The 144,179-nt window shown below is 41.6% G+C and overlaps 2 protein-coding genes, 1 long non-coding RNA gene and 3 pseudogenes across 3 annotated transcripts; 1 reads left to right on the forward strand and 5 right to left on the reverse strand.

The window, feature by feature from the left end:
* Positions 1–1,710: 1,710 nt before the first annotated feature.
* Positions 1,711–20,478, reverse strand: LOC128408990 (oocyte zinc finger protein XlCOF6-like; annotated as a pseudogene).
* On the forward strand, positions 3,794–30,528 carry LOC128409194 (uncharacterized). Its single transcript, XR_008329201.1, has 2 exons — positions 3,794–3,901; positions 30,465–30,528. It is a non-coding gene; the product is annotated as an uncharacterized LOC128409194 (long non-coding RNA).
* On the reverse strand, positions 29,327–46,386 carry LOC128409083 (zinc finger protein 84-like; annotated as a pseudogene).
* Positions 46,387–57,465: 11,079 nt separating this feature from the next.
* On the reverse strand, positions 57,466–71,273 carry LOC128408777 (oocyte zinc finger protein XlCOF22-like). The gene is made up of 2 exons (XM_053378800.1): positions 71,269–71,273; positions 57,466–58,376 (listed from the first exon to the last, which is right to left on the reverse strand). The coding sequence occupies exons 1-2, from the start codon at positions 71,271–71,273 to the stop codon at positions 57,593–57,595; spliced, it is 789 nt and encodes a 262-aa protein (XP_053234775.1). The 3' UTR covers positions 57,466–57,592.
* Positions 71,274–88,452: 17,179 nt separating this feature from the next.
* Positions 88,453–134,063, reverse strand: LOC128409011 (oocyte zinc finger protein XlCOF6-like; annotated as a pseudogene).
* LOC128409016 (oocyte zinc finger protein XlCOF6-like) lies at positions 89,004–106,235 on the reverse strand. Its single transcript, XM_053379173.1, has 3 exons — positions 105,860–106,235; positions 103,271–103,457; positions 89,004–90,903 (listed from the first exon to the last, which is right to left on the reverse strand). The coding sequence occupies exons 2-3, from the start codon at positions 103,368–103,370 to the stop codon at positions 89,057–89,059; spliced, it is 1,947 nt and encodes a 648-aa protein (XP_053235148.1). The 5' UTR covers positions 103,371–103,457; positions 105,860–106,235; the 3' UTR covers positions 89,004–89,056.
* Positions 134,064–144,179: the final 10,116 nt, after the last annotated feature.

The following is a 144,179-nucleotide window of genomic DNA, read 5'->3' on the forward strand; positions in this document are numbered from 1 at the left end:
TGCCATGTTCAGATCACTTCCTGGTGCAACTGGACTTCTCCACAACCCTTCCCCTCTGCAGGGAGGTGGGATCCGTTTTGGATGGTCCGCCACCGCCACTTAATGGATCCAAATGGTTTCCAGAGAGTGGCAGGGGATGTTTTATCCCATGTTGATGGCCTTTCAGCTGATTCCTTGGTGGCCTGTTGGAATGTGGAGTTAACCAGGGCTATTGAGTATCTGGCTCCAAAAAGCCCACTCCGATTGCATGGAGACCGGACAGCCCCATGGTTTTCCAAGGATCTGAGGGCAACGAGACGGCTAGAGCGCCAGTGGCAGAAACCTCATTCTGAATCTGACCGGACACGGGTTAGAGCTCAACGTTGAGCCTACCAAATGGCGATAGTGAAGGTGAAGAAAACCTTCTTCACCCCCTCTATTGCATCTGCAGAAAACAGCAGAGGAGACTCTTTCAGGTGGTTTGCAATTTAATGGAACCATCTCTCCAATGGCGCCCGGTACAGGCCACATGATCTCCTGCAATGATTTTGCAAAGTTTTTTGCAAATAAAGTCGCTCAGATTAAGAGAGGTAGACTCCCCCGTGGGAGCAGGGTGGGGGCTGGTGAGTGCTAGAGTCCTGTCTAGTAAAGTTGTGTGGGATCAATTCCAATCTTTTATGTCCGAGGATGTGGACAGGCTGCTTAGATGAGTGAAACCAACCACCTGTCTCCTTGATCCTTGCCCATCCTGGCTCATAAAATCTAGCCGGGAAGGGCTGGGCGATGGGCTCCGCGGGGTGGTGAATGCTTCTCTCTGTGAGGGAGCCTTCCCAGACACACTCAAAGAGGCAGTTACAGTGGTACCTCAGGTTAAGAACTTAATTTGTTCTGGAGATCTGTTCTTAATGTGAAACTGTTCTTCACCTGAAGCACCACTTTAGCTAATCGGGCCTCCTGCTGCCGCTGTACGATTTCTGTTCTCATCCTGAAGCAAAGTTCTTAACCCGAGATAATATTTCTGGGTTAGCGGAGTATGTAACCTGAAGCATATGTAACCCGAGGCACCACTGTATTAAACTGCTTCCTAAAAAAAAAATCTTTAGACCCAGCCAATATGGCCAACTATCGCCCAGTCTCAAATCTTCCATTCTTTGGCAAGGTGAATGAGTGGGTGGTTGTTGAACAACTCCAGGGACGCTTGGAATATGTGGACCATTTGGATCCATTCCAGTTGGGATTCAGGCCTCATCATGGGACTGAAACTGACCTGGACACGATAATTTCCGGCGGGCTAGGGACAAAGGTGAGAGCTATTTCCTAGATCTGCTGGATCTTTCAGAGGCTTTTGACACCATTGGCCATAACATCCTTCTGGACCAACTAGAGGGGCTGGGAGCTGGAGGAACTGTTATACACTGGGCCGTGTTCAGAAAGTGGTGTTGGGGGTTGAGTGTTCAGACCCCTGAGCTCTCACTTGTGGGGTGCCTCAGGGTTCCGTCCTCTCCCCATGCTTTTCAGATTTCTACATGAAGCCGCTGGGAGAGATCAGGGGGTTTGGGCTGGATGTTCATCAGTATGCGGATACCCAGCTCTACTTCTCTTTCAAATCAGAACCAGTGAAGATGATGAAGGTCCTGTGTGAGTGTCTGGAGGCGGTTGGAGGATGGATGGCAGCTAACATATTAAAGTTGAATGCTGACAAGGTAGATGTCCTGTTTTTGGGAGACAGGAGGCAGGCAGGTGTGGAGAACTCCCTGGTCCTGAATGGGGTAACTGTGCCCCTAAAGGACCAGGTGCACAGCCTGGCGGTCATTTTGGATTTGCAGCTGTCAATGGAAGCGCAGGTCAGTTCTGTGTCCAGGGCAGCTGTTGACCAGCTCAATCTGGTACGCAGGCTAAGACCCTATCTGCCCTTAGACTGTCTTGCCAGAGTAGTGTATGCTCCAGTTATCTCCTGTTTGGACTACTGCAATGCGCTCTACGTGGGGCTACCTTTGTAAGTGGTCCAGAAACTGCAACTAATCCAGAATGCAGCAGCTAGACTGGTGACAGGGTGCAGCCGCCAAGACCACATAACACTGGTATTGAAAAACCAAGATAGGCTCCCGTTGCATTTCTGAGCACAAATCAAAGTGTTGGTGCTGACCTTTAAAGCGCTAAACGGCCTTGATCCAGTATACCTGAAGTAGAGTCTCCACCCCCATCGTTCTGCCTGGACATGGAGGTCCAGTACCAAGAGCCTTCTGGCGGTTGCCTCACTGCGAGAAGTGAAGTTACAGGGAACCAGGCAGAGGGCCTTCTCGGTAGTGGTGCCCTCCCTGTGGAATACCCTCCCACCAGATGTCAAAGGAAAAAACAGCCACCAGACTTTAAAAGACATCTGAAGGCTTCCATCTTTAGGGAAGCTTTTAATATCTGAAGGACTATTGTATTTCAGTATTTTGTTGGAAGCCACCAAGAGTGGCTGTGCCGCGGGGGAAATCCAGCCAGATGGGTGTGGTATAAATTATATTATTATTGTTGTTATTATTGTTGCTGTTGCTATTATTATTATTGAAAACAAACACTGCCAAATTCTTTTCTGTACATCCAGAGACTTGACAATAATCTTCACTTCCCAGGAAATCTGGTAAAACCTGAGTGGAAAACTCCATACATTTATATGGTTTCCTGCCTGTGTGAATTTTCTTATGGATAGTAAAGTCTTCACTCCCTCTGAAGCTCTTTCCACGTTTCATGAATCTGGTTTTCCCCATGTGAGTCAGCGGATGTTTACTAAGGTTCCATCTTGACTTAAACTTCTCCCCTGTGGGAGTTCGCCAATGTAATGTAAGTTTATCCTTCCTGTTGAAGCTCTTCCCACATTCAAAACGTTCCAATGGTTTCTCCCCTGTATGAGTTAGTTGGTGTATTCTATGTGCTCTACTGTAGCTGAATCTCCTTCCACATGCCATACATTAAAATGGTTTCTTCCCCGTGCGATAGTTGGTGTCTTAGAAGGTGTCTATATGGATGGAAGCTCTTTCCATATTCAGTACATTTAAATGGTTTCTCCCGTGTGAGTTCGTTGATGTTTCCGAAGGTATCTATTTTGACTGAAGCTCTTTCCACATTCAATACATTCAAATGGTTTCTCCCCCGTGTGAGTTCGTTGGTGTATTCTAAGTGCTTCACTTTTAATGAGGCACTTTCCACATTCAATACATTTAAATGGTTTCTCCCCCGTGTGAGTTCGTTGGTGTATTCTAAGGTGTTCACTTCTACTGAAGCTATTTCCACATTCAATACATTTAAATGGTTTCTCCCCCGTGTGAGTTCGTTGGTGTAATCTAAGTGTTCCATTTTGACTGAAGCTTTTTCCACATTCAATACATTCAAATGGTTTCTCCCCCGTGTGAGTTCGTTGGTGTATTCTAAGTGCTTCACTTTTAATGAAGCTCTTTCCACATTCAATACATTTAAATGGTTTCTCCCCCATGTGAGTTCGTTGGTGTAATCTAAGTGTTCTATTTTGACTGAAGCACTTTCCACATTCAATACATTTAAATGGTTTCTCCCCCGTGTGAGTTCGTTGATGTATTCTAAGGTGTTCACTTCTACTGAAGCTATTTCCACATTCAATACATTTAAATGGTTTCTCCCCCGTGTGAGTTCGTTGGTGTAATCTAAGTGTTCCATTTTGACTGAAGCTTTTTCCACATTCAATACATTCAAATGGTTTCTCCCCCGTGTGAGTTCGTTGGTGTATTCTAAGTGCTTCACTTTTAATGAAGCTCTTTCCACATTCAATACATTTAAATGGTTTCTCCCCCATGTGAGTTCGTTGGTGTAATCTAAGTGTTCTATTTTGACTGAAGCACTTTCCACATTCAATACATTTAAATGGTTTCTCCCCCGTGTGAGTTCGTTGGTGTATTCTAAGGTGTTCACTTCTACTGAAGCTATTTCCACATTCAATACATTTAAATGGTTTCTCCCCCTTGTGAGTTCGTTGATGTTTTCTAAGGTTTCCACTTCCACTGAAGCACTTTCCACATTCAATACATTTAAATGGTTTCTCCCCCGTGTGAGTTCGTTGGTGTATTCTAAGTGTTCCATTTTGACTATAGCACTTTCCACATTCAATACATTTAAATGGAGTCTCCCCCGTGTGAGTTCGTTGATGTCTTCTAAGGTCTCCACTTCCACTGAAGCTCTTTCCACATTCAATACATTTAAATGGTTTCTCCCCCGTGTGAGTTCGTTGGTGTATTCTAAGGTGTTCACGTCTACTGAAGCTATTTCCACATTCAATACATTTAAATGGTTTCTCCCCTGTGTGAGTTCGTTGGTGTATTCTAAGTGTTCCATTTCGACTGAAGCTCTTTCCACATTCAATACATTCAAATGGTTTCTCCCCTGTGTGAGTTCGTTGGTGTATTCTAAGTGTTCCATTTTGACTGAAGCTTTTTCCACATTCAATACATTTAAATGGTTTCTCCCCCGTGTGAGTTCGTTGATGTCTTCTAAGTTTTCCATTTCGACTGAAGCACTTTCCACATTCAATACATTTAAATGGTGTCTCCCCCGTGTGAGTTTGTTGGTGTATTCGAAGTGTTCCATTTTGACTGAAGCACTTTCCGCAATCAATACATTTAAATGGTTTCTCCCCCGTGTGAGTTCGTTGGTGTATTCTAAGGTGTTCACTTCTACTGAAGCTATTTCCACATTCAATACATTTAAATGGTGTCTCCCCCGTGTGAGTTCGTTGGTGTATTCTAAGTGTTCCATTTCGACTGAAGCTCTTTCCACATTCAATACATTCAAATGGTTTCTCCCCTGTGTGAGTTCGTTGGTGTATTCTAAGTGTTCCATTTTGACTGAAGCACTTTCCACATTCAATACATTTAAATGGTGTCTCCCCCGTGTGAGTTTGTTGATGTCTTCTAAGTGTTCCATTTTGACTGAAGCACTTTCCACATTCAATACATTTAAATGGTCTCTCCCCCGTGTGAGTTCGTTGATGTCTTCTAAGTTTTCCATTTCGACTGAAGCACTTTCCACATTCAATACATTTAAATGGTGTCTCCCCCGTGTGAGTTTGTTGATGTTGTCTAAGGTTTCCACTATCATTGAAGCTCTTTCCACATTCAATACATTCAAATGGTTTATCCCCTGTGTGAGTTCGTTGATGTTTTCTAAGTGTTCCATTGTCCCTGAATCTCTTTCGATAGTCAGTACATTTAAATGGTTTCTCCTCTATGTGAATTTGTTGATGTGTCCTCAGTCTTCCACTGTGACTAAAGCACATCCCACATTCCATGCATTTAAACTGTTTCTTTTTTCTTCCCAATGAATTCACAGATGGCTCCATAGAATTCTGGCCATCATCTTCCTCACCTGTTTGGGAGTGGGGGAGGGGGAAGAGAATCCTGTTAAGATTTTCAAGAAAGACAAGAAAGGAACTGAACACATTTCAGTCCCAGTATGCACCTTCTCTTATTTTAACACTGTCTCCTTTCTCCACTTTCCTCTCTATGTTCCAAACTTTTAGGAATGCAGGTGAGATAATGGCAAGAAAAACACATGATCACTCCATTCACACTTAATAAACTGCATTATTTTATAATCTGTGGTGGAATTGGCTTCTTAGACTTCCGGGGACGGCGCCATCAGCAATGGCGGATTCCATCTTTGAGGGAGTTAGCTCCGCGGAAATCGGGTCTTGCAGCTACGGCGAAGCGGGGACCCTTCAAAAAACCGCAGGCGGGTGAAGCCTGTGATCGTGGGACTCGGCGGGCACCTTCAGCGCCCCCCCAATTTGCAAAGGAACCCAGCTCCGGGCTCCGGAGCGAAACGGGTTGAGCGGCACGGTGCTGAGAGTCAATTGCTTCTTCCATGGAGTGAAGCCGCACAGCTGTTGCCGGAGAGCGCTGACTTTTTTCCTGTGACAATTCGGCTATCAAAACAACTACCCGTGAGTAGGTTAAACTTAAAGATTTGAAAACAAGGGAAGAAAAAGCACTAATTTGTCACTGAAACGGGAAGGCTTAAACAGGAAGTCGGCCTTCCGTTCCTTGTAAACAGATCAAAGCAAAGATCATCTAAGCTAAGACCTGGAAAATCGCTTTAAAAGGACTTAAATCCTAACATCAATACAAGAGATCTCCCTCCCTGAGTTGCAGGAGAGGGGAGGGAAGAGGGAGAAGTATTTTTGCCTGCAAAAAGAGAGGAAAAGAAACAAAGACCACCACTTAATGCCTGGGAACGGGCTGTCAAGGGACAATAAGATTGCCGTACTGTGAATCGCGCTGCTTATGGATAATGTAACCTTTTGACAGTTAATTCTGCAAGAGAGAAACTTTGATTCTCACTGGTTTCTCCAGACTTTAAGGAACTGTAAATTAACTGAAATTGAAACTGTTGCTTATTTTGTTAAATAGGGGACTTGGAAAAGTTATTTTAATGCAACAAGTATTGACTGTTACTGTGTCCCCCTAGAGGAACTTTGAAATTGTTACAACTGGCCAGGGAATTTTCCACTTTAAACCGGCCAGGGGAATTTTCCACAGCAAAACAAACTCCGGCCGTGGGATTGACCTTGAGCTTCAGATAAAGTGTTACGGCAGACTCGCTTCAGGAAAAAACAACAAGATCTGGTAAAATTCGGCAGCAGCGAAGAGCATCAGCATCTGGCCCTTCTGCACCACCAGGGGCAGCATCTGTTCAAGTTGGGTCAAAAGGAATGGCATCTGAAGATGTTTTAGCTTTGGCATTAGGTAAGATCAATGAATCTTTGGAAAAATTAAGCAAACAAGTAGCTGAAGCAACAATTATAATTGACCAAAACACTACAAGCATCAATAACTTGGGACAGAAGGTGAACTCTAACACAGAATCTATTGAGAAATTGCTGCAGGAATCTACTTTGACCTGAAAGACAGTTGAAGAAGCAAAGGAAAAAGCACTGGCCGTAGAGGAAAAGATACCACCGATATGTAGGCAACTTGAGGACCACAGGTCGATGTTGTCCATGATTGAACTGAAGGAAAGACAGACAAATTTAAGGATCAGGGCTGTACCTGAACTTGAGAAAGATAACCTAAGTGACTTTCTTATGCAGGAATTTGCAGACTTTTGGAACCTAGAGTCAGATAAGCAAGATATCAAGATAGTAAGTGCTTTCAGGCTTGGAAGAGGGGGGAGAAAGAACAGAGTGAGAGACTGTTTGATTACCCTCCGAACAAAAGAGGAGAGAGACAAAATATTGAGTCTGCATTTTCAGAAGACCTTGGAAATACATCACTCAAGAGTGGAGATATTTAAAGACATTCCGAAATACCTTCTGGATCTTAGGTCTAACTACGGAGATCTGGTGACCCTGTTGAGAAGTAATAGAATTGTTTTCAGGAGGGAATTCCCCCAAGGCCTATCTTTTACCTTCAAAGGAAGAAAGTTAAAAATAAGATCAGTGGATGATAAAGAAAGATTTTTGAAAGATTACGGAGAAGATCTGCAGAAAGAATCTGAAGAAGAGCCAAGAGCATTAAAACCAGGAATACTAGACATAGCATCACTATCTTTTGGATTGGACAACTCAGAGAAAGTGATACCACCGACAGAACAAGAACAATTACTGGGTGCAGTTGGAGGAAAAGTAAAGTAACCACGCCATGGCTCTGCAACTATTAAGTTGGAATATTAATGGTTTTAACTCCCCGGAGAAGAGGGAAAAAGTCTTTCATTTATTGAAAAAGGAACAATTGGACTTGATTTGTCTACAGGAAACACATGTGATAAGGCTACATAGGAAAGTATTGATCAATAAAAGATTGGGTCAAGAGTTTATTTCATCGGATAAGGTTAAAAAAAGAGGAGTAGTGATTTTTGCAAAAGAGAGCCTATCACCGAAATTTATTTTTAAAGATGACCAAGGAAGATTCGTGGCAACTGAAATTCAAACACAAGGAGAGAAATTTTTGATAGTAGGAGTTTATGCACCAAATGAGGGGAAATCTGAATTTTTTAAAAAGTTGCATGAGACATTGCTGCACTATATGGATTACAACATTATCATGATGGGAGATATGAATGGAGTGGTATCTACAAATATGGACAAGGCACAGAGACAGGTAGTCACTAAGGATGGCAGACTACCAAAAACCTTTTTTGAGATGACTGACAATATGGACTTAATTGACATTTGGAGAACAAAGAATCCCTTGGGTAGAGAGGGAACTTTCTTCTCTGAAGCCAAAATGACATGGACGAGAATTGACCAAATTTGGATAACTAGAGGACTGGCTCCTAAGATTCGAAAAGTGGAAATTTGCCCTAAAACTTGCTCCGACCATAATGCTGTGAAAATGGAGATGAAACTAACACCAACTGGTTCCTTCAGATGGAGGATGAATGACACCTTGTTTAGAGACGAAGAGGTTACCAAGAAGGCCCAAAAGACATTGAGAGACTATTTCGAGATAAATATGAACACTACCATTGGAAAAAGAGTAATCTGGGACGCAAGCAAAGCGGTTATGAGGGGGTTTCTAATTCAAGAGAATGCAATAAAGAAGAGAACTCAAAATGAGAAAAAAGATAAAATTTTGGAGAAAATAAAAGAGGGCGAGAAGAAACTGAGAGCGAAACCAAAGTCACAAGAGATTCTGAGAGAAATAAAGTTATACCAAGTCCAATATATGAAAATGATGAATCAGGAAATAGAATGGAAAATTAAACAGATGAGACAAAGGACGTTTGAATCGGCTAATAAATGTGGGAAACTGTTAGCTTGGCAAATGAAAAAAAGACAAAAACTTAACACCATTACTAATTTGGAAGTGGAAGGAAAGAATATACAGAATCCAGTGGAAATTAGAAAATGTTTCCAGAGGTACTTTAAACAGTTATATACACAAGGGCCACAGAAAGAGATTGATATAGACCAATTCTTAAAAACAAATGGATTACAAAAAATCTCTCAAGAAAACAAGTCAATGTTGAACTATAAAATAACAGAACAGGAGGTAGAAGGTGCCATCCAGAATATGCAGTTGGGCAAATCTCCAGGGCCGGATGGTTTAACCTCAAAATACTATAGATCTTTGAAAGATTGGGTAATTCAACCACTAAAGGAGGTTTGTAATGAAATTTTGGAGGGGAAAAAAGCGCCAGAGTCGTGGAAGGAAGCCTACATTACACTTATACCGAAAACTGAGTCTGAAAAGACACAACTTAAGAACTACCGCCCTATATCCCTGCTTAACGTGGATTACAAAATTTTTGCAGATATTTTGGCTAAAAGACTAAAAAAAGTATTAGTGGAGGAGATACATAAAGACCAAGCTGGCTTTCTCCCGGGCAGACACTTGTCTGATAACACGAGAAATATAATTAACATTTTGGAAAAACTGCAAGTGAATATTAATACTAAAGCAGTCTTAATATTTGTAGATGCGGAGAAAGCTTTTGATAATATCTCTTGGAGTTTTATGAAGAAAAATCTTCAGGGGCTGGGGGCTGGTCATGGCTTTGAAAATGGTATAGGTGCAATTTATTCAGAACAAAAAGCCAAACTAATTGTTAACAATGTGGTGACAGAGGGATTTAAGATAGAGAAAGGGACACGACAAGGCTGCCCAATTTCCCCACTGCTCTTTATTTCGGTCCTGGAGGTTTTGCTAAATATGATCAGAAGGGACCATCTGATTAAAGGTATACAGGTCGGAGCCAAACAGTACAAATTGAAAGCTTTCGCAGATGACTTAGTACTGACACTACAGGAGCCAGAATCTAGTACTAAAAGAGTATTGGAACTGATTCAAGAATCTGGTCAAGTGGCAGGATTTAAGTTGAATAAGTTAAAAACTAAGGTTCTCGAGAAAAATTTAACACCGATTGAGAAAGAGAGGTTTCAGAAGGAGACAGGTTTAACACTGGTTAAGAAAGTAAAATACCTGGGGGTTAATATGACCGCTAAGAACTTAAATTTATTTAAAGATAATTATGAGAAATGTTGGTCAGAAGTGAAAAAGGATCTAGAAATATGGTCAGATCTGAAGCTTTCCTTGCTAGGTCGAATTGCTGTTATAAAGATGAATGTATTGCCAAGAATGTTATTTTTGTTTCAATCATTGCAAATTTTGGACAAAATGGACTGTTTCAAGAAGTGGCAGAGAGACATTTCTAGATTTGTCTGGCAGGGCAAGAAGCCCAGAATAAAATTTAAAATACTAACCGATGTAAAGGAAAGAGGTGGATTTGCCCTGCCAGACCTTAAACTCTATTATGAATCAGCAGCATTTTGCTGGCTGAAAGAATGGCTGCTTCTTGAGAACACAGACATTTTGGACTTAGAAGGCTTTAATAATGTTTTTGGGTGGCATGCATATCTGTGGTATGACAAGGTTAAAGCACACAAAGCATTTAAAAACCATATTGTCAGGAAAGCATTGTTTAATGTCTGGATAAGATATAAAGATTTACTTGAAAACAAAACCCCAAGGTGGTTATCACCGATGGAAGCGAAGGCTCAGAAAAAGCTCAATATGGGGGCCAAATGGCCGAAATATTGGGAGATTTTGGAATAAGAAGGAGATAAATTGAAATTGCAGAGTTTTGAGAAACTAAAAGATAAAGTGCGAGACTGGCTTCATTATTATCAAATAAGGGAGGCTTACAATTTGGACAAAAAAATTGGCTTCCAGGTGGAAAAATCAAAATTGGAAACAGAACTGTTAGACCCCAAAACTAAGATACTATCAAGAATGTATAACTTGCTGTTGAAATGGAATACTCAGGATGAAACGGTTAAATCTGCTATGATTAAATGGGCACAAGATGTTGGACATAACATTATGTTTGCTGACTGGGAACAGTTATGGACCACAGATATGAAGTTTACGGCGTGTAATGCCTTAAGAGAGAATATTATGAAAATGATATACAGGTGGTACATGACACCAGTCAAGCTTGCAAAAATCTACCCTTTGCCCGATAATAAATGTTGGAAATGTAAAGATAATGAAGGCACATTCTTTCACCTTTGGTGGACGTGCCCAAGGATTAAGGCTTTCTGGGAGATGATATATAATGAAATGAAAAAGGTATTTAAATATACCTTCTTGAAGAAACCAGACTCCTTTCTCCTGGGCATGGTCAGCCAATTGGTGTTAAAGAAGGATAGAACTTTTTTTATGTACGCTACAACAGCAGCAAGAATACTCATTGCAAAGTACTGGAAGACACAAGATCTACCCACCCTGGAAGAATGGCAGATGAAAGTGATAGACTATATGGAATTGGCGGAAATGACTGGCAGAATCCAAGACCAGGGAGAAGAGTTGGTGGAAGAAGATTGGAAGAAATTTAAAGATTATTTACAGAAACACTGTAAAATTAATGAATGCTAAAATGATGTCGGAATGAAATGAAGCGGTTTTAGCAACAATGTTAAAAAGGAGTATGTAAAAATGGATTGTTAATAGATGAAAGTATAAAGTTATAATATGTTAAGATAAAGAATTAAGATAAAAACAAAGAGGGAAAGGATTTGCTGAATTATGTATTCGAACTGGAATACAAAAAAGGGAGGTGTGAGGAGGTCAGGGAAACAAGTAAATGAAAGGCAAGACATGGAAAGATGGATTTACTTTTAATTGTTTTTATTTCCTCTGTATTTTGTATCTTTTGTTTTCTTTTTGCTATTTTCTTATTACTTTTGTAATTTCTTCTGAAATTTTAATAAATATCATTAAAAAAAAAAAGAGAACCTGTTAATAAGACTTTCAGGAAAGACAAGAAAGGAACTGAACACATTTCAATCCTAATATGCACCTTCTCTTATTTTAACTCCTTTCTCCACTGTCCTCTCTATGTTCCAAACTTTTAGGAATGCAGGTGAGATAATGGCAAGAAAAACACATGATTCACACTTAATAACTCCATTCACACTTAATAAACTGCATTATTTTATAATCGATGGTGGAATTGGCTTCTTAGACACATCTCTGTATTTCTCTTTTTCCAGGGAGGAAATGATCACAGGCTCAAGTAGCACTCTCTCCTATGACTAAGAAGTCAAACTTTTTGTTACTATGCCACAGGTAATTGTAAAAATATTGCAATATATTAGAACAGGCACCCCCAAACTTGGCCCTCCAGATGTTTTGGGACTACAATTCCCATCATCCCTGACCACTGGTCTTGTTAGCTACGGATGATGGGAGTTGTAGTCCCAAAACATCTGGAGGGCCAAGTTTGGGGATGCCTGTATTAGAACATAAGAAGAGTCTGCTCGATTGGGCAAAGGCCCACCTAGTCCAGCATCCTGTTCTCACAGTAGCCAGCTAGGTGCCTGTGGGAAACCAGCAAGCAGAATTTGAGTACAAGAGCCCCCTGCCTTCCTGTGCTTTCAGTCTAATCCTCTTTTTCAAGCTATCCAAGTTGTTGGCCATCACTCCTGTAGGATGGAAGTCCATAGAAGTCCATTTAGAGTATTGCTCATATTTTGGGCAATAGAATGAAAGGTGTTTTAGCAGAAAAAATTCATGACAATCAGGCCTGCTTTCTACCAGGACGTCAGATGAAGGAGAATATAAGGAATATAATTGATATTATTGAATATTTGGAAGTAAGAAATGAGAAAAAAGCGGCCTTAATGTTTATTGATGCTGAAAAGGCTTTTGATAATGTTTCATGGGCTTTTATGAAAAAGATAAAAGAAAAAATGAATTTTGGGGAAGCATTTGGGAGAGGAATTGATGCAATTTATTTTTACCAACAGTCTATGCTGATTGTTAATAAGGTTATAAAAGAAAAGTGTAAAATAACAAAGGGGACAAGGCAAGGATATCCCCTATCACCATTATTATTTATTTTGGTATTAGAGGCCCTGGTGAGAGAGAAAAAGTGGAGAAATTAATTACAGGAATAACAGTAGAAAATGAAGCATATAAATTAAAAGCTTCTACAGTTCACCTTGTAATTACAGTAAAGGATCCCATAAATACTCCACCAAAGGTAGTAAAAAAAGATACAGGACTTCGGTCAGGCCGGAGGCTTTAAAGTAAACAAGAATAAGACTACGTTTTTGGTAAAAAACACAATGGAGCAAGGCCAAAAGGAATTACAACAGAAAACAGAGTTAGTTATACATAACAAAGTCAAATTCTGAGAGATTTGTTTGACAGCTAAGAATATTAATATTTTTAAAGACAATTACAAGAATGAGTGGAAAGAAATAAAAAGAGCTTTAGAGATATGGGGAAGAATGGATTTATCATTTTGGGGAAGAATATCAGTAATAAAAATGAATGTATTGCCAAAAATGTTATTTTTATTCCAATCAGTCCCGGCAATAGGCAACGTAGGATGCTTTGAAAAATGGCAAGGAGATATATCTAGGTTTATCTGGAAAGGGAAGAAACCAAGGATAAAAAATAAATTATTAACAGATGTAAGAGAGAGAGGAGGTTTTGCTCTGCTGGATTTGAAACTTTATTATTAAGCATCCTGTATCTGCTAGAAACAGGAATGGATTACATTGGAAAACACAGATACTGTATTTTAGACCTGGAAGGACATGAATTGTGGATAGCATGGATATTTATGGTAGGAAAAAGCCTAGGTGCATAGAGCTTCTCAGAATCATAGAGTAAGTAAATCAATTTTTAGGGTATGGGAGAAGTATAAAAATTTGTTTGAGTAAAAAACAAGCTGGTGGCTTTCCCCCTTGAAGCAATATCTCTGAAAAAAATTGAATATGAGAAGTAATTGGCCGACTTATAGAGAACTCTTAACTGAAGTTGAAAACCAACTGAAATAAAAAGATTTTGAAGAGATAAGGGAAGCTGTAACTGACTGGTTACAGTACCATCAATGAAACAATATCTTTAAGATAGACATGAAAAAACTATTAAAAGAATTGTGTCTAGGTGAAAAATTCCAAAAAGGTATAAATGCAATATACGACCAATAGAAAGCCAAAATTATTATTAATGGAGAGTTTGGAGAAGAAATCAACATCTTTCAAGGTACAAGACAAGGATGCCCCCTATCACCAATGTTATTTACAATAGTATTAGAGGTTCTATTAAAGAAAATAAGGCAGGACAACCAAATAAGAGGAATAGCAGTTGGTGAAAAAAGATACAAGTTAAGAGCCTTTGCAGATGATGTTATGATCACAACAGAAAATCCCCTACAATGTACACCTAGAATATTGGAATGCATAAACGAATATGGCAGATTAGCAGGATACAAATTAAACTATGGGAAAAGCAAAATACTAGTGAAAAATATGGAAGAAAAAGATAAAGTGAAATTACAATAAATTACAGGATTGGAAATTAAAAAGAAAATAAGGTATCTTGGAATAAATTTAACAACAAACACTATAGACTTAAGTAATGAGAACTATGGGAAAACATGGAATGAAATAAAAAATGACTTGCAAGTATGGGGGAAATTAAATCTTTCCTTACTAGGGAAAATATCGGTAATAAAGATGAACATATTACCAAGGATGATGTTTTTATTTCAAAGTATCTCAATACTAGGAGGAGATAAATGTTTTAATAACTGGAAAAGAGATTTGGCTAAATTCGTATGGTCAGGGAAAAAGCCAAGAATAAAACACAAAATAATGATAGATAAGAAGGAGAGAGGAGGATTTGGTCTCCCAGACATGGAGTTATATCATGATGCGGTGGGTCTGACCTGGCTAAAAGAATGGATCAAATTAGATGACTCGGATGTATTGGATTTAGACGGAATAGAGACGAGATTTGGATGGCATGCCTATCTAATAGATGAAAAAGTCAAAGTACATAAAGGCTTCCTAGGGCATATAGTCAGAAAGTCTATATATAAAATATGGGAGAAATATAAAAGACTCCTAGAACCGAAAACCCTGGTGGGCATCGCCAGCAGAAATTGTCGCAGTGAAAAAATTAAATATGAAAGAAAATTGGGTTACCTATAAAACTGTATTAAAGGAAGAAAACGGAGAACTGGAATTAAAGGATTATACAGAAATTAAAGCTCACATTAGTGATTGGTTCCAATATATTCAAATTAAGTATAGATTAGTGAAAGACAAAAAGCTAGGATTTGAAAAAGAAATATCAAAATTCGATAAATATTTAATACAAGAAAAATCAAATAATATATCTAAATTGTATAATCTGATCTTAGAGTGGGAAACAAAGGATGAATTGGTTAAAGCATCAATGATTAAATGGGTGCAAGATATTGGGGAAAATATTATGTTTGAACAATGGGAAAAATTGTGGAAAGAAGATATGAAATTCACTATGTGTTAATACTGAAAGAAAATTACCTCAAAATACAACATAGATGGTATTTAACGCCTGAAAGAATAACAAAAATGAATAAAAATTGTAGCGATGTCTGTTGGCGATGCAACACTGGAAAAGGTACTATGATACATATATAGTGGAATTGTTTAAACATCAAACAATTTTGGGAAATAATATATAACGAAATGAAAAAAAATGTTTAGATATTCATTTAGGAAAACACCAGAAGGTTTTCTATTGGGAATAGTACCAGGAAGCCTAAAGGAAGAAGACAAGACCTTATATTTATACGCAACAGTAGCCACAAGGCTACTGAGTGCGAAAAACTGGAAAAGTGGTATTGTACTGACAAAAATAGAGTGGCTTGCCAAATTATTGGAGTCCTACAATATATCCAAAACAATGGGAGAAATTGGAAGGATATCAAAAGAGAAGATAGATAGGGACTGGAAGGTGTTTAAAAGATACTTGCAAAACCATATCGAAAAATCAGAACTCCTATTAGAATAAACAAGTTCCGTTTCAAACACTGAAATACTAAATAAGATGGATAACAATGTGTAATAAAAAAAAGAAGTATGAAATTAGGCTAAAGGTGTGTGAAAGAAAGTAATAGAAGTGGGGAAAAATTGCAATTGAGTAGATTGGAAGTCTAACACAAAGGTGGGGTGAGGGGTGGTGGATGGTGATGGGAAAAGGAATTATTTGTGGGATTGAGTGTAAGTACATTTGAACACTTTTAAGGATTGTATGAAATGTATGTTTGTATGCTTGCATATCTGTAATATATGTGGATTAATGATGAACTATTTTAACAATAATTTTTTAAAAAAAAATTAAAATAAAAAAAAGGTTTTAGTTATGAGACATCACAATTTCAAAAAGAACTCTTAGGAAGTAACATAAAAAAATCTGTCTAAAATGTATAACTTGCTCCTAGAATGGCATACAAAGGATGAACAGGTCACTTCAAAGAAGAAGTGGGTACCTTTTGCTATATGTGGTGGTTATGTAAAATAACAGTATTATTTTGGGAAATGGTATATAATGAATTGGAAAAAAATGTTTACAATAAATTTTGTTAAGAAACCAGAAGTTTATTTATTTGGAATTACAGGTACTGAGATCCCAAAAGACCAGGAAAGACTATGTATGTGACAACAGCTGCACAGATGTTATTATCTCAAAGATGGGAAGATGCAACAATCCGAACTAGGGAAGAATGGTGAGCTAAACTGCTGGACTCTGCCGAAATGGCAAAATTAGCCATGAGACTCAGGAATCAAGAAAACAAGGACTTTAAAAAAGAATGGGGAAATTTTATAATTTACCTATGAGATTACTGCACGCAAATCAAAACGTTAGCTGGACTTTAGGAATCACTTGTAAATAAGTTTATGGACACTTTAGATAAATGAGAACTGTGGAGAATGTATCTATACAGTGGTACCTCATGTTACGTAACCCTCTGGTATTTTTCCGGGTTTCGCCGCTCGCACACGTAGAAGCACTCTATTACGCCGTGTGCGTGTGCAGAAGCGATCCTCTGGTTTGCAAAAACCTCGGGATCTGTCATTTATGATGCTATAAAAACATTATATCAAATGTTTTTGATATAAACTTGTATTTGTAAAAACCAATAAAAATATTTCAAAAAAAGGGGAAGTCCATAGATTGACTATGCTTCTGTTGATTCATCATTTGCAAACCCAGAAATAGGTGTTCCTGTTTTTGAAGTTTGCCGCGGTAACCGAACGTGCTCCTGAGCTCCATTTTTACTGTTGCGCAGCAAATTTAAGAGCCCCCATCCTAATTAAGGCTTTTTTTCATTCCGTTTTACCCGTGAGCAGCTAATTTAAGTCGTCTCCATCGTAATCAAGGTTTTTTTCATCCCATTTGTTCCCTTGCACAGCTAATTTAAGCCCCCACCCATCAATATTCAAGCCGTTTCTGGTTGCAGTGTTCTGAGGTGACACTTGCTGCTTTAGTTTTTTCCTATTTTTTGCATTTTTGTTTGTGTGGCTTTTTCATTTTTGACTGAGGCTTAGTTTTAAGCTTTATGATTGATTGATTGTGGAAAGGGATAAAAGCTACCCATTCAAACAATGACTATCATCAATGCAGGTACGAATTTTTTTTTTTTAAATTTTTATCATCTACAATACTGTCTTATTTATTTCATGGTACAGAACATTGATTATTGCTTTCTTTTTATAGATGAATGGTCTTGTTAGATAGTAAAATTCATGTTAAATTGCTGTTTTAGGGGTTGTTTTAAGAAGTCTGGAATGGATTAATCCATTTTGCATTACTTTCTACGGGACAGCACGCCTTGGTTTTGGAAGACTTCTGGAACCGATTAAGTTTGAGACCCGAGGTACCACTGTAACTCCTAAGATTTAAAATCCTGGAGGGAGAAAATCTGCCCCCACTACTTTATGAAAGGGATTCAAGAAACAAAGAGCTGCTTTGCAGAAGGCCTCACCCCTTCCTTCTTCCTGTCAGGAACTTCCTTCCATTTGTCTCCTTTCCATCTTTTCCTCTTTCTTCCTCCACCATCCATCTATCCCTGTCCCCATCTCCTCTCCCCTGGAACTCACCAGATTTCTCCAAGGGTCCTGGGAGGGAATGCTCAGAGGTTGTGGGGAGGGATGCGGGAGACAGCCTGACCAGGTCACCCGTCCATCTTCCTCCTTCCATCCTGGCCAGGGTTGCAGGTTCAGTCTCAGCTAGGTTTGCAGGTTCACCTTCCTGAAGAGCGCAGAATCCAGAGCAAGTTGCAGCTTCCTGGGAGGGAGGGAAGAAGAAGCCAAGGGAGTCTGAGAGCCCCTGCAGGGATTCCCCTGCCCAAGACATTCTGCTGCCCCTGGAGAAGCCCCAACTGGGCACCCCCTTCCCAAGAGCCCCCACCCATTTTCAAACACCTTTGGCAATTTCTTTCACCTCCTTTCCTTTTTTATTTATTTTATTTTGTTTATTCAATCTTTATTGGTTTAAAATCAACACACACACACACCAAAAGCTTATAAATAGGAAAATAAACAAAACAAAAAAGCACAATACATTTCTTACAAAAAGAAATAGAATACATCACGAATGCACAAAATTATTCCAGCCATCAACTTCAGACTTCCTTGATATAGGTTATTTATTTTCTTAATTAGGTAAAGGTACCCCTGACAGTTAGGTCCAGTCACAGATGACTCTGGGGTTGCGGCACTCATTTCGCTTTACTGGCCGAGGGAGCCGGCGTTTGTCCGCACTCAGCTTCCGGGTCGTGGCCAGCATGACTAAGCCGCTTCTGGAGAACTAGAGCAGCGCACGGAAACGCTGTTTACCTTCCCGCCGGAGCGGTACCTATTTATCTACTTGCACTTTGACGTTCTTTCAAACTGCTAGGTTGGCAATTTTCTTAAATACTTGCCTCTATTTTTCAATAAACTTTATCTTTGCTAAATCTTGTCTGAATTCTTTGTGCCTTATTCAATTCCAAGAGTTATTCGAAGCATTCTAAAGTTTTTATAAGAGGACACTGTTGTTTTAAATATTATCTATAGCTTTCTCATTCCCTTTTAAACTTTTGGGTCGATCGATCTCTGATCTTTTCCGTCATCTATGCTACTTCTATATATGGAAGAATGTTTACTTGCCACTCCTCTTTTGATGGAATTTTATCTCCTTTCTATCCCTTGGCAATCAGCATCCCCACTGCAGTTGTTGCATACAAAAAGACCCCTTCCCAGGAGCCCCCACCCATTTTCAAACACCTTTGGCAATTCCTTTCACCTGCCTGTCCCACCTCCCTTCCTAAGGCTGGCATGGTATGACATTAGTGGCCTGAGAGTAGATCCCATGGAACTTGAGAGTTAATCTGCAAAGCACTGCGCTGAATACATGGGTGGCCCTTGCATGGAGAAGAAGGAAGCCCCTTGCTTGCATCAGGACCCCCTGGGAGAGGCGGGGGATCCGCCCATTGCTCCCTCTGCCCTCCCTGCCTCCTCCTCTGTCCTCCTGCCCTGCAAACACCCTTTGCTCTTGTTGCTCAGGGGAGAGAGGCAGGAAGAGCCTTCAAACCCATCCATTTCCTCCTCTGCAGCCCAGTGAGAGGGGAAGGAGCTGCAGCGCCTGGTTCACTTCAGATACACACATGGTTTACTGGGATTGTGAATGAACACGTCCTCTGCCTTCCATGCGGTGGGAGTGGGGTGGGTTAAAAGTGGTGAAGAGACCTGCCCCCTCCAGTCCTTTTGGGAAACAGGAGCTTTGGCCAGGAGTAAACAACTTAGATGGCAAGATCACAAGAGAAGCACTTTGGAGCACTGCTTGCTCTTACTATGTGTTTGGATCTAGAGGACAACATACACGTTTACACCACGGGATTCCTTACAGAGGGCACTTCTTTAAATTCAAAGGCCATTTCTACAAAATGGAAGTATTCTGCTGGCAGCCCTATGTAGAAAAGTTTTCGGTATTTTAAATTTTGGGGTGTTTTTGTTGAAAGCCACCCAGAGTGGCTGAGGCAACACAGTCAGATGGGCAGGGTGCAAGTAATGAATTATTTATTCTTATTCTTATTAGTATTATTCCCTTCTAAGCCCGTCCTGTTATGCATGCTGATCAGAGACTCTGTCCCAACCGCCCCCCCTTGACCGCAAGAGGGCTTCCTATTTTTACAGCTATTCGTCACATTTCTATACTGCCCTTCTTCCAAAGATCACAGGGCAGCTTACAAGAGAAAAACACAGAGATGCATAGCAGAGTAAGAAATAAAAACGAAAACCCTCCCGCCCCCCATGCAGGTGTGCAGTCCAAAGATTGTTTAATGAGCCAAACGCCTGGGAGAAGAGCAAGACTTTCGCCTGTTGCCTAAAGATAAGGTCTTCCTGCGATGGGCCTTCTGCTGGGGTATAGATATTAAAATTACTACTATTATTAAGGCATCCTGGCCAGCAATGCCCACCCCTCTCCCCTTGCCCGCCTCCTTCCCTGCAACGCCCTTTGTACTAGATCCATGAAGGAGGAAGCTTCTCCCCCCCCTCCCCTTCAAGGCCACCTTTAAGAAAAGAGCTCCCTTTCCTCCCTTCTCTTCTCCCCGCCCGGATCCCGTCCCGGGGCTTCTCATCCTGGACCCCCTCGCAAAGCCCCTTCCCTCCTTCCCCGCCACTGGCTTTGCACTCACCCGACATCCTGGGCAGCGGGAATGGGAGCCCCCGCGTGGGAGGCAGGGAGTGAGGGCGCTTAATTAGGAGGCTTGATTAGGAAGAAGCCCCCTCCTCCGCCTCCGCAGGATGCAGCCCCGCTTCCCGCCTCCTTCCCTCCCTCCTTTGCAAGCTCCGCTTTTCTCTGCTGGTGAAGCCGGAAGTGGAGGCAACTCTGAGGAGGAAGGAGAAGTCTCAGCCTCTTGTCTGTTATTTGATAATTGGGGGAAGGAAAACCTTGTAGCACCCAACCAATGGGGAGAAGAGGGAGGGAACGTGTGCATAGGGAATAAAAGCTCATTCTTTGCCCCAGCTGGACTGTGCCTGCTTTGGAGCCCCATATTGTCCTCAATAAGGGACGCTGGTGGCGCTGTGCGTTAAACCCCAGAGCCTAGGGCTTGCCAATCAGAAGGTTGGCAGTTTGAATCCCTGCAATGGGGTGAGCTCCTGTTGCTCTGTCTCTGCTCCTGCCAACCTAGCAGTTCGAAAGCACATCAAACTGCAAGTAGATAAAGAGGTACCTGTTGTAAACAAAATCTGCCCTTATTCCCTTATGGGGGACACAAGAGCCGTTGTAGAGTCTTTTGCAGGTTCTCCATCGGTAGGAGAAAATAACAGAGGCCAACCAGAGAATATTGAGAAGCAAACAGCTAGTAAGCCAGATCTTTATTGAACTGTTGCAACAGGGTGGTCCCCTCACACGCAGGAGAACGGAGGAGGACCCAGAACAAAGGTTTGCCTGCCCTTATATAGCCCTTTTAAATTCCCTGCCCTGGAGCTCAACACCACCCCTCCATACATCATACCTACATCACAGAAAAGGCGCTCTGCAACAGAAATCTGAATGTTGTTGCTTTTCCTGTGCTGCTCCAGACATGTGGTCCACATATCTATGTATGTGCTTGGTTGGTACATTTATGAACATTTATTATATATATATAAGACCGTAAAATTTTTTATTACATACCGCTCCAGCGGGAAGGTAAATGGCGTTTCCGTGCACTGCGCTGGTTCACCAGAAGCGGCTTAGTCATGCTGGCCACATGACCCGGAAGCTGTACGCCGGTTACCTTGGCCAGTAAAGTGAGATGAGCGCCGCAACCCCAGAGTCGGTCACGACTGGACCTAATTACCTTTAGTAATTTACCTTTACCTTTAGTCCTCAATAAACTCTTTACTGCTTCACCAATTTTGTTCAGATGGTGTTTTAAGAAAGGGGATCAAGGGTCTCAGGACCCACTTCTTACAATGTATGAAGTAGTTTACAGCAAAAAATAACTCTTCTGGGTAACAGAATAAATTATTTTAATAAATATTTAAACGGAGAGCATATTTTGCCTTCTCATGTTCATGTAAACATGGTTCCACTCCAACCTCACTTAGTATTAAATTGTGGGTGGATATGGCAGACACAGAGATTTCTCCAAGTGGTTGTTTATACTAAGCTGGACCTGAACTGGACTCAAACAGCTCAGCCGGCCTGCTTTTATAGGCAGCCGGCTGCCAACATTGTAACAACAACAAGAAGCCAGGGTCTCCCGCTGAAATTAACTGACGTTGACCTGAGTGAAAGCTATATACATAATACCCCTGGTGGCCAGGGTGAGAACTTCAATACATAACACTTAGTCCCCCCTTCCACCTCAGCAAAGAATTTTTGATACAGAAATCTCCTGGACAGAAATCTCCCTGTTTGCATTACAGGGAGGGCTCAGCCTCTGTCTACCTTATTGCACACTCATTACACACGATGTCTTTTGCCGTGTCCTGTATTCTCCTCAAAGAAACACTCCAGAGATACAGGAACAGTGACATGCAGCAGCAGCAGCATCAGGAGCTAGACAGATTAGCTGGGGAGTTTGATCCAGAAAAGGAGCAGACGGGGAAAGGTTAAGCAGAACGCCCCCCCATGTCGCCCTTAGGTGTGCTCAGTCTTCACCTGCTCCATGACTCCACCTTGCATGAGAAAGAAGGATGGAGCTCCAGGAAACAGGAAGTGGTCCTTCAACCAGCCAGGACATCTCACCATCACAGACAGATCCAGTCTCCTGCTGGGGAGTCAAGAGTGGCCCTGGGATGGCAGAGAGAGGAAGGGAAGGGACCAGCGCCAGAAGGAATGGCAGGGCTCCAGATGCTCCCTTGGACCCCCCCTCCCTTGACACCAAGGGGAGCTCCTCTTCTGGGGCTGAAAGCATTGGCGTGGAGGTTTGATTTTTGTCAGGATTGCAAGGAAGGGGGGAAAGGAAACATAAAACACACCCACCCAAGGACACAATGGAGACTGAATGAAAATAGGCCTGTCTGAAGGAATAGCTACTGGAGAGCATAATGTCGGGTTTAGCTGTAATGCTCACCTGCCTCCCTGGACTGGTCTTTTCTTGGGGTCAAGGAGCTGAGATGGTTGATCAACATGAAGTTCCCAGGTTACCTTTCCTTCTGGTCAGCTATTCCAGCTCTTGTATCCTCCCCATTTCTTTCTTTATGGAGGGGCAAAGGCTATGCACTTTGTATAGATGCAACTACAACCCACAACTGGAATCTTCTGGGTGCATTGAGCTCCACCCCCCCAGATAGAATAGATTCCCTCAGCATCTTGCCCCACCTCCCAGAAGGCAAGTTTATCTTGTTAAAGTGTTTGTTTCGGACAGAATTATATTGTATTTCTCTGAAGGATAGACTCTTTATATCAGCAGTAATAAATATATTAACTGGGTTATGAATAGCAGTTTTGATACTGTCAACATGGACTTTGTCTGAGGTTTCAGACATACCCATTTTGTTCAAGAAAAGATGCAGAAAATACTTTTCCTTTTTGATTCTGGGCACTTGACTTCTCCCATCCTGCTACCATCAAGGCAAACGTTTGGGGCAGATATCCAGGGCCCCACTCAGCAGCAGCAACAGGGGGAGGAGGCCCCAGAAACATTTCCCACATTTTGAAGTTAAATGATACAAAGCCCCCTCAAGAATCGACAGAAGCTTACCAGGGTACCTTTCCTTCTAGTCAGCTATTCAGGCTCCTCATTCCTCCCCATTTCTTTATGGAGGGTCTGCTGGGATGCTGGATGCAATAATCCTATACACGACTGTGGCCTGATGGGAAGTCTTGCTCTTAAGTTTCGCTCCTGCACATAACGCTACACAAACCGTTCTAAGACAGTCACTCACCACCTTAGAATGTTCAGTTCTCATTGAGTTCGTACCTGACTTGTTCTTAATGCATAGTTGACCACATCTACGGATGAATGCTATATCAATCACTAGTAAAAGTTTAATTAGGAGGTCTTCATGCCTGTCTAGTTCTGTGCACCCTTTCCCAGCCTTTAATCTATTGGTGATTAATGCAACCTTTGCTTTGTACTTGTGTTAACCAATCAGCAATAAGCACATATGTGGCAATGTTGTAATATTCAATAAAAGAGGCTCCTTGAGACTTGCTCAGGAGATGCCTCCCAGATGACACTCGCTACCTGTCTGTCGTTATTTCAACCCAACAGGGTCAAAGGCTATGCACTTTGTATAGACGTAACTACAACCAACATCTGGTATCTTCTGGGTGCACCAAGGTGGCCTCCTTCTGCATTGTCAGCAAGTGACAACTGTCATGGAACAATCCCCCGTGTCTCTGCAGAAAATTTTACTGATGGGCTTTTAGGGGCAGGGGAGAGAGGCAGTCTGCTAGGTGGATAGGGTTGTGGGATAGAAATGTCAGTAACCAAAGACTGAACTGGAATAAATGTGTAACCTGCCTCAAGATTCTTTGTGGTTGTTTTGTGCTTTCACATTAACTACCGTATTTTTCGCTCTATAACACGCACCTGACCGTAACACGGACGTAGTTTTTAGAGGAGGAAAACAAGAAAAAAAAAATCTAAATGAAACAGTGGATGTATGATTTTTGTGGTTCATGCTGTGGCCACAGACATGTGATCTGATGGTGAGTTTGGGGTAGCCCAGTGCAAAAATCCTGAGGATCCATGTGGCTCCATGCTTTGTAACCACGTTTTTGCGCCATTGCGGACCCATGAAACAGTGGGTGCGTGTGTGTTTTTGGGTGCAGGCTGTAGCCATGGACATGCTATGTGATCTGATGGTGAATTTGGGGTGACCCAGTGCAAAAATCCTGAGGATCCATGTGGATCCGTGCTTTGTAACCACGTTTTAAGTGGGGAGGAAGGAAAAGCACGCAAGGGACAAGGAGCACATGTGGGGTGTGTGGAGGAGCTTTTCGGGGAGCTGAGCGGGGAGGAAAAGAGCACTGTTGCTTTAAAGGTATACCTAAGGTATTTGCCCTGTGCCTGGGGGTTTTTCCATTTAACAGTTTGCAGCCTGTTCCTTCCGCTCCTTGTTTTGAGGCAGAATAGATTTGAGCAAGTGAGGAGGACTTGGATTGCAGGGGATTCGCCATTAGCTGTGTAAAAACGCTCCTCCTTGCAGCCTTCTACTTTGTTTGTACACGTGGCTACTGGTATCAGTGATAAGCTGCCACCAGCAGCAATAGAATGGAGCACAAAAAAACGATAGGGGCACTAGGGCCCAGACAATGCTCAAATCTATCCTGCCTGAAAACAGCTGAGAAGGGGGGGGATTTGCTTAGTTTTCCCCTCTCCCTCATCCCGTGCCCTCCAAAGCCTTTTTTTTTACTTCCTGGTTTTCACTGCGCTCGTGGCTGAGAGCTCCAGGTTGGGTTTTTTTTTGCTGCTGGTTGCTTAAATTTTATCCTTCCTGATCCAAGCCCTCCTGTGCCCTGCTGTCCCTCTGCAGCCTCATTGCTCCGTTTAGAGAGCGCGTGGACCTTTGCTAGCTGAGGCTGCAGCAGCTGTTGCTGGCTACTTTAAAAGCGCCTGCTGGCTTTGAACTGCCTGCCTCCTCCCAGCTCGCTATGGCTCCCGTCTGTCCCTCCTCCCGTGTAAGCGGCTGTTGCCCGCTTTGCTGCCATGGCTCTCCTTCCCTCCCTCCTCCCCAGATCCTCCGAGCCGTAGGTCGCTTTAAAGCAAGCAAAGCGAGAGCCTCATAGAGCGTGTAAGCGGCTCTCGCTTTGCTTACTTTCAGAGAGCCCCTCCTCCTGGCTGTAAAGCAAGCAAAGCTAGAGCCGTGCAAAGCCCTGCAAGCGGCCATCCAGTGCATTCGCTCCGTAACACGCACAGGCATTTCCCCTTACTTTCTAGGAGCAAAAAAGTGCGTGTTTTGGAGCGAAAAGTACGGTAAATCTCCTGCAAAACAGCAACAGAAATGGAAGTGAGATGAAAGAACTTGACGAAAAAATAGGATTTTTTTTAAATAAACAATAGACTGGCAAAAATAAGAGAAAGAATAGAAATACTTAAATGCCCCTATTAATATTAATGAAATAAAAGAAGGAATTGTGACTTTTAAGAATGGTAAAGTCCCTGGTCCAGATGGTGTTTCTATAATGAATTACAAAAAATTGGAAGAGACCATATTACCGGTGTTAGAAAAAATAATGAACAAAATTTTAGAAGGAGGACAAGTGCCAGAATAATGGCAAGAGGCCCTAATTACATTGATACTGAAATATGGATCCAATTTAGAGTAAATTAAAAATTATAGACCAATCTCACTTCTAAATTCAGATTATAAATTATTTGCAAAAATTTTGGCCAATAAATTGAAAAAGATCCTGGCAAGCTTAATAAAGATAGATCAGTCAGGCTTCCTACGTGGAAGAAAAATTTACAGCAACGTAAGATTGTTAGTAGATACAACAGAATACCTAGAAATGAGACCAGATAAAAAGGCAGCCCTGATCTTGGTGGATGCGGAGCAAGCACTGGATAATGTTTTGGGGGCATTCATACAAAACACTTTGGAAATGATGAGTTTGGGTGAGAAAATATGTAGTGGTATAAAGCAATTTCTAATTCCCAAAAGGTCGGACTAATTATAAATGGTGAAATATCAGAAGCTTTTAATATCTCTAAGGGAACAAGACAAGGCTGCTCTCTTTGTCCTCTCATCTTTACCACACTTCTGGAAGTGTATTTGAAAGCAGTAAGAGAAGACCCTAGAATAGAAGGAATTAAAGTTGGACAAAAGGCCTAGAAGGTCAGAGCCTTCGCAGACAATCTAATAATTCCAACAGAAAACCCTCTAGAGCAGCGATTCTCAACCTGTGGGTCCCCAGATGTTGTTGGACTACAACTCCCATCATCCCTGAGCTCTGGCCTTGCTAGCTAGGGGTGATGGGAGTTGTAGTTCAGCAACATCTGGGGGCCCACAGGTTGAGAAAGGCTGCTCTAGAAAGTACTATACAGTGGTACCTCGGGTTACATACGCTTCAGGTTACATAAGCTTCAGGTTACATAAGCTTCAGGTTACATAAGCTTCAGGTTACAGACTGTGCTAACTAACCCAGAAATAGTACCTCGGGTTAAGAACTTTGCTTCAGGATGAGAATGGAAATTGTGCGGTGGCGGCTTGAAAGCAGCAGGAGGCCCGAATAGCTAAAGTGGTGCTTCAGGTTAAGAACAGTTTCAGGTTAAGAATAGACCTCCGGAATGAATTAAGTACTTAACCCGAGGTACCACTGTATTAAGACCTCCCCATGTAAATTAGTGGATGTTTCCTAAGGTTCCATAATGACTTAAGCTTCTCCGCTGTGTGAGTTTGCCAATGTAATGTAAGTTTATCCTTCCTGTTGAAGCTTTTTCCACATTCAGAACATTTGTTTTCTCCCCCGTGTTAATTCGCTGGTGTATGCTAAGGTCTCCACTTTTACTGAAGCTCTTTCCACATTCAATACATTTACCATATTTTTCGCTCAATAACACACATCTGACCATAACACACACATAGTTTTTAGAGGAGGAAAACAAGAAAAAAAAATTCTGAATGAAACAGTGGATGTATCATTTTTGTGCTTCATGCTGTGGCCACAGACATGTGATTTGACGGTGAGTTTGGGGTAGCCCAATGCAAAAATCCTGAGAATCCATGTGGATCTGTGCTCTGTAACTACGTTTTTGCACCATTGCAGCCCCAGGCAACAGTGGGTGCGTGATTTTTTTGGGTGCAGGCTGTAGCCATGAATATGCTATGTGATCTGATGGTGAATTTGGGGTGACCCTATGCAAAGATCCTGAGGATCCATGTGGATCCATGCTTTGTAACCACATTTTTGTACCATTGCAGCCCCAGGCAACAGTGTGTGTGTGATTTTTTTGGTGCAGGCTGTAGCCATGGACATGCTATGTGATCTGATGGTGAATTTGGGGTGACCCAATGCAAAGATCCTGAGGATCCATGTGGATCCGTGCTTTGTAACCACGTTTTAAGTGGGGAGGGAAGGAAAAACATAGAAGGGAGAAGGAGCACCGAGAGGGGTGTGCGGAGAAGCAGCTGGCTAAGAATGCAGGAGAGGGGTTTTACCGGAGGGAGGAAAGGAAGGCAAAAGTTCCCCCCACCCACCCACCCAGCCAGCTCTCTCTCTCCCCCCCCCACCTGCATGTTGCCTGCGAGTCCCTAGACACAGCAGCAGCACCACCGGAGCACGGAGAGGAATTAGAAGGAAGGACGCTCTGCTTTCGCCTCTGCTTGCCTGGAGGGGAGGGGTTTTCTCTGCTCTTTGTTCCGTTTGAGCAAACACAGTAATGAAACAGAAGTGGGTGGGCAGTAAGACCCTGAGGCAGAATGCAGGAAAGCAGCAGCTTCCTCTTTTCAAGGCTTCCCTTCTCCGGACGATTTGATATTTGCCTGATTTTTGCCTTCACTCGCGCCAGTCCAGGGACCACACATTCGCTCAATAACACGCACAGACAATTCCCCTTACTTTTTAGGAGAAAAAATCTGCGTGTTATAGAGGGAAAAATACGGTAAATGGTTTCTCCTCTATGTGAGTTTGTAGATGTCTTCTAAGTATTCCATTTTGACTGAAGCTCTTTCCACATTCAATACATTTAAATGGTTTCTTTTTTTTATTTTTTTTTATTAAACAGTTTTTTATATAACAGAAACAAAACATACATAAACAAACATCAAACAATAATAAAACATAAAACAAGTACCATTTCATAACCCAATTTCTAAACCTTACTTCCACAACCTCCTCTTACTTCCCGTTTCTGTATTCCAAATTCTTACAGTTATTCAGCGAAATCTTGCCTTATTTTATTATAAATTTATACTAATCACCCTTATTCTCTTTGTCATAACCATTACTAATAGTAACCATTTATTTTGATCCAGCATCATTCTAACTGTCATTAATTTTGTAATGTTTCTTTAAATAGTCCTTGAACTTTTTCCATTCTTCTTCCGCCGCTTCTCTTCCCTGGTCTCGGATTCTGCTCGTCATCTCTGCCAAGCTCATATAGTCCATCACCTTCATCTGCCATTCTTCCAGTGTGGGTAGATCCTGTGTCTTCCAGTACTTTGCAATGAGTATTCTGGCTGCTGTTGTGGCGTACATAAAAAAGGTTATATCTTTCTTTAGCACCCCCTGGCCGACAATACCCAAGAGAAAGGCCTCTGGTTTCTTGGTGAAAGTATATTTAAATACCTTTTTCAGTTCATTATAGATCATTTCCCAGAATGCCTTAATCTTCGGGCACGTCCACCAGAGGTGAAAAAAAGTACCTTCCTTTTCTTTACATTTCCAACATTTATTATCAGGCAAATGGTAGATTTTTGCGAGCTTGACTGGGGTTATGTACCACCTATAAATCATTTTCATTATATTTTCTCTTAAGGCGTTACACGCCGTAAACTTCAACCCGGTGGTCCACAACTTTTCCCAGTCAGCAAACATGATGTTATGACCAATGTCCTGAGCCCATTTAATCATAGTTGATTTAACCGTTTCAGCTTGTGTGTTCCATTTCAGCAGCATACATTTAAATGGTTTCTACCCCCTGTGAGTTCGTTGATGTATTCTAAGGTGTCCACTTCTACTGAAGCCCTTTCCACATTCAATACATTTAAATGGTTTCTCCCCTGTGTGAGTTCGCTGATGTAGTCTAAGGTATCCATGTTGACTGAAGCTCTTTCCACATTCAATACATGCAAATGGTTTCTCCCCCGTGTGAGTTCGTTGGTGTCTTCTAAGGTGTCCACTAAAATTGAAGCTCTTTCCACATTCAATACATTTAAATGGTTTCTCCCCTGTGTGAGTTCGTTGATGTATTCTAAGGTATCTATTTTGACTGAAGCTGTTTCCACATTCAATACATGCAAATGGTTTTTCCCCCGTGTGAGTTCGTTGGTGTATTCTAAGGTGTCCACTTCTACTGAAGCTGTTTCCACATTCAATACATTTAAATGGTTTCTCCCCCGTGTGAGTTAGTTGATGTCTTCTAAGGTGTTCACTTCTACTGAAGCTCTTTCCACATTCAATACATTTAAATGGTTTCTCCCCCGTGTGAGTTCGTTGATGTCATCTAAGTGTTCCACTTCTACAGAACCTCTTTCCACATTCAATACATTTAAATGGTTTCTCCCCTGTGTGAGTTCGCTGATGTAGTCTAAGGTATCCATGTTGACTGAAGCTCTTTCCACATTCAATACATGCAAATGGTTTCTCCCCCGTGTGAGTTCGTTGGTGTCTTCTAAGGTGTCCACTAAAACTGAAGCTCTTTCCACATTCAATACATTTAAATGGTTTCTCCCCTGTGTGAGTTCGCTGATGTAGTCTAAGGTATCCATGTTGACTGAAGCTCTTTCCACATTCAATACATGCAAATGGTTTCTCCCCCGTGTGAGTTCGTTGGTGTCTTCTAAGGTGTCCACTAAAACTGAAGCTCTTTCCACATTCAATACATTTAAATGGTTTCTCCCCTGTGTGAGTTCGTTGATGTATTCTAAGGTATCTATTTTGACTGAAGCTGTTTCCACATTCAATACATGCAAATGGTTTTTCCCCCGTGTGAGTTCGTTGGTGTATTCTAAGGTGTCCACTTCTACTGAAGCTCTTTCCACATTCAATACATTTAAATGGTTTCTCCTCTGTGTGAGTTAGTTGATGTATTCTAAGTGCTCCACTTTGACTGAAGCTGTTTCCACATTCAATACATTTAAATGGTTTCTCCCCCGTGTGAGTTAGTTGATGTCTTCTAAGGTGTTCACTTCTACTGAAGCTCTTTCCACATTCAATACATTTAAATTGTTTCTCCTCTGTGTGAGTTCGTTGATGTCATCTAAGTGTTCCACTTCTACAGAACCTCTTTCCACATTCAATACATTTAAATGGTTTCTCCCCCATGTGAGTTCCTTGGTGTATTCTAAGGTCTCCACTTTTACTGAAGCCCTTTCCACATGCAATACATTTAAATGGTTTCTCCTCTATGTGAGTTTGTAGATGTCTTCTAAGTGCTCCACTTTCACTGAAGCCCTTTCCACATTCAATACATTTCAGTGGTTTCTCCCCCGTGTGAGTTCGTTGGTGTATTCTAAGTGTTCCATATTGACTGAAGCTCTTTCCACATTCAATACATGCAAATGGTTTCTCCCCCGTGTGAGTTCGTTGGTGTCTTCTAAGGTGTCCACTAAAACTGAAGCTCTTTCCACATTCAATACATGCAAATGGTTTTTCCCCCGTGTGAGTTCGTTGGTGTATTCTAAGGTGTCCACTTCTACTGAAGCTCTTTCCACATTCAATACATTTAAATGGTTTCTCCTCTGTGTGAGTTAGTTGATGTATTCTAAGTGCTCCACTTTGACTGAAGCTGTTTCCACATTCAATACATTTAAATGGTTTCTCCCCCGTGTGAGTTAGTTGATGTCTTCTAAGGTGTTCACTTCTACTGAAGCTCTTTCCACATTCAATACATTTAAATTGTTTCTCCTCTGTGTGAGTTCGTTGATGTCATCTAAGTGTTCCACTTCTACAGAACCTCTTTCCACATTCAATACATTTAAATGGTTTCTCCCCCATGTGAGTTCCTTGGTGTATTCTAAGGTCTCCACTTTTACTGAAGCCCTTTCCACATGCAATACATTTAAATGGTTTCTCCTCTATGTGAGTTTGTAGATGTCTTCTAAGTGCTCCACTTTCACTGAAGCCCTTTCCACATTCAATACATTTCAATGGTTTCTCCCCCGTGTGAGTTCGTTGGTGTATTCTAAGTGTTCCATATTGACTGAAGCTCTTTCCACATTCAATACATCCAAATGGTTTCTCCCCCGTGTGAGTTCGTTGGTGTATTCTAAGTGTTCCATATCGACTGAAGCACTTTCCACATTCAGTACATTCAAATGGTTTCCCCCCTGTGTGAGTTAGTTGATGTCTTCTAAGGTTTCCATTTTGACTGAAGCTGTTTCCACATTCAATACAATTAAATGGTTTCTCCTCTGTGTGAGTTCGTTGGTGTATTCTAAGTGTTCCATATCTACTGAAGCACTTTCCACATTCAGTACATTCAAATGGTTTTCCTCCTGTGTGAGTTCCTTGGTGTTTTCTAAGAGTTCCATTTTCCCTGAAGCTTTTTCGATTGTCAGTACATTTAAATGGTTTCTCCTCTATGTGAATTCGTTGATGTGTCCTCAGTCTTCCACTGTGACTAAAACACATCCCACATTCCATGCATTTAAACTGTTTCTTTTTTCTTCCCAATGAATTCACAGATGGCTCCATAGAATTCTGGCAATCATCTTCCTCACCTGTTTGGGAGTTGGGTCGGGGCGGTGAGAATCCTGTTAAGACTTACAAGAAAGACAAGAAAGGAACTGAACACATGTCAATCCTAATATGCACCTTCTCCTATTTTAACACTGTCTCATTTCTCCATTGTCCTCTCTATGTTCCAAAGTTTTAGGAATGCAGGTGAGATAATTGCAAGAACAACACATGATCACTCCATTCACACTTAATAAACTGCATTATTTTATAATTTATGGTGGAACTGGCTTCTTAGACACATCTCGGTATTTCTCTTTTCCCAGGGAGGAAATGATCACTGGATCGAGTAACAGTCTCTCCTATGACTAGGAAGTAAAACTTTCATGTTACTATGCCACATGTAACTGTAAAAATATTGCAATATATTTGAATCCCCAAACTTGGCCCTCCAGATGTTTTGGGACTACAATTCACATCTTCCCAGACCACTGGTCCTGTTAGCTAGGGATGATGGGAGTTGTAGTCCCAAAACATCTGGAGGGCCAAATTTGGGGATGTCTGTATTAGAACATAAGAAGAGCCTGCTCGATTGGGCAAAGGCCCACCTAGTCCAGCATCCTGTTCTCACAGTGGCCAACTAAATGCCTGTGGGAAACCAGCAAGCAGGATCTGAGTACAGGAACCCTCTGCCTTCCTGTGCTTTCAGTCTAATCCTCTTTTTTCAAGCTATCCAAGTTGTTGGCCATCATTCCTGTAGGATGGAATTACATAGATTCAAAAAGCAGAAATACAACCAAGAACGCTTTCGGACCACAACTCAATAATTCTTGAACTAAAAGGCGAGAAAAATACTCCATTTAGAGTATTGATCGTATTTTGGACAATAGATTGAAAGGTGTTTTAGCAGAAAAAAATCATCACAATCAGGCCTGCTGTCTACCAGGACGTCAGATGAAGGAGAATATAAGGAATATAACTGATATTATTGAATATTTGAAAGTAAGAAATGAAAAAAAAGCGGCCTTAATGTTTATAGATGCTGAAAAGGCTTTTGATAATGTTTCATGGGCTTTTATGAAAAAGATAAAAGAAAAAATGAATCTTGGGGAAGCATTTTGGAGAGGAATTGATGCAATTTATTTTTACCAACAGGCTATGCTGATTGTTAATAAGGTTATAACAGAAAAGTGTAAAATAACGAAGGGGACAAGACAAGGATATCCCCTATCACCATTATTATTTATTTTGGTATTAGAGGCCCTGGCGAGAGAGAAAAAGCGGAGAAATTAATTAGAGGAATAACAGTAGAAAATAAAGCATATAAATTAAAAGCTTTTACAGTTCACCTTGTAATTACAGTGAAGGATCCCAAAAATACTCCACCGAATGTGGTAGAAAAGATAAGGGACTTCGGGCAGGCCGGAGGCTTTAAACTAAACAAGAATAAGACTAAGTTTTTGGTAAAAAACACAATGGAGCAAGACCAAAAGGAATTACAACAGAAAACAGAGTTAGTTATACATAAAAAGTCAAATACTGATAGATTTGTCTGACAGCTAAGAATATTAATATTTTTAAAGACAATTACAAGAATGAGTGGAAAGAAATAAAAAGAGCTTTAGAGATATGGGGAAGAATGAATTTATCATTTTGGGGAAGAATATCAATAATAAAAATGAATGTATTGCCAAAAATGTTATTTTTATTCCAGTCAGTCCAGGCAATAGGCAACGCAGGATGCTTTGAAAAATAGCAAGAAGATATATCTAGGTTTATTTGACAAGGGAAGAAACCAAGTATAAAAAATAAATTATTAACAGATGTAAGAGAGAGAGGAGGTTTCGCCCTGCCGGGTTTGAAACTAGAACTGGGAATGGATTACATTTGAAAACACAGGTACTGTATTTTAGATCTGGAAGGACACAAATAATGGATAGGATGCATATTTATGGTAGGAAAAGGCCAAGGTGCATAGAGCTTTTCAGAATCATATAGTAAGAAAACCAATTTGTAGGGTATGGGAGAAGTATAAAAATTTGCTTGAGTAAAAAACCCTGGTGGCTTTCTCCCTTGGAAGCAATATCTCTGAAAAAAATTGAATATGAGAAGTAATTGGCCGTCTTATAGAGAGCTGTTAACTGAAGTTGAAAACCAACTGAAATTAAAAGATTTTGAAGAGATAAGGGAAGCTGTAACTGACTGGTTACAGTACCATCAACTAAACGATATCTTTAAGAGAGACAAAAAGAAAGGTTTAATTATGAGACATCACAATTTCAAAAAGAACTCTTAGGAAGTAACATAAAAAGATCTGTCTAAAATGTATAACTTGCTCCTAGAACGGTATACAAAGGATGAACAGGTCAAATCAGTTATGACTAAATGGGAAAGGGACTTAGGACATAACATACTACATGAAAATTATGTACTGGTGGTATTTGGCTTCTAGTAAGTTATCTAAAACGTATAGAGTAAGTTCAAATATCTGCTGGAAATGTAAAGAAGAAGTGGGTACCTTTTGCTATATGTGGTGGTCATGTAAGATAACAGTATCATTTTGGGAAATGGTATATAATGAAAAAGTACAGACATCACCTTGCTAGCAAAGGTCCGTACAGTAAAAGTTATGGTTTTCCCAGTAGTGATGTATGGAAGTGAAAGCTGAAGAATTGACGCTTTTGAACTATGGTGCTGGAGGAGACTCTTGAGAGTCCCATGGACTGCAAGCAGATCAAACCTCTCCATTTTTAAGGAAATTAGCCCTGAGTGCTCACTGGAAGGACAGATCCTGAAGCTGAGGCTCCAATACTTTGGCCACCTCATGAGAAGAGAAGACTCCCTGGAAAAGACCCTAATGTTGGGAAAGATGGGGGGCACAAAGAGAAGGGGACAAAAAAAAAAGACGAAAATTATGGCTAAAAACATGAATCAAGAATTAATTGAGGAAATACAACAAAGGACAGAGATAGAAGTGGTGAACAAAGTGAAGTATTTAGGAATATGGTTAACCCCCAAGAACATTGATTTGTTTCAAAACAATTATTTACCTATGTGGAATCAAATAAAAAGGGATTTGGAGGTGTGGGGAAGACTGAAATTGTCCTTTTGGGGGAGAAGATCTACGATAAAAATGAGTGTGCTACCAAAGATGTTATTCCTTTTCCAATCACTGCCGATAATCAAGGGGGCATCAATTTTTAAAGAATGGCAAAAAATAATTTCAAGATATATCTGGCAGGGTAAGAAGCCAAGGATTCAGTTTAAGTTATTAACAGATGCAAAAGAAAGAGGTGGCTTCGCCCTGCCAGATTTGAAATTATATTATGAAGCATCATGCCTCTGTTGGATAAAGGAATGGATTAAATTAGAGAATGGAGAGCTGTTAGATTTAGAAGGATTTGATAACTGATTTGGTTGGCATGCTTATCTATGGTATGAGAAGAAAAAAATTCACAAAGGTTTCGAAAACCACATCTTCCGAAGATCATTGATAGAGGTGTGGGAGAGGTATAAAAACTTGTTGGAACCTAGACTCCCCCATTGGATTTCACCATTAGAAGTGATGAGTGTGAAAAAAATTAATATGAGGGGGAGGTGGATAACATATGGAGAATTGGTAACAAGAGAGGGGGTAAATGGAAAATGAAAACTTATGAAGAGGTGAAAGAATCTGTTTACGACTGGTTACATTACTTTCAGATTAATGAAACATTGTAAAATGTGTGGGTATGAAGGTAAAGAATCAAAATTCCAAGTGGAGGTATTGAATAATGAGTATAAAAATCTGTCTAAAATGTATAAAATGTTGCTGGAGTGGCATACAAAAGATGAAGAGGTAAAAGCAGTAATGATACACTGGGCAAGAGACTTTGGTTATAATATACAGTATGATGATTGGATGAAATTATAGAATGAAAGGTTAAAATTTACGGCATGTACTGCGTTGAAAGAAAATGTAATGAAAATGTTCTACAGATGGTATATAACGCCAGTTAAACTGGCCAAAATGTATAAAACATGCAATAAGTGTTGGAAATGTAAAGAAAAAGAAGGTACTTTCTATCATATGTGGTGGGAGTGTAAAAGGGTGAAAGACTTCTGGGAAATGATATACAATGAATTGAAAAAGATGTTGAAATATACGTTCGTTAAAAAACCAGAGGCCTTTCTATTAGGAATGGTAGGAAACGAAATTAATAAGAGAGACTGTAAACTGTTTCAATATGCAGTGACTGCCGCAAGGATACTTCTGGCCCAAAGATGGAAACAGGAAGAAATTCCAACAGTGGAAGAATGGAGAAGGAAATTGACTGAATATGCAGAATTGGACAAATTGACTGGGAAGATTCGATATCAGAAAGACCAAAAGTTTATCGAGGACTGGGGGAAATTTACAGAATATCTGAAAAATATATGTGATGTACAGACAACGCTTGTTGGTTTTGAAGAGACTCTGTGAGATAGTAAGAAATATTGCAAAAAAGAGAGTATGAGGAAAAGGAGTTGGGAAAGGCAATATCATGTTTAGAAATGTGTCAATAAATAGAAATTTTACGAAAGATTGACAGAGAAACTGAGGGAAGTCAAAAATTGAAGAATGAGTGCAAAATAATTTGTTGATTGTATAAAATTTGTTTGGAAAATGAATAAAAATTATTAAAAAAAGAAAAAGGAAAGATGCAATAATCCCAACTAGGGAAGAATAGCAACCCAAACTGCTGGACTCTGCCGAAATGGTAAAATTAGCCACGAGACTCAGGAATCAAGAAAACAAGGATTTTTAAAAAGAATGGGGGAAAATTATAATCTACCTATGAAATTACTGCACGCAAATCAAAACGTTACCTGGACTTTAGGAATCATTTGTAAATAAGTTTATGGACAATTTAGATAAATGAGGACTGTGGAGAATGTATCTATACAGTGGTACCTCGTGTTACGTAACCCTCTGGTATTTTTCCGGGTTTTGCCACTCGCACGCGTAGAAGCATTCTGTTGTGCCGCATGCATGTGTAGAAGCGGTCCTCCAGTTTGCAAAAACCTCGGGATTCGTCTGGAGCTCCAGAACGGATCCCGTTTGCAGCCGGAGATACCACTGTATGTAGTTTCGGAAAAATTCCCGTATTTTTTGCTCCATAGGATGCACTTTTTTCCTTCTAAAAAGAAAGGGGAAATGCCTGTGCGTCTTATGGAGCGAATGCACTGGACCGGAGCCATGGCTCCCGTCAGTCAAGCAAAGCGGGAGCCGCTTAAAGGGCTTCTGTCCCGCTTTGCGCAGCTCTAGCTTTGCTTGCTTTACAGCGAGCCTCAGCCAGCAAAGGTCCACGCGCTCCCTAAAAAGAGCGATGAGGCTGCAGAGGGACGGCAGGGCACAGGAGGGGTTGGATCGGGAAGGAGCCACAAGCTCAGAGCCACGAGCGCAGTGAAAACCAGGAAGTATAAAAAAAGGCTGGGGAGGGCACGGGATGAGGGGCAGGGGAGCGGGAGCGTGCTTTTTCCTTCTGCAGCTTGTTTTGAGGCAGGAGAGATTTGAGCATTGTCTGGGTCCCAGTGCCCCTACTCCTTTTTTATGCTCCATTCTATTGCTGCCAGGGGTTGCTTATTACTCAAACTGAACCTGATACCAGTAGCCACGTGTACAAACAACGTAGAAGGCTGCAAGGAGGAGCGCTTTTACACAGCTAATGGCGAATCCCCTGCAATCCAAGTCCTGATCACTTGCTCAAATCTATCCTGCCTCAAAACAAGCAACGGAAGGAAGAGGCTGCAAACTGTTAAATGGAAAAAAAAAACCCCAGGCACAGGGCAAATACCTTGAGTAAAATAGCAAAGGGAGGCAGGTGATTCAAAGCCAGAAGGCAATTTTAAAAGTGGTGTGTAGCCAGCAGAAGGTCCGCCCGCTCCCTGAATGGAGCAATGAGGCTGCAGAGGGACGGCAGGACACAGGAGGGGTTGGATCGGGAAGGATAAAATTTAAGCAACCAGCAGCAAAAAAAACCCCAATCTCGAGCTCTGAGCCACGAGCGCAGTGAAAATCTGGAGGTAAAAAAGGAAGGCTGCTGGGGACTGGAGGGCAGAGGATGAGGGAGAGGGGAAAATTACGCAAATCCGCCGCATCTCAGCTGATCCGCTGGCTCCTTGAGCCTGCACACTAAACAAACAAACAGTTCCTGTCCCTCTTAGTCTCACTCTGATATACCAGTAGTTTATTAAATAGTTTAGTACAACATTTGATTCAGAATATTTTTTCCCTGTTTTCCCCCTCTGAAAACTAGGTGCGTCTTAAGGTCCGGTGTGCCTTATGGAGCGAAAAATACAGTAATATAAGGACCCATGAAAGGAATGGAGTGAAGTCATGTGATTCAGAGAATCTCATGAAATGATTATATAAATGTCTTTAATATAAACTTGCATTTGTAAAAACCAATAAAAATATTTGAAAAAAAGGGAAGTCCATAGATTGACTAGGCTTCTGTTGATTCATCATTTGCAAACCCCAAAATAGGTGTTCCTGTTTTTGAAGTTTGCCGCGGTAACCGAACGTGCTCCTGAGCTTCCATTTTTACTGTTACGCAGCAAATTTAAGTGCCCCCCCATCCTAATTGGGGCTTTTTTTCATTCCGTTTTACCCTTGAGCAGCTAATTTAAGTCGTCTCCATCGTAATCAAGGCTTTTTTCATCCCATTTGTTCCCTTGCACAGCTAATTTAAGCTCCCCCCCAATCAATATTCAAGCCGTTTCTGGTTGCAGTGTTCTGAGGTGACATTTGGTGCTTTAGTTGTTTCCTATTTTTTGCATTTTTGTTTGTGTGGCTTTTTCATTCTTGACTGTGGCTTGTTTTTTTGTTTTAATTTTAATTTCTATCATCTAAAATACTGTCTTATTTATTTTATGGTACAGAACATTGTTTATTGCTTTCATTTTATGCTCCTTGGTTTTGGAACGCTTTAGTTTTGGAAGACTTCCGGAACCGATTATGTTTGAGAACCAAGGTACCACTGTAACTCCTAAGATTTAAAATCCTGGAGGAAGAAAATCTGCCCCCACTACAGTGGTACCTCTGGTTACATACTCAATTCGTTCCGGAGGTCCGTTCTTAACCTGAAACTGTTCTTAACCTGAAGCACCACTTTAGCTAATGGGGCCTCCCGCTGCTGCCACGCGTTTTGTGTTCTCATCCTGAAGCAAAGTTCTTAACCAGAGGTACTATTTTTGGGTTAGCGGAGTCTGTAACCTGAAGCGTATTTAACCCAAGGTACCACTGTACTTTATGAAAGGGATTCAAGAAACAAAGAGATGCTTCGGAGAAGGCCTCACCCCTTCCTTCTTCCTGTCAGGAGCTACCATCAATTTGTCTCCTCTCCATCTTTTCCCCTTTCTCCCTCCACCATCCATCTGTCCCTGTCCCCATCTCCTCTCCCCTGGAACTCACCAGATTTCTCCAAGGGTCCTGGGAGGGAATGCTCAGAGGTTGTGGGGAGGGATGCGGGAGACAGCCTGACCAGGTCAACCGTCCATCTTCCTCCTTCCATCATGGCCAGGGTTGCAGGTTTAGTCTCAGCTAGGTTTGCAGGTTCAGCTTCCTGAGGAGCGCAGAAGCCAGAGCAAGTTGCAGCTTCCTGGGAGGGAGGGAAGAAGAAGAAGCCAAGGGAGTCTGAGAGCCCCTGCAGGGATTCTCCTGCCCAAGACATTCTGCTGCCCCTGGAGAAGCCCCAATTGGGCACCCCCTTCCCAAGAGCCCCCACCCATTTTCAAACACCTTTGGCAATTTCTTTCACCTGCCTGTGCCACCTCCCTTCCTAAGGCTGGCATGGTATACACATTAGTGGCCTGAGAGTAGATCCCTTGGAACTTAAGAGTTAATCTACAAAGGACTGCTCTGAATACATGGGTGGCCCTTGCATGGAGAAGAAGGAAGCCCCTTGCTTGCATCTGGACCCCCTGGGAGAGGCAGTGGATCCGCCCACTGCTCCCTCTGCCCTCCCTGCCTCCAGCCCTGCAAACATCCTTTGCTCTTGTTGCTCAGGGGAGAGAGGCAGGAAGAGCCTTCAAACCCATCCGTTTCCTCCTCTGCTGCCTTTTCTTGCAGCAGTCCAGTGAGAGGGGAAGGAGCTGCAGCGCCTGGTTCACTTCATGGTTTACTGGGATTGTGAATGAACACGTCCTCTGCCTTCCATGCGGTGGGAGTGGGGTGGGTTAAAAGTGGTTGAGAGACCCCCCCTCCACATTTCCGCATCGGCAAATAAATGCGGAAAACTGCTGGCTTGGCAAATGAAAAAAGACAAAAACTTAATACCATTACAAACTTGGAAGTGGAAGGAAAAAATATACAGAATCCAGTGGAGATCAGAAAGTGTTTCCAGAGGTACTTTAAACAATTATATACGCAGGAGACGCAGAAAGAAATGGATATTGACCTATTTTTGAAAACAAATGGACTACAAAAAATCTCTCAAGAAAATAAGCTAATGTTGAACTGCAAAGTAACGGAGCAGGAGGTAGAAGGGGCCATCCAGAATATGCAATTAGGCAAATCTCCAGGACCGGATGGTTTGACTTCAAGATATTATAGATCCCTGAAAGAATGGTTAGTACAGCCATTAAAGGAAGTTTGTAATGAAATATTGGAAGGGAAAAGGGCACCAGAGTCGTGGAAGGAAGCTTATTATTACACTTATACCGAAAACAGAGGCTGAGAAGACACAGCTTAAGAACTACCGCCCCATATCTTTGCTTAATGTGGATTATAAAATTTTTGCAGACATTTTGGCTAAAAGATTAAAAAAGGTACTAGTAGAAGAAATTCATAAAGATCAAGCTGGCTTTCTCCCGGGCAGACACTTGTCTGACAATACGAGGAACATAATTAATATTCTAGAAAAATTACAAGTGAATATTAATACTAAAGCAGTCTTGATATTTGTGGACGCGGAGAAAGCCTTTGACAATATTTCTTGGAGTTTTATGAAGAGAAAATTTACAGGGGATGGGGGTTGGTCAAGGTTTTGGCAATGATATAGGTGCAATTTACTCAGAACAAAAGGCTAAATTAATTGTGAATAATGTAGTGCCCAATCTCTCCATTGCTTTTTATATCGGTCCTGGAGGTTCTTTTAAACATGATTAGAAGGGACCAAATGGTTAAAGGTATACAAGTCGGTGCTAAACAGTACAAATTGAAAGCTTTGGCAATGATTTGGTATTGACATTACAGGAGCCAGAATCTAGTACTAAGAGAGTACTGGAACTGATCCAAGAATTTGGACAAGTAGCGGGATTTAAGTTGAATAAGATGAAAACTAAGGTTTTAGAGAAAAATCTAACAGTGACTGAGAGAGAGAGGTTTCAGAAGGAGACAGGATTTGGTCGGGTGGCGGGATTCAAGTTAAACAAACAAAAAACTAAGGTTTTGGCAAAAAACTTGACACCTTTAGAAATAGATGGGTTTCAGAAGGAAACAGAACTAAACGTTGTTAATAAAGTGAAATACCTGGGGGTCAACTTGACTGGGAAAAATTTGAATCTGTTTAAAGATAATTATGAAAAATGTTGGTCTGAAATTAAAAAGGATCTAGAAATCTGGTCAAGATTGAAACTTTCCTTGTTGGGAAGAATTGTAGCAGTAAAGATGAATGTATTGCCAAAAATGCTGTTTCTGTTCCAGACCCTACAGATCGTGGACAGAGTGGAATGTTTTGGAAAGTGGCAGAGGGACATTATGAAGTTTGTCTGGCAGGGCAAAAAGCCCCGAATAAAATTTAAAATATTAACAGATGCAAAGGAAAGAGGGGGTTTTGCCCTGCCGGACTTAAGGTTGTATTATGAAGCTGCATCCCTCTGCTGGCTGAAAGATTGGTTTTTGCTAGAAAACACTGATGTCCTAGATCTGGAAGGGTTCAACAATGCTTTTGGGTGGCATGCATATTTGTGGTACGACAAGGTAAAGTCTCATAAGTTGTTTAAAAACCATATTGTAAGGAAATCTCTGTTTTCTGTCTGGACTAAATACAAGGACTTATTTGAAAACAAGACTCCGAGGTGGTTATCACCGATGGAGGCTAAAGCCACAAAAATACTTAATATGGGGGGTGGCTGGGCAAAATACTGTGAAATAATAGAAAGAGTGGGTGACACTTGGAGGTTGCAGAGCTTTGAAAAATTGAAAGGGAAGGTGCGAGACTGGTTTCACTATGCCCAAATTTTAGAGATCTTTAAAAAAGATAAAAAAATTGGTTTCCAGGTGGAAAAATCAAAATTAGAACTAGAATTACTTGAACCTAAGACGAAAGTGCTTTCAAGAATGTACAACTTGCTGCTTAAATGGAATACTCAAGATGAGACAGTCAAATCAGCCATGATAAAATGGGCACAAGATATTGGATACAACATTATGTTTGAGGACTGGGAAAGGTTATGGACCACCGGTATGAAATTTACGGCATGTAGTGCCTTAAAGGAAAATATTATGAAAATGATGTACAGGTGGTACATGACCCCAGTCAAACTTGCAAAGATATACCATTTGTCTGATAATAAATGTTGGAAATGTAAGGAGGCTGAAGGAACTTTTTACCACCTCTGGTGGACATGCCCGAGGGTGAAGGCCTTCTGGGAAATGATTTATAACGAGTTGAAAAAGGTATTTAAGTATACCTTTCAGAAGAAACCAGAGGCCTTCCTCTTGGGCATTGTGGGCCAGAGGATACCTAAGAAAGACAGAACCTTCTTTCTATATGCAACGACTGCAGCAAGAATTCTCATAGCTAAATACTGGAAGGCACAGGAGCTACCCACACTGGAAGAATGGCACACACAACTGATGGACTATATGCAACTAGCCGAAATGACTGGCAGAATCCGAGACCTGGGAGAAGAGGCTGCGGAAGAGGATTGGAAAAAATTTAAGGACTATTTACAAAAACATTATAAGATATATGAATGTTAAAAATTTGCTAAGGTTTGAGGTAAATATGCTTCAGTATTGAAACTCGGAGTTGATAGAAACAAAGTTAATGATCGAGAAAAGTTTTAATTTCAGAGTGAATAATTAGATGAAAATACAAAAACACAGGAAACAAGGTATTAATTTGCTGTTTATATTTATTATAAAGAATGCAGGGATGGAGGAGATGGGGAAGTCCAGTGGATGATGAAAAAAAAAAAAAAGACTTCGAAAAATGAATTTTTTCTTGTTTAATTTCTTTTTCTTTCTGTAAAACCGCTTTTGTTGTGTTATTGATGATGGATTTAGATTCTGGAAAAAAGCAATAAAAAAATTTATAAAAAAAAAACAGAAGGAGACAGGATTAACACTGGCTAAGAAAGTGAAATACCTAGGGGTTAACATGACCGCTAAGAATGTGAATTTATTTAAGGATAACTATGAAAAATGTTGGATGGAAGTGAAAAAGGATTTAGAAATATGGTCAAACCTGAAGCTACCGTTAGGCCGAATTGCTGTGATAAAAATGAATGTATTGCCAAGGATGCTGTTTTTGTTTCAAACATTGCAAATTTTGGATAAAATGGAGTGTTTCAAGAAGTGGCAGAGAGATATCTCTAGATTTGTCTGGCAGGGCAAGAAGCCTCGAATAAAATTTAAGATACTAACTGATGCTAAAGAAAGAGGTGGATTTGCCCTCCCAGACTTAAAACTTTATTATGAATCAGCCGCTTTTTGCTGGCTGAGAGAATGGATGCTTCTTGAAAACACTGACGTGCTGGATTTAGAAGGTTTTAACAATGTATTTGGGTGGCATGCATATCTGTGGTACGACAAGGTCAAAGCACATAAAGCGTATAAAAACCATATTGTCAGAAAAGCACTGTTCAATTTTTGGATAAGATATAAGGACTTGCTTGAAAATAAAACCCCAAGGTGGTTGTCACCAATGGAAGCGAAGGCTCAGAAAAAGTTCAATATGGAGGCCAAATGGCCGAAATATTGGGAAATTTTGGAACAAGAGGAAGACAGATTAAAACTGCAGAGTTTTGAAAAATTAAAAAATAGAGTGCGAGATTGGCTTCATTATTACCAGATAATGGAGGCATATAACTTGGACAAAAAAATTGGCTTCCAGGTGGAAAAATCAAAATTGGAAACAGAGCTGCTAGATCCTAAAATTAGGAACTTGTCAAGAATGTATAACTTGCTGTTGAAATGGAATACTCAGGATGAAACGGTGAAATCTGCTATGATTAAATGGGCACAAGATGTTGGACATAATATTATGATGGCTGACTGGGAACAGTTATGGACCACAGGTATGAAGTTCACGGCATGTAATGCCTTAAGAGAGAATATTATGAAAATTATCTAAAGGTGGTACATGACACCAGTCAAGCTTGCAAAAATCTACCATTTGCCCAATAATAAATGTTGGAAATGTAAAGAGACTGAAGGTACATTCTTTGACCTATGGTGGACATGCCCAAGGATTAAGACTTTCTGGGAGATGATCTATAATGAAATGAAAAAGGTATTTAAATATATCTTTCTTAAGAAACCAGAGGCCTTTCTCCTGGGCATGGTCGGCCAATTGGTGCCAAAGAAGGATAGAACTTTCTTTATGTATGCTACAACAGCAGCAAGAATACTTATTGCAAAGTACTGGAAGACACAAGATCTACCCACCCGGGAAGAATGGCAGATGAAGGTGATGGACTACATGGAACTGGTGGAAATGACTGGCAGAATCCGAGACCAGGGAGAAGAGTCGGTGGAGGAAGATTGGAAGAAATTTAAAGACTATTTACAGAAACATTGTAAAATTAATGAATGTTAGAAGGATGTTGGAATGATGATGTGATTTTAGCAGAAATGTTATAAAGGATTAGGAAAAAACTGACTGTTAATTGGTGAAAGGAGGGAAAGTAAAGTTACATTATATGAAGATAAATTACAGGACAAAAATTTGAAAAGATGGAAAGGATTTGCTGAAACAGATAATCGAACTAGAATACAAAAAAGGGAGGTGTGAGGAGGTCAAGGAAATAAGCTAATGAAAGATAAGTTATGGGAAGATTCGCTGTATCTTTTTTTGTTTTTTTTAATGGATTTTCTTTTTCTGTTCTTTTTTTTCTTTTTCTCATCCTTTCCCACCCCCTTATTGTGATGTGTTGTATTGTTTTTGTTTAATATGGTGTTTTTCACTTTTTCTTTCTGTAACCTTTAAAACTTTAATAAATATTGTTTTAAAAAATAAGAGAGAGAGACCCCCCCCTCCAGTCCTTTTGGGAAACAGGAGTTTTGGTCAGGAGTAAACAACTTAGATGGCAAGTTCACAAGAGAAGCACTTTGGAGCACTGCTTGCTCTTACTATGTGTTTGGACCTAGAGGACAACATACACGTTTACACCACGTGGATCCTTAAAGAGGGCATTTCTTTAAATTCAAAGGCCATTTCTACAAAATGGAAGTATTCTGCTAGCAGCCCTATATAGGAAAGTTTTTAATGTTTTAAATTTTTTGGTGTTTTTGTTGGAAGCCGCCCAGAGTGGCTGAGGCAACACAGTCAGATGGGCAGGGTGCAAGTAATGAATTATTTATTCTTATTCTTATTAGTATTATTCCCTCCTAAGCCCATCCTGTTATGCATGCTGATCAGAGACTCTGTCCCAACCTCCCCCTTGACCGCAAGAGGGCTTCCTATTTTGACAGCTATTCTTCACATTTCTATACTGCCCTTCCTCCAAATAATAATAATAATAATAATAATAATAATAATAATAATAAATTTTATTTATAGATCACAGGGTAGCTTACAAGAGAAAAACACAGAGATGCATAGCAGAGCAAGAAATAGAAACGACAACCCTTCCTCCCCCCCCCCCATGCGGGTGTGCAGTCCATAGATTTTTAATGAGCCAAACGTCTGGGAGAAGAGCAAGGCTTTCGCCTGTTGCCTAAAGATAAGGTCCTTCTCCGAAGGGTCTTCTGCTGGGGTATAGATACTAAATTTAAATTAATACTATTAAGGCGATCCTGGCCAGCAATGCCCACCCCTCTCCCCTCGCCCGCCTCCTCCCTTTGCACCAGGTCCCTGCAGGAGGAAGCTTCTCCCCCCCCCTCCCCTACAAGGCCCCCTTTAAGAGAACAGCTCCCTTTCCTGCCTTCTTTTCTCCCCGCCCGGATCCCGTCCCGGGGCTTCTCATCCTGGACCCCCTCGCAAAGCCCCTTCCCTCCTTCCCCGCCACTGGCTTTGCACTCACCCGAAATCCTGGGCAGCGGGGGCGGGAATGGGAGCCCCCGCGTGGGAGGCAGGGAGTGACGCGCTTAATTAGGAGGCTTGATTAGGAAGAAGCCCCCTCCTCCGTCTCCTCAAGACGCAGCCCCGCTTCCCGCCTCCCTCCCTCCCCTCCTTTGCAAGCTCCAATTTTATCTCTGCTGGTGAAGCCGGAAGTGGAGGCAGCTCTGAGAAGGAAGGAGAAGTTTCTCTCCACCTTCAGCCTCTTGCCTGTTATTTGATAATTGGGGGAAGGAAAACCTTGCAGCACCCAACCAATGGGAAGGCAAGGGAGGGAACGTGTGCATAGGGAATAAAAGCTCATTCTTCGCTCCAGCTGGACTGTGCCTGCTTTGGACCCCCGCTTTTGCAATAAGGTATTGTCCTCAATAAGGGACGCGGCTGGAGTTGTGGTTTAAACCCCAGAGCCTAGGGCTTGCCAATCAGAAGGTTGGCAGTTTGAATCCCTGCAATGGGGTGAGCTCCCGTTGCTCTGTCTCTGCTCCTGCCAACCTAGCAATTCAAAAGCACAAAGTGCAAGAAGATAAATAGGTACCTGTTGTAAACAAAATCTGCCCTTATTCCCTTATGGGGGACACAAGAGCCTTTATAGAGTCCTTTGCCGGTTCTCCATCAGTAGGAGAAAATAACAGAGGCCAACCAGAGAATATTGAGAAGCAAAGCAGCTAGTAAGCCTGATCTTTATTGAACTGTTGCAACAGGGTGCTCCCCTCACATGGAGGAGAAAGGAGGAGGACCCAGAACAAAGGTGTGCCTGCCCTTATATAGCCCTTTTAAATTCCCTGCCCTGGAGCTCAAGACCACCCCTCCATACAGCATACCTACATCACAGAAAAGGCGCTCTGCAACAGAAATTTGAATGTTGTTGCTTTTCCTGTGCTGCTCCAGACATGTGGTCCACATATCTATGTATGTGCTTGGTTGGTACATTTATGAACATTTATTATATATATATAAGACCTTAAAATTTTTTATTACATACCGCTCCAGCGGGAAGGTAAATGGCGTTTCCGTGCACTGCTCTGGTTTGCCAGAAGCGGCTTAGTCATGCTGGCCACATGAACCAGAAGCTGTACGCTGGCTCCCTCGGCCAGTAAAGTGAGATGAGCACCGCAACCCCAGTGTCATCCTCAACAGGACCTCACGGTCAGGGGTCCCTTTACCTTTACCTATTTGTCCTCAATAAACTCTTTATTTGCTTCTCCAAGATTCTTCAGATGGTATTTTAAAGAAGGGGATCAAGGGTCTCAGGACCCACTTCTTACAATGTATGAAGTAGCTTATAGCAAAAAAGCCTAATAACTCTTCTGGGTAACTGAATAAATTATTTTAATAAATATTTAAATGGAGAACATATTTTGCCTTCTCATGTTCATGCAAACGTGGTTCTACTCCAATCTCACTGAGTATTAAATTGTGGGTGGACATAGCAGACGCCACAGAGATTCCTCCAAGTGGTTCTTTATAGTAAGCTGGAACTGAACTGAACAGCAAACAGCTCAGCTGGCCTGCTTTTATAGGCAGCCGTCTGTCAACACTGTAACAACAACAACCCAGGGTTTCCCGCCTAAATTGACTGACGTGGACCCGAGTGAAAACTATATACACAATACCCCTGGTGGCCAGGGTGAGAACTTCAATACATAACACTTAGTCCCCACTTCCACCTCAGCAAAGAATTTTTGATACAGAAATCTCCTGGACAGAAGTCTCCCTGTTTGGATTACAGGGAGGGCTCAGCCTCTGTCTACCTTATTGCACACTCATTACACACAATGTCTTTTGCCGTGTCCTGTATTCTCCTCAAAGAAACACTCCAGAGACACAGGAACAGTGACAGTCAGCAGCAGCAGCAGGAGCAGCTAGACAGATTAGCTGGGCATTTTGATCCAGATAAGGAGCAGAGGGAGAAAGGTTATGCAGAATACACCCCCCCATGTTGCCCTTAGGTGTGCTCAATCTTCACCTGCTTCATGACTCCACCTTGCATGAGAAAGGATGGAGCTCCAGGAAACAGGAAGTGGTCCTTCAACCAGCCAGGACATCTCACCATCACAGACAGATCCAGTCTCCTGCTGGGGAGTCAAGAGTGGCCCTGGGATGGCAGAGAGAGGAAGGGAAGGGACCAGCGCCAGAAGGAATGGCAGGGCTCCAGATGCTCCCTTGGACCGCCCCCTCCCTTGACACCAAGGGGAGCTCCTCTTCTGGGGCTGAAAGCATTGGCATGGAGGTTTGGATTTTGTCAGGACTGCAAGGAAGGGGGGAAAGGAAACCTAAAACACACCCACCCATGGACACACTGGAGACTGAATGAAAATAGGCCCCCCATTTCTTTCTTTATGAAGGGGCAAAGGCTGTGCACTTTGTATAGATGCAACTACAACCCACAACTGGAATCTTCTGGGTGCATTGAGCTCCCCCCCAGATAGAATAGATTCCCTCAGCATCTTGCCCCACCTCCAAGAAGGCAAGTTTATCTGGTTAAAGTGTTTGTTTGGGACAGAATTATATTGTATTTCTCTGAAGGATAGACTCTTTATATCAGCAGTAATAAATATATTAACTGGGTTATGAATAGCAGTTTTGATACTGTCAACATGGACTTTGTCTGAGGTTTCAGACATACCCATTTTGTTCAAGAAAAGATGCAGAAAATACTTTTCCTTTTTGATTCTGGGCACTTGACTTCTCCCATCCTGCTACCATCAAGGAAAACGTTTGGGGCAGATATCCAGGGCCCCACTCAGCAGCAGCAACAGGGGGAGGAGAAGGCCCCACAAACATTTCCCACATTTTGAAGTTAAATGATACAAAGCCCCCTCAAGAATCGACAGAAGCTTACCAGGGTACCTTTCCTTCTAGTCAGCTATTCAGGCTCCTCATTCCTCCCCATTTCTCTATGGAGGGTCAAAGGCTATGCACTTTGTATAGACGTAACTACAACCAACATCTGGTATCTTCTGGGTGCACCAAGGTAGCCTCCTTCTGCATTGTCAGGAAGTGACAACTGTCATGGAACAATCCCCAGTGTCTCTGCAGAAAATTTTACTGATGGGCTTTTAGGGGCAGGGGAGAGAGGCAGTCTGCTAGGTGGATAGGGTTGTGGGATAGAAATGTCAATAACCAAAGACTGAACTGGAATAAATGTGTAACCTGCCTCAAGATTCTTTGTGGTTGTTTTGTGCTTTCACATTAACTAAATCTGCTGCAAAACAACAACACAAATGGAAGTGAGCTGGAAGAACTTGACGAAAAAATAGGATTTTTTAAAATAAACAATAGACTGGCAAAAATAAGAGAAATAAATACTTAAATACCCCTATTAATATAAATGAAATAAAAGAAGGAATTGTGACTTCTAAGAATGGTAAAGTCCCTGGTCCAGATGGTATTTCTATAATGAATTACAAAAAAATGGAAGAGACCATATTACCGGTGTTAGAAAAAATAATGAACCAAATTTTAGAAGGAGGACAAGTGCCAGAATCATGGCAAGAGGCCCTAATTACATTGATACTGAAATATGGATCCAATTTAGAGTAAATTAAAAATTATAGACCAATCTCATTTCTAAATTCAGATTATAAATTATTTGCAAAAAAATTAGCCAATAAATTGAAAAAGATCCTGGCAAAATTAATAAAGAAAGATCAGTCAGGCTTCCTACCTGGAAGACAAATTTACAGCAACGTAAGATTGGTAGTAGATACAATAGAATACCTAGAAATGAGACCAGATAAAAAGGCAGCCCTGATCTTGGTGGATGCGGAGAAAGCATTGGATAATGCTTCAGGGGCATTCATGCAGAAAACTTTGGAAATGATGAGTTTGGGTGAGAAAATATGTAGTGGTATAAAAGCGATTTATAATTCCCAAAAGTTCAGACTAATTATAAATGGTGAAACATCAGAAGCTTTTAATATCTCTAAGGGAACAAGACAGGGCTGCCCTCTTTCTCCTCTCCTCTTTATCACACTTCTGGAAGTGTATTTGAAAGCAGTAAGAGAAGACCCTAGAATAGAAGGAATTAAAGTTGCACAAAGGGCCTATAAGGTCAGAGCCTTTTCAGACAATCTAATATTTACAACAGAAAACCCTCTAGAGCAGCGGTTCTCAACCTGTGGGTCCCCAGAGGTTGTTGGACTACAACTCCCATCATCCCCGAGCTCTAGCCTTGCTAGCTAGGGGTGATGGGAGTTGTAGTTCAGCAACATATAGGGGCCCACAGGTTGAAAAAGGCTGCTCTAGAGTATTGTAGTAATATTGGAAAAAACAAGGCCAAGAATAAAATACAAAACTCAGACTTAAAAGAAAGGGGAGGCTTTTCCCTTCCAGACCTCAAAATTTACTATGAAGCAGCTTGTCTGACTCGGATTCGGGATTGGATTAAATTGGAGAAAGGAGAGGCAATAGAACTGGAAGGACATGACAGCATATTTGGTTGGCATGCATATTTGTGGTATGGGAAAACAAAAGTACACAAAGGACTCGACAATACTATAATAAGTTTTTAATAAAGGTATGGGGAAAATACAAAGAATTATTGGAACCCCAAACTCCATGGTGGCGATCACCCATTGAAGCACTATCACTTAACATGTCAACAATGAAAGGAATATGGCCAACATACAGAGAATTACTAACAGAACAAGGAGGAAAGTTAAAATTGAAAGACTATGATGAGATATAGGAAGATTTAGTGATGGTGATGGATATTTGTTGTAAGAAAGAAAATCAATAAAACATATTATAAGAAAAGGAAAGGAAAGGAAAAAGAAAGGCGTTTGGACAATTTTCACGATTCAAAATTAATAAAGAAAAAACAAAACTCCTGGTAAAAAAATTAGATATACAAGAAAAAGTAAAGTTAGAAATAGAAACAGGACTTAAAATTACTAACAGAGCAAAGTATTTAGGAATTTGGATAACCATGAAAAACATTAATTTATAGAAAGACATTTATATTAAGGTATGGAACGATATTAAGAAAGACTTAGAAATCTGGAGTAAATTAAAACTCACGTTGTGGGGAAAATTTCTACAATCAAGATGGTAGTTTTACCAAAAATGCAGTTCCTTTTTCAATCAATTCTGGTTCTTAATGGCTTAAATTGTTTTAAAAAATGGCACAGGTATTTGGCAAAATACATTTGGCAGGGCAAAAAAAAAAAAACAGAATTAAATTTAAACTATTAACAGTAACCAAAAACAAAGGAGGGTTTGGAATGCCAGATTTTAGGATCTACTATGACGTTGCCTGCCTGGGGGCCACCAGGTGGCGCGTTGGAAGATGGCCGACAATAACATCTCTCTGACCCATACGAGGTAATTAAGGGGCTGCTATGGGAAGTATGCAGTCTTCCTACCCCCCCCCCAGAAGACGGGGGGGCGCTGCCTTGCCAGCGGTGTTCACAATGCACCCCCTGATCCGAGAGATGGGGGTGCCTAACACTTGGCACGAGCCCTCGGTGAAGTCAGATCTTCCTGATGCCGATTCCAATTAGCGCGTGCTGGTTAGCTTCAGCTTGGAATTATAATTGGAAACATAGGATTGGAATGAAGCTGAAGCACATATATCAAGTAATGTTCGAGAGATAAGACTGCTGATTAATGGATCTCTGTGACCGGGAGTGACGGATGGATAAGTAAATCTTCTGATGAATCACCACTAGGAGACTGTATTGTATTGTATTGTATTGATCTTTATTACGGCCATTGGCCCATCACACGACAGTTTCCAATACCAACATAATGTACTTAACCCTCCAAATTTAAAACCACCAAAACCCTCCAAATTTAAAGTAGGAGACTGTATGTTTGGAATGAAGGGGGGTGGAGGAAAAAACTTTTTTTTTCTTTGCATGATGTGATATTAATAACCCTTCACCCCAGATAGAAATAAGATCGTTGCGTTTTTATTAATCACAAGCAGGAATTCAAGAACTGTGTGGGATGGATTATAACAGGAGAGAGGATTGGTGAACGGTGAGAAAGAGGAAAATTTTCATGACGCAGTTAAAAAATGGCGTCTCGCCAAGACAGGCTTGCCGGAGAAAGGAGGACAGGGGGAGGAGAATCAGGATTATTTGAAAGAGAAGGAATGTTGGAACGCAAACTTGACCTGACAGAGCCTCCTGACTCATTTGATTTATTTGGCAAGCCTGAGAAAAGTAAAGGACAGACCGAAGATTAATTTTTTTTATGGAAGCGCTGAACAGAGGGTGTCCCTGAGTGCTATGATCTTTGGACAGTACAAAACCCACACAAAGCATGCCTGTTTTCAATCTGCTTGTGAAAATTATCAGAGATCGCAAAGAAAGGAATATATGATAACAACAAGAAGAGAAAGAAAGTAATAAAGGACTATCTGGATTGAACTGGATAGAACTGTCTAATTAAAGCAGTAATATAAGTGATGTTTGGACTCGTTCGTAGTTTTGGACTCGTGCGGAGCTTGATGTATGGGTACCCCCAACAAAATTTAAAATTTGGCTGTATAATTTGAAACTAATGTGATTTGGATAATGTGATGTGATTGGCCTGTTAATAAAAATTATTATTTTTTTAAAAAAGAAGTTGCCTGCCTGGTCTAGCTCAAGGAATGGATGATCTTGAAGAATACTAAATTACTGGATATTGAGGGCTGGGATAATATAGTGGGGTGGCACGGCTACCTGGGTTATAATAAAGCAAAAATCCACAATGGATTCCTAAATCACATTATTAGGAAAGCCTTATATGAAGTTTGGGAAAGGAACAAAAAATTATTAGAACCAAAAACCCTATGGTGGTTGTCACCAATGGAGGCAGAGGCAGTAAAAAGAAAAAATATGGATTCAAATTGGTTGACGTATAAAGATCTTTTAGAGGAAGTAAATAATAGATTACAAATGAAAAAATATGAAACAATAAGACATACAGGAATAGGCTGGTTTCAATACCATCAATTAAATGCAATTTTTGAGGAAGACAATAATGTAAATGGATTTGATACAAAATGATTTGAAATATACAAAGAATTGATTATAAATGATGATAAAAATTTATCCAAAATGTATAAACTTTTATTAAATTGGCACTTAGGAGACAAAGAGTTTAAAGATGTCATGGTCAAATGGGCACAAGATATCGGTTATTCAATTGATTTAGAAAAATGGGAAAACTTATGGAAAAGAGACATAAGATTTACAGCATGTTATACAATAAAATAATTTTTTTTAAAAATGATGTACTGATGGTATCTTAAACCCTCAAAATTGGCTAAAATGTACCAAAACACCAGTGGAAAGTGTTGGAGGTGCAAACTTAAAGAAGAGAATTTCTTCCATATGTGGTGGACGTGCCCTAAAATTAAATAATTTTGAGATACCATTAATGAAGAATTAAATAAAATGTTAAGACATACTTTTCCCAAAAAAACATTTTTTTGGGCCTATTAACAACAGACATCCCAAAAGAAACCAAAAGAATATTTTTGTATGCAGTAACGGCGGCCAGGATAGTAATGGCTAAAAATTGGAAAAGTAACATAACACCAACAAAAGAAGAAAGAGTTCTTAAATTGTCAGGATATCTTGAATTGGCCAGACTTACAGGTTTAATAAGAAGTTATTCTAATGAGAAAATAAGGAGAGAGTGGGAAGTCTTTATAAATTATACGAAGAGAACCGATTTCCAGATTCATACTTGGCTTAGTTTAGAATAAAAATCTCACAGGTAATTAGAATAATTCTCCAAAAAAATAATCATTACAGACAACCAGTGATATGAAGAATAAAGAGCCGCATGGAGTTAGTTAGAAGTCATTCCCCCCCCCCTTTCTTTTTCTTTTTTGGTGTTTTTCGTTCTTTTTCCTTTTTTGGAGAGAATATAATGTTCTGTATTTTTTATTGCATATTATGTTTAGATCCTTGTAATTTTGTTTTTCAATTTTCTTCTGTTTTCTATTGTTTGTTCGATTTATTCAATGCTTGTTTGTGTGATGTAGAAGTATAAATTAAAAAAGAAAAAAAGAGGGTCACCAAATAGCATGGCCCCCCATTTTAGTTTGAGGACTATCCCTGCCTCCAGGTCTGGTGTCATTTGGATGGATACTGGAATCAGCAAGGGAGACCCACATGACCTGAAGGTGCTGCTATGGAATGCCAGGTCAATGATTCATAAGACCACTGCCATCCATGACTTGATCGTGGATGGAGAACTTGACCTGGCATGTTTAACAGAGACCTGGTGGGATGAAGCAGGTGGACCTGTCCTTGCCACTGCTTGTCCACCAGGTTTCTCTTACGCACAGCAACCCAAGTCATGTGGGCAGGGGAGGGGTGTGATTTGCAGTGATTTGTAGGAAGTCATTAATTTGCACCAGGCGTCCTATTGGGAAGACCCAGTTCTCTGAGTGCATGTTCTTGAAGTTGGACAATAGGGGCAGTACAGGATTCCTTTTGGTGTACCGACCACCCTGCTGCACCAAGGATTCCCTGCCCAAGCTGCTTCAGGTCGTGGCAGATGTTCTCCTGGAGACACCTAATTTGGTTGTCCTCAGGGATTTTAACATTCACGCCGACACAACCTTACAAGGGGCCGATTGGGACTTTGTGGAAAGCATGGCCTCCATGGGCTGTCCCTAAATAAGTTTGGCCCAACTTATAGTCGCAGAAATGCCTTAGACCTGGTTTTTCTCCTCTATGGATGTTGGTGATCTGACACTAAGTAAAAGCGAAACTAAATAAGTGCCATGTTCAGATCACTTCCTGGTGCAACTGGACTTCTCCACAACCCTTCCCCTCTGCAGGGAGGTGGGATCCGTTTTGGATGGTCCGCCACCGCCACTTAATGGATCCAAATGGTTTCCAGAGAGTGGCAGGGGATGTTTTATCCCATGTTGATGGCCTTTCAGCTGATTCCTTGGTGGCCTGTTGGAATGTGGAGTTAACCAGGGCTATTGAGTATCTGGCTCCAAAAAGCCCACTCCGATTGCATGGAGACCGGACAGCCCCATGGTTTTCCAAGGATCTGAGGGCAACGAGACGGCTAGAGCGCCAGTGGCAGAAACCTCATTCTGAATCTGACCGGACACGGGTTAGAGCTCAACGTTGAGCCTACCAAATGGCGATAGTGAAGGTGAAGAAAACCTTCTTCACCCCCTCTATTGCATCTGCAGAAAACAGCAGAGGAGACTCTTTCAGGTGGTTTGCAATTTAATGGAACCATCTCTCCAATGGCGCCCGGTACAGGCCACATGATCTCCTGCAATGATTTTGCAAAGTTTTTTGCAAATAAAGTCGCTCAGATTAAGAGAGGTAGACTCCCCCGTGGGAGCAGGGCGGGGGCTGGTGAGTGCTAGAGTCCTGTCTAGTAAAGTTGTGTGGGATCAATTCCATTTTTTTATGTCCGAGGATGTGGACAGGCTGCTTAGATGAGTGAAACCAACCACCTGTCTCCTTGATCCTTGCCCATCCTGGCTCATAAAATCTAGCCGGGAAGGGCTGGGCGATGGGCTCCGCGGGGTGGTGAATGCTTCTCTCTGTGAGGGAGCCTTCCCAGACACACTCAAAGAGGCAGTTACAATGGTACCTCAGGTTAAGAACTTAATTTGTTCTGGAGATCTGTTCTTAATGTGAAACTGTTCTTCACCTGAAGCACCACTTTAGCTAATCGGGCCTCCTGCTGCCGCTGTACGATTTCTGTTCTCATCCTGAAGCAAAGTTCTTAACCCGAGATAATATTTCTGGGTTAGCGGAGTATGTAACCTGAAGCGTATGTAACCCGAGGCACCACTGTATTAAACTGCTTCCTAAAAAAAAAATCTTTAGACCCAGCCAATATGGCCAACTATCGCCCAGTCTCAAATCTTCCATTCTTTGGCAAGGTGAATGAGTGGGTGGTTGTTGAACAACTCCAGGGACGCTTGGAATATGTGGACCATTTGGATCCATTCCAGTTGGGATTCAGGCCTCATCATGGGACTGAAACTGACCTGGACACGATAATTTCCGGCGGGCTAGGGACAAAGGTGAGAGCTATTTCCTAGATCTGCTGGATCTTTCAGAGGCTTTTGACACCATTGGCCATAACATCCTTCTGGACCAACTAGAGGGGCTGGGAGCTGGAGGAACTGTTATACACTGGGCCGTGTTCAGAAAGTGGTGTTGGGGGTTGAGTGTTCAGACCCCTGAGCTCTCACTTGTGGGGTGCCTCAGGGTTCCGTCCTCTCCCCATGCTTTTCAGATTTCTACATGAAGCCGCTGGGAGAGATCAGGGGGTTTGGGCTGGATGTTCATCAGTATGCAGATACCCAGCTCTACTTCTCTTTCAAATCAGAACCAGTGAAGATGATGAAGGTCCTGTGTGAGTGTCTGGAGACGGTTGGAGGATGGATGGCAGCTAACATATTAAAGTTGAATGCTGACAAGGTAGATGTCCTGTTTTTGGGAGACAGGAGGCAGGCAGGTGTGGAGAACTCCCTGGTCCTGAATGGGGTAACTGTGCCCCTAAAGGACCAGGTGCACAGCCTGGCGGTCATTTTGGATTTGCAGCTGTCAATGGAAGCGCAGGTCAGTTCTGTGTCCAGGGCAGCTGTTGACCAGCTCAATCTGGTACGCAGGCTAAGACCCTATCTGCCCTTAGACTGTCTTGCCAGAGTAGTGTATGCTCCAGTTATCTCCTGTTTGGACTACTGCAATGTGCTCTACGTGGGGCTACCTTTGTAAGTGGTCCGGAAACTGCAACTAATCCAGAATGCAGCAGCTAGACTGGTGACGGGGTGCAGCCGCCAAGACCACATACATTAAAATGGTTTCTTCCCCGTGCGATAGTTGGTGTCTTAGAAGGTGTCTATATGGATGGCAGCTCTTTCCATATTCAGTACATTTAAATGGTTTCTCCCGTGTGAGTTCGTTGATGTTTCCTAAGGTGTCCATTTTAACTGAAGCTTTTTCCACATTCAATACATTCAAATGGTTTCTCCCCCGTGTGAGTTCGTTGGTGTATTCTAAGTGCTTCACTTTTAATGAAGCACTTTCCACATTCAATACATTTAAATGGTTTCTCCCCCGTGTGAGTTTGTTGATGTCTTCTAAGTGTTCCATTTTGACTGAAGCTGTTTCCACATTCAATACATGCAAATGGTTTCTCCCCCGTGTGAGTTCGTTGGTGTCTTCTAAGGTTTCCAATTACACTGAAGCTCTTTCCACATTCAACACATTTAAATGGTTTTTCCCCTGTGTGAGTTCGTTGATGTAGTCTAAGGTATCTATTCTGACTGAAGCTGTTTCCACATTCAATACATGCAAATGGTTTCTAGCCCGTGTGAGTTCGTTGGTGTAATCTAAGTGTTCTATTTTGACTGAAGCACTTTCCACATTCAATACATTTAAATGGTTTCTCCCCCGTGTGAGTTCGTTGGTGTATTCTAAGGTGTTCACTTCTACTGAAGCTATTTCCACATTCAATACATTTAAATGGTTTCTCCGCCGTGTGAGTTCGTTGATGTCTTCTAAGGTGTACATATTGACTAAAGCTCTTTCCACATTCAATACATTCAAATGGTTTCTCCCCCTTGTGAGTTCGTTGATGATTTCTAAGGTTTCCACTTCCACTGAAGCACTTTCCACATTCTATACATTTAAATGGTTTCTCCCCCTTGTGAGTTCGTTGATGATTTCTAAGGTTTCCATTTCCACTGAAGCACTTTCCACATTCAATACATTTAAATGGTTTCTCCCCTGTGTGAGTTCGTTGGTGTAATCTAAGTGTTCCATTTTGACTGAAGCACTTTCCACATTCAATACATTTAAATGGAGTCTCCCCCGTGTGAGTTCGTTGATGTCTTCTAAGGTCTCCACTTCCACTGAAGCTCTTTCCACATTCAATACATTTAAATGGTTTCTCCCCCGTGTGAGTTCGTTGGTGTATTCTAAGGTGTTCACTTCCACTGAAGCACTTTCCACATTCAATACATTTAAATGGTTTTTCCCCTGTGTGAGTTCGTTGATGTCGTCTAAGTGTTCCATTTCGACTGAAGCTCTTTCCACATTCAATACATTTAAATGGTGTCTCCCCCGTGTGCGTTTGTTGATGTCTTCTAAGTGTTCCATTTCGACTGAAGCACTTTCCACATTCAATACATTTAAATGGTGTTTCCCCCGTGTGAGTTCGTTGGTGTATTTTAAGGTGTTCACTTCTACTAAAGCTATTTCCACATTCAATACATTCAAATGGTTTCTCCCCTGTGTGAGTTCGTTGGTGTATTCTAAGTGTTCCATTTTGACTGAAGCTCTTTCCACATTCAATACATTCAAATGGTTTCTCCCCTGTGTGAGTTCGTTGGTGTATTCTAAGTGTTCCATTTTGACTGAAGCACTTTCCACATTCAATACATTTAAATGGTGTCTCCCCCGTGTGAGTTTGTTGATGTCTTCTAAGTGTTCCATTTTGACTGAAGCTCTTTCCACATTCTATACATTTAAATGGTGTCTCCCCCGTGTGAGTTTGTTGATGTTGTCTAAGGTTTCCATTTCGACTGAAGCACTTTCCACATTCAATACATTCAAATGGTTTATCCCCTGTGTGAGTTCGTTGACGTTTTCTAAGTGTTCCATTGTCCCTGAATCTCTTTCGATAGTCAGTACATTTAAATGGTTTCTCCTCTATGTGAGTTCGTTGATGTGTCCTCAGTCTTCCACTGTGACTAAAGCACATCCCACATTCCATGCATTTAAACTGTTTCTTTTTTCTTCCCAATGAATTCACAGATGGCTCCATAGAATTCTGGCCATCATCTTCCTCACCTGTTTGGGAGTGGGGGAGGGGGAAGAGAATCCTGTTAAGACTTTCAAGAAAGACAAGAAAGGAACTGAACACATTTCAGTCCCACTATGCACCTTCTCTTATTTTAACACTGTCTCTTTTCTCCACTTTCCTCTCTATGTTCCAAACTTTTAGGAATGCAGGTGAGATAATGGCAAGAAAAACACATGATCACTCCATTCACACTTAATAAACTGCATTATTTTATAATCTGTGGTGGAATTGGCTTCTTAGACTTCCGGGGTCGGCGCCATCGGCAATGGCGGATTCCATCTTTGAGGGAGTTAGCTCCGCGGAAATCGGGTCTTGCAGCTACGGCGAAGCGGGGACCCTTCAAAAAACTGCAGGCGGGTGAAGCCTGTGATAGTGGGACTCGGCGGGCACCTTCAGCGCCCCCCCAATTTGCAAAGGAACCCGGCTCCGGGCTCCGGAGCGAAACGGGGTGAGCGGCGCGGTGCTGAGAGTCAATTGCTTCTTCCATGGAGTGAAGCCGCACAGCTGTTGCCGGAGAGCGCTGACTTTTTTCCTGTGACAATTCGGCTATCAAAACAACTACCCGTGAGTAGGTTAAACTTAAAGATTTGAAAACAAGGGAAGAAAAAGCACTAATTTGGCACCGAAACGGGAAGGCTTAAACAGGAAGTCCGCCTTCCGTTTCTTGTAAACAGATCAAAGCAAAGATCATCTAAGCTAAGACCTGGAAAATCGCTTTAAAAGGACTTAAATCCTAACATCAATACAAGAGATCTCCCTCCCTGAGTTGCAGGAGAGGGGAGGGAAGAGGGAGAAGTATTTTTGCCTGCAAAAAGAGAGGAAAAGAAACAAAGACCACCACTTAATGCCTGGGAACGGGCTGTCAAGGGACAATAAGATTGCCGTACTGTGAATCGCGCTGCTTATGGATAATGTAACCTTTTGACAGTTAATTCTGCAAGAGAGAAACTTTGATTCTGACTGGTTTCTCCGGACTTTAAGGAACTGTAAATTAACTGAAATTGAAACTGTTGCTTATTTTGTTAAATAGGGGACTTGGAAAAGTTATTTTAATGCAACAAGTATTGACTGTTACTGTGTCCCCCTAGAGGAACTTTGAAATTGTTACAACTGGCCAGGGAATTTTCCACTTTAAACCGGCCAGGGGAATTTTCCACAGCAAAACAAACTCCGGCCGTGGGATTGACCTTGAGCTTCAGATAAAGTGTTACGGCAGACTCGCTTCAGGAAAAAACAACAAGATCTGGTAAAATTCGGCAGCAGCGAAGAGCATCAGCATCTGGCCCTTCTGCACCACCAGGGGCAGCATCTGTTCAAGTTGGGTCAAAAGGAATGGCATCTGAAGATGTTTTAGCTTTGGCATTAGGTAAGATCAATGAATCTTTGGAAAAATTAAGCAAACAAGTAGCTGAAGCAACAACTATAATTGACCAAAACACTACAAGCATCAATAACTTGGGACAGAAGGTGAACTCTAACACAGAATCTATTGAGAAATTGCTGCAGGAATCTACTTTGACCTGAAAGACAGTTGAAGAAGCAAAGGAAAAAGCACTGGCCGTAGAGGAAAAGATACCACCGATATGTAGGCAACTTGAGGACCACAGGTCGATGTTGTGCATGATTGAACTGAAGGAAAGACAGACAAATTTAAGGATCAGGGCTGTACCTGAACTTGAGAAAGATAACCTAAGTGACTTTCTTATGCAGGAATTTGCAGACTTTTGGAACCTAGAGTCAGATAAGCAAGATATCAAGATAGTAAGTGCTTTCAGGCTTGGAAGAGGGGGGAGAAAGAACAGAGAGACTGTTTGATTACCCTCCGAACAAAAGAGGAGAGAGACAAAATATTGAGTCTGCATTTTCAGAAGACCTTGGAAATACATCACTCAAGAGTGGAGATATTTAAAGACATTCCGAAATACCTTCTGGATCTTAGGTCTAACTACGGAGATCTGGTGACCCTGTTGAGAAGTAATAGAATTGTTTTCAGGTGGGAATTCCCCCAAGGCCTATCTTTTACCTTCAAAGGAAGAAAGTTAAAAATAAGATCAGTGGATGATAAATAAAGATTTTTGAAAGATTACGGAGAAGATCTGCAGAAAGAATCTGAAGAAGAGCCAAGAGCATTAAAACCAGGAATACTAGACATAGCATCACTATCTTTTGGATTGGACAACTCAGAGAAAGTGATACCACCGACAGAACAAGAACAATTACTGGGTGCAGTTGGAGGAAAAGTAAAGTAACCACGCCATGGCTCTGCAACTATTAAGTTGGAATATTAATGGTTTTAACTCCCCGGAGAAGAGGGAAAAAGTCTTTCATTTATTGAAAAAGGAACAATTGGACTTGATTTGTCTGCAGGAAACACATGTGATAAGGCTACATAGGAAAGTATTGATCAATAAAAGATTGGGTCAAGAGTTTATTTCATCGGATAAGGTTAAAAAAAGAGGAGTAGTGATTTTTGCAAAAGAGAGCCTATCACCGAAATTTATTTTTAAAGATGACCAAGGAAGATTCGTGGCAATTGAAATTCAAACACAAGGAGAGAAATTTTTGATAGTAGGAGTTTATGCACCAAATGAGGGGAAATCTGAATTTTTTAAAAAGTTGCATGAGACATTGCTGCACTATATGGATTACATTATCATGATGGGAGATATGAATGGAGTGGTATCTACAAATATGGACAAGGCACAGAGACAGGTAGTCACTAAGGATGGCAGACTACCAAAAACCTTTTTTGAGATGACTGACAATATGGATTTAATTGACATTTGGAGAACAAAGAATCCCTTGGGTAGAGAGGGAACTTTCTTCTCTGAAGCCAAAATGACATGGACGAGAATTGACCAAATTTGGATAACTAGAGGACTGGCTCCTAAGATTCGAAAAGTGGAAATTTGCCCTAAAACTTGCTCCGACCATAATGCTGTGAAAATGGAGATGAAACTAACACCAACTGGTTCCTTCAGATGGAGGATGAATGACACCTTGTTTAGAGACGAAGAGGTTACCAAGAAGGCCCAAAAGACCTTGAGAGACTATTTCGAGATAAATATGAACACTACCATTGGAAAAAGAGTAATCTGGGACGCAAGCAAAGCGGTTATGAGGGGGTTTCTAATTCAAGAGAATGCAATAAAGAAGAGAACTCAAAATGAGAAAAAAGATAAAATTTTGGAGAAAATAAAAGAGGGCGAGAAGAAACTGAGAGCGAAACCAAAGTCACAAGAGATTCTGAGAGAAATAAAGTTATACCAAGTCCAATATATGAAAATGATGAATCAGGAAATAGAATGGAAAATTAAACAGATGAGACAAAGGATGTTTGAATCGGCTAATAAACGTGGGAAACTGTTAGCTTGGCAAATGAAAAAAAGACAAAAACTTAACACCATTACTAATTTGGAAGTGGAAGGAAAGAATATACAGAATCCAGTGGAAATCAGAAAATGTTTCCAGAGGTACTTTAAACAGTTATATACACAAGGGCCACAGAAAGAGATTGATATAGACCAATTCTTAAAAACAAATGGATTACAAAAAATCTCTCAAGAAAACAAGTCAATGTTGAACTATAAAATAACAGAACAGGAGGTAGAAGGTGCCATCCAGAATATGCAGTTGGGCAAATCTCCAGGGCCGGATGGTTTAACCTCAAAATACTATAGATCTTTGAAAGATTGGATAATTCAACCACTAAAGGAGGTTTGTAATGAAATTTTGGAGGGGGAAAAAGCGCCAGAGTCGTGGAAGGAAGCCTACATTACACTTATACCGAAAACTGAGTCTGAAAAGACACAACTTAAGAACTACCGCCCTATATCCCTGCTTAACGTGGATTACAAAATTTTTGCAGATATTTTGGCTAAAAGACTAAAAAAAGTATTAGTGGAGGAGATACATAAAGACCAAGCTGGCTTTCTCCCGGGCAGACACTTGTCTGATAACACGAGAAATATAATTAACATTTTGGAAAAAGTGCAAGTGAATATTAATACTAAAGCAGTCTTAATATTTGTAGATGCGGAGAAAGCTTTTGATAATATCTCTTGGAGTTTTATGAAGAAAAATCTTCAGGGGATGGGGGTTGGTCATGGCTTTGAAAATGGTATAGGTGCAATTTATTCAGAACAAAAGGCCAAACTAATTGTTAACAATGTGGTGACAGAGGAATTTAAGATAGAGAAAGGGACACGACAAGGCTGCCCAATTTCCCCACTGCTCTTTATTTCGGTCCTGGAGGTTTTGCTAAATATGATCAGAAGGGACCATCTGATTAAAGGTATACAGGTCGGAGCCAAACAGTACAAATTGAAAGCTTTCGCAGATGACTTAGTACTGACACTACAGGAGCCAGAATCTAGTACTAAAAGAGTATTGGAACTGATTCAAGAATCTGGTCAAGTGGCAGGATTTAAGTTGAATAAGTTAAAAACTAAGGTTCTCGAGAAAAATTTAACACCGATTGAGAAAGAGAGGTTTCAGAAGGAGACAGGTTTAACACTGGTTAAGAAAGTAAAATACCTGGGGGTTAATATGACCGCTAAGAACTTAAATTTATTTAAAGATAATTATGAGAAATGTTGGTCAGAAGTGAAAAAGGATCTAGAAATATGGTCAAATCTGAAGCTTTCCTTGCTAGGTCGAATTGCTGTTATAAAGATGAATGTATTGCCAAGAATGTTATTTTTGTTTCAATCATTGCAAATTTTGGACAAAATGGACTGTTTCAAGAAGTGGCAGAGAGACATTTCTAGATTTGTCTGGCAGGGCAAGAAGCCCAGAATAAAATTTAAAATACTAACCGATGTAAAGGAAAGAGGTGGATTTGCCCTGCCAGACCTTAAACTCTATTATGAATCAGCAGCATTTTGCTGGCTGAAAGAATGGCTGCTTCTAGAGAACACAGACATTTTGGACTTAGAAGGCTTTAATAATGTTTTTGGGTGGCATGCATATCTGTGGTATGACAAGGTTAAAGCACACAAAGCATTTAAAAACCATATTGTCAGGAAAGCATTGTTTAATGTCTGGATAAGATATAAAGATTTACTTGAAAACAAAACCCCAAGGTGGTTATCACCGATGGAAGCGAAGGCTCAGAAAAAGCTCAATATGGAGGCCAAATGGCCGAAATATTGGGAGATTTTGGAACAAGAAGGAGATAAATTGAAATTGCAGAGTTTTGAGAAACTAAAAGATAAAGTGCGAGACTGGCTTCATTATTATCAAATAAGGGAGGCTTACAATTTGGACAAAAAAATTGGCTTCCAGGTGGAAAAATCAAAATTGGAAACAGAACTGTTAGACCCCAAAACTAAGATACTATCAAGAATGTATAACTTGCTGTTGAAATGGAATACTCAGGATGAAACGGTTAAATCTGCTATGATTAAATGGGCACAAGATGTTGGACATAACATTATGTTTGCTGACTGGGAACAGTTATGGACCACAGATATGAAGTTTACGGCATGTAATGCCTTAAGAGAGAATATTATGAAAATGATATACAGGTGGTACATGACACCAGTCAAGCTTGCAAAAATCTACCATTTGCCCGATAATAAATGTTGGAAATGTAAAGATAATGAAGGCACATTCTTTCACCTTTGGTGGACGTGCCCAAGGATTAAGGCTTTCTGGGAGATGATATATAATGAAATGAAAAAGGTATTTAAATATACCTTCTTGAAGAAACCAGAGGCCTTTCTCCTGGGCATGGTCAGCCAATTGGTGTTAAAAGAAGGATAGAACTTTTTTTATGTACGCTACAACAGCAGCAAGAATACTCATTGCAAAGTACTGGAAGACACAAGATCTACCCACCCTGGAAGAATGGCAGATGAAAGTGATAGACTATATGGAATTGGTGGAAATGACTGGCAGAATCCAAGACCAGGGAGAAGAGTTGGTGGAAGAAGATTGGAAGAAATTTAAAGATTATTTACAGAAACACTGTAAAATTAATGAATGCTAAAATGATGTCGGAATGAAATGAAGCGGTTTTAGCAACAATGTTAACAAGGAGTATGTAAAAATGGATTGTTAATAGATGAAAGTATAAAGTTATAATATGTTAAGATAAAAAATTAAGATAAAAACAAAGAGGGAAAGGATTTGCTGAATTATGTATTCGAACTGGAATACAAAAAAGGGAGGTGTGAGGAGGTCAGGGAAACAAGTAAATGAAAGGCAAGACATGGAAAGATGGATTTACTTTTAATTGTTTTTATTTCCTCTGTATTTTGTATCTTTTGTTTTCTTTTTTCTATTTTCTTATTACTTTTGTAATTTCTTCTGAAATTTTAATAAATATCATTAAAAAAAAAAGAGAAGCCTGTTAATAAGACTTTCAGGAAAGACAAGAAAGGAACTGAACACATTTCAATCCTAATATGCACCTTCTCTTATTTTAACTCCTTTCTCCACTGTCCTCTCTATGCTCCAAACTTTTAGGAATGCAGGTGAGATAATGGCAAGAAAAACACATGATTCACACTTAATAACTCCATTCACACTTAATAAACTGCATTATTTTATAATCGATGGTGGAATTGGCTTCTTAGACACATTTCTGTATTTCTCTTTTTCCAGGGAGGAAATGATCACAGGCTCAAGTAGCACTCTCTCCTATGACTAAGAAGTCAAACTTTTTGTTACTATGCCACAGGTAATTGTAAAAATATTGCAATATATTAGAACAGGCACCCCCAAACTTGGCCCTCCAGATGTTTTGGGACTACAATTCCCATCATCCCTGACCACTGGTCCTGTTAGCTACGGATGATGGGAGTTGTAGTCCCAAAACATCTGGAGGGCCAAGTTTGGGGATGCCTGTATTAAAACATAAGAAGAGTCTGCTCGATTGGGCAAAGGCCCACCTAGTCCAGCATCCTGTTCTCACAGTAGCCAGCTAGATGCCTGTGGGAAACCAGCAAGCAGGATTTGAGTAGAAGAGCCCTCTGCCTTCCTGTGCTTTCAGTCTAATCCTCTTTTTCAAGCTATCCAAGTTGTTGGCCATCACTCCTCTAGGATGGAAGTCCATAGAAGTCCATTTAGAGTATTGCTCATATTTTGGGCAATAGAATGAAAGGTGTTTTAGCAGAAAAAATTCATGACAAGCAGGCCTGCTTTCTACCAGGACGTCAGATGAAGGAGAATATAAGGAATATAATTGATATTATTGAATATTTGGAAGTAAGAAATGAGAAAAAAGCGGCCTTAATGTTTATTGATGCTGAAAAGGCTTTTGATAATGTTTCATGGGCTTTTATGAAAAAGATAAAAGAAAAAATGAATTTTGGGGAAGCATTTGGGAGAGGAATTGATGCAATTTATTTTTACCAACAGTCTATGCTGATTGTTAATAAGGTTATAAAAGAAAAGTGTAAAATAACGAAGGGGACAAGACAAGGATATCCCCTATCACCATTATTATTTATTTTGGTATTAGAGGCCCTGGTGAGAGAGAAAAAGTGGATAAATTAATTACAGGAATAACAGTAGAAAATAAAGCATATAAATTAAAAGCTTCTACAGTTCACCTTGTAATTACAGTAAAGGATCCCATAAATACTCCACCAAAGGTAGTAAAAAAAGATACAGGACTTCGGTCAGGCCGGAGGCTTTAAAGTAAACAAGAATAAGACTACGTTTTTGGTAAAAAACACAATGGAGCAAGGCCAAAAGGAATTACAACAGAAAACAGAGTTAGTTATACATAACAAAGTCAAATTCTGAGAGATTTGTTTGACAGCTAAGAATATTAATATTTTTAAAGACAATTACAAGAATGAGTGGAAAGAAATAAAAAGAGCTTTAGAGATATGGGGAAGAATGGATTTATCATTTTGGGGGAGAATATCAGTAATAAAAATGAATGTATTGCCAAAAATGTTATTTTTATTCCAATCAGTCCCGGCAATAGGCAACGTAGGATGCTTTGAAAAATGGCAAGGAGATCTATCTAGGTTTATCTGGAAAGGGAAGAAACCAAGGATAAAAAATAAATTATTAACAGATGTAAGAGAGAGAGGAGGTTTTGCTCTGCTGGATTTGGAACTTTATTATTAAGCATCCTGTATCTGCTACAACCAGGAATGGATTACATTGGAAAACACAGATACTGTATTTTAGACCTGGAAGGACATGAATTATGGATAGCATGGATATTTATGGTAGGAAAAAGCCTAGGTGCATAGAGCTTCTCAGAATCATAGAGTAAGTAAATCAATTTTTAGGGTATGGGAGAAGTATAAAAATTTGTTTGAGTAAAAAACAAGCTGGTGGCTTTCCCCCTTGAAGCAATATCTCTGAAAAAAATTGAATATGAGAAGTAATTGGCCGACTTATAGAGAACTCTTAACTGAAGTTGAAAACCAACTGAAATAAAAAGATTTTGAAGAGATAAGGGAAGCTGTAACTGACTGGTTACAGTACCATCAACGAAACAATATCTTTAAGATAGACATGAAAAAACTATTAAAAGAATTGTGTCTAGGTGAAAAATTCCAAAAAGGTAGAAATGCAATATACGACCAATAGAAAGCCAAAATTATTATTAATGGAGAGTTTGGAGAAGAAATCAACATCTTTAAAGGTACAAGACAAGGATGTCCCCTATCACCAATGTTATTTACAATAGTATTAGAGGTTCTATTAAAGAAAATAAGGCAGGACAACCAAATAAGAGGAATAGCAGTTGGTGAAAAAAGATACAAGTTAAGAGCCTTTGCAGATGATGTTATGATCACAACAGAAAATCCCCTACAATGTACACCTAGAATATTGGAATGCATAAACGAATATGGCAGATTAGCAGGATACAAATTAAACTATGGGAAAAGCAAAATACTAGTGAAAAATATGGAAGAAAAAGATAAAGTGAAATTACAAGAAATTACAGGATTGGAAATTAAAAAGAAAATAAGGTATCTTGGAATAAATTTAACAACAAACACTATAGACTTAAGTAATGAGAACTATGGGAAAACATGGAATGAAATAAAAAATGACTTGCAAGTATGGGGGAAAGTAAATCTTTCCTTACTAGGGAAAATATCGGTAATAAAGATGAACATATTACCAAGGATGATGTTTTTATTTCAAAGTATCTCAATACTAGGAGGAGATAAATGTTTTAATAACTGGAAAAGAGATTTGGCTAAATTCGTATGGTCAGGGAAAAAGCCAAGAATAAAACACAAAATAATGATAGATAAGAAGGAGAGAGGAGGATTTGGTCTCCCAGACATGGAGTTATATCATGATGCGGTGGGTCTGACCTGGCTAAAAGAATGGATCAAATTAGATGACTCGGATGTATTGGATTTAGACGGAATAGAGACGAGATTTGGATGGCATGCCTATCTAATAGATGAAAAAGTCAAAGTACATAAAGGCTTCCTAGGGCATATAGTCAGAAAGTCTATATATAAAATATGGGAGAAATATAAAAGACTCCTAGAACCGAAAACCCTGGTGGGCATCGCCAGCAGAAATTGTCGCAGTGAAAAAATTAAATATGAAAGAAAATTGGGTTACCTATAAAACTGTATTAAAGGAAGAAAACGGAGAATTGGAATTAAAGGATTATACAGAAATTAAAGCTCACATTAGTGATTGGTTCCAATATATTCAAATTAAGTATAGATTAGTGAAAGACAAAAAGCTAGGATTTGAAAAAAAAATATCAAAATTCGAAAAATATTTAATACAAGAAAAATCAAATAATATATCTAAATTGTATAATCTGATCTTAGAGTGGGAAACAAAGGATGAATTGGTTAAAGCATCAATGATTAAATGGGTGCAAGATATTGGGAAAAATATTATGTTTGAACAATGGGAAAAATTGTGGAAAGAAGATATGAAATTCACTATGTGTTATATACTGAAAGAAAATTACCTCAAAATACAACATAGATGGTATTTAACGCCTGAAAGAATAACAAAAATGAATAAAAATTGTAGCGATGTCTGTTGGTGATGCAACACTGGAAAAGGTACTATGATACATATATAGTGGAATTGTTTAAACATCAAACAATTTTGGGAAATAATATATAACGAAATGAAAAAAAATGTTTAGATATTCATTTAGGAAAACACCAGAAGGTTTTCTATTGGGAATAGTACCAGGAAGCCTAAAGGAAGAAGACAAGACCTTATATTTATACGCAACAGTAGCCACAAGGCTACTGAGTGCGAAAAACTGGAAAAGTGGTATTGTACTGACAAAAATAGAGTGGCTTGCCAAATTATTGGAGTCCTACAATATATCCAAAACAATGGGAGAAATTGGAAGGATATCAAAAGAGAAGATAGATAGGGACTGGAAGGTGTTTAAAAGATACTTGCAAAACCATATCAAAAAATCAGAACTCCTATTAGAATAAACAAGTTCCGTTTCAAACACTGAAATACTAAATAAGATGGATAACAATGTGTAATAGAAAAAGAAGTATGAAATTAGGCTAAAGGTGTGTGAAAGAAAGTAATAGAAGTGGGAAAAAATTGCAATTGAGTAGATTGGAAGTCTAACACAAAGGTGGGATGAGGGGTGGTGGATGGTGATGGGAAAAGGAATTATTTGTGGGATTGAGTGTAAGTACGTTTGAACACTTTTAAGGATTGTATGAAATGTATGTTTGTATGCTTGCATATCTGTATTATATGTGGATTAATGATGAACTATTTTAACAATAAATTTTTTTAAAAAAATTTAAAATAAAAAAAAGGTTTTAGTTATGAGACATCACAATTTCAAAAAGAACTCTTAGGAAGTAACATAAAAAAATCTGTCTAAAATGTATAACTTGCTCCTAGAATGGCATACAAAGGATGAACAGGTCACTTCAAAGAAGAAGTGGGTACCTTTTGCTATATGTGGTGGTTATGTAAAATAACAGTATTATTTTGGGAAATGGTATATAATGAATTGGAAAAAAATGTTTACAATAAATTTTGTTAAGAAACCAGAAGTTTATTTATTTGGAATTACAGGTACTGAGATCCCAAAAGACCAGGAAAGACTATGTATGTGACAACAGCTGCACAGATGTTATTATCTCAAAGATGGGAAGATGCAACAATCCGAACTAGGGAAGAATGGTGAGCTAAACTGCTGGACTCTGCCGAAATGGCAAAATTAGCCATGAGACTCAGGAATCAAGAAAACAAGGACTTTAAAAAAGAATGGGGAAATTTTATAATTTACCTATGAGATTACTGCACGCAAATCAAAACGTTAGCTGGACTTTAGGAATCACTTGTTGTCAGGGAATCAGGAGCAGGAGCACTGGGGAGAGAGGATTGGGAGAGCGAAGGGGAAGAATCTGAGGGCAGCGTAGGGGAGTATGACAGTGGCCCGAGAGATTCCATGAGCTTCTCCAGCGAATCAGAAGATTCCCAGAAGGGGGCGCCGATGGTCAGGGCAAGGGGGGTCCCAGGGGGGACGCACCAGAAACAAGGAGCCAGAGGGGAACCCCAAAGCAGCAGTGGAGGATCGGGACCAGTTTCCCCACCAGAGCATAGTGGGGGGGAGGAGTCACATGTGTCAGGGCCAGCGTCTCCTCCAGAGAGGGAGTCAGGGCTGACCACGCCTCCATCGGAGAGTGGGGGAACGGAAGGGAGGTCAGTTGCAGCTAGCCCCCCCGAAGGGGGAAGCAGTGGCAGCAGCAGTGAAACGGTCAGGAGGAAAGCTGCTGGCTGGGCGCGCGCGCCAAGTTCAAATGTGCAGGCGCGCGGAACAGCAGGAGACCCGGATGGGGAACCAGCTCCTAAAGCCCGCCGGAGGGAGGGAGAAAGCTCAGGGGAATCAGCGGGAGAAGAGGCTAGAAAGGGCGGAACCCCGGCGGGCAGGCGGACCCAGAGGAGGAAGGAGCAGCGGAGAAGGTGGAGCAAGGCTAGGATCTTAAATTGGTGTCAGGGGGGAGGAGACTCAGACGGAGCATCAGTGGTCTGACACTTTAGACGTGGGGCTGCGCGCTGCGGCTCTGGAAGTGAAACTGAACTTCAATAAAGACTTTTATACTTAACAACGAAGCAGCGTTGGTCCTTTGTGAGCTGGGACCTAGGGCAGCCCTGACACTTGTAAATAAGTTTATGGACACTTTAGATAAATGAGAACTGTGGAGAATGTATCTATACAGTGGTACCTCATGTTACGTAACCCTCTGGTATTTTTCCGGGTTTTGCCGCTCGCACGCGTAGAAGCACTCTATTACGCCGTGTGCGTGTGCAGAAGCGATCCTCTGGTTTGCAAAAACCTCGGGATCTGTCATTTATGATGCTATAAAAACATTATATCAAATGTTTTTGATATAAACTTGTATTTGTAAAAACCAATAAAAATATTTCAAAAAAAGGGGAAGTCCATAGATTGACTATGCTTCTGTTGATTCATCATTTGCAAACCCAGAAATAGGTGTTCCTGTTTTTGAAGTTTGCCGCGGTAACCGAACGTGCTCCTGAGCTCCATTTTTACTGTTGCGCAGCAAATTTAAGTGCCCCCCATCCTAATTAAGGCTTTTTTTCATTCCGTTTTACCCTTGAGCAGCTAATTTAAGTCGTCTCCATCGTAATCAAGGTTTTTTTCATCCCATTTGTTCCCTTGCACAGCTAATTTAAGCCCCCACCCATCAATATTCAAGCCGTTTCTGGTTGCAGTGTTCTGAGGTGACACTTGCTGCTTTAGTTTTTTCCTATTTTTTGCATTTTTGTTTGTGTGGCTTTTTCATTTTTGACTGAGGCTTAGTTTTTAGCTTTATGATTGATTGATTGTGGAAAGGGATAAAAGCTACCCATTCAAACAATGACTATCATCAATGCAGGTACGATTTTTTTTTTTATCATCGACAATACTGTCTTATTTATTTTATGGTACAGAACATTGATTATTGCTTTCTTTTTATAGATCAATGGTCTTGTTAGATAGTAAAATTCATGTTAAATTGCTGTTTTAGGGGTTGTTTTAAGAAGTCTGGAATGGATTAATCCATTTTGCATTACTTTCTACGGGACAGCACGCCTTGGTTTTGGAACGCTTTGGTTTTGGAAGACTTCTGGAACCGATTAAGTTTGAGACCCGAGGTACCACTGTAACTCCTAAGATTTAAAATCCTGGAGGGAGAAAATCTGCCCCCACTACTTTATGAAAGGGATTCAAGAAACAAAGAGCTGCAGAAGGCCTCACCCCTTCCTTCTTCCTGTCAGGAACTTCCTTCCATTTGTCTCCTCTCCATCTTTTCCTCTTTCTTCCTCCACCATCCATCTATCCCTGTCCCCATCTCCTCTCCCCTGGAACTCACCAGATTTCTCCAAGGGTCCTGGGAGGGAATGCTCAGAGGTTGTGGGAAGGGATGCGGGAGACAGCCTGACCAGGTCAACCGCCCATCTTCCTCCTTCCATCCTGGCCAGGGTTGCAGGTTCAGTCTCAGCTAGGTTTGCAGGTTCACCTTCCTGAAGAGCGCAGAATCCAGAGCCAGTTGCAGCTTCCTGGGAGGGAGGGAGGAAGAAGCCAAGGGAGTCTGAGAGCCCCTGCAGGGATTCTCCTGCCCAAGACATTCTGCTGCCCCTGGAGAAGCCCCAATTGGGCACCCCCTTCCCAAGAGCCCCCACCCATTTTCAAACACCTTTGGCAATTTCTTTCACCTCCTTTCCTTTTTTATTTATTTTATTTTGTGTATTCAATCTTTATTGGTTTAAAATCAACACACACACACACCAAAAGCTTATAAATAGGAAAATAAACAAAACAAAAAAGCACAATACATTTCTTACAAAAAGAAATAGAACAATACATCACGAATGCACAAAATTATTCCAGCCATCAACTTCAGACTTCCTTGATATGGGTTATTTATTTTCTTAATTAGGTAAAGGTACCCCTGACAGTTAGGTCCAGTCACAGATGACTCTGGGGTTGCGGCACTCATTTCGCTTTACTGGCCGAGGGAGCCGGCGTTTGTACGCACTCAGCTTCCGGGTCGTGGCCAGCATGACTAAGCCGCTTCTGGAGAACTAGAGCAGCGCACGGAAACGCCGTTTACCTTCCCGCCGGAGCGGTACCTATTTATCTACTTGCACTTTGACGTTCTTTCAAACTGCTGGGTTGGCAATTTTCTTAATTACTTGCCTCTATTTTTCAATAAACTTTATCTTTGCTAAATCTTGTCTGAATTCTTTGTACCTTATTCAATTCCAAGAGTTATTCGAAGCATTCTAAAGTTTTTATAAGAGGACACTGTTGTTTTAAATATTATCTATAGCTTTCTCATTCCCTTTTAAACTTTTGGGTCGATCGATCTCTGATCTTTTCCGTCATCTATGCTACTTCTATATATGGAAGAATGTTTACTTGCCACTCCTCTTTTGATGGAATTTTATCTCCTTTCTATCCCTTGGCAATCAGCATCCCCACTGCAGTTGTTGCATACAAAAAGACCCCTTCCCAGGAGCCCCCACCCATTTTCAAACACCTTTGGCAATTCCTTTCACCTGCCTGTCCCACCTCCCTTCCTAAGGCTGGCATGGTATGACATTAGTGGCCTGAGAGTAGATCCCTTGGAACTTAAGAGTTAATCTGCAAAGCACTGCTCTGAATACATGGGTGGCCCCGGCATGGAGAAGAAGGAAGCCCCTTGCTTGCATCAGGACCCCCTGGGAGAGGCGGGGGATCCGCCCATTGCTCCCTCTGCCCTCCCTGCCTCCTCCTCTGCCCTCCTGCCCTGCAAACACCCTTTGCTCTTGTTGCTCAGGGGAGAGAGGCAGGAAGAGCCTTCAAACCCATCCATTTCCTCCTCTGCAGCCCAGTGAGAGGGGAAGGAGCTGCAGCGCCTGGTTCACTTCAGATACACACATGGTTTACTGGGATTGTGAATGAACACGTCCTCTGCCTTCCATGCGGTGGGAGTGGGGTGGGTTAAAAGTGGTGAAGAGACCTGCCCCCTCCAGTCCTTTTCGGAAACAGGAGCTTTGGTCAGGAGTAAACAACTTAGATGGCAAGTTCACAAGAGAAGCACTTTGGAGCACTGCTTGCTCTTACTATGTGTTTGGATCTAGAGGACAACATATACGTTTACACCACGGGATTCCTTAAAGAGAGCACTTCTTTAAATTCAAAGGCCATTTCTACAAAATGGAAGTATTCTGCTGGCAGCCCTATGTAGAAAAGTTTTCGGTGTTTTAAATTTTGGGGTGTTTTTGTTGAAAGCCACCCAGAGTGGCTGAGGCAACACAGTCAGATGGGCAGGGTGCAAGTAATGAATTATTTATTCTTATTCTTATTAGTATTATTCCCTTCTAAGCCCATCCTAATATGCATGCTGATCAGAGACTCTGTCCCAACCGCCCCCCCTTGACCGCAAGAGGGCTTCCTATTTTTACAGCTATTCGTCACATTTCTATACTGCCCTTCTTCCAAAGATCACAGGGCAGCTTACAAGAGAAAAACACAGAGATGCATAGCAGAGTAAGAAATAAAAACAACATCCCCCCCCCCCAATTCAGTTGTGAAGTCCATAGATTGTTTAATGAGCCAAACGCCTGGGAAAAGAGCAATGCTTTCGCCTGTTGCCTAAAGATAAGGTCTTCCTGCGATGGGCCTTCTGCTGGGGTATAGATATTAAAATTACTACTATTATTAAGGCATCCTGGCCAGCAATGCCCACCCCTCTCCCCTTGCCCGCCTCCTTCCCTGCAACGCCCTTTGTACTAGATCCATGAAGGAGGAAGCTTCTCCCCCCCCTCCCCTTCAAGGCCACCTTTAAGAAAAGAGCTCCCTTTCCTCCCTTCTCTTCTCCCCGCCCGGATCCCGTCCCGGGGCTTCTCATCCTGGACCCCCTCGCAAAGCCCCTTCCCTCCTTCCCCGCCACTGGCTTTGCACTCACCCGAAATCCTGGGCAGGGGGGCGGGAATGGGAGCCCCCGCGTGGGAGGCAGGGAGTGATGGCGCTTAATTCGGAGGCTTGATTAGGAAGAAGCCCCCTCCTCCGTCTCCTCAAGACGCAGCCCCGCTTCCCGCCTCCTTCCCTCCCTCCTTTGCAAGCTCCGCTTTTCTCTGCTGGTGAAGCCGGAAGTGGAGGCAACTCTGAGGAGGAAGGAGAAGTCTCCGCCTCTTGTCTGTTATTTGATAATTGGGGGAAGGAAAACCTTGTAGCACCCAACCAATGGGGAGAAGAGGGAGGGAACGTGTGCATAGGGAATAAAAGCTCATTCTTTGCCCCAGCTGGACTGTGCCTGCTTTGGAGCCCCATATTGTCCTCAATAAGGGACGCTGGTGGCGCTGTGGGTTAAACCAGAGCCTAGGGCTTGCCAATCAGAAGGTTGGCAGTTTGAATCCCTGCAATGGGGTGAGCTCCTGTTGCTCTGTCTCTGCTCCTGCCAACCTAGCAGTTCGAAAGCACATCAAACTGCAAGTAGATAAAGAGGTACCTGTTGTAAACAAAATCTGCCCTTATTCCCTTATGGGGGACACAAGAGCCGTTGTAGAGTCTTTTGCAGGTTCTCCATCGGTAGGAGAAAATAACAGAGGCCAACCAGAGAATATTGAGAAGCAAACAGCTAGTAAGCCAGATCTTTATTGAACTGTTGCAACAGGGTGGTCCCCTCACACGCAGGAGAACGGAGGAGGACCCAGAACAAAGGTTTGCCTGCCCTTATATAGCCCTTTTAAATTCCCTGCCCTGGAGCTCAAGACCACCCCTCCATACATCATACCTACATCACAGAAAAGGCGCTCTGCAACAGAAATCTGAATGTTGTTGCTTTTCCTGTGCTGCTCCAGACATGTGGTCCACATATCTATGTATGTGCTTGGTTGGTACATTTATGAACATTTATTATATATATATAAGACCTTAAAATTTTTTATTACATACCGCTCCAGCGGGAAGGTAAATGGCGTTTCCGTGCACTGCGCTGGTTCACCAGAAGCGGCTTAGTCATGCTGGCCACATGACCCGGAAGCTGTACGCCGGTTACCTTGGCCAGTAAAGTGAGATGAGCGCCGCAACCCCAGAGTCGGTCACGACTGGACCTAATTACCTTTAGTAATTTACCTTTACCTTTAGTCCTCAATAAACTCTTTACTGCTTCACCAATTTTGTTCAGATGGTGTTTTAAGAAAGGGGATCAAGGGTCTCAGGACCCACTTCTTACAATGTATGAAGTAGTTTACAGCAAAAAATAACTCTTCTGGGTAACAGAATAAATTATTTTAATAAATATTTAAACGGAGAGCATATTTTGCCTTCTCATGTTCATGTAAACATGGTTCCACTCCAACCTCACTTAGTATTAAATTGTGGGTGGATATGGCAGACACAGAGATTTCTCCAAGTGGTTGTTTATACTAAGCTGGACCTGAACTGGACTCAAACAGCTCAGCCGGCCTGCTTTTATAGGCAGCCGGCTGCCAACATTGTAACAACAACAAGAAGCCAGGGTCTCCCGCTGAAATTAACTGACGTTGACCTGAGTGAAAGCTATATACATAATACCCCTGGTGGCCAGGGTGAGAACTTCAATACATAACACTTAGTCCCCCCTTCCACCTCAGCAAAGAATTTTTGATACAGAAATCTCCTGGACAGAAATCTCCCTGTTTGCATTACAGGGAGGGCTCAGCCTCTGTCTACCTTATTGCACACTCATTACACACGATGTCTTTTGCCGTGTCCTGTATTCTCCTCAAAGAAACATGTTCGGGGTCAAGATCGACCGGGGTCCGGCACACTTCCCTCGCGCAGCTCTGGTCTCCCCCCCGGGACCTTTGACTCAGCAGAGCATAAAACACAGCAGAAGTAGAAGCTTGAACGTTCTGTCGTGTGGCAGCAATAACTCAGGCTGACACGCAGCAGTGTCCTTATCTTAAAGTCTTTATTGCTGTACAGATCAACACATCGTAAATCTTCCCGGTGAGACGCAGCTCATGTTGCTCCTTTCTCCATGGAGCCTAACACGCAGACTGAAAAACACACAGAGAAATCCACGCCCCTTCCGTGTTCTCTGCCCGCCCTCAGAATGTGAGGCATCATCACTCAGAACTCTTAACCCTGTCAGTTCTGAGCCCCCTCAACACCCCCTCTCGAATCACGTTCTGAGAGGACTTCTGAGTGTTCAACACCTTCCCCATTGCCTTCCGCCCCTTCTTGGCATCGTTGTTAGGCACCTGTTGAACCTCACAAACCTCAGGTTCGCACTGTGCGAAACCAACCCACGCATTTGTGACCTGAAACCTCTCAGGTGGAATTCCCTTTGTTGCCCTTGAAGACCGCCTGGGCACAAACTGGGGTGCTCCTCCTGACCCACTGGGGCCAGCATGTGCGTCTTCCTCATCAGAAGACTCCCCCTCTGACTTGACACGTCTGTGAGCTTTCTCCATTATGCGCACAGGAGATGAGGGCTCACTCTTGGACACTCCCTTCACAACCTGTGGAGACGCCCTACTCTGTTCAGGGTCCTGGTCTCCACCAGCAGGTTCAGGCTCTGGCTCTCTTTCCTCCTCAGAGTCAGACAGACAATCTGAGTGAACGTCAGAGCGCACTTTGCGCCTAGCCCAGCCATCCTGCTCAAAGAACTCAGCCTGTTTACTGACCAGAAGCTTGGTCTGATCACCTTCTGGGTATGCGAACCTCCACCCTTTTGTCGCGGGTTCATACCCACAGAAGATCATTTCCTGGTACTTTGGACCACCTTCTTGCTGCAACCACTTTGGTACAGGCACCATGGCTCTGCAACCAAAAGTGCGAAAGAAATGCACAAGCGGCTTCTGCCGATGAAGCAGGAAATACGGGGTGTCACCTACCACTGCATTGTAGCACCTGTTCATCGTAAAATTGGCCGTTTTTACCGCCTCCCCCCAAAAACTGTGAGGCAAACCAGAGTCATCCAGTAGAATCTCGGATGCTCGAACCAGGGCTTTACTCCTCAGCTCTGCCACGCCACTCTCCTGAGGAGAAGTCACCTTGTGACGTATCCCCCTCTGGCGAGAGAAACCCTTTAGAGCAGACCCAGTGACCTCAGAACCGCGGTCAAACTGGAAACCTTGCACCTTGGTGGAGAACCTCAGTTCCACCTCTGCAACCCAATCCTTGATCAGTTGCGTTGCCTCATCCTTCGTTCTCAGCGTGAACGCCCATGCGTTCCTGGTAAAATCATCTGTCAGCACCATCAGCCACTTGGCCTTGCCCAGACTTGGCTGTGGCATACTTAAAAGGTCTGCATGCACAAGCTCAAAAGGCTTTGTGGTGACCCTCTCCACCCTGGGATGGCTAAATCCCTTGTTTCTGGCTTTCCTGCAAGCCTTGCACTTCAAAGGTTTACCACATTCTTTTACCTTGCAACCTTTGGTGCACTCTGATAACATCTGGACGTCCTCACAGGACCCATGTGACATCCTCTTGTGCCACACGCAAGCACACGACACATGAGTGTGGTCAGTGGCTTTCCCCTCACCCTCGAGAGGTGATTCCAGAACAAAGAGGTTGTTCTGATTTTTTCCAACACGTACCAGTTGCTCTCCACCTCTGGAAATTGTACAAACATCATTTTCAAAACTCACAGAATATCCCTCCTGTAAAAGAGAAGGTACAGACAGCAAGCAATGCTTTATCTCAGGGAGAACATAAACCTTCAATTCAGCCTGTAAAAAAGAGACAAACAAGTTAGAAATATGGGTTACACGGCCCTGTGCACCTGTAGCAAAACTAACAGTTTTCTCAGTTGAAACAGCTTTGCAGTTCCACTTTTGTCCATCAGGTGGCGCTGTTACCAAATGGGCATTCGCAGCTGAGTCAACAACCCAACGTAGGACCCTCCCCCCACCGGAGTTGTCCTTCTTTGTTGCCTTAGCAACTGACTTGACCTTGGAGCTCTCGCTGCAGGTGGTGTTGTCCAAAACCGCCATCGACGCAGACAGTTGAAAAACGCTGTCCTCCCCTTCCGGCCGACTCTGGGACTTTCCACGCTGGCCTCTTCTCCCGGGCTGGTTCCCATGGGAAACGACCTTGGGCGCATCCTGCCTTGGCTCTCTCGCTCTCTGTGGGCAGTTGCGTCGCAGGTGTTCAGCCGAGGCACAAACAAAACATCGCCTAGTGCCTTTGGTCTTCTCTGCCCTCCCAACCTCTCCAGCAGCAATCCTCCTCGAGGCTTTTCTGCCGTTGGGAAAATGGCTTTTGGCTTCTGCTGTGGTTTCTTTGCAAACCCCTCTCAGCTCCTGCCAAACAGCCTGGGCACTCTCAAGACCCTTGGACTGGCCTTTCTGGCCTGCACCACCAAACTTGGGTGCACAGCCTCCAGAGGAACAGCTTGCCTCTGCTTTCCTCTTCCCAGCTTCCAGCAGCTTTCCAGCATGCAGCTGCCTGTCTCTCTGGCGTGTCAAAGCATCGCAGCAGCTTTTAGACACGGCTCCAGCCCACTTTGGACTTCCAGGGCGTCCCACAGCCCCTCCTTTACTCTCTGGGCATTCCCCAGCTTCTGTGCAGCTCTTGGCCCCTGCTGGGCGTCCCTCAGGCTGGCGTCTAGCCCCCCCTGGTGTGGCTCCCACTCTCATCAGTGCCTGCCGACCGACCCAGGGCTCCTTCCCGTCTGCCTCTTCAAAAGGGACTGCACGCGATTCATGGCTGTCTGCCATCTCTCCCCGGGGGCCCAGCTTACTTACAGGTACCTCCCGGTCCGGCAGATCCTTCCCAGCGAGCTCCCTTCGGCTGGCTCCAGCTACTCCTTAGCTGGCCTTCTCATCGGCTGGCCTCCGGCTGCCGCCTCCTCACACGCACGAACGTTGCTTATCTTTATTGCTGGTCTCCCATAACCTGTTCGGGGTCAAGATCGACCGGGGTCCGGCACACTTCCCTCGCGCAGCTCTGGTCTTCCCCCCGGGACCTTTGACTCAGCAGAGCATAAAACACAGCAGAAGTAGAAGCTTGAACGTTCTGTCGTGTGGCAGCAATAACTCAGGCTGACACGCAGCAGTGTCCTTATCTTAAAGTCTTTATTGCTGTACAGATCAACACATCGTAAATCTTCCCGGTGAGACGCAGCTCATGTTGCTCCTTTCTCCATGGAGCCTAACACGCAGACTGAAAAACACACAGAGAAATCCACGCCCCTTCCGTGTTCTCTGCCCGCCCTCAGAATGTGAGGCGTCATCACTCAGAACTCTTAACCCTGTCAGTTCTGAGCCCCCTCAACAAAACACTCCAGAGATACAGGAACAGTGACATGCAGCAGCAGCAGCATCAGGAGCTAGACAGATTAGCTGGGGAGTTTGATCCAGAAAAGGAGCAGACGGGGAAAGGTTAAGCAGAACGCCCCCCCATGTCGCCCTTAGGTGTGCTCAGTCTTCACCTGCTCCATGACTCCACCTTGCATGAGAAGGCAGGATGGAGCTCCAGGAAACAGGAATTGGTCCTTCAACCAGCCAGGACATCTCACCATCACAGACAGATCCAGTCTCCTGCTGGGGAGTCAAGAGTGGCCCTGGGATGGCAGAGAGAGGAGGGGAAGGGCCCAGCGGCAGAAGGAATGGCAGGGCTCCAGATGCTCCCTTGGACCCCCCACTCCCTTGACACCAAGGGGAGCTCCTCTTCTGGGGCTGAAAGCATTGGCATGGAGGTTTGGATTTTGTCAGGACTGCAAGGGGGGAAAGGAAACCTAAAACACACCCACCCATGGACACACTGGAGACTGAATAAAAATAGGCCCCCCATTTCTTTCTTTATGAAGGGGCAAAGGCTGTGCACTTTCTATAGATGCAACTACAACCCACAACTGGAATCTTCTGGGTGCATTGAGCTCCCCCCCAGATAGAATAGATTCCCTCAGCATCTTGCCCCACCTCCAAGAAGCAAGTTTATCTGGTTAAAGTGTTTGTTTGGGACAGCATTATATTGTATTTCTCTGAAGGATAAGACTCTTTATATCAGCAGTAATAAATATATTAACTGGGTTATGAATAACAGTTTTGATACTGTCAACATGAACTTTGAGGTTTCAGACATACCCATTTCAATCAAGAAAGATGCAGGAGATACTTTTCCTTTTTGATTCTGGGCCCTTGACTTCTCTGATCCTGCTACCATCAAGGCAAACGTTTGGGGCAGATATCCAGGGCCCCACTCAGCAGCAGCAACAGGGGGAGGAGAAGGCCCCACAAACATTTTCCACATTTTGAAGTTAAATGATACAAAGCCCCCCCAAGAATCGACAGAAGCTTACCAGGGTACCTTTCCTTCTAGTCAGCTATTCAGGCTCCTCATTCCTCCCCATTTCTCTATGGAGGGTCAAAGGCTATGCACTTTGTATAGACGTAACTACAACCAACATCTGGTATCTTCTGGGTGCACCAAGGTGGCCTCCTTCTGCATTGTCAGCAAGTGACAACTGTCATGGAACAACCCCCAGTGTCTCTACAGAAAATTTTACTGATGGGCTTGTAGGGGCAGGGGAGAGAGGCAGTCTGCTAGGTGGATAGGGTTGTGGGATAGAAATGTCAATAACCAAAGACAGAACTGGAATAAATGTGTAACCTGCCTCAAGATTATTTGTGGTTGTTTTGTGCTTTCACATTAACTAAATCTGCTGCAAAACAACAACAGAAATGGAAATGAGCTGGAAGAACTTGACGAAAAAATAGGATTTTTTTTTATAAACAATAGACTGGCAAAAATAAGAGAAAGAATAGAAATACTTAAATGCCCCTATTAATATTAATGAAATAAAAGAAGGAACTGTGACTTCTAAGAATGGTAAAGTCCCTGGTCCAGATGGTATATCTATAATGAAATACAAAAAATTGGAAGAGACCATATTACCGGTGTTAGAAAAAATAATGAACAAAATTTTAGAAGGAGGACAAGTGCCAGAATCATGGCAAGAGGCACTAATTACATAGAACTGAAATATGGATCCAATTTAGAGTAAATTAAAAATTATAGACCAGTCTCACTTCTAAATTCAGATTATAAATTATTTGCAAAAATTTTAGCCAATAAATTGAAAAAAATCCTGGCAAGATTAATAAAGAAAGATCTGTCAGGCTTCCTACGGGGAAGACAAATTTACAGCAACGTACCGTATTTTTCATCCTATAGGATGCTCTGTCCCATAGGATGCACCTAGTTTTTTGGGGGGAAATAAAGGGAAATTTATTCCCTTTATTTCCCCCCCAAAACCAGGTCGGGGAACAGCGGGATGGCGGCACTGCGCCTCCCCGCTGTCCCCCGAGCTTGTGGGGCTGGCCGATGTCTGCCTGGCGGGCGGGGCGCTCTGCTTCAGTGCGCCCATCGTGCCGGGTGGCAGGCTGCTATCCGCAGCGTAGGGAGCCCTGCGGGAACTCCCTCAGGGCTGCCTAGGCTGCGGATGTGTTCCCGAAGCGCCTGGCGCTCTGCCTTCAGCGCTCCCGGAGCTGCGGATGTCTTCCTAAAGCCTGCATTCGCCCCATAGGACGCACCCAGATTTCCCCTTCATTTTGGGAAGGGAAAAAGTGCGTCCTATAAGGCGAAAAATACGGTAAGTTTGGTAGTAGATACAACAGAATACCTAGAAATGAGACCAGATATAAAGGCTGCCCTGATCTTGGTGGATGCGGAGAAAGCATTGGATCATGCTTCAGGGGCATTCATGCAGAAAACTTTGGAAATGATGAGTTTGGGTGAGAAAATATGCAGTGGTATAAAAGCGATTTATAATTCCAAAAGGTCAGACTAATTATAAATGGTGAAACATCAGAAGCTTTTAATATCTCTAAGGGAACAAGACAGGGCTGCCCTCTTTCTTCTCCTCCTCTTTATCACACTTCTGGAAGTGTATTTGAAAACAGTAAGAGAAGACCCTAGAATAGAAGGAATTAAAGCTGGACAAAGGGCCTATAAGGTCAGAGCCTTTTCAGACAATCTAATATTTACAACAGAAAACCCTCTAGAGCAGCGGTTCTCAACCTGTGGGTCCCCAGAGGTTGTTGGACTACAACTCCCATCATCCCTGAGCTCTGGCCTTGCTAGCTAGGGGTGACAGGAGTTGTAGGTCAGCAACATCTGGGGGCCCACAGGTTGAAAAAGCCTGCTCTAGAGTATTGTAGTAATATTGGGAAAAACAAGGCCAAGAATAAAATACAAAACTCAGACTTAAAAGAAAGGGGAGGCTTTTCCCTTCCAGACCTCAAAATTTACTATGAAGCAGCTTGTCTGACTCGGATTCGGGATTGGATTAAATTGGAGAAAGGAGAGGCAATAGAACTGGAAGGACATGACAGCATATTTGGTTGGCATGCATATTTGTGGTATGGGAAAACAAAAGTACACAAGGACTCCACAATACTATAATAAGTTTTTAATAAAGGTATGGGGAAAATACAAAGAATTATTGGAACCCCAAACTCCATGGTGGCTATCACCCATTGAAGCACTATCACTTAACATGTCAACAATGAAAGGAATACGGCCAACATACAGAGAATTACTAATAGAACAAGAAGGAAAGTTAAAATTGAAAGACTATGATGAGATATAGGAAGATTTAGTGATGGTGATGGATATTTGTTGTAAGAAAGAAAATCAATAAAACATATTATAATAAAAGGAAAGGAAAGGAAAGGAAAAAGAAAGGCGTTTGGACAATTATCACGATTCAAAATTAATAAAGAAAAAACAAAACTCCTGGTAAAAAAATTAGATATACAAGAAAAAGTAAAGTTAGAAATAGAAACAGGACTTAAAATTACTAACAGAGCAAAGTATTTAGGAATTTGGATAACCATGAAAAACATTAATTTATAGAAAGACATTTATATTAAGGTATGGAACGATATTAAGAAAGACTTAGAAATCTGGAGTAAATTAAAACTCACGTTGTGGCAAAAATTTCTACAATCAAGATGGTAGTTTTACCAAAAATGCAGTTCCTTTTTCAATCAATTCTGGTTCTTAATGGCTTAAATTGTTTTAAAAAATGGCACAGGTATTTGGCAAAATACATTTGGCAGGGCAAAAAAAACCAGAATTAAATTTAAACTATTAACAGTAACCAAAAACAAAGGAGGGTTTGGAATGCCAGATTTTAGGATCTACTATGACGTTGCCTGCCTGGGGGCCACCAGGTGGCGTGTTGGAAGATGGCCGACAATAACATCTCTCTGACCCATACGAGGTAATTAAGGGGCTGCTATGGGAAGTATGCAGTCTTCCTACCCCCCCAGAAGACGGGGGCGCTGCCTTGCCAGGTGTGCCGAACACTTGGCACGAGCCCTCAGTAAAGTCAGATCTTCCTGACGCCGATTCCAATTAGCGCGTGCTGGTTAGCTTCAGCTTGGAATTATAATTGGAAACATAGGATTGGAATGAAGCTGAAGCACATATATCAAGTAATGTTCAAGAGATAAGACTGCTGATTAATGGATCTCTGTGACCGGGAGGGACAGATGGATAAGTAAATCTTCTGATGAATCACCACTAGGAGACTGTATGTTTGGAATGAGGGGGGGGGTGGAGGAAAAAACTTTTTTTTCTTTGCACGATGTGATATTAATAACCCTTCACCCCAGATAGAAATAAGATCGTTGCGTTTTTATTAATCACAAGCAGGAATTCAAGAACTGTGTGGGATGGATTATAACAGGAGAGTAGATTGGTGAACGGTGAGAAAGAGGAAAATTTTCATGAAGCAGTTAAAAAATGGCGTCTCGCCAAGACAGGCTTGCTGGAGAAAGAAGGACAGGGGGAGGAGAATCAGGATTATTCGAAAGATTTTTTTTATGGAAGCGCTGAACAGAGGGTGTCCCTGAGTGATATGATCTTTGGACAGTACAAAACCCACACAAAGCATGCCTGTTTTCAATCTGCTTGAGAAAATTATCAGAGATCGCAAAGAAAGGAATATACGATAACAACAAGAGAAAGAAAGTAATAAAGGACTATCTAGATTGAACTGGATAGAACTGTCTAATTAAAGCAGTAATATAACTGATGTTTGGACTCGGTAGTTTTGGACTCATGCGGAGCTTGATGTATGGGTACCCCCAACAAAATTTAAAATTTGGCTGTATAATTTGAAACTAATGTGATTTGGATAATGTGATGTGATTGGCCTGTTAATAAAAATTATTTTTTTTAAAAAAAAAGAAGTTGCCTGCCTGGTCTAGCTCAAGGAATGGATGATCTTGAAGAATACTAAATTATTGGATATTGAGGGCTGGGATAATATAGTGGGGTGGCACGGCTACCTGGGTTATAATAAAGCAAAAATGGCCTGTTGGAATGTGGAGTTAACCAGGGCTATTGAGTATCTGGCTCCAAAAAGCCCACTCCAATTGCATGGAGACCGGACAGCCCCATGGTTTTCCAAGGATCTGAGGGCAACGAGACGGCTAGAGCGCCAGTGGCAGAAACCTCATTCTGAATCTGACCGGACACGGGTTAGAGCTCAACGTTGAGATACCAAATGGCAATAGTGAAGGTGAAGAAAACCTTCTTCACCCCCTCTATTGCATCTGCAGAAAACAGCAGCAGGAGACTCTTTCAGGTGGTTTGCAATTTAATGGAACCATCTCTCCAATGGCGCCCGGTACAGGCCACATGATCTCCTGCAATGATTTTGCAAAGTTTTTTGCAAATAAAGTCACTCAGATTAAGAGAGGTAGACTCCCCTGTGGGGGCAGGGCGGGGGCTGGTGAATGCTAGAGTCCGGTCTAGTAAAGTTGCGTGGGATCAATTCCAATCTGTTATGTCCGAGGATGTGGACAGGCTGCTTAGATGAGTGAAACCAACCACCTGTCTCCTTGATCCTTGCCCATCCTGGCTCATAAAATCTAGCCGGGAAGGGCTGGGCGATGGGCTCCGCGGGGTGGTGAATGCTTCTCTCTGTGAGGGAGCCTTCCCAGACACACTGAAAGAGGCAGTTACAGTGGTACCTCTGGTTAAGAACTTAATTCGTTCTGGAGATCTGTTCTTAATGTGAAACTGTTCTTCACCTGAAGCACCACTTTAGCTAATCGGGCCTCCTGCTGCCGCTGTACGATTTCTGTTCTCATCCTGAAGCAAAGTTCTTAACCCGAGGTAATATTTCTGGGTTAGTGGAGTCTGTAACCTGAAGTGTATGTAACCCGAGGCACCACTGTATTAAACTGCTTCTTAAAAAAAATATCTTTAGACCCAGCCAATACGGCCAACTATCGTCCAGTCTCAAATCTTCCATTCTTTGGCAAGGTGAATGAGTGGGTGGTTGTTGAACAAGTCCAGGGACGCCTGGAATATGTGGACCATTTGGATCCATTCCAGTTGGGATTCAGGCCTCATCATGGGACTGAAACTGACCTGGACACAATAATTTCCGGCGGGCTAGGGACAAAGGTGAGAGCTATTTCCTAGATCTGCTGGATCTTTCAGAGGCTTTTGACACCATTGGCCATAACATCCTTCTGGACCAACTAGAGGGGCTGGGAGCTGGAGGAACTGTTATACACTGGGCCGTGTTCAGAAAGTGGTGTTGGGGGTTGAGTGTTCAGACCCCTGAGCTCTCACTTGTGGGGTGCCTCAGGGTTCCGTCCTCTCCCCATGCTTTTCAGATTTCTACATGAAGCCGCTGGGAGAGATCAGGGGGTTTGGGCTAGATGTTCATCAGTATGCGGATACCCAGCTTTACTTCTCTTTCAAATCAGAACCAGTGAAGATGATGAAGGTCCTGTGTGAGTGTCTGGAGGTGGTTGGAGGATGGATGGCAGCTAACATATTAAAGTTGAATGCTGACAAGGTAGATGTCCTGTTTTTGGGAGACAGGAGGCAGGCAGGTGTGGAGAACTCCCTGGTCCTGAATGGGGTAACTGTGCCCCTAAAGGACCAGGTGCACAGCCTGGCGGTCATTTTGGATTTGCAGCTGTCAATGGAAGCGCAGGTCAATTCTGTGTCCAGGGCAGCTGTTTACCAGCTCAATCTGGTACGCAGGCTAAGACCCTATCTGCCCTCAGACTGCCTTGCCAGAGTAGTGTATGCTCCAGTTATCTCCTGTTTGGACTACTGCAATGCGCTCTATGTGGGGCTACCTTTGTAAGTGGCCCGAAAACTGCAACTAATCCAGAATGCAGCAGGTAGACTGGTGACAGGCTGCAGCCGCCAAGACCACATAACACTGGTATTGAAAAACCAAGATAGGCTCCCATTGCATTTCTGAGCACAAATCAAAGTGTTGGTGCTGACCTTTAAAGCGCTAAACGGCCTCGATCCAGTATACCTGAAGTAGAGTCTCCACCCCCATCGTTCTGCCTGGACATGGAGGTCCGGTACCAAGAACTTCTGGCGGCTGCCTCACTGTGAGAAGTGAAGTTACAGGGAACCAGGCAGAAGGCCTTCTCGGTAGTGGTGCCCTCCCTGTGGAATACCCTCCCACCAGATGTCAAAGGAAAAAACTGTTAGGATATTTCCGTTCCACCTTAAAAGGGAGCAGGCTTTGTGAGTCACAGAGTCTGCGTATTTCCTGTTCACAGGATGTTTCTGTTGTGTCTTTGCTTTCGTTTCTCTCTTTGCCTGAACACGCAAGCAGGCAGTCATGTTTTTCTTTGTTCTGATCACCGCTGAATAAACTTGGAAAAATGCTCTCCTGCTGTGCATCTTTCGCTGTGTGAATTCTGCTGATAGAGTGTGCACCAGCCTAAGAATGTGGAATACTATTTCTGAGGCTTTGTGGCACTAATTGCTGATACTGCGTGTCTACGGGAGATCGATGGACATCCGGAGATGACGTGGAGTCATGATGGACTTTATCTCCCTGGCAGTATCCCAACAAAAACAGCCACCAGACTTTAAAAGACATCTGAAGGCTGCCCTGTTTAGGGAAGCTTTTAATATCTGAAGGACTATTGTATTTCAGTGTTTTGTTGGAAGCCACCAAGAGTGGCTGTGCCGCGGGGAAAATCGAGCCAGATGGGTGTGGTATAAATTATATTATTGTTGTTATTATTGTTGCTGTTGCTATTATTATTATTGAAAACAAACACTGCCAAATTCTTTTCTGTACATCCAGAGACTTGACAGTAATCTTCACTTCCCAGGAAATCTGGTAAAACCTGAGTGGAAAACTCCATACATTTATATGATTTCCTGCCTGTGTGAATTTTCTTATGGATAGTAAGGTCTTCACTCCCTCTGAAGCTCTTTCCACGTTTCATAAATCTGGTTTTCCCCATGTGAGTCAGCGGATGTTTACTAAGGTTCCATCTTGACTTAAGCTTCTCCCCTGTGGGAGTTCGCCAGGGTAATGTAAGTTTATCCTCCCTGTTGAAGCTCTTCCCACATTCAATACGTTCCAATGGTTTCTCCCCTGTATGAGTTAGTTGGTGTATTCTAAGTGCTCTACTGTAGCTGAATCTCCTTCCACATGCCATACATTAAAATGGTTTCTTCCCCGTGTGATAGTTGGTGTCTTATAAGGTGTCTATATGGATGGAAGCTCTTTCCATATTCAGTACATTTAAATGGTTTTTCCCGTGTGAGTTCGTTGATGTTTCCTAAGGTGTCCATTTTGACTGAAGCTTTTTCCACATTAAATACGTTCAAATGGTTCCCCCCCCCCCGTGTGAGTTCGTTGGTGTATTCTAAGTGCTTCACTTTTAATGAAGCTCTTTCCACATTCAATAATTTAAATGATTTCTCCCCCGTGTGAGTTAGTTGGTGTAATCTAAGTGTTCCATTTTGACTGAAGCACTTTCCACATTCAATACATTTAAATGGTTTCTCCCCGTGTGAGTTCGTTGGTGTATTCTAAGGTGTTCACTTCTACTGAAGCTATTTCCACATTCAATACATTTAAATGGTTTCTCCGCCGTGTGAGTTCCTTCGTGTTTTCTAAGTTGTACATATTGACTAAAGCTCTTTCCACATTCAATACATTCAAATGGTTTTCCCGTGTGAGTTCGTTGATGTTTTCTAAGGTTTCCACTTCCACTGAAGCACTTTCCACATTATATACATTTAAATGGTTTCTCCCCCTTGTGAGTTCGTTGATGTTTTCTAAGGTTTCCACTTCCACTGAAGCACTTTCCACATTCAATACATTTAAATGGTTTCTCCCCCGTGTGAGTTCGTTGGTGTATTCTAAGTTTTCCATTTTGACTGAAGCACTTTCCACATTCAATACATTTAAATGGTTTCTCCCCCGTGTGAGTTCGTTGGTGTATTCTAAGGTTTTCACTTCTACTGAAGCTATTTCCACATTCAATACATTTAAATGGTTTCTCCCCTGTGTGAGTTCGTTGGTGTATTCTAAGTTTTCCATTTTGACTGAAGCACTTTCCACATTCCATACATTTAAATGGTGTCTCCACCATGTGAGTTTGTTGATGTTGTCTAAGGTTTCCACTATCATTGAAGCTCTTTCCACATTCAATACATTCAAATGGTTTCTCCCCCGTGTGAGTTCGTTGATGTCTTCTAAGGTTTCCACTTCCACTGAAGCTCTTTCCACATTCTATACATTTAAATGGTTTCTCCCCCGTGTGAGTTCGTTGGTGTATTCTAAGTGTTCCATTTTGACTGAAGCACTTTCCACATTCAATACATTTAAATGGAGTATCCCCCTTGTGAGTTCGTTGATGTTTTCTAAGGTGTTCACTTCTACTGAAGCTATTTCCACATTCAATACATTTAAATGGTTTCTCCCCTGTGTGAGTTTGTTGGTGTATTCTAAATGTTCCATTTCGACTGAAGCTCTTTCCACATTCAATACATTTAAATGGTTTCTCCCCCGTGTGAGTTTGTTGGTGTTTTCTAAGGTTTCCATTTTGACTGAAGCTCTTTCCACATTCTATACATTTAAATGGTTTCTCCCCTGTGTGAGTTTGTTGGTGTATTCTAAGTGTTCCATTTCGACTGAAGCTCTTTCCACATTCAATACATTTAAATGGTTTCTCCCCCGTGTGAGTTTGTTGGTGTTTTCTAAGGTTTCCATTTTTACTGAAGCACTTTCCACATTCCATACATTTAAATGGTGTCTCCCCTGTGTGAGTTCGTTGGTGTATTCTAAGTGTTCCATTTTGACTGAAGCACTTTCCACATTCCATACATTTAAATGGTGTCTCCCCCGTGTGCGTTCGTTGATGTCTTCTAAGGTCTCCACTTCCACTGAAGCTATTTCCACATTCAATACATTTAAATGGTTTCTCCCCTGTGTGAGTTCGTTGGTGTATTCTAAGTGTTCCATTTTGACTGAAGCTCTTTCCACATTCAATACATTTAAATGGTTTCTCCCCCGTGTGAGTTCGTTGGTGTTTTCTAAGGTTTCCATTTTTACTGAAGCACTTTCCACATTCAATACATTTAAATGGTGTCTCCCCTGTGTGAGTTCGTTGGTGTATTCTAAGTGTTCCATTTTGACTGAAGCACTTTCCACATTCCATACATTTAAATGGTGTCTCCCCCATGTGAGTTTGTTGATGTTGTCTAAGGTTTCCACTTTCATTGAAGCTCTTTCCACATTCAATACATTCAAATGGTTTCTCCCCCGTGTGAGTTCGTTGATGTCTTCTAAACTTTCCATTTCGACTGAAGCACTTTCCACATTCAATACATTCAAATGGTTTATCCCCTGTGTGAGTTCGTTGATGTTTTCTAAGTGTTCCATTGTCCCTGAATCTCTTTTGATAGTCAGTACATTTAAATGGTTTCTCCTCTATGTGAATTCGTTGATGTGTCCTCAGTCTTCCACTGTGACTAAAGCACATCCCACATTCCATGCATTTAAACTGTTTCTTTGATCTCCCCAATGAATTCACAGATGGCTCCATAGAATTCTGGCCATCATCTTCCTCACCTGTTTGGGAGTGGGGGAGGGGGAAGAGAATCCTGTTAAGACTTTCAAGAAAGACAAGAAAAGAACTGAACACATTTCAGTCCCAGTATGCACCTTCTCTTATTTTAACTCCTTTCTCCACTTTCCTCTCTATGTTCCAAACTTTTAGGAATGCAGGTGAGATAATGGCAAGAAAAACACATGATCACTCCATTCACACTTAATAAACTGCATTATTTTATAATCCGTGGTGGAATTGGCTTCTTAGACTTCCGGGGTCGGCGCCATCGGCAATGGCGGATTCCCTCTTTGAGGGAGTTAGCTCCACGGAAATCGGGTCTTGCCACTACGGCGAAGCGGGGACCCTTCAAAAAACCACAGGCGGGGGAAGCCTGTGATCGTGAGACTTGGCGGGCACCTTCAGCGCCCCCCCCAATTTGCAAAGGAACCCGGCTCCGGAGCGAAACGGGGTGAGAGGCGCGGTGCTGAGTCAATTGCTTCTTCCGTGGAGTGAAGCCGCACAGCTGTTGCCAGAGAGCGCTGACTTTTTTCCTGTGACAATTTGGCTATCAAAACAACTACCCGTGAGTAGGTTAAACTTAAAGATTTGAAAACAAGGGAAGAAAAAGCACTAATTTGGCACCGAAACGGAAAGGCTTAAACAGGAAGTCCGCCTTCCGTTTCTTGTAAACAGATCAAAGCAAAGACCTGGAAAATCGCTTTAAAAGGACTTAAATCCTAACATCAATACAAGAGATCTCCCTCCCTGAGTTGCAGGAGAGGGGAGGGAAGAGGGAGAAGTATTTTTGCCTGCAAAAAGAGAGGAAAAGAAACAAAGACCACCGCTTAATGCCTGGGAACGGGCTGTCAAGGGACAATAAGATTGCCGTTCTGTGAATCACTGTTACTGTGTCCCCCTAGAGGAACTTTGAAATTGTTACAACTGGCCAGGGAATTTTCCACTTTAAACCGGCCAGGGGAATTTTCCACAGCAAAACAAACTCCGGCCGTGGGATTGACCTTGAGCTTCAGATAAAAGTGTTATGGCAGACTCGCTTCAGGAAAAAACAACAAGATCTGGTAAAATTCGGCAGCAGCGAAGAGCATCAGCATCTGGCCCTTCTGCACCACCAGGGGCAGCATCTGTTCAAGTTGGGTCAAAAGGAATGGCATCTGAAGATGTTTTAGCTTTGGCAGTAGATAAGATCAATGAATCTTTGGAAAAATTAAGCAAACAAGTAGCTGAGGCAACAACTATAATTGACCAAAACACTACAAGCATCAATAACTTGGGACAGAAGTTACAGAAAGGTAGCCGTGTTGGTCTGCCATAGTCAAAACAAAAAATTTTTTTTCCTTCCAGTAGCACCTTAAAGACCAACTAAGTTAGTTCTTGGTATGAGCTTTCGTGTGCATGCACACTTCTTCAGATACACTTGAAGATACACTTCAGATACTACTGGAAGGAAAAAAATTTTTTTGTTGGGACAGAAGGTGAACTCTAACACAGAATCTATTGAGAAATTGCTGCAGGAATCTACTTTGACCCGAAAGACAGCTGAAGAAGCAAAGGAAAAGGCACTGGCCGTAGAGGAAAAGATACCACCGATATGTAGGCAACTTGAGGACCACAGGTCGATGTTGTCCATGATTGAACTGAAGGAAAGACAGACAAATTTAAGGATCAGGGCTGTACCTGAACTTGAGAAAGATAACCTAAGTGACTTTCTTATGCAGGAATTTGCAGACTTTTGGAACCTAGAGTCAGATAAGCAAGATATCAAGATAGTAAGTGCTTTCAGGCTTGGAAGAGGGGGGAGAAAGAACAGAGTGAGAGACTGTTTGATTACCCTCCGAACAAAAGAGGAGAGAGACAAAATATTGAGTCTGCATTTTCAAAAGACCTTAGAAATACATCAATCAAGAGTGGAGATATTTAAAGACATTCCGAAATACCTTCTGGATCTTAGGTCTAACTACGGAGATCTGGTGACCCTGTTGAGAAGTAATAGAATTGTTTTCAGGTGGGAATTCCCCCAAGGCCTATCTTTTACCTTCAAAGGAAGAAAGTTAAAAATAAGATCAGTGGATGATAAATAAAGATTTTTGAAAGATTACGGAGAAGATCTGCAGAAAGAATCTGAAGAAGAGCCAAGAGCATTAAAACCAGGAATACTAGACATAGCATCACTATCTTTTGGATTGGACAACTCAGAGAAAGTGATACCACCGACAGAACAAGAACAATTACTGGGTGCAGTTGGAGGAAAAGTAAAGTAACCACGCCATGGCTCTGCAACTATTAAGTTGGAATATTAATGGTTTTAACTCCCCGGAGACGAGGAAAAAAGTCTTTCATATATTGAAAAAGGAACAATTGGACTTGATTTGTCTACAGGAAACACATGTGATAAGGCTACATAGGAAAGTAGTGATCAATAAAAGATTGGGTCAAGAGTTTATTTCATCAGATAAGGTTAAAAAAAGAGGAGTAGTGATTTATGCAAAAGAGTGCCTATCACCGAAATTTATTTTTAAAGATGACCAAGGAAGATTCGTGGCAATTGAAATTCAACACAAGGAGAGAAATTTTTGATAGTAGGAGTTTATGCACCAAATGAGGGGAAATCTGAATTTTTTAAAAAGTTGCATGAGACATTGCTGCACTATATGGATTACAACATTATCATGATGGGAGATATGAATGGAGTGGTATCTACAAATATGGACAAGGCACAGAGACAGGTAGTCACTAAGGATGGCAGACTACCAAAAACCTTTTTTGAGATGACTGACAATATGGACTTAATTGACATTTGGAGAACAAAGAATCCCTTGGGTAGAGAGGGAACTTTCTTCTCTGAAGCCAAAATGACATGGACGAGAATTGACCAAATTTGGATAACTAGAGGACTGGCTCCTAAGATTCGAAAAGTGGAAATTTGCCCTAAAACTTGCTCCGACCATAATGCTGTGAAAATGGAGATGAAACTAACACCAACTGGTTCCTTCAGATGGAGGATGAATGACACCTTGTTTAGAGACGAAGAGGTTACCAAGAAGGCCCAAAAGACCTTGAGAGACTATTTCGAGATAAATATGAACACTACCATTGAAAAAAAGAGTAATCTGGGACGCAAGCAAAGCGGTTATGAGGGGGTTTCTAATTCAACAGAATGCAATAAAGAAGAGAACTCAAAATGAGAAAAAAGATAAAATTTTGGAGAAAATAAAAGAGGGCGAGAAGAAACTGAGAGCGAAACCAAAGTCACAAGAGATTCTGAGAGAAATAAAGTTATACCAAGTCCAATATATGAAAATGATGAATCAGGAAATAGAATGGAAAATTAAACAGATGAGACAAAGGACATTTGAATCGGCTAATAAATGTGGGAAACTGTTAGCTTGGCAAATGAAAAAAAGACAAAAACTTAACACCATTACTAATTTGGAAGTGGAAGGAAAGAATATACAGAATCCAGTGGAAATTAGAAAATGTTTCCAGAGGTACTTTAAACAGTTATATGCACAAGGGCCACAGAAAGAGATTGATATAGACCAATTCTTAAAAACAAATGGATTACAAAAAATCTCTCAGGAAAACAAGTCAATGTTGAACTATAAAATAACAGAACAGGAGGTAGAAGGTGCCATCCAGAATATGCAGTTGGGCAAATCTCCAGGGCCGGATGGTTTAACCTCAAAATACTATAGATCTTTGAAAGATTGGATAATTCAACCACTAAAGGAGGTTTGTAATGAAATTTTGGAGGGGGAAAAAGCGCCAGAGTCGTGGAAGGAAGCCTACATTACACTTATACCGAAAACTGAGTCTGAAAAGACACAACTTAAGAACTACCGCCCTATATCCCTGCTTAACGTGGATTACAAAATTTTTGCAGATATTTTGGCTAAAAGACTAAAAAAAGTATTAGTGGAGGAGATACATAAAGACCAAGCTGGCTTTCTCCCGGGCAGACACTTGTCTGATAACACAAGAAATATAATTAACATTTTGGAAAAAGTGCAAGTGAATATTAATACTAAAGCAGTCTTAATATTTGTAGATGCGGAGAAAGCTTTTGATAATATCTCTTGGAGTTTTATGAAGAAAAATCTTCAGGGGATGGGGGTTGGTCATGGCTTTGAAAATGGTATAGGTGCAATTTATTCAGAACAAAAGGCCAAACTAATTGTTAACAATGTGGTGACAGAGGAATTTAAGATAGAGAAAGGGACACGACAAGGCTGCCCAATTTCCCCACTGCTCTTTATTTCGGTCCTGGAGGTTTTGCTAAATATGATCAGAAGGGACCATCTGATTAAAGGTATACAGGTCGGAGCCAAACAGTACAAATTGAAAGCTTTCGCAGATGACTTAGTACTGACACTACAGGAGCCAGAATCTAGTACTAAAAGAGTATTGGAACTGATTCAAGAATCTGGTCAAGTGGCAGGATTTAAGTTGAATAAGTTAAAAACTAAGGTTCTCGAGAAAAATTTAACACCGATTCAGAAAGAGAGGTTTCAGAAGGAGACAGGTTTAACACTGGTTAAGAAAGTAAAATACCTGGGGGTTACTATGACCGCTATTTAAATTTATTTAAATTTATTTAAAGATAATTATGAGAAATGTTGGTCAGAAGTGAAAAAGGATCTAGAAATATGGTCAAATCTGAAGCTTTCCTTGTTAGGTCGAATTGCTGTTATAAAGATGAATGTATTGCCAATAATGTTATTTTTGTTTCAATCATTGCAAATTTTGGACAAAATGGACTGTTTCAAGAAGTGGCAGAGAGACATTTCTAGATTTGTCTGGCAGGGCAAGAAGCCCAGAATAAAATTTAAAATACTAACCGATGTAAAGGAAAGAGGTGGATTTGCCCTGCCAGACCTTAAACTCTATTATGAATCAGCAGCATTTTGCTGGCTGAAAGAATGGCTGCTTCTAGAGAACACAGACATTTTGGACTTAGAAGGCTTTAATAATGTTTTTGGGTGGCATGCATATCTGTGGTATGACAAGGTTAAAGCACACAAAGCATTTAAAAACCATATTGTCAGGAAAGCATTGTTTAATGTCTGGATAAGATATAAAGATTTACTTGAAAACAAAACCCCAAGGTGGTTATCACCGATGGAAGCGAAGGCTCAGAAAAAGCTCAATATGGAGGCCAAATGGCCGAAATATTGGGAGATTTTGGAACAAGAAGGAGATAAATTGAAATTGCAGAGTTTTGAGAAACTAAAAGATAAAGTGCGAGACTGGCTTCATTACTATCAAATAAGGGAGGCTTACAATTTGGACAAAAAAATTGGCTTCCAGGTGGAAAAATCAAAATTGGAAACAGAACTGTTAGATCCCAAAACTAAGATACTATCAAGAATGTATAACTTGCTGTTGAAATGGAATACTCAGGATGAAACGGTTAAATCTGCTATGATTAAATGGGCACAAGATGTTGGACGTAACATTATGTTTGCTGACTGGGAACAGTTGTGGACCACAGGTATGAAGTTTAAGGCATGTAATGCCTTAAGAGAGAATATTATGAAAATGATATACAGGTGGTACATGACACCAGTCAAGCTTGCAAAAATCTACCATTTGCCTGATAATAAATGTTGGAAATGTAAAGATAATGAAGGCACATTCTTTCACCTTTGGTGGACGTGCCCAAGGATTAAGGCTTTCTGGGAGATGATATATAATGAAATGAAAAAGGTATTTAAATATACCTTTCTGAAGAAACCAGAGGCCTTTCTCCTGGGCATGGTTGGCCAATTGGTGTTAAAGAAGGATAGAACTTTTTTTATGTACGCTACAACAGCAGCAAGAATACTCATTGCAAAGTACTGGAAGACACAAGATCTACCCACCCTGGAAGAATGGCAGATGAAAGTAATAGACTATATGGAACTGGCGGAAATGACTGGCAGAATCCGAGACCAGGGAGAAGAGTTGGTGGAAGAAGATTGGAAGAATTTTAAAGATTATTTACAGAAACATTGTAAAATTAATGAATGCTAAAATGATGTTGGAATGAAATGAAGCGGTTTTAGCAACAATGTTAAAAAGGAGTATGTAAAAATGGATTGTTAATAGATGAAAGTATAAAGTTATAATATGTTAAGATAAAGAATTAAGATAAAAACAAAGAGGGAAAGGATTTGCTGAATTATGTATTCGAACTGGAATACAAAAAAGGGAGGTGTGAGGAGGTCAGGGAAACAAGTAAATGAAAGGCAAGACATGGAAAGATGGATTTACTTTTAATTGTTTTTATTTCCTCTGTATTTTGTATCTTTTGTTTTCTTTTTTCTATTTTCTTATTACTTTTGTAATTTCTTCTGAAATTTTAATAAATATCATTAAAAAAACAAAGAGAATCCTGTTAATAAGACTTTCAGGAAAGACAAGAAAGGAACTGAACACATTTCAATCCCAGTATGCACCTTCTCTTATTTTAACTCCTTTCTCCACTGTCCTCTCTATGTTCCAAACTTTTAGGTATGCAGGTGAGATAATGGCAAGAAAAACACATGATTCACACTTAATAACTCCATTCACACTTAATAAACTGCATTATTTTATAATCTATGGTGGAATTGGCTTCTTAGGCACATCTCTGTATTTCTCTTTTTCCAGGGAGGAAAGGATCAGAGGCTCAAGTAGCACTCTCTCGTATGACTATGTTACTATGCCACATGTAACTGTTAAAATATTGCAATATATTAGAACAGGCACCCCCAAACTTGGCCCTCCAGATGTTTTGGGACTACAATTCCCATCATCCTTGACCACTGGTCCTGTTAGCTACGGATGATGGGAGTTGTAGTCCCAAAACATCTGGAGGGCCAAGTTTGGGGATGCCTGTATTAGAATATAAGAAGAGCCTGCTCATTTGGGCAAAGGCCCACCTAGTCCAGCATCCTGTTCTCACAGTTGTCAACTAAATGCCTGCGGGAAACCAGCAAGCAGGATTTGAGTACAAGAGCCCCCTGACTTCCTGTGCTTTCAGTCTAATCCTCTTTTTCAAGCTATCCAAGTTGTAGGCCATCACTCCTGTAGGGTGCAAGTCCATAGAAGTCCATTTAGAGTATTGCTCATATTTTGGGCAATAGAATGAAAGGTGTTTTAGCAGAAAAAATTCATGACAAGCAGGCCTGCTTTCTACCAGGACGTCAGATGAAGGAGAATATAAGGAATATAATTGATATTATTGAATATTTGGAAGTAAGAAATGAGAAAAAAGCGGCCTTAATGTTTATTGATGCTGAAAAGGTTTTTGATAATGTTTCATGGGCTTTTATGAAAAAGATAAAAGAAAAAATGAATTTTGGGGAAGCATTTGGGAGAGGAATTGATGCAATTTATTTTTACCAACAGTCTATGCTGATTGTTAATAAGGTTATAAAAGAAAAGTGTAAAATAACGAAGGGGACAAGACAAGGATATCCCCTATCACCATTATTATTTATTTTGGTATTAGAGGCCCTGGTGAGAGAGAAAAAGTGGAGAAATTAATTACAGGAATAACAGTAGAAAATAAAGCATATAAATTAAAAGCTTCTATAGTTCACCTTGTAATTACAGTAAAGGATCCCATAAATACTCCACCAAAGGTAGTAAAAAAAGATACAGGACTTCGGTCAGGCCGGAGGCTTTAAAGTAAACAAGAATAAGACTACGTTTTTGGTAAAAAACACAATGGAGCAAGGCCAAAAGGAATTACAACAGAAAACAGAGTTAGTTATACATAACAAAGTCAAATTCTGAGAGATTTGTTTGACAGCTAAGAATATTAATATTTTTAAAGACAATTACAAGAATGAGTGGAAAGAAATAAAAAGAGCTTTAGAGATATGGGGAAGAATGGATTTATAATTTTGGGGAAGAATATCAGTAATAAAAATGAATGTATTGCCAAAAATGTTATTTTTATTCCAATCAGTCCCGGCAATAGGCAACGTAGGATGCTTTGAAAAATGGCAAGGAGATCTATCTAGGTTTATCTGGAAAGGGAAGAAACCAAGGATAAAAAATAAATTATTAACAGATGTAAGAGAGAGAGGAGGTTTTGCTCTGCTGGATTTGAAACTTTATTATTAAGCATCCTGTATCTGCTACAACCAGGAATGGGATGTAGGAATCAAGCCTAGTCAGAGGAATTGGCCACTCTCCAGGCACCCGGCTTGAGTTCCTTGTTGACCTCCCCGTCTGCGACTCCCGGCAAGATCAGGCGAGATCTCAATCGGCAATCCTCCTCTAAAGTGAGAAGAACACACCAGGGAGGGGAGAGAGACAGACAGAAATGTATTTACATGCCTTTACATTGGAAAACACAGATACTGTATTTTAGACCTGGAAGGACATGAATTATGGATAGCATGGATATTTATGGTAGGAAAAAGCCTAGGTGCATAGAGCTTCTCAGAATCATAGAGTAAGTAAATCAATTTTTAGGGTATGGGAGAAGTATAAAAATTTGTTTGAGTAAAAAACAAGCTGGTGGCTTTCCCCCTTGGAAGCAATATCTCTGAAAAAAAGTGAATATGAGAATTGGCCGACTTATAGAGAACTCTTAACTGAAGTTGAAAACCAACTGAAATAAAAAGATTTTGAAGAGATAAGGGAAGCTGTAACTGACTGGTTACAGTATCATCAACTAAACAATATCTTTAAGATAGATATGAAAAAACTATTAAAAGAATTGTGTCTAGGTGAAAAATTCCAAAAAGGTATAAATGCAATATATGACCAACAGAAAGCAAAAATTATTATTAATGGAGAGTTTGGAGAAGAAATCAACATCTTTAAAGGTACAAGACAAGGATGCCCCCTATCCCCAATGTTATTTACAATAGTATTAGAGGTTCTATTAAAGAAAATAAGGCAGGACAACCAAATAAGAGGAATAGCAGTTGGTGAAAAAAGATACAAGTTAAGAGGCTTTGCAGATGATGTTACAGATAGGTAGCCGTGTTGGTCTGCCATAGTCAAAACAAAAAAATTTTTTTCCTTCCAGTAGCACCTTAAAGACCAACTAAGTTAGTTCTTGGTATGAGCTTTTGTGTGCATGCACACTTCTTCAGATACACTATAAGATACACTTATCTGAAGAAGTGTGCATGCACACGAAAGCTCATACCAAGAACTAACTTAGTTGGTCTTTTAAGGTGCCACTGGAAGGAAAAAAAATTTTTGTTTTGCAGATGATGTTATGATCACAACAGAAAATCCCCTACAATGTACACCTAGAATATTGGAATGCATAAACGAATATGGCAGGTTAGCAGGATACAAATTAAACTATGGGAAAAGCAAAATACTAGTGAAAAATATGGAAGAAAAAGATAAAGTGAAATTACAAGAAATTACAGGATTGGAAATTAAAAAGAAAATAAGGTATCTTGGAATAAATTTAACAACAAACACTATAGACTTAAGTAATGAGAACTATGGGAAAACATGGAATGAAATAAAAAATGACTTGCAAGTATGGGGGAAATTAAATCTTTCCTTACTAGGGAAAATATTGGTAATAAAGATGAACATATTACCAAGGATGATGTTTTTATTTCAAAGTATCCCAATACTAGGAGGAGATAAATGTTTTAATAACTGGAAAAGAGATTTGGCTAAATTCGTATGGTCAGGGAAAAAGCCAAGAATAAAACACAAAATAATGATAGATAAGAAGGAGAGAGGAGGATTTGGTCTCCCAGACATAGAGTTATATCATGATGCGGTGGGTCTGACCTGGCTAAAAGAATGGATCAAATTAGATGACTCAGATGTATTGGATTTAGACGGAATAGAGACGAGATTTGGATGGCATGCCTATCTAATAGATGAAAAAGTCAAAGTACATAAAGGCTTCCTAGGGCATATAGTCAGAAAATCTATATATAAAATATGGGAGAAATATAAAAGACTCCTAGAACCGAAAACTCCCTGGTGGGCATCGCCAGCAGAAATTGTCGCAGTGAAAAAATTAAATATGAAAGAAAATTGGGTTACCTATAAAACTGTATTAAAGGAAGAAAAAGGAGAATTGGAATTAAAGGATTATACAGAAATTAAAGCTCACATTAGTGCGAAAAACTGGAAAAGTGGTATTGTACTGACAAAAATAGAGTGGCTTGCCAAATTATTGGAGTCCTACAATATATCCAAAGCAATGGGAGAAATTGGAAGGATCTCAAAAGAGAAGATAGATAGGGACTGGAAGGTGTTTAAAAGATACTTGCAAAACCATATCGAAAAATCAGAACTCCTATTAGAATAAACAAGTTCCGTTTCAAACACTGAAATACTAAATAAGATGGATAACAATGTGTAATAGAAAAAGAAGTATGAAATTAGGCTAAAGGTGTGTGAAAGAAAGTAATAGAAGTGGAAAGAAATTGCAGTTGAGTAGATTGGAAGTCTAACACAAAGGTGGGGTGAGGGGTGGTGGATGGTGATGGGAAAAGGAATTATTTGTGGGATTGAGTGTAAGTATGTTTGAACACTTTTAAGGATTGTTTGAAATGTATGTTTGTAGCTTGTATATCTGTAATATATGTGGATTAATGATGAACTATTTTAACAATAATTTTTTTAAAAAAAAATTAAAATAAAAAAGGGTTTTAGTTATGAGACATCACAATTTCAAAAAGAACTCTTAGGAAGTAACATAAAAAAATCTGTCTAAAATGTATAACTTGCTCCTAGAATGGCATACAAAGGATGAACAGGTCACTTCAAAGAAGAAGTGGGTACATTTTGCTATATGTGGTGGTTATGTAAAATAACAGTATTATTTTGGGAAATGGTATATAATGAATTGGAAAAAAATGTTTAAAATAATTTTTGTTAAGAAACCAGAAGTTTATTTATTTGGAATTACAGGTACTGAGATCCCAAAAGACCAGGAAAGACTATGTATGCGACAACAGCTGCACAGATGTTATTATCTCAAAGATGGGAAGATGCAATAATCCGAACTAGGGAAGAATGGTGAGCTAAACTGCTGGACTCTGCCGAAATGGCAAAATTAGCCATGAGACTCAGGAATCAAGAAAACAAGGACTTTAAAAAAGAATGGGGAAATTTTATAATTTACCTATGAGATTACTGCACACAAATCAAAACGTTAGCTGGACTTTAGGAATCACTTGTAAATAAGTTTATGGACACTTTAGATAAATGAGAACTGTGGAGAATGTATCTATACAGTGGTACCTCGTGTTACGTAACCCTCTGGTATTTTTCCGGGTTTCGCCGCTCGCACGCGTAGAAGCACTCTATTGCGCCGTGTGCGTGTGCAGAAGCGATCCTCTGGTTTGCAAAAACCTCGGGATCTGTCATTTATAATGCTATAAAAACATTATATCAAATGTTTTTGATATAAACTTTTATTTGTAAAAACCAATAAAAATATTTCAAAAAAAAGGGAAGTCCATAGATTGACTATGCTTCTGTTGATTCATCATTTGCAAACCCAGAAATAGGTGTTCCTGTTTTTGAAGTTTGCCGCGGAAACCGAACGTGCTCCTGAGCTCCATTTTTACTGTTGCGCAGCAAATTTAAGTGCCCCCCATCCTAATTAATGCTTTTTTTCATTCCGTTTGACCCCTGAGCAGCTAATTTTAGTCGTCTCCATCGTAATTAAGGTTTTTTTCATCCCATTTGTTCCCTTGCACAGCTAATTTAAGCCCCCCCCCCCATCAATATTCAGCCGTTTCTGGTTGCAGTGTTCTGAGGTGACATTTGCTGCTTTAGTTTTTTCCTATTTTTTGCATTTTTGTTTGTGTGGCTTTTTCATTTTTGACCGAGGCTTAGTTTTTTGATTGATTTATTGATTGATTGACTGTGGAAGGGGATAAAAGCTCCCCATTCAAACAATGACTATCATCAATGCAGGTACGAATTTTTTTTTTAATTTTTATCATCTACAATACTGTCTTATTTATTTTATGGTACAGAACATTGATTATTGCTTTCTTTTTATAGATCAATGGTCTTGTTAGATAGTAAAATTCATGTTAAATTGCTGTTTTTAAAAGTCTGGAATGGATTAATCCATTTTGCATTACTTTCTACGGGACAGCACGCCTTGGTTTTGGAACGCTTTGATTTTGGAAGACTTCTGGAACCGATTAAGTTTGAGACCCGAGGTACCACTCTAACTCCTAAGATTTAAAATCCTGGAGGGAGAAAATATGCCCCCACTACTTTATGAAAGGGATTCAAGAAACAAAGAGCTGCTTTGGAGAAGGCCTCACCCCTTCCTTCTTCCTGTCAGGAACTTCCTTCCATTTGTCTCCTCTCCATCTTTTCCTCTTTCTCCCTCCACCATCCATCTATCCCTGTCCCCATCTCCTCTCCCCTGGAACTCACCAGATTTCTCCAAGGGTCCTGGGAGGGAATGCTCAGAGGTTGTGGGAAGGGATGTGGGAGAGAGCCTGACCAGGTCAACCGTCCATCTTCCTCCTTCCATCCTGGCCAGGGTTGCAGGTTCAGTCTCAGCTAGGTTTGCAGGTTCAGCTTCCTGAGGAGCGCAGAATCCAGAGCAAGTTGCAGCTTCCTGGGAGGGAGGGAAGAAGAAGCCAAGGGAGTCTGAGAGCCCCTGCAGGGATTCTCCTGCCCAAGACATTCTGCTGCCCCTGGAGAAGCCCCAATTGGGTACCCCCTTCCCAAGAGCCCCCACCCATTTTCAAACACCTTTGGCAATTCCTTTCATCACCTCCTTTCCTTTTTTATTTATTTTATTTTGTGTATTCAATCTTTATTGGTTTAAAATCAACACACACACACACCAAAAGCTTATAAATAGGAAAAGAAACAAAACAAAAAAGCACAATACATTTCTTACAAAAAGAAATAGAACAATACATCACGAATGCAGAAAATTATTCCAGCCATCAACTTCCGACTTCCTTGATATAGGTTATTTATTTTCTTAATTAGGTAAAGGTACGCCTGACAGTTAGGTGCAGTCACAGATGACTCTGGGGTTGCAATGCTCATCTCGCTTTACTGGCCGAGGGAGCCGGCGTTTGTCCGCACTCAGCTTCCGGGTCATGTGGCCAGCATGACTAAGCCGCTTCTGGCGAACTAGAGCAGCGCACGGAAATGCCATTTACCTTCCCGCCGGAGCGGTACCCATTTATCTACTTTTGATGTGCTTTCGAACTGCTAGGTTGGCAATTTTCTTAATTACTTGCCTCTATTTTTCAATAAACTTTGTCTTTGTTAAATCTTGTCTGAATTCTTTGTACCTTATTCAATTCCGAGAGTTATTCAAAGCATTTTAAAGTTTTTATAAGGGGACACAGTTCTTTTAAATACTGCCTATAGAGCTCCCATTCCCTTTTAAACTTTTGGGTCGATCGATTTCTTATCTTTTCCGTCATCTGTGCTACTTCTATATATTGAAGGATTTTTACTTGCCACTCCTCTTCTGATGGAATTTTATCTCCTTTCTATCCCTTGGCAATCAGCATCCCCACTGCAGTTGTTGCATACAAAAAGACCCCTTCCCAGGAGCCCCCACCCATTTTCAAACACCTTTGGCAATTCCTTTCACCTGCCTGTCCCACCTCCCTTCCTAAGGCTGGCATGGTATGCACATTAGTGGCCTGAGAGTAGATCCCATGGAACATAAGTGTTAACCTGCAAAGGACTGCTCTGAATACATGGGTGGCCCTTGCATGGAGAAGAAGGAAGCCCCTTGCTTGCATCTGGACCCCCTGGGACAGGCGGGGGATCCGCCCACTGCTCCCTCTGCCCTCATTGCATCCTCCTCTGCCCTCCTGCCCTGCAAACACCCTTTGCTCTTGTTCCTCAGGGGAGAGAGGCAGAAAGAGCCTTCAAACCCATCCGTTTCCTCCTCTGCAGCCCAATGAGAGGGGAAGGAGCTGCAGCGTCTGGTTCACTTCAGATACACACATGGTAAACACTGGGATTGTGAATGAACACGTCCTCTGCCTTCCATGCGGTGGGAGTGGGGGGGGGGTAAAAGTGGTGAGGAGACCCCCCCCCAGTCCTTTTGGGAAACAGGAGTTTTGGTCAGGAGTAAACAACTTAGATGGCAAGTTCACAAGAGAAGCACTTTGGAGCACTGCTTGCTCTTACTATGTGTTTGGACCTAGAGGACAACATACACGTTTACACCACGGGATTCCTTACAGAGGGCACTTCTTTAAATTCAAAGGCCATTTCTACAAAATGGAAGTATTCTGCTGGCAGCCCTATGTAGGAAAGTTTTCGATGTTTTAAATTTTGGGGTGTTTTTGTTGGAAGCCGCCCAGAATGGCTGAGCCAACACAGTCAGATGGGCAGGGGGCAAGTAATGAATTATTTATTCTTATCCTTATTAGTATTATTCCCTCCTAAGCCCGTCCTGTTATGCCTGCTGATCAGAGACTTTGTCCCAACTCCCCCCCCCCTTGAACGCAAGAGGGCTTCCTATTTTTACAGCTATTCTTCACATTTCTATTCTGCCCTTCCTCCAAAGATCACAGGGCAGCTTACAAGAGAAAAACACAGAGATGCATAGCAGAGTAAGAAATAAAAACGAAAACCCTCCCGCCCCCCATGCAGGTGTGCAGTCCAAAGATTGTTTAATGAGCCAAACCCCTGCGAGAAGAGCAAGACTTTCGCCTGTTGCCTAAAGATAAGGTCCTCCTCCGAGGGGTCTTCTGCTGGGGTATACATATTAAAATTAAAATTAATACTATTATTAAAACGATCCTGGCCAGCAATGCCCACCCCTCTCCCCTTTCCCGCCTCCTTCCCTCCACCCCCTTTGCACCAGATCCATGCAGGAGGAAGCTTCTCCCCCCCCCCTTCAAGGCCCCGTTTTAAGAAAACAGCTCCCTTTCCTCCCTTCTCTTCTCCCCGCCCGGATCCCGTTCCGGGGCTTCTCATCCTGGACCCCCTCGCAAAGCCCCTTCCCTCCTTCCCCGCCATTGGCTTTGCACTCACCCGACATCCTGGGCAGCGGGGGCGGGAATGGGAGCCCCCGCGTGGGAGGCAGGGCGTGAGGGCGCTTAATTAGGAGGCTTGATTTGGAAGAAGCCCCTCCTCCGCTTCCGCAGGATGCAGCCCCACTTCCGGCCTCCTTCCCTCCCTCCTTTGCAAGTCCGGAGATTATCTCTGCTGGTGAAGCTATAAGTGGAGGCAACTCAGAGGAGGAAGGAGAAGTTTCTCTCCACGTTCAGCCTCTTGTCTGTTATTTGATAATTGGGGGAAGGAAAACCTTGCAGCACCCAACCAATGGGAAGATGAGGGAGGGAACGTGTGCATGGGGAATATAAACTCATTCTGTGCCCCAGCTGGACTGTGCCTGCTTTGGAGCCCCATATTGTCCTCAATAAGGGACGCTGGTGGCTCTGTGGGTTAAACCAGAGCCTAGGGCTTGCCAATCAGAAGGTTGGCTGTTCGAATCCCCGTGAAGGGGTGAGTCCTGTTGCTCTGTCTCTGCTCCTGCCAACCTAGCAGTTCGAAAGCACATCAAACTGCAAGTAGATAAAGAGGTACCTGTTGTAAACAAAATCTGCCCTTATTCCCTTATGGGGGACACAAGAGCCGTTGTAGAGTCTTTTGCAGGTTCTCCATCGGTAGGAGAAAATAACAGAGGCCAACCAGAGAATATTGAGAAGCAAACAGCTAGTAAGCCAGATCTTTATTGAACTGTTGCAACAGGGTGGTCCCCTCACACGCAGGAGAACGGAGGAGGACCCAGAACAAAGGTGTGCCTGCCCTTCCATAGACCTTTTAAATTCCCTGCCCTGGAGCTCAAGACCACCCCTCCATACATCATACCTACATCACAGAAGGGGTGTAACCCAAGACCACCCCCCACAAACATCATACCTACATCACAGAAAAGGCGGTCTACAACAGAATTTTGAATTTTGTTGTTTTTCATGCTGCCAGGTTATGTGATAATGCCTTATCTGATTGCCTTTCCTGGTAGTCTGGCCATTCCTTTGAGACGGTGATTACTCAATTCCTGAGACAATGGGAAGATTCCCTCACCGCTCCCTCCTTGCAGAGAAAACATTTGGTCAGTTTTGGGGTCAAAATGGTTTCAGGGCGGTCTTCCTGTGCTGATCCAGACACGTGGTCCACATATCTATGTATGTGATTGGTTTGTACACTTATGAACATTCATTATATATATATAAGACTTTAAATTTTTTTATTACATACCACTCCAGCGGGCAGGTAAATGGCGTTTCCGTGCGCTGCTCTGGTTCGCCAGAAGCGGCTTAGTCATGCTGGCCACATGACCCGGAAGCTGTACGCAGGCCCCCTCGGCCAATAAAGCGAGATGAGCGCCGCAACCCCAGAGTCGTCCACGACTGGACCTAATGGTCAGGGGTCTCTTCACCTTTACCTTACCCAGATACTTAGGAATTGGTAAGTAATTTTAATCTGGGTGGACATAGCAGACGACACAGAGATTTCTCCAAGTGGTTCTTTATAGTAAGCTGGAACTGAACTGAACAGCAAAGAGCACAGCCGGCCCGCTTTTATAGGCAGCCGGCTGTCAACATTGTAACAACCACCACCCAGAGTTTCCTGCCTAAATTAACTGACGTGGACCTGAGTGAAAACTATATACACAATACCTCTGGTGGCCAGGGTGAGAACTTCAATACATACCACTTAGTCCCCACTTCCAGCTCAGCAAAGAATTTTTTATACAGAAATCTACTGGACAGAAGTCTCCCTGTTTGGATTACAGGGTCTTTTGCAGTGTCCTGTATTCTCCTCAGAGAAACACTTCAGAGACACAGGAACACTGACATGCAGCAGCAGCAGTAGTAGCTGCTAGACAGATTAGCTGGGGATTTTGATCCAGAAAAGGAGCAGACGGGGAAAGGTTAAGCAGAACCCCCCCCCATGTCACCCTTAGGTGTGCTCAGTCTTCACCTGCTTCATGACTCCACCTGGCATGAGAAAGAAGGATGGAGCTCCAGGAAACAGGAAGAGGTCCTTCAACCAACCAGGACATGTCACCATCACATACAGATCCAGTCTCCTGCTGGGGAGTCAAGAGTGGCCCTGGGATGGCAGAGAGAGGAGGGGAAGGGGCCAGGGACAGAAGGAATGGCAGGGCTCCAGATGCTCCCTTGGACCCCCCCTCCCTTGACACCAAGGGGAGCTCCTCTTCTGGGGCTGAAAGCATTGGCGTGGAGGTTTGGTTTTTGTCAGGATTGCAAGGAAGGGGGGGAAAGGAAACGTAAAACACACCCACCCATGGACACACTAAGAACTGAATGAAAATAGGCCTGTCTGAAGGAATAGCTACTGGAGAGCATAATGTGGGGTGTAGCTGTAATGCTCACCTGCCTCCCTGGACTGGTCTTTTCTTGGGGTCAGGGAGCTGGGGTGGTCGATCAACATGAAGTTCCCAGGTTACCTTTCCTTCGGGTCAGCTATTCCAGCTCTTGTCTCCTCCCCATTTCTTTCTTTATGGAGGGGCAAAGGCTATGCACTTTCTATAGATGCAACTACAACCCACAACTGGAATCTTCTGGGTGCACTTGTTGCAACGTGCAAAGGGTACCAGTGATCAATTAAGAAAGTTCAAGAATTGACAGACGCAGCAATTGGAGAAAAAGAAGGCGAGGTTTATTGCTGGGCAATAATTGACCCAGTTGGAATCCTTTCCAAAAGACTGGGACCCGAGCTCTGTCACTCTGGGGTTATATACCTGAGTGAATACATCACAGATCATGACATAATCAGATACATTTGCAGACTACAGCGAAAATTAAGCTAATGCACGCATACCAGCCTTGCTCCTGACCGTACAAAGAGTTCTTCTCCCAACTTCTGCTTTTCTCAGTCTGTATGTCTGCCGACCTTTCCCCCAGATTTTATCGGTGCAGAATAGACACTTAAGGCAAGGAGGAACTCTGATTGCTACTCCCCAACGACCATCTGTTCATTTAAGGACATTTGCGGTTAGCACGTTCCTGTTTCGTGTACAGACTTAGTCTGGACGGGGGGGGGGGAGATGTACCAGCATCTCCTGATTTATCGCTTCCCCTCTCGTAGAGAGCACTGGGACAGAGTTCATCTAAACTTTGCAGATTTAGGCAATTTGCTGTTAAGCTAAGCAGAAGCTTTCATGATTCAAACATGGATTATAAAATCACTGTAAAAATCTCTGGTTATATGTGAATATATTGATAACTGATTAACTGGATAACTGGTTATATGAAAAGCATAAGGGTAAAATTCCTCCAGAACCTGCTTCACACTGAGCTCCCCCCACCCCAGATAGGATAGATTCCTTCAGCATCTTGCCCCACCTCCCAGAAGGCAAGTTTTTCTGGTTAAAGTGTTTGTTTGGGACAGAATTATATTGTATTTCTCTGAAGGATAGACTCTTTATATCAGCAGTAATAAATATATTAACTGGGTTATGAATAGCAGTTTTGATACTGTCAACATGGACTTTGTCTGAGGTTTCAGACATCCCATTTCGTTCAAGAAAAGATGCAGAAAATACTTTTCTTTTTTGATTCTGGGCACTTGACTTCTCCCATCCTGCTACCATCAAGGCAAACGTTTGGGGCAGATATCCAGGGCCCCACTCAACAGCAGCAACAGGGGGAGGGGGAGGCCCCACAAACATTTCCCACATTTTGAAGTTAAATGATATCAAGCCCCCTCAAGAATCGACAGAAGCTTACCAGAGTACATTTCCTTCTGTTCAGCTATTCAGGCTCCTCATTCCTCCCCATCTCTCTATGGAGGGTCAAAGGCTATGCACTTTGTATAGATGTAACTACAACCCCTTCATGGATCACTGCCTTGCCGTGGCGAAGGGGCTTGAATAACTCAGAGAAGCTATGAACTATGCCGAGCAGGGCATCCAAGATAGACAGGTTATAGTGGAGAGTTTTGACCAAACGTGTTCCACCTGGAGGAGAAACCGGCAAGCCACTCCAGTATCCCTGCCAAGAAAACTCCATGGACAAAGACAACAGGCATATAAAAGTTATGACACTGGAAGATGAGCCCCTCAGGTCGGAAGGTGTCCAACATGCTACAGGGGAAGAGCAGAGGACAAGTACAAGTAGATCCAGAGCTGATGAAGCGGCTGGGCCAAAGCCGAAAGGACGCTCAGTTGCGGATATGCCTGGAAGCGAAAGGAAAGTCCAATGCTGTAAAGAAAAATATTGCATAGGAACCTGGAATGTAAGAACCATGAACCTGGGTAAGTTGGAGGTGGTCAAAAATGAGATGGCAAGAATAAATATTGACATCCTGGGCAACATTGAACTAAAATGGACGGGAATGGGCGAATTTAGTTCGGATGACTATCATATCTACTACTGTGGGCAAGAATCCTGTAAAAGAAATGGAGTGGCCCTCCAAAAAGCCAAGAATAAAATATAAATTATTAACAGATGCTAAAGAAAGGGGAGGCTTTGCCCTGCCAGATATGAAATTATACTATGAAGCAGCATGTCTTTGCTGGTTAAAGGAGTGGATTAAACTAGAAAATACGGAATTATTGGATTTAGAAGGTTTCGATAACAGATTTGGGTGGCACGCATATTTATGGGCAGATAAGAAGAAAGTTCATAAAGGATTTGGGAGCCATATCTTCAGGAGTTCTTTAATAGAAGTGTGGGACAGGTGTAAAAACCTCCTAGAACCAAGAGTCCCTCACTGGTTATCTCCGTTAGAGGTTATGAGTGTTAAAAAAATTAATATGCGAGGGAAATGGGCTACATATGGAGAATTATTAATTAAAGAAGGAGGAAAATGGAAACTAAAACCATATGAAGATGTTAAAGAATACGTATATGATTGGTTGCATTACTTTCAGGTAAATGAAATGTTTAAAAAAGATATAAAAGAAAGTGGATATGCAGAAAAAGACTCAAAGTTCCAAACTGAGATTATAGTTAATGAATATAAAACTCTGTCTAAAATGTATAAGATATTGTTAGAATGGAATACGAAAGATGAAGAGGTTAAATCAGTAATGATACAGTGGGCCAAAGACTTCGGATATAATATCCAATTTGAAGAATGGGAAAAATTATGGAAGGAAAATTTAAAGTTTACTGCATGCATGGGGTTGAAGGAGAATGTTATGAAAATGTTTTATAGATGGTACATCACCCCGGTGAAATTGGCAAAAATGTATAAAACATGTAACAAATGTTGGAGATGTAAGGAAAAAGAGGGAACATTCTATCACTTGTGGTGGGAATGTAAGAAAGTTAAAAGCTTCTGGGAAGCAATTTACAATGAACTGAAAAAGATGTTGAAATACACCTTTGCTAAGAAACCAGAAGCCTTTCTTTTAGGGATTACAGGGAAAGATATAAGAAGAAAAGACTTCAAACTCTTCCAGTATGCAGTTACGGCAGCAAGAATTCTTTTGGCCCAGAAATGGAAACAAGAGGAAATACCGACGATTCAAGAATGGAGAATGAAACTGACTGACTATGCGGAACTGGATAAATTGACTGGGAAAATAAGATATGTTCGAAACCAAAAGTTCATCGAAGATTGGGAAAAATTTGTTGATTATCTGAAAAATGTGTGTGAGGTGCAAACAACGCTAGTGGGGTTTCAAGAAGCACTGTAAAAACTTTTTAAGAGGTATTGCTGAATGTAAATAAAATAAAGGAGGGAAGACAAATGGCAATGCATTTAAAGAAATGCGCACTAAAGGGTAAAAATGGATGATTGTCAGGGAAGCTGAAGGAAGTTCAAAATATGAATTTTGTTAAAATGTGGTAAGATTTGGATAAATGATTGGAATGTATGGAAAATTAATAAAATTTTATTAAAAAAAAAAAAAGAAAAAAAAAGAAATGGAGTGGCCCTCATAGTCAACAAAAGAGTAGTGAAAGCCGTACTGGGTGGAAGCATCGAAATCAGATTGATTATATTCTCTGCAGCCAAAGATGGAGAAGCTCTATACAAAAACAAGACCTGGAGCTGACTGTGGCTCAGATCATCAGCTTCAAATCCCTTATGAATACACAGTGGAAGTGAGGAACAGGTTTAAGGATTTAAATTTGCTGGACAGAGTGCCTGAAGAACTATGGGTGGAGGCTCGCAACATTATACAGGAGGCAGCAACGAAAACCATCCCAATGAAAAAGAAATGCAAGAAAGCAAAGTGGCTGTCCAACAAAGCCTTACAAATAGTGGGGGAGAGAAGGCAAGCAAAATGCGAAGGAGATAGTGAAAGATACAGGAAATTGAATGCAGATTTCCAAAAAATAGGAAGGAGAGATAAGAAAGCCTTCTTAAACGAGCAATGCAAAGAAATAGAGGAAAACAACAGAATGGGGAGAACCAGAGATCTGTTCAAGAAAATCAGAAATATGAAAGGAACATTTCATTCAAAGATTACCATAATAAAGGACAAAAGTGGAAAGGACCTAACAGAAGCAGAAGACATTGAGAAGAGGTGGCAAGAATACACAGAGGAATTATACCAGAAATATATGGATGGCTCATACATCCCAGGTAGTGTGGTTGCTGACCTTGAGCCAGACATCCTGGAGAGTGAAGTCAAATGGGCCTTAGAAAGCACTGTAAATAACAAGGCCAGTGGAAGTGATGGTATTCCAACTGAACTATTTAAAATTTTAAAAGATGATGCTGTTAAGGTGCTACACTCAATATGCCTGCAAGTTTGGAAAACTCAGCAGTGGCCAGAGGATTGGAGAAGATCAGTCTACATCCCAATCCCAAAGAAGGGCACTGACAAAGAATGCTCCAACTACCGCACAATTGCACTCATTTCACACGCTAGCAAGGTTATGCTTAATATTCTACAAGGTAGGCTCAAGCAGTATGTGGACCGAGAACTCCCAGAAGTGCAAGCTGGATTTAGAAGAGGCAGAGGAACCAGAGACCAAATTGCAAACATGTGCTGGATTATGGAGAAAGCTAGAGAGTTCCAGAAAGACATCTACTTCTGCTTCATTGACTATGCAAACACTTTGACTGTGTCGACCACAGAAAACTATGGCAAGTTCTTAAAGAAATGGGAGTGCCTGATCACCTCATCTGTCTCCTGAGAAATCTCTATGTGGGACAAGAAGCTACAGTTAGAACTGGATATGGAACAACTGATTGGTTCAAAATTGGGAAAGGAGTACGGCAAGGCTGTATATTGTCTCCCTGCTTATTTAACTTATATGCAGAATTCATCAGGCGAAAGGCTGGACTGGATGAATCCCAAGCCGGAATTAAGATTGCCGGAAGAAATATCAACAACCTCAGATATGCAGATGACACAACCTTGATGGCAGAAAGTGAGGAGGAATTAAAGAACCTTTTATTGAGGGTGAAAGAGGAGAGGGCAAAATATGGTCTGAAGCTCAACATCAAAAAACAAAGATCATGGCCACTGGTCCCATCACCTCCTGGCAAATAGAAGGGGAAGAAATGGAGGCAGTGAGAGATTTTACTTTCTTGGGCTCCATGATCACTGCAGATGGTGACAGCAGCAACGAAATTAAAAGACGCCTGCTTCTTGGGAGAAAAGCAATGACAAACCTAGACATCATCTTAAAAAGCAGAGAAAGCAGAGACCTTGTAACAAAGGTCCATATAGTAAAAGCTATGGTTTTCCCAGTAGTGATGTATGGAAGTGAAAGCTGGACCATAAAGAAAGCTGATTGCCAAAGAATTGATGCTTTTGAATTATGGTGCTGGAGGAGACTCTTGAGACTCCCATGGACTGCAAGAAGATCAAACCTCTCCATTCTTAAGGAAATCAGCCCTGAGTGCTCACTGGAAGGATAGATCGTAAAGTTGAGTGTGCTGGTCCCGGGGGGGGGGGGGGAGTTACCGTGAGGCGTGGTCAAAGTCCGGTCCTGGGCCGAGGGTCTGCAGATTGTCCACCAAGGGGGAAGCTGGGTTCAAAGCAAAAAGCCGGGCGTGGTCGGGAAGTCCGGAAAGACAGGTCTGGGTGCTGGCAGAAACAGGTTTCCAACGTCGTTGCTCCCGCATCCTGGGACCAGGCTGACTGGCCTTTATCTCCTCTGAGGCCAGGGGCGGTCCCGGCCCACAGGTGACCCGCCTCTCCTGGCCTTAAGGCAAGCACTCATCCTGAGAGAAACCAGTTCCCTCCGCCTCTCTGCCCTGAGCCTCTGCAGCTTAGGAGAGGCTGGAGGGTTACTGGACCCACGGGGAGGCTCACCTTCCCCTGACAGGGCTGGGAGAGGCGCACCTGTAGGCAATGGGTCCTCAATCACCTCCGGAGCCAGAGTGGATTCATCTGGTGTCTGCTCCTGAGGATCCGGCACAGGTGCAGGTGCTTCAGATTCAAGGCCCTGCCCCAGCTCAGCTGGCCCTGGAGGCGGCAACTCCTGTGCAGGCTTGGATTCCTCCGGTTCAGCCTCTGAATCAGATTCTCAGGCCATCACACTGAGGCTCCAATACTTTGGCCACCTCATGAGAAGAGAAGACTCCCTGGAAAAGACCCTGATGTTGGGAAAGATGCAGGGCACAAGGAGAAGGGGATGATAGAGGACGAGATGGTTGGATAGTGTTCACGAAGCTACGAACATGAGTTTGACCAAACTGCGGGAGGCTGTGGAAGACAGGAGTGCCTGGCGTGCTCTGGTCACAAAGAGTCGGAAACGACTAAACAACAACAAACTACAACCAATATCTGGTATCTTCTAGGTGCACCAAGGTGGCCTCCTTCTGCATTGTCAGCAAGTGACAACTGTCATGGAACAATCCCCATTGTATCTACAGAAAATTTTACTGATGGGCTTGTAGGGGCAGGGGAGAGAGGCAGTCTGCTAGGTGGAAAGGGTTGTGGGATAGAAATGTCAATAACCAAAGACTGAACTGGAATAAATGTGTAACCTCCCTCAAGATTCTTTGTGGTTGTTTTGCGCTTTTACATTAACTAAATCTGCTGCAAAACAACAACAGAAATGGAAATGAGCTGGAAGAACTTGACAAAAAAAATAGGAATTTTTTTTATAAACAATAGACTGGCAAAAATAAGAGAAAGAATAGAAATACTTAAATGCCCCTATTAATATTAATGAAATAAAAGAAGGAATTGTGACTTCTAAGAATGGTAAAGTCCCTAGTCCAGATGGTGTATCTATAATGAATTACAAAAAATTGGAAGAGACCATATTACCGGTGTTAGAAAAAATAATGAACAAACTTTTAGAAGGAGGACAAGTGCCAGAATCATGGCAAGAGGCCCGAATTACATTGATACTGAAATATGGATCCAATTTAGAGTAAATTAAAAATTATAGACCAATCTCATTTCTAAATTCAGATCATAAATTATTTGCAAAAATTTTAGCCAATAAATTAAAAAAGATCCTGGCAAGATTAATAAAGAAAGATCAGTCAGGCTTCCTACACAGAAGACAAATTCACGTAAGACAAATTTACAGCAACGTAAGATTCGTAGTAGATACAATAGAATACCTAGAAATGAGACCAGATAAAAAGGCTGCCCTGATCTTGGTGGATGCGGAGAAAGCATTGGATCATGCTTCAGGGGCATTCATGCAAAAAACTTTGGAAATGATGAGTTTGGGTGAGAAAATATGTAGCGGTATAAAAGCGATTTATAAATCCCAAAAGGTCAGACTAATTATAAATGGTGAAACATCAGAAGCTTTTAATATCTCTAAGGGAACAAGACAGGGCTGCCCTCTTTCTCCTCTCCTCTTTATCACACTTCTGGAAGTGTATTTGAAAGCAGTAAGAGAAGACCCTAAAATAGAAGGAATTAAAGTTGGACAAAGGGCCTATAAGGTCAGAGCCTTTTCAGACAATCTAATATTTACAACAGAAAACCCTCTAGAGCAGCGGTTCTCAACCTGTGGGTCCCCAGATGTTGTTGGACTACAACTCCCATCATCCCTGAGCTCTGGCCTTGCTAGCTAGGAGTGATGCGAGTTGTAGTTCAGCAACATCTGGGGGCCCACAGGTTGAAAAAGGCTGCTCCAGAGTATTGTAGTAAGATTGGAAAAAACAAGGCCAAGAATAAAATACAAAACTCAGACTTAAAAGAAAGGGGAGGCTTTTCCCTTCCAGACCTCAAAATTTACTATGAAGCAGCATGTCTTACTCGGATTCGGGATTGGATTAAATTTGAGAAAGAAGGGAACTTCTGGTGGAGCGCGACTCTCCCGCAAGCACGGATTCTACCGCAAGGTGAATCCCGTGCTATTTTGGATAAAAAGGGGTGCTACATGTTGGTTTCTATTTCCCTCACTGAGCAGCAACTGCAGTCACAAGACATTGTTTTGCATTCCACAGTCAGAGTTACTGTTGGAATGGGAGACTGGATGTGACATACACTGGTTTCCTGTTTTCCACAGTTCTCTCAGTGTTCTTTGTTTCCGAGAAGAGTTGCTTCTCTGCTCTCGCAGAGGCAAGATGCATGTTTGTATTCTCTCAGCATAGAAGTGTAAATAAAATTAAGAATGTGGCACATACTGCTTATCCTTCCGCTGTGTATGACGACGCTCTGCTTGGGCTCAAGATAAGACGAGCCTGTATCAGCTTCAGCTTCAGATGGGCCGAAGCTGGTCAAAATCTCACATTTTTGGTTCCTCGCCCAGAAAAACGCAATCGGACTGAAGAATGGCTGCTGGCAAAGGAACAAATGATGGACTCAAGGGCATCCTGATCAAATTTGCAGATGACACCAAACTGGGAGGGGTGGCTAACACCCCAGAGGACAGGATCACACTTCAAAATGACCTTGACAGATTAGAGAACTGGGCCAAAACAAACAAGATGAATTTTAACAGGGAGAAATGTAAAGTATTGCACTTGGGCAAAAAAAAATGAGAGGCACAAATACAAGATGGGTGACACCTGGCTTGAGAGCAGTACGTGAAAAGGATCTAGGAGTCTTGGTTGACCACAAACTTGACATGAGCCAACAGTGTGACACGGCAGCTAAAAAAGCCAATGCAATTCTGGGCTGCATCAATAGGAGTATAGCATCTAGATCAAGGGAAGTAATAGTGCCACTGTATTCTGCTCTGGTCAGACCTCACCTGGAGTACTGTGTCCAGTTCTGGGCACCACAGTTCAAGAAGGACACTGACAAATTGGAACGTGTCCAGAGGAGGGCAACCAAAATGGTCAAAGGCCTGGAAACGATGCCTTATGAGGAACGGCTAAGGGAGCTGGGTATGTTTAGCCTGGAGAAGAGGAGGTTAAGGGGTGATATGATAGCCATGTTCAAATATATAAAAGGATGTCACATAGAGGAGGGAGAAAGGTTGTTTTCTGCTGCTCCAGGGAAGCGGACACGGAGCAATGGTTCCAAACTACAAGAAAGAAGATTCCACCTAAACATTAGGAAGAACTTCCTGACAGTAAGAGCTGTTTGACAGTGGAATTTGCTGCCAAGGAGTGTGGTGGAGTCTCCTTCTTTGGAGGTCTTTAAGCAGAGGCTTGACAACCATATGTCAGGAGTGCTCTGATGGTGTTTCCTGCTTGGCAGGGGGTTGGACTCGATGGCCCTTGTGGTCTCTTCCAACTCTATGATTCTATGAAACCTGAGTGGAAAACTCCATACATTTATATGGTTTCCCGCCTGTGTGAATTATCTTATGAATATTAAGGTCTCCACTCCCTCTGAAGCTTTTTCCACGTTTCATAAATCTAGTTTTCCCTATGTGAGTTAGCGGATGTTTCCTAAGGTTCCATATTGACTTAAGCTACTCCCCTTTGGGAGTTCGCCAGTGTAATGTAAGTTTATTCTTCCTGTTGAAGCTCTTCCCACATTCAATAAGTTCCAATGGTTTCTCCCCTGTATTAGTTGGTGTATTCTAAGTGCTCTACTTTTGCTGCAGCTCCTTCCACATGCCATACATTAAAATGGTTTCTTCCCCATGTGTTAGTTGGTGTCTTATAAGGTGTCGATATGGACTGAAGCTCTTTCCACATTCAGTACATTTAAATGGCTTCTCCCGTGTGAGTTCGTTGATGTTTCCTTTTTTTTTTCCAGTTACAGGTTTACCGTTTACTCAGCAGTTAAGTCCCATTGTGTTCGGTGGGGACCATTCTCTCTCTTTTTTAATTTTTAAAAAAATAATATTTATTACTTTTAAACACTACAAAAAAGGAAAGAAAAAAGAAGAAAAAACCAATACAATACAATGTAAGAACATTACCCAACACTAACACAATAAACAAAACAAAACAAAACAAAAACAATTTAAAACACACATCATACCATTTCAATATCTTATCTTTCATTCACTTGTTTCAACGACCTCCTCACACCTCCCTTTTTGTATTCCACTTCTATTGTTTCAGCAATTCCTTTCCATCTTCCTCTATTTTCTGTCATATAATTATCTTAACGTATTTTAACCTTATTTTCCCTTTAATACTCTAATAATCTATTTGTACTTCATTCCTTATAACATTTCTACTAAAGCCATATAACTTCATTCCAACGTTTTTCTAACACTCATTAATTTTACAATATTTCTACAAATAGTCTTTAAACTTTTTCCAGTCTTCTTCCACCGTCTCTTCTCCCTGGTCTCGGATTCTGCCAGTCATTTCCGCCAATTCCATATAGTCCATCAACCTGGTGATCTTCTGTCCGATGCTCTTAGCTCTTTTCCAAGCCCCTTCTGCAAGTCTTCGTATTTATACAAGAACTTTACTTTGTCTTCTACTGATCTTATTTTTATTTTCCTTCCTTTGAGGCTGAAGAGTAGACCTTGGAGAAACTCCCACCTAAAGATGATTTTATTCCTTCTCGACAGGGCAACCAAATCTCCGTAGTTAGACCTAAGATCCAAAAGGTATTTAGGGACGTCTTTAAAAATTTCCACTCTTGACTGTTGTTCTTCTAGGTTCTTCTGGTAGTGCCAACAGTCTCTTATTCTGTTCTTCTCTTTTTTCCCTCCTCTTCCAAGTCTATCAAACTTTCCTTCTCCAGTTCAGGTAGGGCTCTGATCCTCAAAATCTGTTTTTCTTTAAATTCAATCATAGCAGGCATCACCTTATGGTCATCAAGTTGCATCTGTAAGGCTGAGACTCTCTCTCTCTCCAATTGTGTTACTTTACGTTCAACGGCAACGGCCTTCTCCCTAGCTTCCTCCGCAGTCTGCCATGTCAAAGTAGATTCCTGTATCAATTTCTGGATAGTTTCTGTATTGATGTTCACCTTTTGTCCCAACTTATTTATACTTTCTGTATTTAAATCGATTTTAGTAGTTGCCATGTCCACCTTCTTGTTAAGCTGTTCCAGTGAATCATTTATCTTACTTAATGCAACTGCTAAGGCCTCTTCCGTTGACATTCTTAACCGATTCAAGGTCAGTCCCAGAATCTCAGAGCTTTTTATCTTGCAGCTGGAAATTCCCCCAGCCCAGCTCTTGTAACAGTTTCAAAGGCTTCCTCTAGAGGGAAACAGTTTCTATTTATATTAGCAAGTAATGTCCTCTTTTAAACACAGCTCAAACAATGAAGTTACGTTTCAGTTTTCAGTTACCGTACTTTTGCTCCTTTTTGAAAGCAACAGAGACAGTAGAAACAATGTATTTCTCTTATTAGGTAGCTGTCAGCGAACGTTCTAATCGCTGTCAGTGAACATTCCAAAAAACGTCAGTCCTGCTGGCAACCCGTTTCCAGGATCGGAGCGGTGGTATTTTAACTCTGTTCACTCTCTCCTGCAGGTATACTCAGTCCAAAACTTTCCCCCCTCATCTCCTGCTACCAAGGGGGGTTTAGTATTTTTTACGGATAGAAATTTAGTCCTTTACAATAGGCTTTCCGAGACTTCAGCTTGCAGCCTCATTGCTTAAGTCTATTTACAAAAGGGGAAGGCGGACTTCCTGTATTGGACCTCCCCGTTTCGATACCAAATTAAGATGTTTAAAAATCCAATTCTCCGCTCTACTCACGGGTAATTACTTTAAGATCAAATTGTCCACAGGAAAAAGTCAGCGCTCTCCTGCAACAGCTATACGGCTTCGCTCCGTGGAAGCAGTCAATTCGAAGCACCGCGCCGCTCACCCCACGTCGCTCTGGATCCCCAAAACTGGGTTTCCCCATGAGTAGGGGAGGCGCAAGAGGTGCCAGCCGAATCCCCCGTTCACAGGCTTCACCCGCCTGGGATTTTTAATGGGTCTCCGCCTTCGCCGTGGCGGCCAGACCCAGATTTCCACGAGGCAAATTCCTCCCGATCAGGGTAATTCCGCCATTACCGGAGGCGCCGACCCGGAAGTCCGGTCGATGTTTCCTAAGGTGTCCATTTTGACTGAAGCTCTTTCCACATTCAATACATTTAAATGGTTTCTCCCCTGTGTGAGTTCGTTGATGGCTTCTAAGTGTTCCATTTTGACTGAAGCACTTTCCACATTCAATACATTCAAATGGTTTCTTCCCCGTGTGAGTTTGTTGGTGTCTTCTAAGGTGTCCATATCGACTGAAGCACTTTCCACATTCAATACATTCAAATGCTTTCTCGCCCGTGTGAGTTCGTTGGTGTATTCTAAGTGTTCCATTTTGACTGAAGCACTTTCCACATTCAATACATTTAAATGGTTTCTCCCCGTGTGAATTTTTTGGTGTTTTCTAAGGTGTTCACTTCTACTGAAGCTCTTTCCACATTCAATACATTTAAATTGTTTCTCCCCCGTGTGAGTTCGTTGGTGCATTCTAAGTGTTCCATACAGACTGAAGCACTTTCCACATTCAGTACATTTAAATGGTTTCTCCCCCGTGTGAGTTAGTTGATGGCTTCTAAGGTGTCCATTTTGACTGAAGCTCTTTCCACATTCAATACATTTAAATGGTTTCTCCCCTGTGTGAGTTCGTTGGTGTATTCTAAGGTGTCCATATTGACTGAAGCTCTTTCCACATTCAATACATTTAAATGGTGTCTCCCCTGTGTGAGTTCGTTGGTGTATTCTAAGTGTTCCATTTCGACTGAAGCTCTTTCCACATTCAATACATTCAAATGGTTTCTCCCCCGTGTGAGTTCGTTGGTGTCTTCTAAGGTTTCCACTTTCACTGAAGCTCTTTCCACATTCAGTACATTCAAATGGTTTCTCCCCCGTGTGAGTTCGGTGGTGTACTCTAAGGTCTCCACTTTCACTGAAGCTCTTTCCACATTCAGTACATTTAAATGGTTTTCCCCCCGTGTGAGCTAGTTGATGGCTTCTAAGGTGTCCATTGTGACTGAAGCTCTTTCCACATTCAATACATTTAAATGGTTTTTCCCCTGTGTGAGTTCGTTGGTGTATTCTAAGATGTTCACTTCTACTAAAGCTCTTTCCACATTCAATACATTTAAATGGTTTCTCCCCCGTGTGAGTTTGTTGATGTTTTCTTAGTGCTCCACTTTCACTGAAGCTCTTTCTACAGTCAATACATTTAAATGGTTTCTCCCCTGTGTGAGTTCGTTGGTGTATTCTAAGTGTTCCATATCGACTGAAGCACTTTCCACATTCAATACATTTAAATGGTTTCTCCCCCGTGTGAGTTAGTTGGTGTATTCTAAGTGTTCCATATCGACTGAAGCACTTTCCACATTCAATACATTCAAATGGTTTCTCTCCCGTGTGAGTTCGTTGATGATTTCTAAGGTTTCCAATTACACTGAAGCGATTTCCACATTCAATACATTCAAATGGTTTCTCCCCCGTGTGAGTTCGTTGGTGTATTCTAAGATGTTCACTTCTACTGAAGCTCTTTCCACATTCTATACATTTAAACGGTTTCTCCCCCGTGTGAGTTCGTCGATGTTTTCTTAGTGCTCTACTTTCACTGAAGCTCTTTCCACATTCAATACATTTAAATGGTTTCTCCCCCGTGTGAGTTCGTTGGTGTATTCTAAGCTTTCCATTTTGACTGAAGCACTTTGCACATTCAATACATTCAAATGGTTTATCCACTGTGTGAGTTTGTTGATGTTTTCTAAGAGTTCCATTTTCCCTGAATCTCTTTCGATAGTCAGTACATTTAAATGGTTTCTCCTCTATGTGAATTTGCTGATGTGTCCTCAGTCTTCCATTGTTACTGATGCACATCCCACATTCCATGCATTTAAACTGTTTCTTTGTTCTTCCCAATGAATTTACAGATGGCTCCATAGAATTCTGGCCATCATCTTCCTCACCTGTTTGGGAGTGGGGGGGGGGGAGAGAATCCTGTTAAGACTTTCAAGAAAGACAGGAAAGGAACAGAACATGTTTCAGTCCCAGTATGCAACTTCTCTTATTTTAACACTGTCTCCTTTCTCCACTTTCCTCTCTATGTTCCAAACTTTTAGGAATGCAGGTGAGATAATGGCAAGAAAAACACATGATCACTCCATTCACACTTAATAAACTGCATTATTTTATAATCTGTGGTGGAATTGGCTTCTTAGACATATCTCTGTATTTCTCTTTGTCCAGGGAGGAAAGGATCAGAGGCTCAAGTAGCAGTCTCTCCTATGACTAAGAAGTCAAACTTTCGTGTTACTGTGCCACATGTAACTGTTAAAATATTGCAATATCTTAGAACAGGCACCCCCAAACTTGGCCCTCCAGATGTTTTGGGACTACAATTCCCATCAGCCCTGACCATTGGTCCTGTTAGCCAGGGATGATGGATGTTGTAGTCCCAAAACATCTGGAGGGCCAAGTTTGGGGATGTCTGTATTAGAACATAAGAAGAGCCTGCTCGATTGGGCAAAGGCCCACCTAGTCCAGCATCCTGTTCTCACAGTGGCCAACTAAATGCCTGTGGGAAACCAGCAAGCAGGATCTGAGTACAAGAGCCCTCTGCCTTCCTGTGCTTTCAGTCTAATCCTCTTTTTTCAAGCTATCCTAGTTGTTGGCCATCATTCCTGTAGGATGGAATTACATAGATTCACAAAGCAGAAATACAACCAAGAACGCTTTTGGACCACAACTCAATAATTCTTGAACTAAAAGGCAAGAAAAATACTCCATTTAGAGTATTGATCATATTTTGGACAATAGAATGAAAGGTGTTTTAGCAGAAAAAAATCATCACAATCAGGCCTGCTGTCTACCAGGACGTCAGATGAAGGAGAATATAAGGAATATAACTGATATTGTTGAATATTTGAAAGTAAGAAATGAGAAAAAAGTGGCCTTAATGTTTATAGATGCTGAAAAGGCTTTTGATAATGTTTCATGGGCTTTTATGAAAAAGATAAAAGAAAAAATGAATTTTGGGGAAGCATTTGGGAGAGGAATTGATGCAATTTATTTTTACCAACAGTCTATGCTGATTGTTAATAAGGTTATAACAGAAAAGTGTAAAATAACGAAGGGGACAAGACAAGGATATCCCCTATCACCATTATTATTTATTTTGGTATTAGAAGCCCTGGCGAGAGAGAGAAAGTGGAGAAATTAATTAGAGGAATAACAGTAGAAAATAAAGCATATAAATTAAAAGCTTTTACTGTTCACCTTGTAGTTACAGTGAAGGATCCCAAAAATACTCCACCGAATGTGGTAGAAAAGATACGGGACTTCGGGCAGGCCAGAGGCTTTAAACTAAACAAGAATAAGACTAAGTTTTTGGTAAAAAACACAATGGAGCAAGACCAAAAGGAATTACAACAGAAAACAGAGTTAGTTATACATAAAAAGTCAAACACTGATAGATTTGTCTGACAGCTAAGAATATTAATATTTTTAAAGACAATTACAAGAATGAGTGGAAAGAAATAAAAAGAGCTTTAGAGATATGGGGAAGAATGAATTTATCATTTTGGGGAAGAATATCAGTAATAAAAATGAATGTATTGCCAAAAATGTTATTTTTATTCCAATGAGTCCAGGCAATAGGCAACGCAGGACGCTTTGAAAAATAGCAAGAAGATATATCTAGGTTTATTTGACAAGGGACGAAACCAAGTATAAAAAATAAATTATTAACAGATGTAAGAGAGAGAGGAGGTTTCGCCCTGCCGGGTTTGAAACTAGAACTGGGAATGGATTACATTTGAAAACACAGGTACTGTATTTTAGATTGACACAAATAATGGATAGGATGCATATTTATGGTAGGAAAAGGCCAAGGTGCATAGAGCTTTTCAGAATCATATAGTAAGAAAACCAATTTGTAGGGTATGGGAGAAGTATAAAAATTTGCTTGAGTAAAAAACCCTGGTGGCTTTCTCCCTTGGAAGCAATATCTCTGAAAAAAATTGAATATGAGAAGTAATTGGCCGTCTTATAGAGAGCTGTTAACTGAAGTTGAAAACCAACTGAAATTAAAAGATTTTGAAGAGATAAGGGAAGCTGTAACTGACTTGTTACAGTACCATCAACTAAACGATATCTTTAAGATACACAAAAAGAAAGGTTTTAGTTATAAGACATCACAATTTCAAAAAGAACTCTTAGGAAATAACATAAAAAGATCTGTCTAAAATGTATAACTTGCTCCTAGAACGGTATACAAAGTATGAACAGGTCAAATCAGTTATGACTAAATGGGAAAGGGACTTAGGACATAACATACTACATGAAAATTATGTACTGGTGGTATTTGACTTCTAGTAAGTTATCTAAAACGTATAGAGTAAGTTCAAATATCTGCTGGAAATGTAAAGAAGAAGTGGGTACCTTTTGCTATATGTGGTGGTCATGTAAGATAACAGTATCATTTTGGGAAATGGTATATAATGAAAAAGTAGAGACATCACCTTGCCAGCAAAGGTCCGTACAGTAAAAGTTATGGTTTTCCCAGTAGTGATGTATGGAAGTGAAAGCTGAAGAATTGATGCTTTTGAACTATGGTGCTGGAGGAGACTCTTGAGAGTCCCATGGACTGCAAGGAGATAAAACCTCTCCATTTTTAAGGAAATTGGCCCTGAGTGCTCACTGGAAGGACAGATCCTGAAGCTGAGGCTCCAATACTTTGGCCACCTCATGAGAAGAGAAGACTCCCTGGAAAAGACCCTAATGTTGGGAAAGATGGGGGGCACAAAGAGAAGGGGACAAAAAAAAAGACGAAAATTATGGCTAAAAACATGAATCAAGAATTAATTGAGGAAATACAACAAAGGACAGAGATAGAAGTGGTGAACAAAGTGAAGTATTTAGGAATGTGGTTAACCCCCAAGAACATGGATTTGTTTCAAAACAATTATTTACCTATGTGGGACTTCCGGGTTGGCGCCATCGCCGAATGGCGGACTCCCTCCGAGCTCCGGAGGGAGCCTGCTCGGCAGGGGCTGGGTCCTACCGCATCGGCGACGCGGGGACCCTTAAAAACCACGGCCACGGAGGCCGTGGACATGGAGACTCGGCTGGCACTGCTAGCGCCCTCCCGACTCGTGAAGGAGCCTTTTTAAAGGCTACGGATCGGGTGCCGGGGAGAAGCGTGGTGCTTTGAGTCCTCTGCTATCCCTGCCGAGCGAAGCCGCATGCCATCCGGCGGAGAGCGCTGACTTCTTCCATTGAGAATTCGGATTTGTAACAACAACCCGTGAGTAATTTGGAAACCGGGTTTAAAAGGAGAAAAAAAGAATTTTTTTTTCGGATTTGATACGAGCGGGGGGGGGATCCAAAAAGGAAGTCAGTCCCCCTCCCTACTGTAAACCTTCCAAAACAAGGACTGGGAAACCAAGGTCCAAAAAGAATTGAATTGCTGATAAGAACTAAGATTCCACGATGGGAAACTACAAGAACTGTGCTGGAGGAAGAATTGAGGGAGAAGGAAAACGTAACCCCCCCCCCTGGGAACCGGGGTGATTGAGGAGAGAGCCTGGCGAAAAGCGAAGGAGATTTTGACAGCTGTCAAAGTAGCTGTCAAAGTCCGAAATTTAAAGAGGACTTGATTATGAGGACTTTGCTGGTTAATTTTGTTACAATTTGTTACAATTTGTCAAAACTTGGATATAAAATGGCGAAAACATGGATAACAATCGGACTTTTGGACTAGAGAAAACAAAGTTACAACAATCCCCCTAGAGGAGTTTTGGGACATTACAAAGAAGGTCGTAAGTGGAAAAATACCATTGGAATTCTACAGGACTGGTTATCTTCTGGGAAAGCTGCGAAACGGAAACAATATTGTGTCTACAGGGTGTTTAGCTAAACAATAGAATTTTCTATTGAAGAAAGGAAGGGACTGAACGTATGTTTTTGTTCCTGAATAACAATAATCCCTGCAGACCTACTAAACTTCTGAATTAGAACGTTTTGGCAGCGGAACAAGAGGAAACTGGACTACAACTTGGAAAGAACAATGGGGGGAGCTTTATTAAAGATTGGAAATTAAATGGTTTTAAAAATAACTTTAAAAATAATTATAAAAAGAAAAAAGCCAGCAAGGAATCGGGGGGAAAATGTGATTTATGGACTTTAAGAATTCCAGGCAGACAATATGGATTAGTGGTCAGGGGGAAATTAAACCGGGGACGGGGGGGGGGAGAACTAGAATCCAAAGGCTTGTCAACTATTTTTTGAATTGGCTTTTTTTCATTTACTATACTTTTTATTCCTTGTTTCTTATTTCTTTATTGTGTGAGGTGTCTTTATCACTAAAAAAAAGGGGAAATTGTGGAATGGAAAGGGGGTGGGCCCTGGGGAGAGAACTCTTGTCTTTTATTAAGGGTACTGGTGAGGACTGAATAATTTTAAATTTAAATTTGAATAATGGTTTAAACAAATTAAGTTTTAATTAGAACTGAGAACTTGTGGAGCCAACAATATGATAGGGGAATATGGTAGGGGTGGGGGAAGGAGGGAGTCCCGGAAAGAGGGTGTTTGAAAAGAAGGCTTTGAATGTATTCTATTCTTTTTCTTTCTGTATCTCTGAAAATCTTAATAAATATTATTTAAAAAAAAAAAAAAAAAACAATTATTTACCTATGTGGAATCAAATAAAAAGGGATTTGGAGGTGTGGGGAAGACTGAAATTGTCCTTTTGGGGGAGAATATCTACGAAAAAATGAGTGTGCTACCAAAGATGTTATTCCTTTTCCAATCACTGCCGATAATCAAGGGGGCATCAATTTTTAAAGAATGGCAAAAAATAATTTCAAGATATATCTGGCAGGGTAAGAAGCCAAGGATTCAGTTTAAGTTATTAACAGATGCAAAAGAAAGAGGTGGCTTCGCCCTGCCAGATTTGAAATTATATTATGAAGCATCATGCCTCTGTTGGATAAAGGAATGGGGTAAATTAGAGAATGGAGAGCTGTTAGATTTAGAAGGATTTGATAACAGATTTGGTTGGCATGCTTATCTATGGTATGAGAAGAAAAAAATTCACAAAGGTTTCGAAAACCACATCTTCCGAAGATCATTGATAGAGGTGTGGGAGAGGTATAAAAACTTGTTGGAACCTAGACTCCCCCATTGGATTTCACCATTAGAAGTGATGAGTGTGAAAAAAAATTAATATGAGGGGGAGGTGGATAACATATGGAGAATTGGTAACAAGGGAGGGGGGAAATGGAAAATGAAAACTTATGAAGAGGTGAAAGAATCTGTTTACGACTGGTTACATTACTTTCAGATTAATGAAATGTTTAAAAAAGATTGTAAAATGTGTGGGTATGAAGGTAAAGAATCAAAATTCCAAGTGGAGGTATTGAATAATGAGTATAAAAATCTGTCTAAAATGTATAAAATGTTGCTGGAGTGGCATACAAAAGATGAAGAGGTAAAAGCAGTAATGATTCACTGGGCAAGAGACTTTGGTTATAATATACAGTATGATGATTGGATGAAATTATGGAATGAAAGGTTAAAATTTACGGCATGTACTGCGTTGAAAGAAAATGTAATGAAAATGTTCTACAGATGGTATATAACGCCAGTTAAACTGGCCAAAATGTATAAAACATGCAATAAGTGTTGGAAATGTAAAGAAAAAGAAGGTACTTTCTATCATATGTGGTGGGAGTGTAAAAGGGTGAAAGACTTCTGGGAAATGATATACAATGAATTGAAAAAGATGTTGAAATATACGTTCGTTAAAAAACCAGAGGCCTTTCTATTAGGAATGGTAGGAAACGAAATTAATAAGAGAGACTGTAAACTGTTTCAATATGCAGTCACTGCCGCAAGGATACTTCTGGCCCAAAGATGGAAACAGGAAGAAATTCCAACAGTGGAAGAATGGAGAAGGAAATTGACTGAATATGCAGAATTGGACAAATTGACTGGGAAGATTCGATATCAGAAAGACCAAAAGTTTATCGAGGACTGGGGGAAATTTACAGAATATCTGAAAAATATATGTGATGTACAGACAACGCTTGTTGGTTTTGAAGAGACTCTGTGAGATAGTAAGAAATATTGCAAAAAAGAGAGTAAGAGGAAAAGGAGTTGGGAAAGGCAATATTATGTTTAGAAATGCGTCAATAAATAGAAATTTTACGAAAGATTGATAGAGAAACTGAGGGAAGTCAAAAATTGAAGAATGAGTGCAAAATAATTTGTTGATTGTATAAAATTTGTTTGGAAAATGAATAAAAATTATTTTTTTTTAAAAAAAGGAAAGATGCAATAATCCCAACTAGGGAAGAATAGCAAGCCAAACTGCTGGACTCTGCCGAAATGGTAAAATTAGCCACGAGACTCAGGAATCAAGAAAACAAGGACTTTTAAAAAGAATGGGGGAAATTTTTAATTTAGCTATGAGATTACTGCACGCAAATCAAAACGTTACCTGGACTTTAGGAATCATTTGTAAATAAGTTTATGGACAATTTAGATAAATGAGGACTGTGGAGAATGTATCTATACAGTGGTACCTAGTGTTACGTAACCCTCTGGTATTTTTCCGGGTTTTGCCACTCGCACGCGTAGAAGCATTCTGTTGTGCCGCATGCATGTATAGAAGCGGTCCTCCGGTTTGCAAAAACCTCGGGATTCGTCTGGAGCTCCAGAACTACTGTATGTAGTTTTGGAAAAATTCCCGTATTTTTCGCTCCATAGGATGCACTTTTTTCCTTCTAAAAAGAAAGGGGAAATGCCTGTGCGTCTTATGGAGCGAATGCACTGGACCGGAGCCATGGCTCCCGTCAGTCAAGCAAAGCGAGAGCCGCTTAAAGGGCTTCTGTCCCGCTTTGCGCAGCTCTAGCTTTGCTTGCTTTACAGCGAGCCTCAGCTAGCAAAGGTCCGCGCGCTCCCTAAACCAAGCGATGAGGCTGCAGTGGGACGGCAGGGCACAGGAGGGGTTGGATCGGGAAGGAGCCACAAGCTCAGAGCCACGAGCGCAGTGAAAACCAGGAAGTATAAAAAAAGCTGGTGAGGGCATGGGATGAGGGGCAGGGGAGCGGGAGCGGGCTTTTTCCTTCTGCAGCTTGTTTTCAGGCAGGAGAGATTTGAGCATTGTCTGGGTCCCAGTGCCCCTATTCCTTTTTTTTGCTCCATTCTATTGCTGCCAGGGGTTGCTTATTACTCAAACTAAACCTGATACCAGTAGCCACGTGTACAAACAACGTAGAAGGCTGCAAGGAGGAGCGCTTTTACACAGCTAATGGTGAATCCCCTGCAATCCAAGTCCTGATCACTTGCTCAAATCTATCCTGCCTCAAAACAAGCAACGGAAGGAAGAGGCTGCAAAAAACCCCAGGCACAGGGCAAATACCTTAAGTAAAATAGTAAAGGGAGGCAGGTGATTCAAAGCCAGAAGGCACTTTTAAAAGTGGTGCGTAGCCAGCAGAAGGTCCGCCCGCTCCCTGAATGGAGCAATGAGGCTGCAGAGGGACAGCAGGACACAGGAGGGGTTGGATCGGGAAGGATAAAATTTAAGCAACCAGCAGCAAAAAAAACCCCAAACTCGAGCTCTGAGCTACGAGCGCAGTGAAAATCTGGAGGTAAAAAAGGAAGGCTGCTGGGGACTGGAGGACAGGAGATGAGGGAGAGGGAAAAATTACGCAAATCCGCTGCGTCTCAGCTGATCCGCTGGCTCCTTGAGCCTGCACACTAAACAAACAAACAGTTCCTGTCCCTCTTAGTCTCACTCTGATATACCAGTAGTTTATTAAATAGCTTAGTACAACAGTTGATTCAGAATATTTTTTCTCTGTTTTCCTCCTCTGAAAACTAGGTGCGTCTTAAGGTGCGGTGTGCCTTATGGAGCGAAAAATACGGTAATATAAGGACCCATGAAAGGAATGGAGTGAAGTCATGTGATTCAGAGAATCTCATGAAATGATTATATAAATGTCTTTAATATAAACTTGAATTTGTAAAAACCAATAAAAATATTTCAAAAAAAGGGAAGTCCATAGATTGACTATGCTTCTGTTGATTCATCATTTGCAAACCCCAAAATAGGTGTTCCTGTTTTTGAAGTTTGCCTCGGAAACCGAACGTGCTCCTGAGCTTCCATTTTTACTGTTGCGCAGCAAATTTAAGTCCCCCCCCATCCTAATTAAGGCTTTTTTTCATTCCATTTTACCCTTGAGCAGCTAATTTAAGTCATCTCCATCGTAATCAAGGCTTTTTTCATCCCATCTGTTCCATTACACAGTTAATTTAAGCTCCCCCCCATCAATATTAAAGCTGTTTCTGGTTGCAGTGTTCTGAGGTGACATTTGCTGCTTTAGTTTTTTTTTTTTTGAAAATAATTTTTATTAACAGGCCAATCACATCACATTGTTCAAATCACATTAGTTCCAAATTATACAGCCAAATTTTAAATTTTTTTGGAGGGTACCCATACATCAAGCTCGGCACAAGTCCAAAGTTCCGGATAACTCCAGGCATCACTTATTTTACTGCTTTAATTAGACAGTTCTATCCAGTTCAATCCGAATAGTCCTTTATTACTTTCTTCTTCATCTTGTTGTTATCATATATTCCTTTCTTTGCGATCTCTGATGATTCGGTGCTTTAGTTTTTTCCTATTTTTTGCGTTTTTGTTTGTGTGGCTTTTTCATTTTTAACTGTGGCTTGTTTTTTTGTTTTAATTTTAATTTTTATCATCTACAATACTGTTTTATTTATTTTATGGTACAGAACATTGATTATTGCTTTCATTTTATGGATCAATGGTCTTGCTAGATAGTAAAATTCATGTTAAATTGCTGTTTTAGGGGTTGTTTTTAAAAGTCTGGAACAGATTAATCCATTTTGCATTACTTTCTATGGGAAAACGCGCCTTGGTTTTGGAACGCTTTCGTTTTGGAAGACTTCCAGATCCGATTAAGTTTGAGAACCGAGGTACCACTGTAACTTCTAAGATTTAAAATACTGGAGGAAGAAAATCTGCCCCCACTACTTTATGAAAGGGATTCAAGAAACAAAGAGCTGCTTTGGAGAAGGCCTCATCCCTTCCTTCTTCCTGTCAGGAACTTCCTTCCATTTGTCTCCTCTCCATCTTTTCCTCTTTCTCCCTCCACCTTCCATCTATCCCTGTCCCCATCTCCTCTCCCCTGGAACTCACCAGATTTCTCCAAGGGTCCTGGGAGGGAATGCTCAGAGGTTGTGGGGAGGGATGCGGGAGACAGCCTGACCAGGTCAACCATCCATCTTCCTCCTTCCATCCTGGCCAGGGTTGCAGGTTCAGTCTCAGCTAGGTTCGCAGGTTCAGCTTCCTGAGGAGCGCAGAAGCCAGAGCAAGTTGAAGCTTCCTGGGAGGGAGGGAAGAAGAAGCCAAAGGAGTCTGAGAGACCCTGCAGGGATTCTCCTGCCCAAGACATTCTGCTGCCCCTGGAGAAGCCCCAACTGGCTTCCCAAGAGCCCCACCCATTTTCAAACACCTTTGGCAATTCCTTTCATCACCTCCCTTACTTTTTTATTTATTTTATTTTATTTTTATTTATTTTATTTTGTTTATTCAATCTTTATTGGTTTAAAATCCACACACACACACACAACAAAAGCTTATAAATAGGAAAAGAAACAAAACAAAAAAGCACAATACATCTCTTACGAAAAGAAATAGAATACATCACGAATGCACAAAATTATTCCAGCCATTAACTTCCGACTTCCTTGATATAGGTTATTAATTTTCTTAATTAGGTAAGGGTACCCCTGACCGTTAGGTCCAGTCACGCATGACTCTGGGGTTGCGGTGCTCATCTCGCTTTATTGGCTGAGGGAGCCGGTGTACAGCTTCCAGGTCATGTGGCCAGCATGACTAAACCAGAACAGGAAACGACTTTTACCTTCCCACCAGAGCAATACCTATTTATCTACTTGCATTTTTGATGTGCTTTCGAACTGCTAGGTTGGCAATTTTCTTAATTACTTGCCTCTATTTTTCAAAAAACTTTATCTTTGTTAATTCTTGTCTGAATTCTTTGTACCTTATTCAATTCCGAGAGTTATTCAAAGCATTTTAAAGTTTTTATATGGGGAGACTGTTCTTTTAAATATTGTCTATAGATCTCTCATTCCCTTTTACACTTTTGGGTTGATCGATCTCTTATCTTTTCCGTCATCTATACTACTTCTATATATTGAAGGATTTTTACTTGCCACTCCTCTTTTGATGGAATTTTATCTCCTTTCTATCCCTTGGCAATCGGCATCCTCACAGCAGTTGTTGCATACAAAAAGACCCCTTCCCAAGAGCCCCTGCCCATTTTCAAACACCTTTGCCAATTCCTTTCACCTGCCTGTCTCACCTCCCTTCCTAAGGCTGGCATGGTATGTACATTAGTGGCCTTGGAACTTAAGAGTTAATCTGCAAAGGACTGCTCTGCATACATGGGTGGCCCTTGCATGGAGAAGAAGGAAGCCCCTTGCTTGCATCAGAACCCCCTGGGAGAGGCGGGGGATCCGCCCACTGCTCCCTCTGCCCTCGCTCAGGGGAGAGAGGCAGAAAGAGCCTTCAAACCCATCCATTTCCTCCTCTGCAGCCCAGTGAGAGGGGAAGGAGCTGCAGCGCCTGGTTCACTTCATGGTTTACTGGGATTGTGAATGAACACGTCCTCTGCCTTCCATGCGGTGGGAGTGGGGGGGGGGTAAAAGTGGTGAGGAGACCCCCCCCCAGTCCTTTTGGGAAACAGGAGTTTTGGCCAGGAGTAAACAACTTAGATGGCAAGTTCACAAGAGAAGCACTTTGGAGCACCGCTTGCTCTTACTATGTGTTTGAACCTAGAGGACAACATACATGTTTACACCGAGGGATTTTTGATGTTTTAAATTTTTTGGTGTTTTTGATGGAAGCCACCCAGAGTGGCTGAGGCAACACAGTCAGATGGGCAGGGGGCAAGTAATGAATTATTTATTCTTATTCTTATTAGTATTATTCCCTCCTAAGCCCATCCTGTTATGCATGCTGATCAGAGACTTTGTCCCAACCCCCCCCCCCGTGAACGCAAGAGGGCTTCCTATTTTTACAGCTATTCTTCACATTTCTATTCTGCCCTTCCTCCAAAGATCACAGGGCAGCTTACAAGAGAAAAACACAGAGATGCATAGCAGAGTAAGAAACAAAAACGAAAACCCTCCCGCCCCCCATGCAGGTGTGCAGTCCAAAGATTGTTTAATGGGCCAAACCCCTGCGAGAAGAGCAAGACTTTCGCCTGTTGCCTAAAGATAAGGTCCTCCTCCGAGGGGTCTTCTGCTGGGGTATAGATATTAAAATTAAATTAATACTATTATTAAGGCGATCCTGGCCAGCAATGCCCACCCTTCTCCCCTTTCCCGCCTCCTTCCCTCCACCCCCTTTGCACCAGATCCCTGCAGGAGGAAGCTTCTCCCCCCTCCCCTTCAAGGCCCCCTTTAAGAAAACAGCTCCCTTTCCTCCCTTCTCTTCTCCCCGCCCGGATCTTGTGCAGCGCCGCCTCTCCCCGTCCCGGGGCTTCTCATCCTGGACCCCCTCGCAAAGCCCCTTCCCGCCTTCCCCGCCATTGGCTTTGCACTCACCCGACATCCTGGGCAGGGGGGGCGGGAATGGGAGCCCCCGCGTGGGAGGCAGGGAGTGAGGGCGCTTAATTAGGAGCCTTAATGAGGAAGCAGCCCCCTCCTCCGCCTCCGCAGCCTCGCTTCCCGCCTCCTCCCCTCCCTCCTTTGCAAGCCGGGAAATTATCTCTGCTGGTGAAGCCGGAAGTGGAGGCAACTCTGAGGAGGAAGGAGAAGTTTCTCTTGACGCTCACCCTCTTGTCTGTTATTTGATAATTGGGGGAAGGAAAACCTTGTGGCACCCAACCAATGGGGAGACGAGGGAGGGAACGTGTGCATAGGGAATATAAACTTATACTTTGCCTCAGTTGGACTATGCCTACTTTGGACCCCCACTTTTGCAAGAAACTATTATCCTCAATAAGGGCTTGCCGATCAGAAGGTTGGTAGTTCGAATCCCCGCGAAGCGGTGAGCTCGTCAAACTGCAAGTAGATAAAAAGGTACCTGTTGTAAACAAAATCTGCCCTTATTCCCTTAAGGGGGACACAAGAGCCGTTGTAGAGTCCTTTGCAGGTTCTCCATCAGTTGGAGAAAATAACAGAGGCCAACCAAAGAATATTGAGAAGCAAAGCAGCTAGTAAGCCTGATCTTTATTGAACTGTTGCAACAGGTTGCTCCCCTCACACGCAGGAGGATGGAGGAGGACCCAGAACAAAGGAGTGCCTACCTTTATATAGCCCTTTTAAATTCCCTGCCCTAGAGCTCAAGACCACCCCTCCATATGTCATACATACATCACAGAAGGGTTGTAACCCAAGACCACGACCCACAAACATCATACCTGCATCACGGTCTACAACAGAAAGGCGGTCTACAACAGAAATTTGAATGTTGTTGCTTTTCCTGTGCTGCTCCAGACATGTGGTCCACATATCTATGTATGTGCTTGGTTGGTACATTTATGAACATTTATTATATATATAAGACCTTAAAATATTTTATTACATACCGCTCCAGCGGAAAGGTAAATGGCGTTTCCGTGCACTGCGCTGGTTCACCAGAAGCGGCTTAGTCATGCTGGCCACATGACCCAGAAGCTGTACGCTGGCTCCCTCGGCCAGTAAAGTGAGATGAGCACCGCAACCCCAGTGTCATCCTCAACAGGACCTCACGGTCAGGAGTCCCTTTACCTTTACCTATTGTCCTCAATAAACTCTTTATTTGCTTCTCCAATATTCTTCAGATGGTATTTTAAGGAAGGGGATCAAGGGTCTCAGGACCCACTTCTTACAATGTATGAAGTAGTTTACGGCAAAAAAGCCTAAAAACTCTTCTGGGTAACTGAATAAATTATTTTAATAAATATTTAAATGAAGAACATATTTTGCCTTCTCATGTTCATGCAAACATGGTTCCACTCCAACCTCACTTAGTATTAAATTGTGGGTGGACATAGCAGACGCCCCAGAGATTTCTCCAAGTGGTTGCCTCCCTGGACTGGTCTTTTCTTGGGGTCAGGGAGCTGGGGTGGTCGATCAACATGAAGTTCCCAGGTTACCTTTCCTTCTGGTCAGCTATTCCAGCTCTTGTCTCCCCCCCCCCATTTCTTTCTTTATGGAGGGGCAAAGGCTCTGCACTTTCTATAGATGCAATTACAACCCACAACTGGAATTTTCTGGGTGCATTGAGCCCCCCCCCCCAGATAGAATAGATTCCCTCAGCATCTTGCCCCACCTCCCAGAAGGCAAGTTTATCTGGTTAAAGTGTTTGTTTGGGACAGAATTATATTGTATTTCTCTGAAGGATAGACTCTTTATATCAGCAGTAATACATTAACTGGGTTATGAATAACAGTTTTGATACTGTCAACATGAACTGTGTCTGAGGTTTCAGACACACCCATTTCAATCAAGAAAGATGCAGAAAATACTTTTCCTTTTTGATTCTGGGCACTTGACTTCTCCCATCCTGCTACCATCAAGGCAAACGTTTGGGGCAGATATCCAGGGCCCCACTCAGCAGCAGCAAGAGGGGGAGGAGGAGGCCCCACAAACATTTTCCACATTTTGAAGTTAAATGGTACAAAGCCCCCTCAAGAATCGACAGAAGCTTACCAGGGTACATTTCCTTCTAGTCAGCTATTCAGGCTCCTCATTCCCCCCCATTTCTTTCTTTATGGAGGGTCAAAGGCTATGCACTTTGTATAGACGTAACTACAACCAACATCTGGTATCTTCTGGGTGCACCAAGGTGGCCTCCTTCTGCATTGTCAGCAAGTGACAACTGTCATGGAACAATCCCCAGTGTCTCTGCAGAAAATTTTACTGATGGGCTTGTAGGACCAGGGGAGAGAGGCAGTCTGCTAGGTGGATAGGGTTGTGGGATAGAAATGTCAATAACCAAAGACTGAACTGGACTAAATGTGTAACCTGCCTCAAGATTCTTTGTGGTTCTTTTGTGCTTTCACACTAACTAAATCTGCTGCAAAACAACAACAGAAATGGAAGTGAGCTGGAAAAACTTGACGAAAAAATAGGATTTTTTAAAATAAACAATAGACTGGCAAAAATAAGAGAAAGAATAGAAATACTTAAATCCCCTATTAATGAAATAAAGGAAGGAATTGTGACTTCTTAGAATGGTAAAGTCCCTGGTCCAGATGGTATTTCTTTAATGAATTACAAAAAATTAGAAGAGACCATATTACCAGTGTTAGAAAAAATAATGAACAAAATTTTAGAAGGAGGACAAGTGCCAGAATCAGGGCAAGAAGCCCTAATTACATTGATACTGAAATATGGATCCAATTTAGAGTAAATTAAAAATTATAGACCAATCTCATTTCTAAATTCAGATTATAAATTATTTGCAAAAAAATTAGCCAATAAATTGAAAAAGATCCTGGCAAGATTAATAAAGAAAGATCAGTCAGGCTTCCTACGCAGAAGACAAATTTACAGCAACGTAAAATTGGTAGTAGATACAATAGAATACCTAGAAATGAGACCAGATAAAAAGGCAGCCCTGATCTTGGTGGATGCGGAGAAAGCATTGGATCATGCTTCAGGGGCATTCATGCAAAAAACTTTGGAAATGATGAGTTTGGGTGAGAAAATATGTAGTGAAATAAAAGCGATTTATATTTCCCAAAAGGTCAGACTAATTATAAATGGTGAAACATCAGAAGCTTTTAATATCTCTAAGGGAACAAGACAGGGCTGCCCTCTTTCTCCTCTCCTCTTTATCACACTTCTGGAAGTGTATTTGAAAGCAGTAAGAGAAGACCCTAGAATAGAAGGAATTAAAGTTGGACAAAGGGCCTATAAGGTCAGAGCCTTCACAGACAATCTAATATTTACAACAGAAAACCCTCTAGAGCAGCGGTTCTCAACCTGTGGGTCCCCAGATGTTGTTGGACTACAACTCCCATCATCCCTGAGCTCTGGCCTTGCTAGCTAGGGGTGATGGGAGTTGTAGTTCAGCAACATCTGGGGGCCCACAGGTTGAAAAATGCTGCTCTAGAGTATTGTAGTAATATTGGAAAAAACAAGGCCAAGAATAAAATACAAAACTCAGACTTAAAAGAAAGGGGAGGCTTTTCCCTTCCGATCTCAAAATTTACTATGAAGCAGCTTGTCTTACTTGGATTTGGGATTGGATTAAATTGGAGAAAGAAGAGGCAATAGAACTGGAAGGACATGACAGCATATTTGGTTGGCATGCATATTTGTGGTATGGGGGGGGGGAAAGTACATAAATGACTCGACAATACTATAATAAGTTTTTAATAAAGGTATGGGGAAAATACAAAGAATTATTGGAACCCCAAACTCCATGGTGGCTATCACCCATTGAAGCACTATCACTTAACATGTCAACAATGAAAGGAATACGGCCAACATACAGAGAATTACTAATAGAACAAGAAGGAAAGTTAAAATTGAAAGACTATGATGAGATATAGGAAGATTTAGTGATGGTGATGGATATTTGTTGTAAGAAAGAAAATCAATAAAAATTATTATAATAAATGGGAAGGAAAGGAAAAAGAAAGGCGTTTGGACAATTTTCACGATTCAAAATTAATAAAGAAAAAACAAAACTCCTGGTAAAAAAATTAGATATACAAGAAAAAGTAAAGTTAGAAATAGAAACAGGACTTAAAATTACTAACAGAGCAAAGTATTTAGGAATTTGGATAACCATGAAAAACATTAATTTATAGAAAGACATTTATATTAAGGTATGGAACAAAATTAGGAAAGACTTAGAAATCTGGAGTAAATTAAAACTCACGTTGTAGAGAAAATTTCTACAATCAAGATGGTAGTTTTACCAAAAATGCTGTTCCTTTTTCAATCAATTCTGGTTCTTAATGGCTTAAATTGTTTTTAGGAATGGCACAGGTATTTGGCAAAATACATTTGGCAGGGCAAAAAAACCAGAATTAAATTTAAATTATTAACAGAAACCAAAAGCAAAGGAGGGTTTGGAATTCCAGATTTTAGGATCTACTACAAAGCTGCCTGCCTGGTCTGGCTTAAGGAATGGATGATCTTGAAGAATACTAAATTATTGGATATTGAGGGCTGGGATAATATAGTGGGGTAGCACAGCTACCTGGATTATAATAAAACAAAAATCCACAATGGATTTCTAAATCACATTATTAGGAAAGACTTATATGAAGTTTGGGAAAGGAACAAAAAATTATTAGAACCAAAAACCCCATGGTGGTTGTCACCAATGGAGGCAGAGGCAGTAAAAAAAAAAAAAGGATTCAAATTGGTTGACGTATAAAGATCTTTTAGAGGAAGTAAATAACACTGGGCAACAATTTTTTACTTTTTGAATGTTGTCTAGATTTCTACAACTGATTTAGGGTATTTTTGCACTGCTGAATCAGGAAATGGCATCCGTTTCTCTCCATCAGGTCAGGTTTACTGTAAACTGAATGGTGGGCATTGATAAAGGTAAGTGCACGTAAATTGCATGTTGCTTCACCATTTTTCAAACTTCAGGGCTTGAACTTCCGTTTCTTGGAACTCCAGGAATGCTCAGCGGCAGGGAGGTCTCTCTTCAGAGTCCAACAGTAGTCAGCCATCATGACTGCATCCCAGCGACCCTGATACCTGGTCTCCATCTCTTTCATGTCCTGATGGAATCTCTCCCCCTGCTCGTCACTCATTGAACCCAGGTTCTCAGGAAACCAGTCCATATGTGAAAATAGGTAGTGCATCTTGTTGCTCATGTTGCAGCCCAGGTTCCTGAAAGCAGTCAGCATGTTGTTGACAAGTTCTGCGTAGTTTCTGGCCTTATTGTTGCCAAGAAAGTTCTTCACTACCAGAACAAATGCCTTCCACGCTTCCAATTCCACTTCGTTCATTGAGTTTCTGAACTCTGGATCTCTGATGAGCTGACGGATTTGAGGACCGTCAAAGATGCCAACTTTCAACTTCTCCATGGTCAATCCTGGAAAAGCCTGGCACAAGTGAAGCAGTCACCATCCTTGTCCAGAGCCTTGGTGAACTGCTTGATTAAGCTGAGCTTGATGTGCAGCAGTGGGAAGAGTATTCTGTCTCTGTCCACCAGAGGGTCGTTGATGACATTCCTTTCTTTGCAAGGCACCAATTCCTCCCGCAGAGGCCAGTCTTTCTTCGTGTAATGCTGAGCACGCTCCCTACTATCCCACATGCACAGAAAACATGGGTACTTGGTGAAGCCAGACTGTTGTCCCAACAAAAAGTTCACCATCTTCAGGTCAACACAAATAAACCACTTATGCTGATCATAACCAATTTTCTCCAGCACATACTTCACCGCTTCATAGTTCTCCTTCAGTGTACTCGAGTGAGCCAGGGGTATAGAGGCAAACTGGTTGCCGTTGTGTAGCAGAACAAATTTCAGTGATCGCTTGCTGCTGTCAATGAACAGTCTCCAATCTTTGGGTTCGTACACTGGCACTCCAAGCTTGAGCAGAAGCTGTGCAATATCTGCACAGTACATTAAGTCCTTCTCTTCCGAGAAAAAAACGGAGGTACTCTTGATGCCTGTTGCGGAAGAAGCTGATGCGAGCACTGTCAGGGAGGAGGTTTTTCCCCTTCAATCTGGATGCCAACAGTTCGGCAGAGTCCTTTGACAAGCTGAGGTCGTGAACTAGATCATTCAACTCCTTTTGGGAAAATGGATGTGGAGCATCATCTTCAAGAACCACTTCTTCTTCTTCATGTCCTTCAACACTGGAGGCATTTTCGTCGCTAATGTCAGGAAGTTCTCCGAAGATAGGCACTGGAATTTCATGACAATGAGCTACAGGACGACATGCTGATTGAAGATCAGGATTAACTTACGTTTTGATCCCCCAACTTTATGCTTTGCCGCACCAATTTATGGAAGATTTCAAGGTTTTATGACTTCAAACTGATCCCTTTTCAACATAACCACCCAGAACTATCGGACCTGAATACTTCTTATCATTAAAATAATCATTTCCAATCAAAACAATTATTCGACATGGCATTTTACCCCCACCAACTTCTTCTAAAATGCTCCACACAAGCGTACATGTGAACAAAAACGTTAAAAAAAAATGACATGTGGCCATAGCTCAAAAACTTGACCTGGTTGAGCAAAACCAATGTGATTTTTGGATTCAGCGCATCAGATTCGTCCTAAATCAACTGAAAAAATCCAGACAACAAATTTGTTGTTGACCAGTGTAATAGATTACAAATGAAAAAAATAAATGAAACAATAAGACATACAGGAATAGGCTGTTTTCAATACCATCAATTAAATTCAATTACCTGGATATTTGTTGGATGTCAAACTCAGCCAAGAGCATAAGGTCAAACAGATTCCTCACTGGCCTTGCAGACAACTTCATTGTCCAGAAAGTGGGAGAAGCAACAAGAGGAACAGCCATTTTAGATCTGGTCCTAACCAATGTTGATGACCTGGTTAGTTGGGTAGAAGTGGAAGGATCATTAGGCGCGAGTGATCATGCTCTTCTGAAGTTTACTATACAGCGGAAAGGAGCAGCCAAGCATACTAGGACTCAATTTCTTGACTTTAAGAAAGCCGACTTCATAAAACTTAGGGAAGTGCTGGGTGAGATCCCATGGACAGTAATACTAAAAGGAAAGGGAGTTCATGATGGCTGGGAGTTTGTTAAGAGGGAGATAGTAAAAGCACAACTTCAGGCAATAGCAGGGTGGCTATCTAAAGAACTTTTAACTGAGTTAAGATTAAAAAAAGATGTGTACAAAAAATGGAAAAGGGGGGAAACCACCAAAGAGGAATTCAAACAAATAGCCAGCACATGTAGACACAAAGTCAGAAAAGCTAAAGCACAGAATGAACTCAGGCTTGCTAGAGAGCTTAAAAGCAACAAAAAAGGCTTTTATGGGTATGTCCGTAGCAAAAGGAAGAACAAAGAAACAGTGGGGTCACTCAGAGGAGAAGATGGTGAAATGCAAACAGGGGACACAGAAAGGGCTGAACTCCTCAATGCCTTCTTTGCCTCAGTCTTCTCCGATAAAGAAAACAATGCCCGACCTGAAGAATTTGGAGCAAATGATTCAGCAGAGGAAACACAGCCCAGAATAACTAAGGAGATAGTACAAGAATACTTGGCTAGTTTAGATGTATTCAAGTCTCCAGGGCCAGATGAACTGCATCCAAGAGTATTAAAAGAACTGGCAGATGTGATCTCAGAACCACTGGCAGTCATCTTTGAGAATTCCTGGAGAACAGGCGAAGTCCTGGCAGACTGGAGGAGGGCAAATGTTGTCCCTATTTTCAAAAAGGGGAAAAGAGAGGACCCAAATAATTACCGCCCAGTCAGTCTGACATCAATACCAGGGAAGATTCTGGAGCAGATCATTAAGCAAACAGTCTGTGAGCACCTAGAAAGGAATGCTGTGATCACCAATAGTCAGCATGGATTTCTGAAAAATAAGTCATGTCAGACTAACCTGATCTCGTTTTTTGACAGAATTACAAGCCTGGTAGATGAAGGGAACGCAGTGGATGTAGCCTACCTTGATTTCAGCAAGGCATTCAACAAGGTGCCCCATGATATTCTTGTAAAGAAGCTGGTAAAATGCGGTCTTGACTATGCTACCACTCAGTGGATTTGTAACTGGCTGACTGACCGAACCCAAAGGGTGCTCATCAATGGTTCCTCTTCATCCTGGAGAAGAGTGACTAGTGGGGTGCCACAGGGTTCTGTCTTGGGCCCGGTCTTATTCAACATCTTTATCAACGACTTGGATGATGGACTCAAGGGCATCCTGATCAAATTTGCAGATGACACCAAACTGGGAGGGGTGGCTAACACCCCAGAGGACAGGATCACACTTCAAAACGACCTTGACAGATTAGAGAACTGGGCCAAAACAAACAAGATGAACTTTAACAGGGAGAAATGTAAAGTATTGCACTTGGGCAAAAAAAATGAGAGGCACAAATACAAGATGGGTGACACTTGGCTTGAGAGCAGTACATGTGAAAAGGATCTAGGAGTCTTGGTTGACCACAAACTTGACATGAGCCAACAGTGTGACGCGGCAGCTAAAAAAGCCAATGCAATTCTGGGCTGCATCAATAGGAGTATAGCATCTAGATCAAGGGAAGTAATAGTGCCACTGTATTCTGCTCTGGTCAGACCTCACCTGGAGTACTGTGTCCAGTTCTGGGCACCACAGTTCAAGAAGGACACTGACAAACTGGAACGTGTCCAGAGGAGGGCAACCAAAATGGTCAAAGGCCTGGAAACGATGCCTTATGAGGAACTGCGAGCTGTGCATGTTTAGCCTGGAGAAGAGGAGGTTAAGGGGTGATATGATAGCCATGTTCAAATATATAAAAGGATGTCACATAGAAGAGGGAGAAAGGTTGTTTTCTGCTGCTCCAGAGAAGCGGACACGGAGCAATGGATCCAAACTGCAGGAAAGAAGATTCCACCTAAACATTAGGAAGAACTTCCTGACAGTAAGAGCTGTTTGACAGTGGAATTTGCTGCCAAGGAGTGTGGTGGAGTCTCCTTCTTTGGAGGTCTTTAAGCAGAGGCTTGACAACCATATGTCAGGAGTGCTCTGATGGTGTTTCCTGCTTGGCAGGGGGTTGGACTCGATGGCCCTTGTGGTCTCTTCCAACTCTATGATTCTATGAAATGCAATTTTTGAGGAAGACAAGTAAATGGATTTGATACAAAATTATTTGAAATAGACAAAGAATTGATTATAAATGATGATAAAAATTTATCCAAATTATATTTATCCAAAATGTATAAACTATTATTAAATTGACACTTAAAAGACAAAGGGGTTAAAGATGTCATGGTCAAATGGGCACAAGATTTCAGTCATACAATTGATTTAGAAAAATGGGAAAACTTATGGAAAAGAGACATAAGATTTACAGCATGTTATACAATAAAATATTTTTTTAAAAAAAATGATGTACAGATGGTATCTTAAACCCTCGAAATTGGCTAAAATGTACCAAAACACCAGTGGAAAGTGTTGGAGGTGCAAACTTAAAGAAGGGAATTTCTCCCATATGTGGTGGACGTGCCCTAAAATTAAATAATTTTGGGATACCATTAATGAATAATTAAATAAAATGTTACAACATACTTTCCCCAAAAAACCAGAAATGTTTTTTTGGGCCTATTAACAACAGACATCCCAAAAGAAACAAAAGAATATTTTTGTATGCAGTAATGGACCTGTCCTTGCCGCTGCTTGTCCACCAGGTTTCTCTTACGTACAGCAACCCAAGTCATGTGGGCAGGGAGGGGGTGGTGGTTTGCAGTCAGAGATTTGTAGGAAGTCATTAATTTGCACCAGCTGTCCCATTGGGAAGGCCCAGTTCTCTGAGTGCATGTTCTTGAAGTTGGACAATAGGGGCAGTACAGGATTCCTTTTGGTGTACCGATCTTCCCCTGCACCAAGAATTCCCTGCCCGAATTGCTTCAGGTTGTGGCACATGTTCTCCTGGAGACACCTAGTTTGGTTGTCCTGGGGGATTTTAACATTCACACTGACACAACCTAACAAGGGGCCGATTGCGACTTTGTGGAAAGCATGGCCTCCATGGGGCTGTCCCTGAATAAGTATGGCCCAATTCATATCCGCAGACACGCCTTAGCCCTGGTGTTCACCTCTATGGATGTTGGTGATCTGACACTAAGTAAAAGTGAATCTAAAGAAGCGCTATGGTCAGATCACTTCCTGGTGCAACTGGACTTCTCCACAACCCTTCCCCTCTGTAGGGACGTGGGACCGATTTGGATGGTCCGCCCCTGCAACTTAATGGATCCAAATGGTTTCCAGAGAGTGGTAGGGGATGTTTTATCCCATGCTGATGGCCTTTCAGCTGATTCCCTGGTGGCCTGCTGGAATGTGGAGTTAACCAGGGCTATTGACTGTCTGGCTCCGAAGCGCCCTCTCCGATTGCATGGAGCCCAGACAGC

The sequence above is a fragment of the Podarcis raffonei genome, chromosome 2, assembly GCF_027172205.1.
Source record: "Podarcis raffonei isolate rPodRaf1 chromosome 2, rPodRaf1.pri, whole genome shotgun sequence".
Taxonomy (NCBI): domain Eukaryota; kingdom Metazoa; phylum Chordata; class Lepidosauria; order Squamata; family Lacertidae; genus Podarcis; species Podarcis raffonei.

Coding starts and splice junctions, on each gene's coding strand:
- LOC128409016 (XM_053379173.1), bottom strand. CDS start 103,370: ATGGAAGGAGGAAGATGGACGGTTGACCTGGTCAGGCTCTCTCCCACA. Junction 90,904..103,270: donor AGGACCCTTGGAGAAATCTG/GTGAGTTCCAGG, acceptor ACTCCCAAACAG/GTGAGGAAGATGATGGCCAG.